General features: G+C 49.7%; 2 protein-coding genes and 2 long non-coding RNA genes across 14 annotated transcripts in view; 3 read left to right on the forward strand and 1 right to left on the reverse strand.

The window, feature by feature from the left end:
• Nucleotides 1-1,826: 1,826 nt before the first annotated feature.
• On the forward strand, nucleotides 1,827-32,801 carry LOC105464652 (VPS37C subunit of ESCRT-I). 9 transcript variants are annotated; one of them, XM_071074528.1, is made up of 7 exons: nucleotides 2,044-2,059; nucleotides 5,200-5,367; nucleotides 23,416-23,522; nucleotides 24,192-24,290; nucleotides 28,771-28,942; nucleotides 29,730-29,812; nucleotides 30,524-32,801. In XM_071074528.1, exons 4-7 carry the CDS (start codon nucleotides 24,198-24,200, stop codon nucleotides 31,241-31,243), a joined length of 1,068 nt encoding a protein of 355 aa, XP_070930629.1. In that variant the 5' UTR covers nucleotides 2,044-2,059; nucleotides 5,200-5,367; nucleotides 23,416-23,522; nucleotides 24,192-24,197; the 3' UTR covers nucleotides 31,244-32,801. The 9 variants fall into 9 exon arrangements, with proteins under 9 accessions (XP_011710997.2, XP_070930630.1, XP_011710994.2 ...); XM_071074529.1 differs by lacking the exon at nucleotides 23,416-23,522 and having other exon boundaries at nucleotides 1,912-2,059; nucleotides 5,200-5,317; XM_011712692.2 differs by lacking the exon at nucleotides 5,200-5,367 and having other exon boundaries at nucleotides 1,998-2,059.
• A 2,012-nt stretch (nucleotides 32,802-34,813) lies between these two features.
• Nucleotides 34,814-64,107, reverse strand: LOC105464650 (CD5 molecule). 2 transcript variants are annotated; one of them, XM_011712689.2, is made up of 11 exons: nucleotides 63,969-64,106; nucleotides 50,546-50,584; nucleotides 45,158-45,463; nucleotides 44,661-44,723; nucleotides 44,055-44,408; nucleotides 41,758-42,051; nucleotides 40,347-40,472; nucleotides 39,448-39,501; nucleotides 38,250-38,369; nucleotides 37,559-37,649; nucleotides 34,814-36,795 (listed from the first exon to the last, which is right to left on the reverse strand). In XM_011712689.2, the coding sequence occupies exons 1-10, from the start codon at nucleotides 64,021-64,023 to the stop codon at nucleotides 37,561-37,563; spliced, it is 1,500 nt and encodes a 499-aa protein (XP_011710991.2). In that variant the 5' UTR covers nucleotides 64,024-64,106; the 3' UTR covers nucleotides 34,814-36,795; nucleotides 37,559-37,560. The 2 variants fall into 2 exon arrangements, with proteins under 2 accessions (XP_011710991.2, XP_011710992.2); XM_011712690.2 differs by lacking the exons at nucleotides 34,814-36,795; nucleotides 37,559-37,649; nucleotides 38,250-38,369 and adding an exon at nucleotides 38,396-39,168 and having other exon boundaries at nucleotides 63,969-64,107.
• Nucleotides 64,108-72,275: 8,168 nt separating this feature from the next.
• Nucleotides 72,276-133,369, forward strand: LOC105464648 (uncharacterized). Its single transcript, XR_976905.3, has 3 exons — nucleotides 72,276-72,365; nucleotides 129,507-129,647; nucleotides 131,478-133,369. It is a non-coding gene; the product is annotated as an uncharacterized lncRNA (long non-coding RNA).
• A 567-nt stretch (nucleotides 133,370-133,936) lies between these two features.
• Nucleotides 133,937-140,780, forward strand: part of LOC139357437 (uncharacterized) — a 13,145-nt gene continuing 6,301 nt past the window's right edge. Inside the window, exons 1-2 of one of the 2 annotated variants that reach the window (XR_011610534.1) lie at nucleotides 133,937-134,015; nucleotides 139,136-139,230. This is a non-coding gene — a long non-coding RNA (uncharacterized lncRNA). Of the gene's footprint in view, nucleotides 134,016-138,857; nucleotides 139,231-140,780 lie in introns of those variants that run through there. The other variant, XR_011610533.1, reaches the window with a different exon arrangement.

Consider the following 140,780-nt stretch of genomic DNA (forward strand, 5'->3'; position numbering starts at 1 on the left):
TCACCTGGCCTGGCCCTCCCTACCCCTCAGAAACAATTTCAACCTAGCTTTCAGGCAGGTGCTGTCAATGGGAGTCACTCTGACATTATGTACCACGTGACACGTTTGCAAAACCAACATGGCACCCCCAAAGGAGTCACTAGTGTCTCGGAAGGGTCAGCAGCAGCTGAGACTGCCTTCTTTATGGACCCCTTCTGTTACAAGAAGGAGTTTTGACAAATTTAGTTTGACAGAGTTTAATTGAGCAAATAATGATTTGTGAATCAGTCAGCCCCCAGAACCAGAATAGGTTCAGAGTAACTCTGAGGCTGCCATGTGGTCAGGTAACATTTATGGATAGAAAACAGAAAGTAGGTTGGGCGTGGCGGCTCATACCTGTAATCCCAATACTTCGGGAGGCCGAGGCTGGAGGATTGCTTGAGCCCAAGAGTTCCAGACCAGCCTGGGCAACATAGTGAATCTCCATTTCTATTAAAAAATAACAATCATTAAAATTTAAAAATAAGAAAAGAAAAAGGAAAGAGATGTCCAGAATACAGAAGCGAAGTACAGAAAGAGTTGGACCCGTTATGTAAGCACAGAACCAGCCCCACCTGGTTCAACTTTGTGTAATAAAGTGGTGAGTTGTTTTTTCAGTTGCCAGGACCCCAGGTTGCAAGTTATGTAACCTGAGCGTGCCCAGAAGAACCAAGCATGCAACCACAGGCGCAACCTAAATGCTCAGACCAAAGAACGGGAACGGAATTAAGAAGTAGATACATGGTATAATCCATGATCTAATCAGATTGAGGCATGGCATCATCCCATGGCAAGATCTAGTCAGATCATTGCTCACTGCAAGACTCAATCAGATCACGGCTCATTACCCTCTGCCTATAACACCTGCCACAGCCCCTGGCTTGGGGAGACAGATTTGAGCATGTCTCCTCGCCAGTTGACTTGCAACAAATCTTCCCGTCTACAAAAACCTGGTACTTCGGTGTTTGGCTTTCTGAGGGCAAAGGGATCCAGTTTGGTTCCCTAATAATGACAGATTGACATTTGCCTTATTGGAACAAGGTTTGAACAGTTGGCTGCCTGTGATTGGCTGAAACTCTGTGATTGGTATGAGTAGGTTCCAGTTCACTATGTACGGAGAAACCTTTAGGACAAACTTAAAATATGCCAGGAGAGAGCTTTAGGTTAAGCTTAACACTTCTCCCCTTTTGGTCAACCTCTTGATTTTGAGAGGTTGGAAACTTAAGACATTGACATCAGTTACCATTGTAAATAGACTTATTTGGTCTCAAATCCCGCTGGGAAATAGCAGAGCAGTGGGTTTCGTAGATGGGAAAGGAAACAGAATAGAAACAAAACAATAAAACAAAAAAACACCTGATTAGTTAACATCAGGTCACTTCAGGGTCCTTTTTTAAAGGGTTAGAGCAGAGGCGGCTTCCTAATTATGCTGCAATCTCCTGTTTCCAGGGGGGAAGGGAGGAGATAGGGAATATCGGTAATTCTGTAGAATAAATGGGTGGGGGAAAGAGATTAACTAGTAAATGGAAATGAGTGTGTGGTGGCCTTGGGGCTCCTCAGTCTGAGCTCAGCCCATCTGGGGCTCCTCCTAGGTTCTGGGCTTCCATCTGCTTCCCGCTCCTTTGGGGTCCCTCCGAGCAGCCTCCCAAGGTCGAGCTGTGTACTGAGCGAGTCTTCGGGGCCACTCGGAAGACAGTGGACGTCCGCGCCGGCGCACTCGCCCAGAGCGGCCTGGTCTCCGCCCAGTGGGCGGGGCCTCTTCCGGGGGGCGTGCGGCGTGCGCGGGAGGGGTCTCGTGGGCGCTCCCGTGGTTGTGGCACGGGTGACTGCGAGCGTGTGTGTGTGGCACGATATCGTGGTAACCCAGAGGCGCGCGAGGCGGGGCGCCCAACGGGGTGGCGGGGGGAGCACGCGCGCCACTGGGGCGCCGGACGTTGAAAGGGGGGTCACATCCGGCAGGGGGCGGGCCTGGCGGACCCCGGAAGTGTGGGCGCGGCTGCGGTTTAACCCGCGGTGGCGGCGGCGGCGGCGGCCCTGGCAGGTGAGCCGGGACTGGGGAGGGTCCCAGCTCTGCCGCAGGCGGGCGGGGCAGAGGACGACGGTGGGGGCGGCGCCGGCGGTGGCTCCCGGAGCGCCCCCGCCTGCCCGCCTCATCCTGGCAGAGGCCGATGATTGGGCACGAGGGGCGCGTGACTCGCGCCGGGGGCCGGCGCCCCTGCCCCTAGCGGTGGGAGGGACGCGGGGAGAGCGCGAGGCGCCGCCCCGGCTCCCCTGCGGGTCGCACCTCCAGTTCCGCTTCACCCCTCACCGCCACCCTCCTTTCTCCATCTCCGCAGGCCCTCGCCCCGTATGTGAGCATCTTGCGGTCACAATTCTGATGACATTAGAGCCAATTAGCCCATTGTATAGATGGGGAAGCTGAGGCCTAAGAGCAGGGTCTGACTTGCCAGAGGGCACGCGGGAGACCAGTGGCAGGGTGAGAGTTGGAGGGACTTTGTCTTTGACTTACTGGCCTGTGCCCTTTCTCCAGGACTTTGAGAGAGGAGACTTTCAGCTTTGGCTTTGTTCAGGACTCAGACTTGGACCTCCCGGCATCATTGACCATTTCTTACCGCAGGACCCTCTGGGCGCAAAGGGCAGTGATGCATACATACCCATTATATGCCTGGTTCCTCTCCATTTCCTCCTCAGCAGATGAGGAGATTTCCCACTTTACCGATGGGAGAAGGAGTTACCTGGAGCTGTTTTGCGAGTTACTGGCAGAGTTGACTCTACAACCTGGGGTTTTAGTCGCTGAGCTGAGGCAGTGCTTTCCTAGCTACACCTTGTCTGGGCTCACTTACCCTGGGAATGTCAGTCTTCAGCTCCAGAAACTTCCCAGACTCATTTCCCTTCTCTCAGTTCTCCTGTTGCTACCTAAGGCCTTTTCCACCCTTTTTATTGGCTCCTGGAGTCCCATTTCCTACTAATGCATCAAGATGCTGCCACCAGACTGTCATTTCTGTGACTCTTGGCCTTAGAGCTGGAGGTGGTGGTGACCGAGGAACTGGGGAAGGAAAGACTCTTACTTTGTTGTCCAAAGCTGCAGCCCTGCAGAGACCTGAACTCTGTAGTTCTGGGTGGGATTGGGGACTGTTGCGGTGAACATACTGGACGCTAAAGTGAGTCTTTGTTCTTTGCGGTGGTAGTGCTCAGAAAAACCTTTTTCCTAGATTATCTTGGAAATGTGATTCCATGCCTTTGTAATTTCCATTAAGTAGCACATTTTCATTGTAGACTTTCTGAGCAGTTTCTGCCGCTGTTTTGCAGGTAGCAATAGCTGTGATTTGTTGCTTGGCTTCATATGCTGGGCGCTGTTCTAGGGCTTTCTGAACATACCGAATTTTGTGAACATGTCCAAATAGGCGATGATCCCATTTTACAGATGAAGTGAGTTGCAGAGGTGTTAGATAACCTGGCTAGCGTCACACAGCCAGTAAGTGACCAAGTTTGGATTTTTTTTTTTTTTTGAGACGGAGTCTTGAACTGTTGCCCAGGCTGGAGTGAAGTGGTGTGATCTCCGCTCACTGCAGCCTCCGCCCCCTGGGTTCAAGCGATTCTCCTGCCTCAGCCTCCCCAGTAGCTGGGATTATAGGTGCCCGCCACAACGCCCGGCTAATTTTTGTATTTTTTAGTTCAGACGGGGTTTCACCATGTTGGCCAGGCTGATCTCGAACTCCTGACCTCAGGTGATCCACCCGCTTCTGCCTCCCAAAGTGCTGGCATTACAGGCGTGAACCACTGTGTCCAGCCACAAGTGGGATTTCTAAGCCATCAGTCTCATTTCGAAGTCAAGGTGCTTTTAACTGTGTGATACTGCCTCTCAGACCCTTTAGTTTACCAAAGGTGCTGGACCTTAAGAATAATTTCTGATGCTTGTTAAAAATACAGAGCTCCACCTCTAGAGATTCCTGTGCTATTGTCTGGAGGAGGGCCCAGAAATCTATTTTTAACGAACGCACTGGGTGATTCTTACTGTAAGGCAAGTTTGGGAAACACCGCCTGTTAAGAACTTTGTAGATTTGCTAGGCCACTGGTAGCTTGGAAGTGAGATTATTCCTGAGGATTCTTGTTTTCTTTTTGTTTATTGCTTTGAAATTTGTTAATTTGCCCTTAAGAGGCCTTTGGGTTAGCTAGCGGTACGAATCATTTCTGGACACTGTTGGCCAGTAATAGTAGGGGTTTTCCAGGCTGACAAAATCAGATCACTGAAGACCTGGCTTAATGGATTTAGCTCTTTTAATCCAGCTGGATCTCTGTTGTGTGGAAATTCTGTTAGAAGTGTCCTTGAAAGGTGGCGTTTCCACAAGGTTTTGGTCTGTTCCCAGGAGCTTACCGAAAGAGAGAGAGAGGTGTCTAATGGCAGCCCTGTCTGAGGTTTTGCTAGGTTTAAAGGCGTGTTTACTTAGTAGGTGCTCCTTCCAATTCATATCTCACCTCTTTATCTTCTTTTACTGGTTTACGTGAAAGACTAAGCAAATATCAAACAGGTTTGTCTTGATTTAGCCGAGGCTGACAAGTAGGACCCCTGGGGCTTAGGATGGGCTGGAGAGGGAGTCTCTCCAGTGAACGTCAAACAGATAGCTCAGGCAGGTAGGCCTACCTTTGAAGACCTGTAAGTATTTTCAGTCCCGCTACTGATTTATCTGGTCCCACCTCAAGCAGGATTACAACTAGTCACAGGTAAAGTCAGCATTATAGGATTACTTTATTCTCCTGTCTGGTAAACACTGATTTCTAATTTATTTTCTTTTAAATAGAGAACATATTTCCCTGTTACATTTGCTGAGACTTGTTTTATGGCCCAGAGTATGGTCTATCTTGGTAAATGTTCTGTGAGCCCTTGAGGAAGTTGCCTATTCTGCTATTGCCGGATCAAGTGTTCTGTAACTTTCAGTTCAGGCAGGTTGGTTTGTAATGTTCAAGTCTTCTGTGTCCTTACTGATTTTTGGTCTTCTGTTCTTTCAGTTATTGAGAGAGGGACATTGACACTTCTGATTATAATTGTGGATTTCTCCCTTTCCCCTGGTAGTTTTATCGGTTTGTGTTTCACATGTTTCGAAGCTCCGTTGTTAATTGCACAAACCTTTATGAGTATTATATTCCATGTATGAATTGACCTTCTTTGTTGTATTGTATTAGGCTGTTTTGCGTTGCTATAAAGAAATACCTGAAGCAGACGATTTATAAAGAAAAGAGATTCATTTGGCTCACGGTTCTACACGCTGTACAAGAAACATTGCATCAGCATCTGCTTCTGGTGAGGACTCAGGAAGCTTTTACTCGTGGCAGAAGGTGAAAGGGGAACAGGTGTGTCACACAGCCACGGAGGGAGCAAGAGAGATGCCAGGCAGGCCCTTTTAAGCAACCAGCTCTCATGTGAACTAAGAGAGCAAGAACTCATTACTGCGGGGAGGGCACCAAGCCATTCATGAGGGATCTGTCCTGTGACCTAAACATGTCTCACCACTAGGCCCTACCTCCAACATTGGGAATCAAATTTTAACGGATTTGGAGGGGGCAGATATCCAAACCGTATCATTTACCACGAAATGACTCTTTTAGCCCCAGGAAATGTTCTTTGCTCTGAAATCTACTTTGTCTGATATTAGTATAGCTAATCCAGCTTTAAAAAATTAGTGTTAGGAATTGATTTCCAGAATATGTAAACTCAGCAACAAAAAACACAACCCGATTCAAAAATGGGTGAAGGACTTGAATAGATACTTCTTCAAAGAAGATACACAAATGGCCAATAAGTACATGAAAAGATGCTCAACTTCACTAGTCCTTATGGAATGCAAATCAGTACCACAGTGAGCTACCACTTCACCTATTACGATAGCTATTAAAACAAACAAGCAAACAAAAAAAACCAGTAAATAATAAATGTTGACAAGGATGTAGAGAAATTGAAACCCTTGTGCTTTTTTGGTGGGAATGGAAAATGGTATAGCCAGTGGAAAACAGCATGGCAGTTCCTCAAAAAATTAAACATGGAATTGCCATATCATCTAGCAATTCCACTTCCGGGTATATACCCAAATAAGTGAAAGCAGACACTTGAACAAGTGTTTGTATACCCATGTTCGTAGCAGCATTATTTACAATAGCCTAAAAGTTGGGAACCACGCAAGTGTCCATGGACAGGTGAATGGCTAAGCAAAATGTGGTATATATATTAGATAGAATATTATTCAGTCTTAAAAAGGAAAGAAGACTTGATATATCCTGTGATATGGGTGAACCTTGAAGACATTATCCTTAGTGAAACCAGCCGGTCACAAGAGAACAAATATTGTTGTATTCCTCTTACATGAGGTTCCTAGAGTGGTCCAGTTGTAGAGACAGAAAGTGGAATGGTGGTTGTCAGACGATGGAAGAAAGGGAGAATGGGAAGTTAGTGCTTAATGCGTACAGAATTTCGGTTTAGGGTGATGAAAATGTTCTGGAGAGGAATGGTGGTGATGGTTATACAACAAAGCAAATGTATTTAATGTGAAAGAACTGTATACTTAAAAATGATTAAAATGGTAAATTTTGTTGCGTATAAAAGGGTTTTTAAAAATAGAAGATTTAAAAATTATGGTATATCTCTTAAAAAGTGTTTTTACTTCTAAACAATTTGTGTCTTTATATTGAAAGTGGGCTTCTTGTAGGCAGCATATAGACGGGTGTTTTTTTTGTTTTTGTTTTTGTTTTTTGAGACAGAGTCTCCTTCTGTTGCCCAGGCTAGAGTGTAGTGGTGTGATCTTGACTCACTGCAATCTCCTCCTCCTGGGTTCAAATGATTCTCATGCCTCAGCTTCCTGAGAGCTGGGATTATAGGCATGTGCCTACCGTGCCCAGCTAATTTTTTGGTATTTTTAGTAGAGACGAGATTTCGCTGTGTTGGCCAGGTTAGTCTTGAACTCCTGACCTTAAGTTATCTGCCCACTCCTCCCAAAGTGCTGGGTTTACAGGTGTGAACAACTGCACCTGGCCGGGGGTTGCTTTTTAATCCAGTCTCACAAGCTGCATTTTAATTGGGATGTTAAGACTATTTAGATTTAATGTGATTATTGATACGGTGAAGTTTAAATCTACCTTCTTGCTGTTTGTTTTCAATCTGTGCCATGTGCTTTGTTCCCTTTTTCCTTTCTTATGACTTCTTTGGGATCGAGTAATTTTTATGATTCCATTTTGTTTCCTTTGTTGGTTTATTCTAACACTTTTTTTAGTGGTTGCTTTAAGATATATAGTATGCATCTTTAATTTGCCACAGCCTGTCTTCAAGTGATGTCATACCACTTTAGTGTAAGAATCTTGCAATAGTTTACTTTCATTTCCTTCCTCCTGGACTTCATACTGTTGTCACCTGTTTTACCTCTACACATGCCATAAATCCCATAACACATTGTTATTTTTGTTTTAAATAATCATTTTTTAAGGAGATTACAATGTAAAGTTCTTTTATATTTACTCATCTGTTTAACATTTTTGGTGCTCTTTATTCCTCCATGTAGATCCACATTTCTGTCTTGTTTCATGTTCCTTCTGACTTGAGGATGTCCATTTAACATTTCTTGTGGTGCTGGTCTGTTAGTGATGGATTCTTTCAGCTTTTGGGTGTCTAGAGAAGTCTTTATTTTGGCTTTGTTTTTGGAAGGCATTTTCCCTGTATAGAATTCTGGATTGGCCGGGCGCGGTGGCTCAAGCCTGTAATCTCAGCACTTTGGGAGGCCGAGGCGGGTGGATCACGAGGTCAGGAGATCGAGACTATCCTGGCTAACATGGTGAAACCCCGTCTCTACTAAAAATACAAAAAAAAAAAACTAGCCGGGCGTGGTGGCGGGCGCCTGTAGTCTCAGCTACTTGGGAGGCTGAGGCGGGAGAATGGCGTGAACCTGGGAGGCGGAGCTTGCAGTGAGCCGAGATCACGCCACTGCACTCCAGCCTGGGAGACACAGCGAGACTCCGTCTCAAAAAAAAAAAAAAAAAAAAAAAAAGGATTCTGGATTAACTATTTTTTTTTTTCAGTGCTTTAAAGATGTTCCAGCGTCTTTTGCTTGCATTGTTTCATATGAGTAATCTGCTATTTTTCTTTCCTTTTTTCTTCTTGTTTTTTTAAGAGGCAGTCTCACTCTGTCATACAGGCCAGAGTGCAGTGGCATGATCATAGCTCACTGAGGCCTCAAACTTCTGGGCTCAGGTGATCCTCCCACCTCAGGGTCCCTAGTAGCTAAGACTACAGGTGTGTATACCATGCCTGGGTAATTGTTTTAAATGATTATTCTTTATTTTTGTAGAGATAGGGTCTTGCTATGTTGCTCAGGCTGGTTTTGACTTCCTGGCCTAAAGTGACCCTATGGCATCGGCTTCCCAAAGTGGTAAGATTACAGGCATGAGCCACCACACCTGGCCTGTTTATTTTTATTTTTTGCTCTTCTGTTTTTAATGTATCTTTTTCTCCTTCTAACTGCTTTTCTTTCTTTCTTCCATTTTTTTTTTTTTTTTTTTGAGACAGAGTCTCACTCTGTCATCCAGGCCAGAGTGCAGTGGCATGATCATAGCTCACTGCAGCCTCAGATTTCTGGGCTCAAGGGATCCTCCCACTTTAGCCTCCCAAGTAGTTGGGACCACAGGTCTGTGCCACCATGCCGGGCTAATTTTTTATTTTTTTCTAGAAACAGGGTCTCACTATGTTGCCCAGGATGGTCAGAAACTCCTGAGCTCGAGCAGTCTTCCCATCTTGGCCTCCCAAAGTGCTGAGATTGCAGGCATGAGCCACCATGCCTGGCTCTGACTGCTTTTCTGAGTTTAAACAATGTAATGATGATGTGCTTTGTGTAGTGTAGTTTTCTTCATGTTTTTTTGTGCTTGGGTTCATTGAGTTTTTTGGATTTGTGGGTTTATAGCTTTCATCAGATTTGGAAATTTTTCAGTCAGTAATTCTGCAAATATTTTTTTCATTCCCTTTTCTCTTTCCTCTCTTTCGGGGAATCCAGTTACATGTATATAAGGGTGCTAGAAGTTGTTCCATAGCTCTCTGATCATTTATTTTTCCCGCTAGTCTCTTTTTTTTTTCTCTCTGGTTTGTGCTGGATAGTTTCTGTTGCTATGTCTTCAAATTGATTGGTCTCTTCTGCATTGTCTAATCTGCTGATACTCCCTTTCAGTATACTTTTTATCATAGACTTTGTAGTTTTCATCTGTAGAAGTTTGATTTGGGTCTTTTAAATATCTTCCCTGTCTCTAACATGCTTAATCTTTCCTTTTGCTTCTTGAACATATGGAATACAGTTTTAGTAACTGTTTTAATGTCCTTGCCTGCTAATTCCATTATCTGTGTATTTTTTGGGTCTGTTTCTATTGTTTCCCTCACTATGGGTCTTATTTTCTTGTTTCTTTGTATGTCTGGTAATTTTTAATTGTATATCACATGTTGTGAATTTTACTTTATGGGGTGCTGGATATTTTTGTATTTCTATAAATGTTCCTGGCATTGTTTTGGAACACTGTTAAGTTACTTGGGAACAGTTTGATTCTTTAAAGGTTGCTCTCAAGGCTTGTTAGTTGGGGTCAGAACAGCCTTAGGCCCAGGCCTGATTTTTCCTCACTACTGAGGCAGTACTGTCCTTAGTACTTTACCAATGTCCTGTGAATGATGAGGTTTTTCCACTGCGGCTGGTGGGCACACAAGACTATTTCTGTTTCAATTTGAGGTCCAAGGATTGTTGCCTTGGACGGGTACAGATCAGTACCGGCTGAGAGCCGGAGGGGGACCCTCTGTAGGTTTCTGGGGTTCTCTGTGTGGCCCTTTCCTCTCTGGTACTCTGCCCTGTGAACTCTGGCTACCCTGGCCTCCCTGGAGTTGGAATTCCTCTCCTCCACTCCCTGTGCCTTGGGCCTGGAGGCCCTCTAGGAGTAACTTGGAGCAGCTGTAGTACTCAGCTTTTTGTTTTCCACTGTCAGGGGTCACTCTTCTGTGTTGTCTGATGTCCAGCGTTTACAAACTGTTGTTCTATGTGTTTTTTTTGGCTTTGTCTGGCTTTTTAGTTTTTTGAGGCAGGAGAGTAAATCTAGTGCCTCTCCCTCCATGTTAGCCAAAAGCGGAAGTCCCTGTCCAGTCAGCATTCCTTGGATGCCTGGTGTATTAGTCTGTTTTTTCACACTGCTGTAATAAAAAGAACTGCCCAAGACTGGGTAACTACTAAGGGAAAGAGGTTTAAGTGACTCACACTTCCGCATGTTTGGGAGGCCTCAGGAAAGTTACAGTCATGGCGGAAGGTGAAGTGGGCTCGTCTCACATGGTGGCAGGTGAGAGAGTGTCTGTGGGAGAAACTGTCAAACACTGATAAAACCATCATAGCTCATGAGACCTCATTCACTATCACGAGAACAGCATGGGGGAAACTGCCCCCATGATCCATCCAATCACCTCCCACTAGGTCCCTCCCTCCACATGTGGGGATTATGGGGATTACAATTCACGATGAGATTTGGGCGGGGACACCGAGCCAAACCATATCACCTTGTATGTGCCCAGTGTTGACCTAGGCGCTGGGATGCAGAAACAAACACGACATGGGCTGTGTCCTTGGGGAGCTCACACTCCTGCTGGAGGAACATGCTGATTTCTAAATAAGAAATGCTATGTGCTGTGTACAGAGTACCATGAAAGGCAGGATGAACTCTTTGGGAGGAAGGAGCAAGGAAAGCTTTAGAGAGTTGCTGGCTTTTGAGGGATGGAGCAGGCATTTTCTAGATGGGGAAAGTGTAGGAAAGAGTATTCCGGGCAGAGTAGAGAGGAAGAGCAAAGGCAGGGCAGCTTGTGCGGTGAACTCCTTCCCAGGCGGGATCCCTGTCTGACTGATCTTTAGAGATGAATGTATGTCAAGTGACTGGAAGTGTGGTTTTTGTTCTGGGACTAGTAGGTAGAACAAAGAGAGTTGGGATGGTGTGAGCAACCCATGGAGAAACAGAGGCTCGGGGTCAGCTGATACAGGGCGTTGTATACCAACCCAAGGAGCACAAGATTTGGAACATAATACCAAATGCTGGGGAGCCATGAGAGGGCCATGGGAGCTCTGACTGTGTTCTCCCAAGGTTGCTGGGGGGTGTCAAAGAGGGCTGGAGAGGGCTGAGGCGGGCTCAGGGCAGACTTTCTGTACAAGCATGAAAATGAGTCCAGAGCTCAGTGTGGTCACAGATACAGCTTTGCCACCCTTTGTTTGATAATGGCCTTCATGGATTCCTGCCTGAGTCAAGAATTGATTTGAGAAGGCCTGGCTTGGTTTCTCTTTTTCTGTGGCTATACCCATCTGCCTGTGGATGATTCCACTGGACCCGGAAGTTCTGGGTCTGGCTTATCACTGGCAGGGGTAGGGTCTGCAGCTGCCCCACCTTTTATCCGCCTAGGATGGCCCCACCTCAGCGATCTCATCATCTTGGGCTTTGAATACACACCTTGCATGACCGGTGCACACTCCTGGATGTTGGTCCTGAGTGTGTCTTTGCCTTGACTTTCCTCTTGATCCCTCCTTAAGGGACAGTTGAATCCTCTTGCTCAGCTTGCTCTGTGCAGATTAGAAGTGGGGGCGGATGGACAGCTGCAGATTGAAATCCTTTCTGAGTCATGTGAACAGTAGGGACAAAGGAGATATAAGTGGAAGTGGGGTGAAGTCAGTATGTTTTTCTTTTCAAGTCAGTCGTGGGCCAAAGAAGGAAGAGGCCTTGCCAAGTGGCTGGGCTTTACTGTCAGGAAGTTTCAAAAACCAGCTGCCTATTCAGTCACCTGTTTCTTGGCCAACATTTTGACTGACGCTGAATGCTGTTGATCTGATCACATCCAGCCATTGGAGTTATGTTCCTCTGTTGACTGATGCCATCTCTGGAGGAATCTTAAATTCTCTGTCGTCAGAGTCCACACGGGAAGTGCTTGAGTTGCAGAGGTAAGAATGGGCTGAGTTTCTGTGCCCAGCCACGGTGATAGAAATCATGAGCGGCTGTTTATTGATCCCTGCCTGAGAGCCAGACTTTAGACTTTCTAGCCATGAAACTCAATTCGTTCTTACAAAAGCTCCATCTTATAGAAGACACTGAGGCACAGAGATTTTAAATCACCCATCCAGGCTCTCCCCAGCCAGTAAGCAAGAGTGCAGGGCTGTCTGCCTTACAGATTCAGAGTCTTTAATCCCTGGGTCTCCTGCAGAGCTGAGGTTCAAAGGAGGCACTGCTCCTGTGCTGCCGGGGCTCCTGGGCCCGTACACCTGTTCGGACTTCAGTCTGAGGGCTGGTGAAGGAGAGTAGTTACCACTTTAGTATTTGTTAGGACAGCATCATGCTGGGTTCTGAAGAAAATAGAACAGGTTCTACTCTTGAGGGGTCTAGTTGAAGATATCCTTACCAACGACCATTGATGAACTTGGTCCCCAGAGCCAGGCCTGGTGTTCTGTGGATGTGGACTTGATCGAGGCAGCCAAGCACAGTGAGGTGCGTGGGCCGTGACGCTGGACGGCCTCCGTTGCAGTTCAGGCTCTGCGTTTCCTCCCTGGGAAACTGTGGGCAGGCACAGAATCTCAGTGTTCTCCTATTTAAAATGAGGAAAGCCTGAGGATGGACAGCGGCGTAGGCATGGTGAGGGTTACCCGAGTTGCTGCATGTAGAACACCTGGGCCAGCCGCCGGCCTGTGAGCAGCCTCTAAACCTCAGACACAGGGCCTGTCACCGTTCCTGACACTGATGGGACAGTGAGGCTCCGGAGGGCAACTGGGCAGGAGGCGGTAAGGCCTGGTTTGATGGCTCCCCACGCTCTGCACTGCTGGCAAGACATCACAGCTGAAAGGGAGTGGAGGAGGGGACCCGGGGAGGGGCTGGTGAGGGTTGGGAGCAGCAGGGATAAGGGGTTAGGACGGTGGTCTCAGGGGCCAACTCTAGGTCAAGGGGGAAACTGAACTGTGAGGACAGGGCTCTCCCCAACCTATTTGCCCAGAACATATGTGTTGTGAAGTGTTCTGTGCAGTATGGCTTGGATTAAATGTTTGTTTGGGGGAAAAAAAAAAATCTCCTTTGAAAAAGGTTGAAAGTGACAGGATTAGGCCAAACTGGGCAAATGGGCAGAGGAGGGAGGCGTCCTGTCCAGACTGGTTAGGCTACTCGACAGGTGGTAGGTGAGGGGAGGAGCGGGGCAAGACGGCCAGCCTTAGGGAAGCAGTGTGATAGGACACACATCCGGGGAGCCTGGTGGGATGGTTGTGAGAAAGAGACCCTGGAGACGGGAGGACTAGTTTGCAGCCTGCACAGGGCAGGGGTGGGTGTGTGAGAGAGCCTTTGGAACACTGGCTAGCTAAAACTTGGTGATTGAACCTCACAGGTGGAGGGACTCACATGTCTGAGCTGACCTGGAAGTCAGGGCCAGGAGCTGAAGCCACTGATAGAAAAGGAGACTGGGAGGAGAGTCTGGTCGGGGGAGAAAAAACGTTGATGAGTGAGGGGAGTGGAGATCTAGGAATGCTGGAATGCAGGTGTGTGCGGAGGTTCAGCAGGTTTGGGAGGAGTCCCTTTAGGGGACGGACTGGGTCAGCAAAGCCAAGCCTGTGGCGTACGGGGCAGGGTGTGAGCGCTGGGCTCTGCGGCCTGCCCGGTGCTGTTAGAGCCTCCCAGCCAGCCGAGCGGCTTAATTTCCTGAAGTCCTCTGCCACTCCGGGTGCCTCCCAGCATTTGGCACAGTGAGTGGGCTCGTTATTCTTAAGTCTTCTCACTTGACGGCCCTGCCTCTGGGCAAAGGGGGGTCAGATGGAGTTTTTCAGTGGATTGAGGAACAGTCAGTTGTTATGTAAATATTTATGTAAAGATGACAGTTTCCTTCATAAAGCAATTTCCTTATGAGAGATTGTGCATTCCCCCATGTATGCTTATATTTGAGGCCTCTTGTCTAGATTGGTTTGGAGCTTCTTTCAGAAAGCCACACCCTTTGCTTCCGTCTGGGATCAGCTCTTTCAGAGTCATCTGGTTCTAGACCTAGCTGGGTGCCTGGCACAGCTGACAGGCAGCATTTCTTAACAGTAAGCTGTGAGGGTGTGGGAATGAGTACTGCCGGGTGCCGGACCTGCTGCTTGGTGGTCTTGTTTAATTCTCATTTAATCCTTACAATCCCATAGTGTTGGTAGTATTAGCCCCATTTTACAAATGAGAAACAGAATGAGAAAGGCCGAATAATGTGCCTATGGTGATAGAGCTAGTGAAGGGTCAGGATGGGATTGAAATCCAGGAGTTTTCGTCTCTAAAGCCTCTTCATGTGGTCTTTTTTTTTCTTTTTTCTTTTTTAAGACAAAGTCTCACTCTGTCGCCCAGGCTGGAGTGCAGTGGCGAGATCTCGGCTCACTGCAGGCTCCGCCTCCTGGGTTCACGCCATTCTCCTGCCTCAGCCTCCCGAGTAGCTGGGACTCCAGGCGCCCGCCACCGCGCCCGGCTAATTTTTTTGTATTTTTAGTAGAGACGGGGTTTCACCGTGTTAGCCAGGATGGTCTTGATCTCCTGACCTTGTGGTCCGCCCGCCTTGGCCTCCCAAAGTGCTGAGATTACAGGCTTGAGCCACCGCGTCCGGCCCCTCTTCACGTCGTCTGAACTATTTGTCCCTGGTGGGTGGGAGGAATCTCCAACCCCACCCCAGCCCCAACCCCAGCAGTTCCTTAGAAAGGATGAAAAACAGGTGGGGGCAGTGGCACAGGCCTGGACTCCCAGCTACTTGGGAGGTGAGGTGGATTGCTTGAGCCCATGAGTTTGAGGCTGTGAATTGAGCTCATGTTGCACCCCTGCACTCCAGCCTGGGCAACAGAGTCACAGAGTGAGGCCTTCATTTCTTAAAAAAAGAAAACTAAAAACGCCTCTCTCTCCATGGTTTACACGGTAACTTTTCCAGTTGTGGGAAGGTCAGTTCAGTGCTGCTTTGGGACCAGTAAGAAGAACTTGATGATTTGATTTTTTTTTTTTTTAACTTCCTGTGGGAAGTCAGGAAACAAAACAGTCTGGCACTTGGATACACAGCTGGAATCATTCTGGGAAAAGAAAACCAGATCAGGCCCACAAGTATTTCCTCATTCAGTAGCACAATTAGGAAGGTTTCTAAGGCAACAGCAGGTGTTTCTGACATACGGGGTAAGATGGGGCCAGTTCCTTTTTAACATGTGCAGATTGGACTTTGCAGGTTGCTCTGGTAGTAGCTTTTTCTGGTGCCATAGGTGGATGTGGGGAATTGTAAGAAACCAGGGGATATCACAGCCGTCCTTGCAGTGTGATTTCGGGCTTGAGGTCACTGACAAGTAAGTGTTGTCTGGTAAGGCGAGGGGAGTGGTGGGAGCTGTGCTTCAGCTCCTGGGTGCTGGAGCCAGTGGAGGCTGGAACCCCCCTGCCCAATGTCAGCAGCCATTTCACTTGACACAAGATTGCAGCCCAGGGGTCGCAGGAATAACCCCAGGAGGTGGAGTAATTTATATTTGTTCAGTGCTCAGGAGTTTCCAAAGCTCTTTTTGGGCTGTTTGCTTCTCTGAGCCACACAGCAACCCCTAAGGTAGGATTATCACCATGGTGCCCCATTAAGGAAACCCAGGTTAAAAGACTTGATGACGGCCACACAGTTAGAGAGCTGTGGAGCCAAAGCACAAACTCAAGGCATCTGTTTTCAAATTCCTTGCTGCACAGGACAGAATTCTGTGCAGACACAGAATTTGGGGGGAGACTTGGCATGAACCACTTAGGGGCAAGGGGTGAGGGCAGTGCAAGTTGTCTCTGGGACTGGCATCCTACACTCTGATCTCAGTGCCCTCACTGTCTAGAAAATGCTGCATTTTACGGTTCAGCTTTTTTTTTTTTTTTTTTTTTTGGAAGGTTATCCTTGGAGAGGATCTCTGATCAGTGGAAACGATTTGTTTTTGAGCTGATTAGCTCATTGAACAAAACCATCAGTGCATGACTTTTTTTTTCCGATAAGAACAGATCTGGAAGGCTGCCCCAAGTTTGAACCCCCCCCCCAGAGTCCCCCTTCCATGTCTGTTAGGAAGTTCTGTGGCCTCCCCTGCTGGGGACATGGCCCTGCCTTTGGCGTAGATCCACCGGCCCTGCGCTATCTTTTACCAGATCGTGTACCCTGTGCTCAAGACCTGTGGGATCGATTTAGTCAAGATAAAAAGTAATGGAAAGAAGTTGAGACCAGAGATCAAAGCAACAGGTGCCAGATGGCCGGTCCGGCTGCACCCAGAAATGCTGCTTCCTTGGTTCTGATAGCAGAGCTCCAGCGCGTTCAGCCTGTGTCCCCACCCCAACCTCCTTTCAGTGCATTGTGGCAAACGGTGGGGCTCCAGGAGTCCCGTGGGATGTCTTTGTCACCTCTCCCCTCTGCCCCACTCCCTTTTCTGTGATCTGTACCCTTGCACTTGTCTCCCATAGAGGATATGGCGTCAATTCAGGTCACACACAGCAGCCAGTGGGTTTTGGTGGCCTACTCAGAGTTTCTCACAGCTTTGAGCTGAAATTTAAAAATGGGAAGATGCACCTAGATGTAGATTTCTGGCTTCCCTTTGGAGAGCGGAAGGGTCTGGGAAAGCTGGCAAGGTTGCAGGAGGGGCCTGGAATCAGCAGGGCAGCTTTCTAGCCAGACACACTCCCTGCCTGGCGCTTGGCCTCCTGTTGCCGGCCTGGCCCTTGCAGGCCACTGGGTTTGAGACCTTTGGTGGGGGTGAGAACTGCAGAGAGACAACTTTAAAAAGCAAAAGGAAAAAACAAAAGCAAGTGTTCTTCCTTCTCAGGCGCTGTTAGTGAAGAACCAGGGGCACTATTCCTCTTCTCTGTGCAGGGAACACAGACTGGCTCACGCATAGCTTTCTCACCTTGTTCCCTCCCAGCCAGAGCACTTTCGAGTTGATGATATCGCTCTAGAAAAGGTGTTTTCTGCTGTACCTGTGAAGCTGTGCAGCCGCCTGCCCCGCAGCCCTCCCTCCTTCTCCCCTGCCAGCCACTTGGATCTGCAGTGGCTCCACCTGGGCTGGCACGCGCAGACCCCTGTGGCCAAGCTTTCCAGGCCCACAGAGCAGCCTGTCTCTCCTCCTTAGTCCATTGGTCTCTGCCTCTGTTACGCCACTCTCACCTATATTCATGATAAATTATTGTGAGTATTTTTGGCTTTTTAAAATGAAACTGAGTTACTTGAGAGTTAGGATCAGCTCTTACCTGTGAATGCCGTGTCTGGCTCATAGTAAGAACCCCACAAATATTTGCTCACATCCTGCTTACCCCATTTATCCTTCCTCCCTTGATGCGGGTCTCCCAGTGTTCTTGGCAATGCAATTGCTTCATAAGTATTGATTCAGTCAGGGGGTGGAGAAATGGGAGCAGGCGGGGGTGAGGGGAAGAAGGCCCCGTTCTGTGTCCCCGTGTCTTCACTGACTTGTTCTCTCCTTCCTGTCTCCATCACTTTTTGAGCAAACGTTATTGTGAGCTATCTGAGAGCCAGTCTGCTGGGCTTGGGTTGATGAAGATGAGCGAGACATTCTTGTCTTCAAGGGATTGGTTTATTCTCACCCTCAACAACTCCCCACTCCTGCGTAGCAAACCCCGGAGGTCACCAGAGCAGTGCCACATCCTTCCGGGCATCTTGGCAGTGGGAGGGGCTCTGGGCCAGGGCCCTGGTACTGAGGGGCCCAGGTAGTTGGACTCGTCACACCCTCCAGAAGCAAAAGCGCAAGGACTCTGGGTCCCCGAAGGATATCTTAGGAACCCCCAAGTTCTCTACTTTGAGACATCCACGGTGGCTGGAGTCACTCCGAGAAGTGTTGTTTTGGAGTTGCTCTCGCGTTGGGTGATGGAGTCAGACGCCGCCAGCAGTGGATGGCCAGGCTTCGGGGGCGTCTTCTTAGTTGGTAGCTCTGTGGGATGTGGGCAGAAGAGTTTCCTGTTCTTCCTTCTCTGTATTAGGGACTCGGGAAAGTGCCTTGCTGCTTCCAGCCTCGCTGGTGGCTCTGAGGAGCGGGTGATGGCTGTGGCACTGGTGAGAGAAAGGGACCCGTAATTTCCAGGGGTGGGTGATGCTGCAGTAAACCCCACAAGGTGGCACTTCCCTGCCCAGCCTGAGATGCTGTGTGAGGGCGGCGAGGTGGGCCTCCCCAACCTGGAGGCAGAACAGGGAGGGACGGGATAATCAGCGTGCTTGCGTGGGCTCCTAATCTCTGGATCTCGGGCCTTATGGCTAAACACCTTATCCTCATCACAGCCCTCTGATAGGCCGAGCAGGTGGGGCAAAGATGTTGGTGAAATGGAAACACCCACACAGGGGTAGTATCCTTCCTGCTTCTTTCTGGAATTCATTTTATCTGTGAAATAGGGAGCACTTAAGCTCATGCCGGCTTGACGTACTGGAGAGGATGTGGAGTTTACAGAGGGCTTTGATCTCTTTATTGTTTCAATTAAAGACCAGTGTGATAGTACAGAGGGCTTTGATTTCAGAAGAACAGAGCCATGTAAGGGTTTGTTTGCCCATTTTACAGATAAGGAAAATTGAGTCCCAAAAAGAACATCTGGCCTCCAGCTATTTGGCAAAGTTGGTAATAGGGTTCTGAGCACTCCTCGTTTGGGACATGTTTGTCTGGCACATGCCGGCAGTGCCTTCTGAAATGGGAGCCCCACGAGCAGAGGAGGTACCAGCTTGGTAGAGGCCCCCAGTCCCTTTCCCAGACTCAGCCTCCGTGTAGGGGGGACTCCTGGCCTGTTAGAAGCCTGACATTGTGGCAGGCACTGTTTTCACGTGACTCTCCCCCGCGGAGCTGGCCAGAGCTTGGGCACTCTTCTCATGAGCCGTGGCCGTGACGTTCAGCCCCTTGGTCTTGACAGTGTGTGACGCTGCCTCCCTCTGTAACGTGCATTGTCACATCACTACAAATCTGAAGCCTAAATCCCAGCATGAAGACTGCTGTCTTGTGCACCTGGGTGTCACCTGTCCCGCTGTGTCCACACAGAGCCAAGTCTTAGGAAGTGCCCTTGGGGTCCTGTGTGGGGACTCACTCTGTAGAAACAGCACTGCCTGTGTTCTCCTCCTGCCTCTGCTGTGACTGGGTGACAAGGCCCTTCCTCCCCTGGGGTCTTTGCTTTTCCTCTGTCAGATGGGGTTGCATCCACCTGAGTTCCCCCAGAGTGGTGGGGAAAGGGGAAAATAAGATAATAGATGCCAAACTCGTCAGACCCGGGTAGCCTAGTTAAAATGAAAACTTCGTTAAAAATTAAGAATCAGCCAGGCGCGGTGGCTCACGCCTGTAATCCCAGCAGTTTGGGAGGCTGAGGCAGGTGGATCACTTGAGGTTGGGAGTTCAAGACCAGCCTGATCAACATGGAGAAACCCTGTCTCTACTAAAAATACAAAATTAGCTGGGCGTGGTGGCACATGCCTGTAATCCCAGCTACTGGGGAAGCTGAGGTTGGAGAATCACTTGAACCCGGGAAGTGGAGGTTGCAGTGAGCCAAGATTGCACCGTTGCACTCCAGCCTGGGCAACACGAGTGAAATTCCGTCTCAAAAAAAAAAAATTAAGAATTGGCTGGGCGCAGTGGCTCACACGTATAATCCCAGCACTTTGGGAGACTGAGGCAGGTGGATCACTTGAGGTCAGGAGTTCAAGACCAGCCTGGCCAACATGGTGAAACCCCTATCTCTACTAAAAATACAAAAATTAGCCAGGCTGGTGTCAGGCATCTGTAATTCCAGCTACTCAAGAGGCTAAGGCAGGAGAATCGCTTGAACCTGGGAGGTAGAGGTTGCAGTGAGCTGAGATTGCACCACTGCACTCCAGCCTGGGTGACAGAACAAGACTCCGTTAAAAAAAGAAAAAAAAAGAATACTGGAGATTCTGTAGTTCTAGGTCTGGAGGAGGACTTAGGACTCAAGGACTCTAAAAAGAGGCACATGTTGAGAATTCCTGGACCAGTAAAGACATTGCCATTCCAAACTGCATGACCTTGGGCAAGTAACGTCACCTCTGTCAGCCTCCCCTGTGAGGTTGGGGTGATATTGACGCCCACTGTGTAAGACGGTTGCCGGTGTCCTCATAGCAGCAAATGCTTAGTGGTGCTTATCATGTTCCTCACACTGCTCTGTTTTACAGATTGAGAAACTGAGGCACAAACGGGTTCGATGGCACAGCTAGTAAGTGGCAGACCTGGGTTCATACTGAGGCGGTTCGGCTCCAGAGTCTCATCTGTTAACCTCTAGAGCAGTGGCTCTCAAAGTGTGTTTCAGGGGGACTCCTGGAGGTTTCCAAAAACCCTTTCAGGCCATCCGTGAGGTTACAGTGGTTTTCATCATCATTCTGAGACGTGACTTTCTCTCATCACCCTCTTTTCTTGCATGAGTAGACAGTGCAGTTTTCAGAGGCTGCGTGGCCCATGATCATGTCGTCATTCAGGAAGCTAATGGAAGGTGTTGTTTGTGTATTCTTGTGTTTTAAAAATTTCTCGGCTGGGTGTGGTGGCTCACACCTGTTATCCCAGCACTTTGGGAGGCCAAGGCAGGAGGATTACTTCAGTACAGGAGTTTGAGACCAGCCTGGATCAAATAGTGAGACCCCATCTTTACAAAAAATTAAAAAAATAAATTAGCTGGGTGTGTGGTGGCACATGCCTGCTAGTCCCAGTTACTCAGGAGGCTGAGGTGGGAGGATTGCTTGAATCTGGGAGATGTGAGGCCAAAGTGAGCTGAGATCACGCCATTGCACTCTAGCCTGAGCGATAGAGCGAGACCCGGTTTCAAAAATCTTTTCTTCCACTTTTAATTTCTAACATGGTAAACACCGATAGCTGTAATCCACATAAACAAAACTCTTTGGCGTCCTCCATAACATTGGGAGCGAAAAGGGTTCCTGAGACCAAAAAGTTTGTGTTGTGTTGTTGGAGGCTGTGTTACCTTATTCAATGTGATACTTGTCGAACATCTGGTGGCACCTCCCATGGTAAGCAGCTGGGCGGGGGAGTTGGTGCCTGTCCCAGGGAATCTCAGCTCTTCTAGGGGCCTCCCCACACGTGAGACCTCCGAGTATGAGACTGAGTCCTGAACCTGCTGGACAGATGGTGGTGCTGACTGTGCTGTGTGTGTGTGGTTGGCCAGCTGCCCACGACAGAGCTTCCGTCCTCCACTTGGCTGCACCTGTGGTGCTGTGCCCTGACTGCAGAGTGAGCAGATGCTTGGTGGCGGGCCTCCCCTGGGGTGGAGCCGGTGTGGGTGCAGCTGCTGTGGCCCGGCAAGTCCTGTTCCAGGCCTGGCACCGAGCCAGCACTTTGCCTGTGCTATTCCACTGAACCTCGTACCCGCCCTGTGAGGGATGTGCTGCTGTGAGTCTCATTTTACTGGTGAAGAACTCAAGGCTCAGGGAGGTTCCACCTGTGCGAGGGGCAGGGCCTGGACTCGAGCTGTCTCTGGCCGGCTGGAGCCTGCGCCCCTGATGTGTTTCGGTATCTCCTGTTTGTGGCCAGTTCATTTGGGTTTGGATTTGGAGTGTGCTGCCAGTGTTCCTCCCAGAGTTCTGCTCCAGCCCAGGCCAGCTGCAGGCTGCTCTTCCACTGCTCCAGTGCCAGCTTTTACTTCTTTTTTCTTCTTCTTTTTTTTTGAGACCAAGTCTCTCTCAGTTGCCCAGGCTGGAGTGCAGTGGCATGATCTGCGCTCACTGTAACCTCTGCCTCCCGGGTTCAAGTGATTCTCCTGCCTCAGCCTCCTGAGTAACTGGGATTTAGGCATGCGCCACCACGCCAGGCTAATTTTGTATTTTTAGTAGAGACAGGGTTTCACCATGTTGGCCAGGCTGGTCGCGAACTCCTGACCTTAGGCGATCTGCCTACCTCGGCCTCCCAAAGTGCTGGGATTACAGGCATAAGCCACTGCGCCTGGCCCAGCTTTTACTTATTTTCATTATTTTATTTCATTTTACAATTTTTACAATCAGATGGTATATTGCCTAGGCTGGTCTTGAACTCGTGGCCACAAATGAGCCTTGCACCTTGATCTCCCAAAGTGTTCAGATTACAGGTGTGAGCCACCATGTCTGACCTGGCTCTGGGGCTTTTAGACCAAGGGTTTTGGAGCAGTAAGGTGATGTGTGGACAGAATGCAGATTTGAATTTTGGCTCTGCCGTTTGCTGGCTGTGACTCTAACCTTTCTGATACCCTGTCTGCATATGACATGGCTGGCTGCTGCTACCTCTCCTTGTTAGGGGAGAACAGCACAGGGAAAACTGACGTTGTCCTTGCTCAGAAACCAGGGATCTCCACTGTGATATGACTGGCATGGAGCTGTTATCTTCCCAAAATCTGGCCCTGGACCAACTGTGTCAGTCTCTCCAGGAGGAATTCCGGATTTCTGGACCCTGCCCTGACCTACTGATGCAGAGCTCTGTGGGAGGGGCCGGCCACCTGTATCCTCAGTGAGCTTTCCCGGCATTCAGGTGCACATTGAAGTTTGGCAATCCCTGCTTAGAGGTTGGGGCCACTTTTAACCCTCAGGACATAGCAAACACTGGTCATGTCCCTGTATGGGTAGCTCTTTATCAGTGGCCATATGATTTGTTGTTTAAACCAGGGCACCCTTGAGCGGGTGGGGAGTCCCCTGAGGAGTGCACTGGGACTTCCTGGTACATGGGAACATGTGTCGTTTCTCAGTCCTCCTTTTATCTTTCTGATGGCCCTAGGAGATGTCATTCCCTTCCTGCTGCGAATGGGGAAACTGAGACCTGGAGAAGGTTGCATCTGACCACACAGCTGTAACCTTGGTCTTTGATTCTAGAACGCCTTCTCAGCTGGGTTGTCAGCCTTGGCTCACCCTAGCTGAGTCTTGGTGCAGGTGGGCTGTGGAGGACCCTAGATTTCTGTGGTGCTGGAATCTTTTGAAAACTAACATAACCTTTGTAATGAGAAAAACCAACGTGAAAGCTATGGAGCCGGACATGGTGGCGCACACCTGTAATCCCAGCGCTTTGGGAGGCCAAGGCAGGAGAATGGTTTGAGCCCAGTAGTTCGAGACCAGCCTGGGCAAACTAGTGAGACCCTGTCTCTACAAAAAATGTAAAACTTAGCTGGAGGTGGTAACGCACGCCTATAGTGCCACCTATCAGGAGGTTGAGGTGGGAGGATCATCTGAGCCCAGGAAATCAAGGCTGCAGTGAGCCCTGTTTGTGCCATTGCTCTCCAGCCTAGGCAACAGAGCAAGACCATGTCTAAAAAAAAAAAAAGCTATGGAATGCACCTCTGGAAAAGATACCAGATGAAAATGGAGGACCCTGTCAGCAGAAAGGAAGCAGGTGCTGGGTGTATTTGTGCTTCCTGTCTTCAGTCCCTGGGGTTCCCTCCTAGGCCTGGCTGTGAACCATCTACCACACAGACAATCGATAGCCCTCTAGGCAGAGTGACGGAGAGGGCCGCTGACACCAGCTGTCCGTCAAAGCAGATGTCCTCTTTAGGTCAGTCAATTTCCTTCCTTCCTGATTGCCTGCGAGGCCAACTGGCTGATTTTTTTTTTTCCTGCTTCTATGAGGATGCGCATATGACAGTCCATTTTGGTGACACATGGAGAGGGCTGCAGTTGAGGGGAATTCTGGAGGGAAACCTGAGGTTTCTGGAGCACTAAATGTAACAAGCAGTGACATAGTTGAACCGGTGATGTCGAAGCCAGCAAAGCCCCCATGTGAGGAGCTTGGTGTATTTTTGGTTCAGACAGAAATAGACACCTACCAGAGGACATGATGGCATCAGTGCTTGCAGGCAGCCTTGGGCCAGACTTAGTCTCCGTCCCTGCTGCCTGGCCCTCTCCTCCTGCCTTTTCCTCTGCTCCTTGGGGAGCTCCATCTAGCACCCGAGGATTGTGGTTTTGCTTCTGGCTGCAAGTGCTTTCACATATCCTGTTTATCAGGAGAGGGTGGAGGGGGCAGCTCCTTGGTCTCCCTGGGGAGGGGGTGGGCTGAGCCGCAGGAACGTGCTCTCAGAGATCTCTGCCCGTCCTCGAGCCTCCCAGTGGAGTGGTATTATCGCAGGAAAACTCCGGTTTGTTTTTGATCAATCATATGTACAGGCTCGGGGGTCCCTTCCTGTTGGGCTGCCCGTTCGTTACTTTGGTGTCGCTGTGTTCACAGGGAAGGATGGAGACGCTGAAGGAGAAGACCCTGCAGGAGCTGGAGGAGTTGCAGAATGACTCGGAGGCGATTGACCAGCTGGCCCTGGAGTCCCCTGAGGTAGAAGGAGGCTGCTATGGGGCCCGACAGAGGCCAGCAGATGAGGCTTGTTAAGAGGCGCTTGTGAAGGATGCTGGCTTATTGGAAGTTTTGGCCAAATTCATCCCCTTTTTCTGTGAACTTCATCCTGGTTTGGACTCAGAGGAATCCCTGAGGCTTCAGACCAGTTCCTGGGAGTTCTTGGCAGTGCTGGGGAGTCCACGCCTCCTGGTGCCTTCCCAGGACCCGGATGCCCCAGGAGTCCCCACACTGTCGTTCCAGCCCAGATCTGGAGGCAGCTCCTCAGAGCATTGGCATGGTTTTGTACCTACTTTTCCCCAAGAGCCTTGTGCGATCCCATGTCTCCAGGTGACTCTAAGGCTTCTAGGAGCCATTCTCGGGCTGAGATCTGGCTCATCTCCCATTGGATCCTGTTTCTCCTCATAACTACTCCCTAATCCTCTCGCTCTTAATCACAGAGTCCCTGTGGAAACAAACAGAATCCTGCCTGTGCAGAGATTTAAACTTAATAAAAGATGTTCCCTGCCCCTAGTATCTCCTGTGACCCTGGGATGTCCCCTGCGAGATGGGAGAGGTCAGGCCACACAGCCAGAAATACCCACGGTCACCCATTGAGTGACTGCAGCTCATCCGTTGTTCTGGAAGCTCCCACTTCCTGTCCCTAATGTGAGGGAGAGACACGAATGCAAGTCATGCCAGCTCATTTGATTTGTATTTGGAGTACATGTTTGCTTGCACGGATGAGCAGGTATGGTGCATCTCTTCTGTGAACATGTAGTATTTTGAAAGGAATAATGACGCTCCCCCATCCAGTGTCTCTGCGCTTCCATGCCATGGGGGGGCGCCAGGCCGGTGAGTCCGCTGCTCCTGTTCTGGCTTGCACTCTTGCCGCCTGCTGCCTGCTCTGCTTCCTAAGTGAGGAATCTTCACTGGGATGGAGGTGACTGAGCATTGGGTTGAAAAGACCTCCTGGTGGGCAGATTGTGAGGAGAGGTGGACACCATGGGGCACATCCTGCCACCCTAGGGCTTTTTCAGTCCTCAGCAAGGATGTGGAGCAAAGCTCGCTTGTCAAAGCCCCAGGGCCGACTCAAATGGCCTGTGAGGCTGTGAGCTCTGCCAGGGCATTGCTCCTGCCTGGCCTGGTGCTAGGCACAGTGCGGCTCTGCCTGCATTCCTTTGTCACATAGGAAGCACTGTGAGCGTGGTGCCATGGGAAGCCCAAGGCCTGCCTCTAGAGTGTGCAGAGCTGAGCAGGCGGACAGAATCGTGACAAAGCAGAGAATCATGGGAAATGTGAGCAGAAGCGACCTTGGGCAGAAGGCATTTGAATTTTGTGGTGTGCAGCCACACCTGTCCCATCGATCTGAACTCTCTGAGGGAAAGAAACACTCATGGATCAGGTGGAAATGAAGCAGGACAAGCCACTTAGACTTCAGACCACTGGCAAACTTTTTTATCGTGGGCTGTAAGACAGTAATTGAGTCACTGTGGGTTTGTGAGAAGAGACAGGAGCTCTCTCTTAGTTTGGGGCATGGACGCGGCTTGGAGAGAAGGGAGGTGGCAGGGGCTCTCCATGTAGAAGAGTGTGCATGGAGGGGCGTGTGGAGGGCAGCTGCTTTGGGGTGGGGGCCAGATGTAGAAAGGAAACACTGTAGCTTAGTAAGGATAGTTAGTCAGAATGGTTTTATCTCCCACTTTGCAATTTTTTAAAATTTTTATTTTTTTAGGCAGGGTCTTACTTTGTTGCCCAGGCTGGAGTGCAGTGGCACCATCATGGCTCACGGCAGCCTCAACCTCCTGAACTCAAACAACCCTCCCACCTCAGCCTCCCAAGTAGCTGGGACTACGGGTGCACACCACCACACCTGGCTAATTTTTAAATTTTACATAGCAACTTTTAAGAACTTAGATACTTCTTGTGGAGTTTTGCTGTAGATTCAAAGAAAATTGATAATTATCTATAAAGGTTAGTAGCGACTCCTTCCTTTTCTAGCTATATATCTGTATGAGTATAGATTCTTCCTGCTTATTTCCACCAAAGTAATATACTAGGACAGATTGAATTCAGAAGCAGCAAAACATGTGAAAACAGCTTTTATTTACCTATTTTTAGTCTTACCTCTTTTCAGTGACTGGGAGGACTTCACACTGAACCTCTAATATGCATCGATATGCAATTTTTAAGATTGATGCATATTTTGCATATTTATGGGGTAGATCCGAGTCTTTGTTGCATGCATAGAATGTGTGATGATCAGGCTGAGCGCAGTGGCTCATGCCTGTAATCCCAGCACTTTGGGAGGCTGAGGTGGGTGGATCACCTGAGGTCAGGAGTTCGAGAGCAGCCTAGCCAACACGGTGAAACCCCATCTCTACTAAAAATACAGAAATTAGCTGGGCATGGTGGCACATGCCTGTAGTCCCAGCTACAAGGAAGGCTGAGTTAGGAGAATCGCTTGAACCCAGGAGGCAGAGGTTGCAGTGAGCCGAGACTGTGCCATTGTACTCCAGCCTGGGCAACAGAGCGAAGCTCTGTCCAAAAAAAAAAAAAAGAATGTGTAATCATAAGGTCAGGGCATTTGGGGTCTCCATCACCTTGAGTATTTGTGGTTTCTGTGTGTTGGGAACATTTTATGCTTCTTGCTACTTTGAAATATACTATACATTGTTGCTGACCATAGTTACCCTACTCTGCTGTTGAACATTAGAACTTATTTCTTCTAACTGTATGTTTCTACCCATTGACCCACTTCATGGAGAAAGATGTCAGAAGGCTGTGGGGACCGGGAGCAGAAATAAGTAGGGCAAGATTTAGGGGAAAATGATACAGCGTAGATTTGTTGGTTTAGACGCAACAAAAAGGCAGTGGACGTATAGGAAGGCCAGAGGATCCATGGGGCCCTGCAAGGGATGGGTGAGCAGGAGGGCTTTAGGCCTTTCACTCTGGGTCAGCCATGTAAATAAAGTTTCCATGGCTAATAAAAATTAGATTGAGAGTCACATATGGTGGTTACTGCCTGTAATCCCAGCTATTGGAATGATGAGATGGGAGGATTGCTTGAGGCCAGCCTGGGCAACATAGGGAAACCCCATCTCTACAGAAAATGAAAGAACTTAGGCGTGGTGGTACGTTCCTGTAGTCCCAGCTACTGGAAGGGCTGAGGCTGAAAGATTGCTTGAGCTCAGGAGTTCGAGGCTGCAGTGACCTATGGTCATGCCACTGCACTCCAGACGACAGAGTGAGACCATGTCTCTAGAAGGCAGCAGCGTGGGCTCTAGGCTGGATAGACCCCTGGGCCCTACAATCCCTGAACCATGGCAGCTTCGTCTGGAGGGCTCAGGAAGGGCAGGGAGCTGTGGCATTCCTCTTTCCAATCTGGAGCACAAAGAAGAGACTATGGGCCTGCCCCAGAGTGCAGGGCCTAGGCCCCTGTAGCTGGGACAGCAGGAGGGGCAGCCTTTCCCTGAAGCCTCCTCTTTCAGAATGCCCATGGGCTTCCTATGTCTGGTGGGGCATGAGTCAGTCCGGCTTGGTCTGTCACACGCTGACCATGGTGGAGAAGCTGCACAGAGAAGCTGCACAGTGAGGGCCTGACTCAGAGTTGGTCTTGCTGAGCTGTTCCCTGCACCCTGTGGCAGGTGCCGAGGCCTGTCTTCTGGTGCCCCATGCTGCTGTCAGTGTACTGTCACCGCTGGCTCAGCGTGCGGGTCTGACTCCTCAGCCCTCCTCTCAGGAGAGGACTCTTTGGTGGATTCATGGGGCATGAGATCACAGCAGCTGGGAAGGGTGCCTTGGCTTCTGCCTCACTGGCTGGCAGTGACAAAGAGCTGGCAGAGGAGTAGTGTGCCACTTGGCTTGGGGAAGTGTTTGCAGCAGGGAACGTCCAGGGTGGCCCCTCTGGCTCATCTGTGCAGCTTCTCTGCAGGACACACGTGCCGCATAGGAGGCAGGTCCAGGTCTCTCCTAAGTCAGTGGCATGGTCTGGTCCAGGGCCCTGGCTCTCTCACCCCTCACAATAACTTTGGGGCCTCATTGCATGTCTTGCCTGTGCATCTGGCCAGGGCCACCTGAGCCCACCATGGTAGGTCTCTTCACTCTGAAGCTTGGGGATAAGTAATTTGGACTTTTGGTCCCTTCCCAGAAAGCCTCTGATTTTCTCATGTAAATTGGTCCAGCCCCTCCTTGGGGCTCTGCACACTCCATCGTGGATATCAGTCACGTGGCCTTGGGCAAGCTCTTCACCTTTAGCTCCAGGTTCCCATGCGTCTCCACCTTGTGGCTGTGGGTTAAAAGATTAAGTGAGGTGCAGAGTACTTCGTTCAAGGTTTGAACCTGGCTTTGTCTGACTAGTTGAGGGCTGAGTATCGCCCACGGATGAGCCTCTCCACCCCAAGGTGAGGATAGGCCCCGACCCAGGCTGCCAGGAGGTTCAGGGTGGTGGACGTTTTCCTTAGGTTCTGTTGTCCTGTCCTTTTAGGTCCAGGACCTGCAGCTGGAACGGGAGATGGCACTGGCCACCAACCGGAGCCTGGCGGAGCAGAACTTGGAGTTCCAGGGACCCCTGGAGATCAGCCGCTCAAACCTCTCAGATAAATACCAGGAGCTCCGGAAGCTTGTGGAGCGGTGCCAGGAGCAGAAGGCAAAGCTGGGTAGGGTGGCTCCTCTGTGAACTCAGGGTCCCCATTCAGGGTTGGATGGGGCTGAGCAGCTGGAACAGCATGAAGGATGGATTCCCTGTCCCCTCCCCAGGATGGGCAAGGCCCATAGCTACTGAGGCCCACTGTGTTCCCAGCCCTGTGCTAAGTGCTTTATGTACGGTTTTTGACAACAGCCGTAGAAGGGTGGGGACTGTTGTTACTCCGTTTTATAGGGAAGAAAAATGAGGCTGAGAGAGATTCAAGAACTTGGCTACGGTCACCCAGCTTAGAAATAGGTGGAGTTGGGATTTGAATCCAGACAGCCTGCATCCTTTGCTGCCGCTGTTACCCCTGGCAGCTCGGCTTCTGTGCTTTGCTGAGCTGCTCCTGAGCTGCTCTGGGCTCTTTGTGTCCCAGGACCTGTCACGTTTGAAGGTGGGAGGGCAGTCGTCCTGATGGTGAGACAGCTTCACGCTCAGATTAGGTGACTCCCCTGGCTGGCAGGCAGAACCGGGTCGGTCGGGCTCTGAAGCCCGAGTCGTTTCCCTTCCCAGGATGGTGCAGGGGAGGCTTGGCCAAGGTCGAGGCTGGGTTCAGTCGGGCCCTTCTCTGCTCAGGAAAGTAGTCTAAGGAACTGGACCAAAAGTGCCCATTAAGCCCACCTGAAAGGACCCTTTGGTGGACCCTGGGGTGGTGGCTGGGCCTGGATGCACACAGAGGGCATGCTAAGTGCCTTTAACACCGAATCAGGAAGCACTTTTCAAATGCCAGTCGTTCTGCCCTCCCTCCTCCCTTCCAGAGAAATTTTCTTCAGCACTGCAGCCAGGGACCCTGTTAGACCTTCTGCAGGTGGAAGGCATGAAGATTGAAGAAGAGTCCGAGGTGAGAGGGCGAGGCGACACCCCCCTTCCCTCGCCGGGGTGTCAGTCCCTGCAGCAGGGGCCCTTGGAAGGAGGAGCAGATGTCTGCAAAGCATGGGACAAAGGAGCTTTCGTAGATGGCAGAGGTGAAGGACATCTTTAGTCCTGGGGAAGCCTTTTGGGTACAAATAACAGGAACTCAGTCCCCCTAGCTGAAGCAGAAACGAGTGATAGTGGACAAGGGCAGCTTGCAGCCCTGGATGAGAGGGCAGCACAGCAGGAGGCCCCCAGGGGCTGAGGCCAGCCCCCCACTCTGCTCTCCTTGCTTCCTGCTTCCGTCCGGGCCACCTCTTCAGCCTCTGTGGGCAAACTGGTGCTGTCCACTTTGGGTGGAAGAAGCTTCCAGGCCCTGCCAGTCCCTGGGCTAGTGCTCGGCCAGGTGTTCAGTACATACATGCAGTGGCCACTGTGGGCCTGGCCTGATGCCAGGGCGCCAGGACAGAGGTGACCATGACAGAGGCAGTTCTCGCCCTCGAGGGACTGACGTTCTAGTGAGGGAGACAGTGCATGTACCATCTGTCAGCTGTGAGAAGGGGCATATGGCCAGGGAGGAGGAGGGGGTGCCCGAGGCAGCGCGAGGTGGGAGGGCTGTAGCTGAATTTGGACCCTGGGGAAAAACAAGAGACCTTGATCCCAGCCGGCCCCTGTTGTCACTGGACCTTACGTCTTCCAGGCCATGGCTGAGAAGTTCCTGGAGGGCGAGGTGCCCCTGGAAACGTTCCTGGAGAATTTTTCCTCCATGAGGATGCTGTCCCACCTGCGCCGGGTTCGCGTGGAAAAGCTCCAGGAAGTGGTGAGGAAGCCCAGGGCTTCCCAGGAGCTGGCCGGCGATGCCCCCCCACCCCGCCCGCCACCCCCGGCGCGCCCAGTCCCCCAGGCAACGCCCCCTGTGGTTGAAGAGCAGCCGCAGCCACCATCAGCCATGCCTCCCTACCCTTTGCCCTACAGCCCGTCCCCCAGCCTGCCTGTGGGCCCCACTGCCCATGGAGCCCTGCCACCGGCCCCTTTCCCGGTGGTGTCCCAGCCCTCCTTCTACAGCGGGCCTCTGGGCCCCACTTACCCGGCAGCCCAGCCTGGACCCAGGGGTGCCGTGGGTTACTCCTGGTCCCCACAGAGGAGCACGCCACCCCGGTCGGGCTATCCTGGGACCCCGACTGGCACCTCTGGGCCTGGTTACCCCTTGGCGGGAGGCAGGGCCCCCAGTCCTGGTTATCCTCAACAGTCTCCATATCCTGCAACAGGAGGAAAGCCTCCCTACCCAATACAGCCCCAGCTCCGCAGCTTCCCAGGCCAGCCCCAGCCCTCATTGCCCCCGCAGCCCCCTTATCCCCCCGGGCCCGCCCCTCCCTATGGGTTTCCACCGCCCCCGGGGCCTGCCTGGCCTGGGTATTAGCCGTACTCCTGGCCCTCGGCCCCTCCCGAGTCCCACCCACGCTCAACCTTTGGCCCAGCCATCGCCGAGATTCAAGGGTCAACTGGAGGTGGCGTTGGTGCTCCCTGTGGACTTGCGTTGGCACCCAGAGGCCTTGGAGGGACAAGGCACTGGGCAGTGTGACTGGTCACGGCACTTGCTGGCCCTCTGGCCGGAGGTCCTCCTAGAAGCCCCTACTTTCAGTGCCTGGCTGTAGTGGTGCTAGCCAGGCTGGAGTCCAGCCGGCACCTCTCGCCGGTGTCTGTGTGAGTGAGCGTGTGCGCACATTTATGAGCATCTACTTGCGGCTGCGCTCAGGGCCATCTGAACCCAGTGCAGAGTTATCTCGATGAGGAGGCCCCGGGTCTCCAGCCCCTCCGGCTCCCCTGGGGTTTGGCATATTTGACGTGGAGCCCCATGCCAAGGGATGCAGCTGTTGGTGTCTGTCCAGTCCATTCAAGGCTAGCCTGCCCACGCACTGTGGCAGGGGTTGGATTGGAGTGAGAGAACAGAGTTGGGAAAAACAACAGGTTTGAGTCCTATAAAGCCATAATTTAACTCCAGTACCTGATGTCAGACAAGCTTGTCCTGTGTCCTGTTTGAGTGGCGGCAGCGCCAGTGCAGCAAGAAGGCTGGGGGTCGTGAAGATTGTCCCCAGACCTTGCTTGCACTATTTGGAGAACCCAGGGGGCTGCCTTGGGCCCTCTGGCCAGAGGGAAGGGAGCAGCTCTAGCCCTGGAGATTGTGGTCACATTGGGGCTCGTTTAGGAGTGGAGGGCCAGGTCACCTCCCCAGCCACCCTTCTCTCCTCTGGGACCCCCCACTTTAGGGTGACTTTGCCCGAGGCCCACGCATCCATCCACTCCTTTAGTGCCTTGAATCTCATTCACAAGCAGCCCCCTCCCTTTCCCTCCCCTGCCCCTCACTCCTTTGATGTAATCCTCCCACCCCCAGTGTCCATCCTAAGGCATCAAAAGAGGCCCTAACGTAACTTCCCAAATGGTGCTTTTTAAAAAACACCATCACTACATAGGGGCAGTTTTTTCGCACCTCCCTGTCTTCAGAATGTAAAGGGTGGGGATTATGGCTCTGTGTAATATGCAGCCCCCTGCACTGTGGGGATTGGGGCATGTTCAGTAATCAGAATGAAGACAATAGACAAAGGGGTGTGATGAGTGTTAACTTGGTTGTTCCAGAGGTAAACCAGGTCTCAGGGAAGAGCCTGGAGCTGCTATTGCTTAGGAAGTTGTACGTGCCTTGAAATGTCCACTACCTGAGGACCCAGCGTCTGGTGGGCCCGGGGCTGCTGGGGCCAAGGAGAGACCTTGACCTTCTGGTGCCTGCCCCTCCCCGGCCTACGTGCCATCTGCGTGACGCTCGGTCCGCGGTGCCGGTTCTTTACCAAATGTGCTTGCTTCTCCTAAGTTATTTATAAAGAGAAATCACTAATGGACTCTACTGGTTTGAGTGCTTCTGAGCTGGATGACCGACCGCCTGTATGTTTGTGTAATTAATTGCCATAATAAACTTTGATGAGTCACATGTGGTGTGGTGTTGGTGGCTTTGAGTGAAGACGTGGCTGCATGTGGATGCCTTGATTTCTTCTGCGGCCTTCAGATCGTGCTCTGTGGAGGGGCCTCTGTGATTCACATCCCAAAGCCCCATCCGTCTGGATGTCAGCCCTCCCCTGCCTGCTCACCCCAGGGCTGGCCCTGGGAGCATTTACCTTCCCTCTCCCGCTCTTCCACTTTCCTTCTTAGCGGTTTTCCTGTTGGAGCCTGCGTTTTGCCTTGTCCTGGACCGAGAGCAATGGCATGCAAGGCCACAGGATGCCACGAGGGGGCGTCTGGTCCTCAGCCCCCTCGGGAGGTGCTGTGATCCTGCCACCTGCCGGACTGGCGGGACGTCGGCATGTTAGCCTGTCTGAGACCCATCTAATTCTAACCTGGGCTTGCAGGATGTGCTCAGAGGGACAGCGGGCCGCTAAACTGGCTGCGGCACCAACGGTCTTCTAGGCCTTGGCCCAGCGTGCCTCCGTCCCCAGTGTCGCCCTGAGGTCTGCTGCTGAGCTGCCTATCCCGCGGCTGGGGAGGGCATCTTCAGCTCAGCAGGACGGGCAGCTTTGAGGGAATCCTTAGACCAGACTTCTAACAGTCCCTCAAGTCAGGTCTCTGCCTCTCCTTCCCTGCAAGGTGACGGATGGCTGCCTGCGGAGGATGCCTAGAGATGCCCTGAATCGCTAGTGTTAAATACTCAGCAGGGCTGCAGGCTGTGCTGTGCTTTCAGGCGCATTATCTCCTGGAGTCTTCGCAACAGCCCTTTCATCCCCAGTTTAAATGGGAGGAAACCACAGGGCAGGTGGTTCGGTGAGCATGTTGCACAGCCTTGGGAGGAGGTGGGACTTGGACTGGGTCAGTTGGATTTCAGAGGCACAGGGGCTCCTCCCCACTGCCTTGGTGGTGCCAGAAGCACCTCCCAAGGACAGAGCTGAGAGTCGCTGGGCTCCGGTCAAATGTTTACTGCCCTTCACCCCCAGCTGAACTCTGGCCTGGCCTTGCAGGTGTCCAAGGCTGAGGACACAGGACATCAGGGACAGCTGGAAGCTATCTGGCTTTGTAGAAAGAGGCTACAAATCTCCCTCTAGGCACATAGGTCACTTGCCTTGGGTTGGTGCCAGAGTGGTGGCAGGGGGCACGGAGGGGCCGACTTTCTAAGAAAGGACCGTCATGAGCTGCCTCAGCTGGTCAGCCCACGTGTCCCGCCCTGTGCTTTTTGCCTCCCGCTCTCCCTGGCCACCTCACCTCAGAGGGCAGCACACACACGCGCTCCTCGCGCCTCCCTCCCTGCATCCCTGGGAGATCACTGGCTGCCTTTCACCAGACTACAGTGGGCCTCCCGCTGCAGGGGGACAGACCCTAAGCATCAAATTTAGAGTCTCTAGATTCCTAGCTTAGGACACTGCTCTGCTGGATGTGGTGAGGCCATATGAATGTCACGTCCTTACAGCTCTCTTCTTCTCCGTACTCCCAGGTCCCTGGGTGCATGATAACTTTTTTTTTTTTTCTTTTTGAGAGAATCTCACTCATGTGGCTCCCAGGCTGGAGTATACTGGCGCCATCTTGGCTCACTGCAACCTCCACCTCCCAGGTTCAAGTGATTCTCCTGCCTCAGCCTCTTGAGTAGCTGGGATTACAGGTGTGTGCCACCATGCCTGGCTAATTATTTGTATATTTAAAAAAAAAAAAAAAAAGCCTGTTGCCCAGGCTGGAGTGCAATGGCAAGATCATGGCTCACTGCAGCCTCACTCCTGGCCTCAGGTGATCCTCCTGCACCAGCCTCCTGGATAACGGATTACAGGCATGTGCCACCATGCTCAGTGAATTGAAAACTTTCTTTTTGGGAGAGATGGGGTCTCACTTTGTTGCCTAGGCTGGTCTGGAACTCCTGGCTTCAAGCAATCCTTCTACATTGGCCTCCCAAAGTGCTGGGATTACAGGCATGAGCCACCATGTCCGGCCACGTGACAATGTGAAAGCTAGACTTGTTGCTTGGTCCTTGGTATCCTTGACCTAATGTGCTAGAATCAGGGGTTGCACACCCAAACACTTATTGGCCAGGTCCCATGATTTAGCCAGGAACATAATTTACTTTAGGGAATGGGCAGTGTTTGAGAGACACACAGGTGAGTGGAAGGGGTGGTCCTGTTCTAGCAGGTTGCTGGGATGCAGGAATGGGAAGGTTGTCCAGGTCACGGAAGTGCGTCCTCCACAGCCGGGGGAAATGGACACCAGCCTCCTGAGCACTGGCTGGGGGAGCAGTGGGTTGCCTTTTCTAGCCAAGGCAGGAACTCAACAGCGACACCTTGAAGACTAAAATGCTTCTATTCCATCGCATCACCAAACATCTTTTTGAAATGCATCACCTAAGTCAGCCACCCCTTGAAAAACAGTTTTCTAAAGACTCATTTCTCCTCAACTAAACTCTTTATTTTTGGTTTGGTTTTTAAGTAGGCCATGGTTGCTTTGAGGCCACTGTATGGTGGCCAAACTATAGATGAAAGAGCTTTTATTAAAAAAGGCACTGATGGGAGACACTGCCTGCCCCAGATCCTTTGCCCTCCCTAAGCAGCCTCTCAGTTCCCTTTTGAGGAGCCCCCTCACCTCCACCAGATGTGGGAAGAGAAATGGGGTTCCTGTTTCTGGATTCCCAGCATGGTCAGGGGAAGATTTATGACCTGGGCTTGGCCACGGGGGCTCTCAGAAGGCAAGGCCTGGTTGGAAGGTGGTGGTGGTGGGTGGAAAGCTGAGCAGATTCTGGGATTACCACACCTCATGTCCTAGTAACTTCCCTTTGCTCTTCCAGACTTAGATTCTGTGGCTTGGACCATTGATGCCTATGCTCTCAGAAGATAATAGCATCAAATGGTGTGGAGAAAGGCCCCGTCCTCAAGATGTGTTCCCACATTGCTTCACCTTCTTAGGGAGCCGCCACAGTGAGCTCCGCATGGCCTCTCCCTTGATCAGACCCGAGGCTCCTGGGTGGACCTCCCCTTCTCACTTGTAGTTAAGGAAGCCAAGGTCCCACTGGATTAGGTATATGTCCAAGATCTCCAAGTACTAGAGGAGTCTGTTTTAGTCAAGGGAGTTATTTAAACCAAAGGGAACATGACCAGCCTCATCTCTGACTCTTGGGTTAGAAGATGAACTGTGATGGGCTGATGCTACCTCAGCTTGGGACGTTTAATTGCTGGGTGAAGCAAAAAACCAAGTTGGTTAAGGTTTACTAGGCATCCCTTTGCGCAGGGCCCTGGCTGGCACTCATGCCCTGTGGGCTTGACAGCTGGTGGTCCCTGCTCTCTGGAGAGGAAGGTGTCTTTGGATGAGGGGGTTGGGGAGGGGAGTCGCAAGACAGAGGGAGTGGGGTGAGGCTGTGGGTCAGCGGTCACCCTGGCTGGCAGCTGCGGTGAACGCGCTGAGCTGTCTTTGTGCTCAGGTGAGCAGCCTCTGACCACCATGGCTGCAGAGGTCCCCGGGAGTCCTCTTCTTGTGCCTCCCCTGAGGGATCCGCAGGGGTGGAGGCTGCACAGAAGAGGTCGGAGCGCTTGAGTTGTCAGGAAGGAGGAAAAGCACTACTTACAAAGAACTATTCAAAATGCACTTGCCCAGCTGTGAGCTTCCTTGTCACTGCTTACCAGGGACAGAGTCTGAGAAGAAAGCCGATTTCACTCAGGTGCCGCTCCCCAGCGGGCAGGGAAAGGGGGCCCCCTTCGGACACCCCTGAGTCTCTAGTTGGAAGGCTGCTTGTTTTGGGGCTCTGCCCGCCACAGCTTCCACGCGTGGAGGGGCGGCCGAGCTGTCATGCAGCAGTGTAAGCTGGCCTGCCACTCGGAGCAGCAGCGCCTGTCTGGAAGGCTCCTGGCCTCTGTCCATGTTCTGGCCGGGGTAGAAATAGGGACATCATTTCACGTGAAGAGCGGACAGTTTTCTCAGGACAAGCAGGTCTGGCTCTTGGCATTTTGCTCCTGGATCCCAGTTCTGTGGGGTGAGAAGGAAACGTGTTAGAGGAAGACACTGCAGAGGTGATGCAGGGAGGTGGGGGACAGGACCCATGCTTTGGGCTCCATCTTGGGGATGGCTGCTGTCCTGAGCCGGGGGCTCCTTCTCCCCGCTGGCAGGTTGGCAGCTCTGGAGGGGTGTGGTTCCATCACGGAGCTCGTAGGGACTCTGCCTGTGTGGCCTTCCGCATGGAGTTAAGAGTTGATTGTTAAGGTCCATGATTCCTCTGCTCTAGTTGTCAGACCAGCTCGTATAACCTAAACAGCTGACATTTGTCTTTCCCTTTACAACAATCAAGATGCTGGGGGTCCCCGGGCCGGGCGCGGTGCCTCAAGCCTGTAATCCCAGCACTTTGGGAGGCCGAGACGGGCGGATCACGAGGTCAGGAGATCGAGACCATCCTGGCTAACACGGTGAAACCCCATCTCTACTAAAAAATACAAAAAACTAGCCGGGCGAGGTGGCGGGCGCCTGTAGTCCCAGCTACTCGGGAGGCTGAGGCAGGAGAATGGCGTGAACCCGGGAGGCGGAGCTTGCAGTGAGCCAAGATCTGGCCACTGCACTCCAGTCTGGGCGACAGAGCAAGACTCCGTATCAAAAAAAAAAAAAAAAAAAGATGCTGGGGGTCCCCTATTCATGTATGGGCAGGGCGGGACCAAGGGGAGGCACTGAGTGGCTGCTGATCACCCCCAGGACTGTGGGGGACCCCGGGGTGCTGGGGTCAGGCTGGAGACAGGCTTACCGTTACAGCCGCTGAGCCCCGTGCAGGTCGTAGTCACTGTCGGAGGAGTTGTCAGGCTGTGTGGACGAGCGATGCAGGGCCCCTTCCAGAGCTGGGGAAAGAAAGGACGCTGTTTGCAGAGGGTTTGTGACTCCACAGAGCCCCTTGGGTCCTAGAGCCGCTGCCCACAGCGGGTTGGAAGATCACAGCGGCTTTATGAGCCGGTGACAGCCCGGTATCTGTTTTGATCAAATCAGCCAAACGTTCACTAATGATGCTGAACTCCAGGCTCCCTGGGGCTTCATTGGTAACGGCCAGTCAGGGAGCCTTTAGTGCAGCGCTCCTGCAGCCCACTTAATGGCTCTCTTCTGGCCAGGGGGAATCCAAGGGGCCTCATTTACCATCCAGGCCCCTCAAGGCCCTGCAGCGAAACAGGCCCATTAGGTCACAGCAAGGCTGGGGTTGATGGCTTTCTGAGTGCATTCTTCTCTCCAAATGAGTAGTTCATGGTCTCAAACAGGACAGCTGGGGCCTGTAAAGACTACATCCCTTCCGCAGCCCTGCTGCATCCTGCGACGTTTGATCCCCCTGCGCCCTGGGGTCTCCCTTCTCTCTTTGGGCCATCACCCCACCTTCAAGGGCATCACGTGACCTGCCTTGGCGGCCTGCTCCAGCCCTGCCTGCGTGCCTGGGAGCACCCACTGGAGCTTACCTGGATAAGCTGACAGGCGGGAGTTCCTGGGAGGTTGGCTGTATTCGTTATCCACATGGGAGGCTGTGGGGTTCTCAACATGGGACCGGACGGTCGCTGTGTGGTTGCGATGGAAGGACACTGGACAGATGGTAGGAGACAGTGTCATTAGACTTGTGGCTGTGTCCTCTGCCTCCTTCCCCAGCAGGTGCCCAGAACGTTAATCTCCTATTCCCATGATGTTAGCAGGGAGAGGGCAAAGGCACTCACAGCCCCTTCAATGCATCCCCCTCTCCTCTCTTCCCGGGAGGTTCGTGCTAGCAGGATCAGCAGCAGACTTTGAGAGCAGGTTTGGGAACCCAGCAATCTGACTGGCGGGGTGGGGCGTTCCATGAGTCAGTCATCAAGCATTTGCCAAGCAGGAGACTGGAGCACAGATGACAGGACAGATATGCTCCCTGCCCTCCAGGAACTGAGGGTCTGTGTGTTATTAAGCAAGGCTGGGCAACACAGAGCCTTCTTGAAGGATTTGGCCCTGGACTTAGGAAGGAGGAAGAAGGTGGAATGGGAGGCAGGAAGAGCGCCATGTCTCCATCCATTAGGGTGTCTCTGGCTGTGGCTGGAAGGAGGGAGGATGAAGACCAGGGATGGTGTTGGGCTGGCTGCACCAAAATGTCCTCATACTGGCCCTGTAAGTTGTTCCATGATAAAAATAGCTTGGACAGCCCTTCTTAATGGATCCTTGCTTTGGAGATGGGCAATACAAAAATGCCCATTAAGGTTCTGATAAGTCCTGACATAGCCATGCTTAGCTGTGCCTAACTCATGGTTTTCCAGATCTGTTGATCAGGGAGGCCTCTTTTGTGAGTGCCACCTGTTAACATCCACTGGCCACTGTGTTGGGGAATACTGCTGGAGGAGGCGAACGCTGTTGGGGACCCTAGAGATGAGGCGAGGCACAGAAAGGATACCATGAGATGTTTCTCCACTCTGAGGCTTCAGTGGTAGAAACCGCTCAGCCATCTGCCCATCAAGAAGCCTCCACCCTCCCTGGTGTGGGGACGTCTGTTGGCCACAGTCACATGTCAGACAAGCACCGTGGAGATCAGAGGCTTCAAGCAGCCACAGGCTCCATCTGTGGTCAGCAGAGAGCCTCAACTCTGCCTCCATGGTCTCTGTCCAGCACCTGAGGGAGGCTCCTGCCTGCGGGGACACTTACTGTTCTGGTTCATTCCCGTTGGGCCAATCCACTGGCGCTGCTTCTTCTGGCGGACTGGGCAAGAGACAGGAAAGGCGCATCAGAGTGGTGGGGGAAGGTGGGGGTGGGGGCAGGCAGGGGTGGGGACAGGGCAGGGCCTGGGAGGGAGATGGTGGCAGCAGGTGCAGCTGAGGGCAGGGCTGCTGGGCTCTGCCCCCCGGAGTCTCTCGTCAACCTCGGTTTCCTAACTTGCTTGGGAAGGGAATTGGAGCCATCATATGCCAAAAGAGAGGCCAAGGATGCTGTAGAGGTGGCTGGCTCCCCAGGAGAAAAGACCACAGGCGTTTAGAACTAGACCTGGGCAGGCACTAGGACCCAATACTCCCCTGCTGGGCCTTCCGTTCCCAATCTCTCCCCTCTCATTTCTTTGTCTGAATAATTTCCTCTTAAGTTCTGCAAGGCAAGGAGAACAACCCGCCGCGTTCACAAGGTGTGCGATCGCCCATTTGGTAGATGAAGAAACTGAGGGTCGGAGAGAGGAAGTGTCCCAATCAGCATCCCGGGCAGTGGTAAGTGGTGGGGCTAGGCCTGGGATGTGTGTCTCCTGCCATCAGAGGCCGTGCTGAACACCCTCTGGGCCTGCCACAGCCTCGGGAATGGCCGCACCCCTGGCCTGGAGTGGGTCTCAGCTGGGCGCCAGAGATGGACACATGGGCAATTGCAATTTTGTTTACTTTCTGTTTCTGTTACTTGGGGCAGAAAATGGCTAATGGGCAGGAGAAGGGAAGGCTGGGGGGCGAAGCAGAGGTGCCCTGCATGCCCAGCTCTCTGGAGGCACAACTCCTCCTCTGGGAGACTCCAGGGCAGCCCCTCCAGTCTCTGCACATGGAAATGGAGCCACTCAGGGCCACGACACCTACATTTCTTCACCAGCTTCTTGTAGGCAAGGGGGCCGCACACGACCAGCAGCACCCCCAGGAGCACCAGGGCCAGGATGATGCTTGCCACGGTGCCTGCGGCTGGGCCTGCTGGATTTGGATCCTGGCCTGGGGAAGCAGGAAGAGTTAGGTCAGTCCCAGCCCTGGGGGAGAAAAACTGTGGGAGGGAAGCTGCTGGCTGCCTGGCTTCCACCAGTCACCCTTGCTCATCCGAGAAATCATCAGCATGCACGGAAGGCAATGATCTATTTGACTGTCCCTCCATCCATCTCTAGAACTCCCTGCTACCCACTCACCCACCCACCATTTATCATCTAACAGTTGATCATCTAGCTATCATTTGCCGCACTTGTTATAAGTTATTTAATTTTCTACCGTTTGCCAGTTGTTAGTGATCACCTTGCCATCATATACCATCATAAAGCAACATATGATCTTATACCAATAGCCAGCTGGGCCTCTATTCTTTTTTTTTTTTGAGACGGAGCCTCGCTCTGTTGCCCAGGCTGGAGCACAGTGGCACAATCTCGGCTCACTGCAAGCTCCGCCTCCCGGGTTTACGCCATTCTCCTGCCTCAGCCTCCTGAGTAGCTGGGACTACAGGCACCCGCCACCACGCCCGGCTAATTTTTTGTATTTTTAGTAGAGATGGGGTTTCACCGTGTTAGCCAGGATGGTCTTGATCTCCTGACCTCGTGATCCACCCACCTCAGCCTCCCAAAGTGCTGGGATTACGGGCGTGAGCCACTGCGCCCGGCCGGGCCTCTATTCTTGATCCATCCATCCATCTGTCCATTCATCCTTCTGTTCATCCATCCATCCATCCATCCATCCATCCATCCATCCATCCATCCATCCATATGTCCATTCATCCTTCTGTTCATCCATCCATCCATCCATCCATCCATCCATCCATCCATCCAACCATCCATCCACCCACCCACTGATCCATCCATCCACCCACCCACCCACCAATCCATCCATCCATCCATCCATCCATCCATCCATCCATCCATCCATCCATCCATCCATTTCTCTCTTTTACTTGCCATTTAGTTACCATTCATGTAGCAAATATGTGCTATCTACCATTTGATTTTCTGGCTTCCACCTTGCAAAAGTAGAAGGTAGAAAGAGAAGTTCTGTGACTCATCAGCTGCCTGACAGTGATCTCTGCCTGTTGCTTGCCCTGTCTCCTGTTATTGTTCATGCCCATTGCTGTCTGAGTACTCTTACTCCCTGGCCCTCCAATTTCCCTCTCTCCATCCTTTCTGGGTCTCTGGGACTCTCTGTCTAGCTCCCCAGGGCTGCCCTTTAGAGACATGCACCCTGACCGGGTCCTAGAGGTAAAGTTGTAACTGCTACCACCCACTGTGGGCTGTGGCCAACTCACATGTGACAAACACCTTCTTGCAGTAGGACTTTCTCTCTGTAAGTTCGTGGCACTGTGACAGCTTCTGATGGGGACAGGAGAGCCCCCGGGATGTTGGGTCACCAGCGTCCAGCGCTTGATAGGAGTTGAAGCTGCCACACTGCTGCTCCCGGCATACCTCCTCCCATCGCAGAGAGCTCTTGGCTGAAGAGCTGTCGCACAGGGCTGCCCACTGAGCCCCCTGGCGCACCTCCACGGTGCCTTCACAGATGCTGCTGCCCCCTACCAGACGGCTCTGCACCTTGGGCTGGAAACCTGAGAGGGGAAGCAATGGGAAAGGAGGGTGCAAATGTGGCCCTGAGCCTTTGTGCTGCTTCCTGGGGCCCCATGCCACTGGCAAATCGGGGCCCTGGCTAGGGGAAGGCACTGTGTGGGACCACCAGAAGAGGCAGCCTTCCTTTCTGCCCTTCCCTTCTTCTGGTACCCTCTGTGGCTCTTCCCCTGACCCAGCGCTGTCTCTGGTGCCTCTGGGCAGCTGCCAGCACCATCCTGAGACACAGCAGCGTAGGCGCTTTCTGCTAGGAACCTGTTGGCAGCCACCAGCAGGGAGTCGGCCCCATGCCAGGTGGAGGTAAGAGAAGAGCGTGGGAAATAGGCTCCACCTGGGTCCGCTTCCCACTTGGAAACATCCTGTCATTCTCCCTCTGCACTCTGGGAAGAAGAAGGACTTTTCAGAAGAGGTAAACTGAGGCCCAGGGGTTGGAAAGACCTACTGCCCTGAGTCCTGGCAGTTCACAGTTGGGACAGATCCTGCTGCCCAGGCACTGAACGCTGAGGGCCAGGCTTTCAGCAAGGGGGGCCTGGCTCAACAGAGGCACGCATTTATTTCTGCCTGCCGAGGTGGGGCCTGGGAGTCCGTAGCTGAGGCCCACACACGCTCAGTTTAGAGAGAGTTGGGATCTCACCAGCTTTGGCCAGTTTCCATAGCAACATCCACCTTCAAAGCCCTAGTAAATCTATTTAGAAGAAGCTTCAAAGGTAAGAACCCTGGGTATGGTTTTACAGGTTGTAGCCTGCAGGAAGGATAGTAGCTGAGGGGCGGGTGGGAGTGTGAGCCAGCCCCTGCTTCCCTCATCAGGCCAAGAGACCCCTGGGAGCTGCTTGTGCTGGGGGAGGGGCAGCATTTTACTAATTTACACCAGGTACTCAGCGTGCTGGCAGGACAGCCAGGTGGCCCCGAGCAGTGATTCCTAGATTTGTGCACGTAAATCACTGAGGACCTTGCTGAAAAGTGGATTCTGATTCGGAAGGTCTGGGCTGGGGCCTGAGCACCTGCATCTCTAACCGGCTGCTGCTGGTCCAGGACCACATGGAGTCACCAAGGCTGAGACAACAGGCTCTAGAGTGACCCTGCTTGAACAGAAATCCCAGCAAGTGCTCCATAGTACTGGGCAAGAGGTTTAACCTCTCTAAACCTCAGCCTCCTCACTGTAAAGAGGGGTGATAATAATAACACCCGCCTCCTAAGGCCATGTGGAAAATTTAGAAGGCCCAGGAACGGTCCCTGCACGAAGTAAGCTCTCGGTAAGTACAATCCAGACTTTACTGAGAACACTTCTGACCATAGGAACCCGCTACTTCCGGAGGGAGGCATGCTGCGAGGATTCTCCCTTCATTTCAGCTGCGGTTTCTTCCCTTTAGTTTTCTTCATTGATCCTGGTTTGGCCCAGTGGGGTCTCACAGACTCAGTCTCACCTGCCTCCTCCCCTCAACCACACAGCGGCATCATTCTCTTTATTTTGTCAGCGCACGGCGCAGGACCCTCTGCAGAGCCCTCCTGGGGGCTCTCTGTTTCTCTCTTTGCCTGCTGTGCTCTTACCTCCGGGCCTCAGGGCCCTCCCACCTCTCACCATTGCTGCAACGTCAACCCTTGGGATTTACAAACGCCCCTCCTGCAAGGCCCACCCCTCCAAGTGCCCCATCTTTGGCACATGCCACAATTCCTACCTAGACATTTTTTTCTCCCCTGAACCCACGAAAAGACCTTGCCTCCTCCTGGAAGTCCTGCCGACTCCCCTTCCCCATGTGGCAGCTGAGCCAGTGGTTCCTTTGGGCTTGGGGTGTGTAGCTTTGCAGAGATTACCCAGGCGTTGAGTGTGGATGCATCCTCCCCACCCCAACCCTTCTTGCCTCTTAGAGGCCAAGACCAGGCCTCCACTTCCCTTGTATTCTCCATAGTGCCCCGTGCTGCACATATGTTCCCTGACCTTCTGGGATGCAGCAGAAGGTGTCATGGGGCTTGGCCAGGTCTCACTTACCTGAGCAGAGGAGGGCAAGAACTTGGCCACTGTTGCGGGGCTTGATTTTCCGGAAGCAATGCTCCAGGGAGGTACAGCTCGAGTTCCGGATCGTCCATTGGATTGGCAAGGGCTGGTGTTCCCGCAGCTCCCCTGGGTCTTGGGCTGTGGCTGCCTCGGTCTCTGGCAGATGCTTCAAGAAGGAGCCACACTGGAGGCTGCTGCAGAGAAAGTTCTCCAGGACCTGGGTCTTGTCCTGGGCCTTGTCCTGGGCCTCATAGCTGATGGTACCCCCCAGACTGCCGCTGTAGAACTCCACCACGCCGGCACAGTGCCGGCCTGCAGCCTGTGCCACCAGCTGCAGCCTGGGAGGAGCTGGGAGAAGAGAGAGCGGGAGGGGGAGACAGCTGAGCGCCGAGGGCTCCTGGGCACTCCTTGCTGTTTGGCCCCAACTTGTGGACAGCTGCTGACCAACACTTGGCCTTGGGAGGTGTTGGGGTCCCAAATATTACGTAGAACAACCAATACTAAACATTTTCACTTTATCGGAAATTCAAATGTAACTGGGCGTCCTGGGTTTTTATTTGCTAGCTCTGACTCCCTGCGGGGGGTTCAGAATCCTCTTACCTGTGGGCTCTGGAGTTGTGGTGGGCGGGGGCCTTGTGGGTGGAGGTGTTGTCGTCTGGGGCTCTGCAATGAGACAGTCTGGTGAGGGAGGAATGGGTGGTGTGGGGAGGGCCGGGGGCAGCTGGCAACCTTGAGAGGACTAGGAGTTCCTGGCATGAACGCCGCTTGGTACACCAGGTCCGCTTGACCCACACGTTGTCTGTAAGCCTCCTGAGAGGCGGGAAGTACCACCCCACTTCACAGATGGAAGAATAGAGGTTCAGAGGCGCCGATAAAGTCAGTGATTGACAGAACTAGGTCCTCCATTGCCATCCTACAGATGGGTGCTGGCCCCTTCCAGTCTCCCTCCTGGGTATGTGTCTTGGGGAGTGGTTATAAACTGGGGTCCCCCGACCCCTTCCACCAGCCTGCTCAGACCCTAGATCACAGGCCTTGGGCGGTCTCCTTGGGGCTGGCGCCCAGGCCCAGGGTGCCCATGTGGCTGGCTAGTTACCCACCTAAGCAGGTCAGGCCCAGAGGGCGACACACATCTCTTCCGCTGTGGCTGCAGTTGGAGAAGGAGCCCAGGCGTCCGTAGCAGGTGATTTGGCTCTGATGTCTGTCGGTGATAAGGAAGGGACCAAGGCTTAAGGGCACCCCACAGTTCAGTCGCTGGCAGACTTTTGACGCTTGATTGGGGTCCTCCCACTGGTTGGAGCTCCGGCCCCAGCTCTGGCTGCAAACCATGTGCCATCCGTACTTGATGTAGACCTCCAGCTGGCCCTGGCACCTCGAGTTGGAACGGGTGAGCCTTGTCTGGAAATCTGGGGGTCAGAAAAGTGTGGTGGGGGTCAGGCTGGGAGGGGTTCCCCACTGGAACCCCTCACTACCCTCTCCCTACCAGGCCCCACGCCCAGTCAAGCTCCCTCCTGACCCGTGGGCTGCCTGCCTCACCCCCTGTGAGCTTCATCCCTTCTGGGGCACTGCAGGGGCTTCCCAGAGGGCCCTGACCCAGGAGGGTGGGGGTCCAGATTTCAGAGCCAGAAGGGAGCTCAGATAAATGGGCAAGGTGTTCTTGGCACCCCCTGTCCAGCAGGATGGCCCCTGTCCTAGAAATTCTGTCTCAAGGGGTCTGAGATTGGGGCTGGTGTCTGCTTTTTAAACGATCTTTAGAAATTAATTTTAGGCCAGGTGTGGTGGCTCATGCCTGTAATCCCAGCACTTTGGGAGGCTGAGGCAGGCAGACCACCTGAGGTCAGGAGTTCGAGACCAGCCTGGCCAACATGGTGAAACAGTGTCTCTACTAAAAAAAGAAAAAATACCAAAAATTAGCTGGGTGTTGTGGCAGGCGCCTGTAATCCCAGCTACTCGGGAGGCTGAGGCAGGAGAATCGCTTGAACCAGGGAGGCAGAGGTTGCAGTGAGCCAAGATCGTGCCACTGCACTCCAACCTGGGTGACAGAGCAAGATTCCATCTAAAAAAAAATTAATTTTATTGAGGTAAATTTATACAGTGAAATGCACTTATTTTAAGGGTACTGTTCAATGGAATTTGACAAATGTATACATGCATATAACCACCACCATAATCTAGATATGGAACATTTCCATCATCTAGAAAGTTCCCTAAGGCCCCTTTATAGTTAATTTCCCTGAATCTAGCCTCAGGCAAACACTGATCTGCTTTCTGTCACAAAAGATGAGTTTTGCCTGCGCTACAATGTCATAGACATGGACTCATAAAGCAGATGTTTCATTTTGTTTGGTTTGGCTATTTTTGCTTAGCACGTATTTGAGATTTAGCTATGTCGTTGGGCGCATGAGTAGTTCATTCCTTTTTATTGCCGAATAACAGTTCACTACATGCACATGCCACATTTGTTTTCCATTCACCATTTGATTTGTTTCCAGGTTTTGCCTACTACAAACAAAGTTGCTGTGAACATTCACGTACGGGTCTTTGTGTGGGCGTTTCCATTTCTCTTGGGTAAATACCTAGGAGTGGAATTGCTGGGTCATGGGCAGACATGTGGCTTGTGTGATTTTAATCGAACTCCATGAGGGGAAAAATATACATGTGTGTGCAGTGTGTGTGTCTGTGTGGTGTGGTGTGTGTGGAGTGTGTGTGGTAGGTATGTGTGTGTGGTGTGTGTGGTGTGGTGTGTGTGCGGTGTGTGTGTGTGGTGTGGTGTGTGTGGAGTGTGTGTGGTAGGTATGTGTGTGTGGTGTGTGTGGTGTGCTGTGTGTGGTGTGTGGTGTGTGTAGTGTGTGTGGTGTGTGTGCGGTGTGTGTGTCTGTGTGGTGTGGTGTGTGTGGAGTGTGTGTGGTAGGTATGTGTGTGTGGTGTGTGTGGTGTGGTGTGTGTGGTGTGTGGTGTGTGGTGTGTGTGGTGTGGGGTATGTGTGATGTGTGTGGGGTGTGTGTGGGGTGTGTGTTGTGTGTAGTGCATGTTGTGTGTGTGTGGTGTGTGTGGTGTGTGTAGTGTGTGTGGGGGGTGTGTGTGGTGTGTGTGGTGTGGGGTGTGTGTGTGTGGTATGTGTGTGGGGTGTGTGGTGTATGTGGTGTGCGGTGTGTGTGGTGTGTGCGTGTGGTGTGGTATAGTGTATGTGATGTGTGTGTGTGTGTGATGTGTAGTGTGGTTATATTTATGTGGGGTGTGTGTGGTGTGTGTGGTATGGTTGTGTGTATGTTGGGTGCGTGTGTGGTGTTTGTGTGGTGTGTGTGTGGTGTTTGTGTGGTTGTGTGTATGTGTGGTGTGTGTGGTGTGTGTGTGGTGTGTGTGTGGTTGTGTGTATGTGGGGTGTGTAGTGTGTGTGTATGGTTGTATGTGGGGTGTGCATGGTATGTATAATGTGTGTGGTATGGTTGTGTGCATGTGTGGTGTGTGTAGTGTGTGTGTGTGGTTGTGTGTGTGGTTGTGTGTGTGGGGTGTGTGGTGTGTGTGTGGTGTGGTGTGGTTGTGTGTATGTGTGGTGTGTGTGGAGTGTGTGTGGTGTAGTTGTATGTATGTGGGGTGTATGTGTGGTGTGGTGTGGTTGTGTGTATGTGGGGTGTGTGTGGAGTGTGTGTGGGGTGTGTGTGTGTGGCATGTGTGTGTGGTTGTGTGTATGTGGGGTGTGTGTGGGGTGTGTGTGTGGTGTGGTGTGGTTGTGTGTATGTGTGGTGTGTGTGGTGTGTATGGGGTGTGTGTGGTGTGTGTGTGGTGTGGTTGTATGTATGTGGAGTGTGTGTGGTGTGGTGTGGTTGTGTGTATGTGTGGTGTGTGTGGCGTGTGTGTGGGGTGTGTGTGTGTGGTTGTATGTATGCGTGGTGTGTGTGGGGTGTGTGTGTGAGGTGTGGGGTGTGTGTGGTGTGTGTGTGGCATGTGTGTGGCGTGTGTGTGGTGTGTATGTGGTGTGTGTGGTTTGGTTGTGTGTATGTGTGGTGTGTGTGGGGTGTGTGTGTAGTTGTATGTGTGGTGTGTGTGTGGGGTGTGTGTGGTGTGTGTGGTGTGGTTGTGTGTGTGTGGTATGTGTGGGGTGTGTGTGGTGTGTGTGTGGTGTGTGTGGTATGTGTGTGGGGTGTGTGTGGTGTGTGTGGTGTGTGTGTGGCATGTGTGTGTGTGGTGTGTGGTGTGTGTGGGGTGTGTGTGGCATGTGTGTGGGGGGTGTGGTGTGTGTGTGATGTGTGTGTGGGGTGTGTGTGGCATGTGTGTGTGGGGTGTGTGGTGTGTGTGGTGTGTGGTGTGTGTGGGGTGTGTGTAGGGTGTATGTGTGGTGTGTGTGTGGGGGGTGTGTGGCATGTGTGTGTGGGGTGTGTGTGGTGTATGTGTGGTGTGTGTGTGGTGTGTGTGTGGTGTGTGTGTGGTTGTGTGTATGTGGGGTGTGTGGTGTGTGTGGTGTGTGTGGTGTGTGTGTGTGGGGGGTGTGTGTGTGGTTGTATGTATGCGTGGTGTGTGTGGGGTGTGTGTGTGAGGTGTGGGGTGTGTGTGGTGTGTGTGTGGCGTGTGTGTGGCGTGTGTGTGGTGTGTATGTGGTGTGTGTGGTTTGGTTGTGTGTATGTGTGGTGTGTGTGGGGTGTGTGTGTAGTTGTATGTGTGGTGTGTGTGTGGGGTGTGTGTGGTGTGGTTGTGTGTGTGTGGTATGTGTGGGGTGTGTGTGGTGTGTGTGTGGTGTGTGTGGTATGTGTGTGGGGTGTGTGTGGTGTGTGTGGTGTGTGTGTGGTGTGTGTGTGGCATGTGTGTGTGTGGTGTGTGTGTGGGGTGTGTGTGGCATGTGTGTGGGGGGTGTGGTGTGTGTGTGATGTGTGTGTGGGGTGTGTGTGGCATGTGTGTAGGGGGTGTGTGGTGTGTGTGGTGTGTGGTGTGTGTGGGGTGTGTGTAGGGTGTATGTGTGGTGTGTGTGTGGGGGGTGTGTGGCATGTGTGTGGGGGGTGTGTGTGGTGTGTGTGGGGTGTGTGTGGTGTATGTGTGGTGTGTGTGTGGTGTGTGTGTGGTGTGTGCGTGGTTGTGTGTATGTGGGGTGTGTGGTGTGTGTGGTGTGTGTGGTGTGTGTGGGGTGTGTGGGGTGTGTGTAGGGTGTATGTGTGGTGTGTGTGTGGGGTGTGTGTGTGGTGTGTGTGGGGTGTGTGTGAGGTGTGTGTGTGTTTGTGCATAAAGAGCTTCTTGAAGAATATACAAGAAACAAATAAACGTGGTCATTACCTGGGGTGTTGGGGCCGACGTGGGGGTGACTGGGATAGACGGGAATAGAGATGGAAGTGAGACTATTCACTATAGATCTTTATATATTTTTTAGAATTTTTGAGCTGGATGAGTGTGTCACCGATTCAAGAAATTTTTAGAAATGTGAAAGGCTCTTCCAAGTGATTCTGAGGGGAGGTTTTCCCTGGTCGGGAACCACGGGTCAGGCTGCCCTTTTCTTCCGACCAGGACAGTCTGGGGCCAAAGCTGAGGGCCAGGGCTTGCCAAAGACGCTTGGCTAGTTAGAGGCAGAGCGAGCGCGTCTCAACACCTGACATTGGTGGGGCGCTTTGCAGGCTGTCTGCCCAGCGAGCTGGCTCGTTGCAGCTTCACCAGGCAAGAGATTTTCTGCCCATTTCACAGCTGGGGAAACTGGGGCTCAAGGAGGTCAAGCAGTGTGCCAAAGCTTGGAGCCAGGATGTCAGTGCAGGGTCCAGGTCGTGCTTAGGGCCTGCTAAGGCCCCTGTCACTCCCTCTGGCTGCACAGTGGCATCTCAAGACCCTTCAGCTACAATTCACCCCAGATACAGTCAGCCCCATGTTATCCCAGTCAATGTGAAGGAGAGGTCTGTGGTGAAATGAGGGTGCAAACTGCTGAGTTAAAAAGTGTAATAATTTCTTCGCTGCAGGATTTCTCAGAGCCTTTACTAGGCTGGTGGACACCGTCAGTCTCCAGTGGGAGATGTGGTGTTGCCTGCTCTTTCTCCAGCATGCTCCATGGAACCCTATTTGGGAAACAGTCTCTCCGACTAAAGTCCAACCTCTAAGGCTGGACATTCCACACACCTCACAATCAGTCTGCAGCCTCTCTCCGCAGACTCCCCTCTAAACATCTTTGACCATGGAGTGTCTGTCAGGATTGGGTAGGAAATAGGACTTTGCAAGGTGCATTTATGAGCTGGAATGTTTCCTGTGCATGGTGAGTGGGTCATAGTAATAATTATCATGACATCTGGCATTTGTGGGTGATTTACGGCTATCGAGGGCACCCATCTGCATGTGAGCATCTTAAATGTGCAGTGTCTGCATCTATGTGCCTGTGTATATGCTGGGGTTCACCCTCTCTGTAGGGTGGGGTTCACTCTGGCAGAAGCGATGGCTTCATCGAGAGGTCCCCGATGGTCTGACAAAACCACAGCCCCACTCTCCCCCTGCCCCAGGCCTTTCTCCATGTGGCTCTTCCTTACCTGGGTCATCCCAGCTGAGCCGTCCGAGGCAGGAAGCAACTGCAGAAAGGAGAGAGGAGGGTCAGGAAGTGAAGCCAACCACCCTCTCCCTTCTCCCCAGCTCACCCGCCCACAGCCTGAGCAATGGCCCTTTCTGCCTACCCCTATCCACACTCATGGGTTTTAGGGACAGGAATTTTTGTACTCCAGGTTGGAACCCCTGAGTGATATGAATTCTATTTAGTGGGTTGCAACCATCGATTTTTTTTCTTCTTAAAAACCCATTGCTTTTAAAATGAACATACATGAAGTTGATTTTTCTTTACTGCATGATTCCGTGAATGTCACATATATAGATGTGTGTGACCACCATCACAATCAAGGTATATGCCAGTTCCATTACTCCCTACCTCAAATTCCCTCATGCTAACCTTTGTAATAATGTAACCATCAATTATTATTATTACTTTTTGAGGCAGAATCGCACTCTCCTCACCCAGGCTAGTGTGCAGTGGCACGATCACAGCTCACTGCAGCCTCAACCTCCCTGGCTCAAAAGGCTCCTCCCACCTCAGCCTCTTGAGTAGCTAGGATTACAGGCATGAGCCACCGTGCCTGGCTAATTTTTTTACAATTTTTTTTTTTTTTTTTTTTTTTTAGAGACAGGGTCTCACTATGTTGTCCAGGCTGGTTTTGAACTCCTGGGCTCAAGTGATCCTCATGCCTCAGCTTCCTGAAGTGCTGGGATTACAGGTGTGAGCCATGGCACTCGGGCCATCAAATTTTTTAAAAAAATGAAATGGAATAGAATAGAGAGGCCATGCACGGTGGCTTATGACTGTAATCCCAGCACTTAGCGGGGCCAAGGTGGGAGGACTGCTTGAGCCCAGGAGTTGGACCCTGCAGTGGGCTATGATTATGCCACAGCACTCTAGCCTGGGTGACAGAGTAAGACACTGTCTGAAAACCATTAAGATAAAATAAAAAAGAATGTCAGAATGCACTATACATTGTGAGGGTGAGGACCACTTTTTGTGTGTTGAGGGTTGCAATGTAAAAATGTCCTGTGTGTTGCTTCCTCTCGAAAACATTTGAGCTCCTTAGTTCTAGAGAATGGAGAAATGAGCCAGAAAAGGGCCAGGCGCCGTGGCTCATGGCTGTAATCCAAGCACTTTGGGAGGCCGAGGTGGGCGGATCACTTGAGGTCAGGAGTTTGAGACTGGCCCAGTCAATATGGTGAAACCCTGTCTCTACTAAAAATGATAAAAATTAGCTTGGCGTGATGGTGCATGCCTGTAATCCCAACTCCTCGGGAGGCTGAGGCAGGAGAATTGCTTGAACCTGGAAGGTGGAGGCTGCAGTGAGCTGAGATTGCACCACTGCACTCCAGCCTGGGTAAGAGAGTGAGATTCTGTCTTTAAAAGAAAAAAAAAAAAAAAAAAAAGGAAAGAAAGAAATGAGCAAGAAATGAGCAAGAAAGGGAACCCAAGAGAACATTTGCTACTTTCCAGCATTCCCAAGGCAGAGTAAGACTGACAGCCACTTATCTTTAACAGCTGCCCATTTCTTGAGAAGACGAAGCTCAAAGAGATGGCGGGACCTGCCCACAGTAGTGTAGCCAGCTAGTTGGCAAGGGAGCCGAGGTGACAGGTCAGGGAACAGGGGTCCGTAGGGAACCAGCCTTCCTCCGTGTGGACCACATGGAAGCTCTGCCTCCTTGTAGCCCTGTCTCACTGTGGAGCGGGGGCAAAGTGGCCCACTGCAGGGCTCTCAGCAGAGCAGCAGCTGGCCAGCTCATCTGTGGCTGGGGAAGAGGTTTAATTTGGGTGGGGACAAGGTGGAGTAGCAAGCTCACGTGACTTCAAAGCTTAACCTCTGTATTCACCACCTAGCATGATCAGTTAGGGTGCAGGTAGAGTATTTTGATTTCCATCTGTCTGACTTGGGTTTACTCTTAGATTTATGGCACTGGGTCAAGGAGACTGTTGACTATTTTATATTAATATAATATAACTTTCACTATTATATATTAATAGTGAAAGGCTGTGTTCAAATTGTTTGTGAGAAATTGTTGCTGGGTGTTAAAAAATAGGTGTGTTGAGCTGGGCCAGGGGCTCAAGGCTGTAGTCCTACCTACTCAGCAGGCTGAGGCAGGAGGCTCACTTCAGCCGAGGAGTTCGAGTCCAGCCTGGACAACATAGCAAGACCCCATCTCTTAAAAAATAGGTGTGCTTTGAAAAAGCTGTTCTTGCTTGAGTGTTCTCAAGCTGGTGGTTGAATTTTAAGGGGTGATGTGCCCCACAGTTCATCCTTGTCCCCGAATCAAGACTTTTCATGATGAAGTCATCATGGCCCTGTGGTAAGTTTCCCTTGAATCTGCAAGATCCTTTCACAGCTGTTGCTCTAGGAGTCACGGGCCTTGGAAGGGGAAGGTTATTCTCATCAACAGGGAAATGTGCAGAGGTCTGGCCTGGGTGGAAAGGGATGGCCCAGTTGTCAAGCATCTGATCAATTTTTTATTTTTATTTTTTGAGACAGAGTCTTGCTCTCTTGCCCAGGTTGGAATGCAGTGCCATGAATTTGACTCACTATAACCTCTACTTCCCTGGTTCAAGCAATTCTCCTGCCTCAACCTCCCAAGTAGCTGGGACTACAGACTTGCACCACCATGCCCAGCTAATTTTTGTACTTTTAGTAGAGACGAGGTTTCACTATGTTGGCCAGGCTGGCCTTGAACTCCTGACCTCAGGTGATCCACCTGCCTCAGCCTCCCAAAGTGCTGGGATTACAGGCATGAGCCACCACACCCAATCAATCATCTGATTTATTGCAGTGGGCAGGGCAGCCGCAGGAGGCCATTGGGGAGATGTCCAGCCAGCAAGAAAGATTGGGAGGGAGGCCCTTTTGCTCTGCCCGCACCTCTCGCTCCTGACCTCTCATTCCCACCTCCCTCTCATCCCAGCTGCCCATTAGAAGCAGGGCAGTCCGCCTTGAAAGAGTCATCCCTCTGGCTAAGTCTCGAGGGCTAAGGCAGCTTGAAGTGCCGCCTGGGGGAGTGGGAGTCCGCAGATCTGCCCTTCAGTGCTACACAGTTCAGGATGGGTTTTCAGTCACCAGTAACTTTCTACTGCTCCAGTTCTGAGTATCAGCTCTGCCACTTCCTGCCTATAGAGTCTGGGGAGCACGTCTGTCCTGTCTCTATGCCTCCGAGCCTTGATTTCCTCACTCATAGCATGAGGATGAGCATGGGACTAGCCTTCTTGAGCTGTTGTGAAGACGAGATGAGTTAATCGGTGTAAAGGGCTTAGCCCAGTGCCTTCCTGGCCTGTGTTCGGTGCTCAGAGCTGGTGCTACTGGTCTGCAGAATAGGCTGGGCTGGGGGATACTGTGCCCAGGGCGGCAGACCCTCGGGGACCTTTCCCAGTGGGAAGATTCCCTGTCCAGGAGCACAGAGAGCCAGACCATGGGGCTCACCACTTCTTTCTTCTAACTTGGAAACTTTGCGCAGACGGTCCAGACTTAGGGTGGTTCAACTTATGACTTTTCAAGTTTGCAATGGGTTTATTGGGGTATTAGATGATTTTTGACTTAGAATGTTTTCAGCTTACAATGGGTTTATTGAGAGGTAACCCCACTGTAGGTCAAGGAGCATCTCTATTTCCTGAGTCATCATACTCAATGTTCATTATTAACAGCAGCTGCCAACTATTGAGCACCTGCTGCATACTTAGCCCTCGGGATGTTCATCATAGATATTGTTGTTAGTCTTCCACACAGCCCCATCACGAGAGTTGAGTACGCTCCTGGTATAAATGTCAGGAGAGGGCAAATGCCCTGTCCCGGGTGATACGGCAGGCAGGTGGAGTCGAACCATGTGTCTGACTCCAAAACCCATGCTCTCTGCTCCCAGCCACCCAATCGCTCCTCCAGAGTGCCAGGTTTGGAGATGCAGAGATGGACACCACCTGCATCTGACCTGGAAGCGCTCGTGGTCAGACCCTGAAGGCCTGGGGACAGGGACCGGGCCTGACAATCATGGCAAATTCCACACAGAATAGCCTAGGCCTTTCTCAGAGAACGTTCTTGGGGAAGACTGAACAAGCTGGAAAACCAATTGAAATTCTTTAAAAAAATGCTCTAACAAATGCTTTAATAAAAAAGATATTTATGCGTTCTATAGTGTCGCCCTGGAACCTTCCTCCGGGTGCCTGTCTGGTCCCCAGATGAGCAGCACTTCCTCTCTTCTCCTTCCATCTCTATCACTGTCACCATCATCATCCCCGTCACCGTCATCATCATTGTCACCGTCACCATCACCATCACTGTTACCATCACCATCACAGTTACCATCATCATCACCATCACTGTCACCATCATCACCATCACTGTCACCATCATTATCACCATCACCGTCACCATCACCATCACCATCAACATCATCATCATCACCATCACCGTCACCATCATCATCACCATCACTGTCACCATCACTATCATCACTGTCGCCATCATCACCATCACTGTCACCATCATCATCACCATCACTGTCACCATCATGACCACCATTACTGTTACCATCATCATCACTGTCACCATCATCACCATCACCGTCACCATCACTGTCACCATCACCATCACCGTCACAATCATCACCATCACCGTCAATATCATCACCATCACTGTCACCATCACCAACATTTTAACAGTTTTCACTCTTTTGGGTCTTTTACATGTTAACTCTCCCAGTCCTCACCACAATGCTATGAAGTAGGTACGATTATTTTGGTCCCGATTTTACAGACCAGGAAACTGAGAAGGGTTAAATGACTTGTCCAAGCAGCTAATGAGTGCTGGGGCCCAAACTCCACCCTAGCCGTCTGGCACCGAGTCTGAGCTTTTGCCAGTGAGACCCAAACTGCCTCCCTTCACTCCAGCAGGAAGCCCATGATGGCCTGCCCCAGGTTTCATTGATTCCTGCACGGCCCTGGTGTGCAATCCTGATCAACAGGAATGAATCTGTGATACCGTTCAGTCAGTAAAACATGCAGTGGGAAGACTTAGCTATGAATGTGCTGTGTGACCTTGGCAAGCCACTCAACCTCTCTGGGCTCAGTTTCTTAATCTGTAAAGTAAGGAAGTTAGATTCCACAATCCCTCACCTTCCCCCTGGTTCAAACACCTACGATCTCTAATCTTTAGCTCCTGATGGATTTCAGCGGCTGTTGGAGAAGGGCAGTGAGATGGGCAGCTGACTTGGAAGCTACCTGAGTGTGTAGTGTATATTCTTTCTGCCTGTCCATGAATGTGTTCAGGGTTTTTTGTTTGTTTGTTTGCTTGTTTGTTTTTCACTTATAATCTAGGGAGCAGAATGAACATTGAGGTTTTGAGGGTCCACAACCTATTTTCATTTTTTAGTTGTTTCTCACAGGGGTCAGACCAGCACCCTCCTTCCCCTGAGCCCTGCAGTCTGTGTTCAGGGTCTCCCTGACCCCTCTGGAGAGTCTACAGCTTACTCCTGCGCCATCCTTTCTAGCCTCAAGAAGCCTGAGGCTCCTGCTATTGCCAAAGCTGTGGACAGAATCCCTGACACTCGAGACCAGGAGGCCTCCCGAGGCCTGGAAGCACTATGCCGTTTCCTTATCCACCAGCCACGCCTCACCCCGAGCAACTGGGGCTATGGATGAGAATTCTCTGAAGACCCCTTCCTTCTCCTGCCCACCTCCCCTTGGAGCTCTCACAATTTAGGGCCTGGACTGGGCAAACCCAGGCAAAACTCAGGGCTAAAGAAGTTACAAGGTTTATCACACCCCAGGAGCCCCCGTCTCTTGTCTTTGCATTGGCAGAGACAATATTTTTGGCCCTGCCTGCCCTGAGGTCTTGGTGAGGATTCGAAAGCAGCTCCAAGACATTTATATCCGCCTCCCCATCCCTCTCATTCCTCTTGCCCCCAAGGTATCCAGGGTAATTCTCACTTTGGCTCTCATGACGGCGTCCCATGAGTTTTATTTGCGCTGCACAGTGTTTAAAATTTTGAGCCAATTTTTTAAAAAAGGTTTCTTTTAATTTTGTTTTGCTTTTTAAACAAATTTCAAGATCCAGGCGTTTTTGAAAAATTGGACATCCTGGCTGGGCGCGGTGGCTCAAGCCTGTAATCCCAGCACTTTGGGAGGCCGAGACGGGCGGATCACGAGGTCAGGAGATCGAGACCATCCTGGCTAACACGGTGAAACCCCGTCTCTACTAAAAAATACAAAAAACTAGCCGGGTGAGGTGGCGGGCGCCTGTAGTCCCAGCTACTCGGGAGGCTGAGGCAGGAGAATGGTCTAAACCCGGGAGGCGGAGCTTGCAGTGAGCTGAGATCCGGCCACTGCACCCCAGCCTGGGCGACAGAGCAAGACTCTGTCTCAAAAAAAAAAAAAAAGAAAAGAAAAATAGGACATCCTGGTTCCACTGGCTGTGCCTCTGGCGGCCCCAGGCAGTGGCAGTGGCCCTTGCCTTCTGTTTTGTCAACGCCTTGCTGGCACCCTACAGTTGCCATGTGTCTAGAGAGCCTGGGCTTCAAACACATGGCAGTGTCTGCAGCGAAACATATGCAATTTCACACTAAGTGGGATGCGTCAAGATTATAAATAGCCTCCCATTCGTTCAGGTCAGGATTTGCACCAAATGCATTTGCCAGAAACTTACAAATGTTTTTTGGGCTTTGGAATTACAGATGAATATTGTTGTCTTCCATGATGGGTCCCAGTTTACAGAGGAGGAGGCCGTCGTGGTGCACGGGAGTGAGAGCTCGGCATGGCCAGAATTCAGCCCAGGGCGGCTGGCTTTGTGACCTGCCCTCCTGGCCCCCGCCTCTGGCTCACTCCTAGGTCCTGCGTGGACCCTTCGGGATTTGCCTCTGACGCCCCTGAACCCTGGGAAATGGAGGCAAGGGTGTGGCCTGCTTAGGGTTCCGCAGGCACCCGGACTCACAGGGAGGGGCCTGTGATCATGACCGATGATAACAAAATGACAGCATCCTTACCCTGTGCAGACCCCAGGATGAGGATTTTTCACCGAAGACCCTATTTCCTCCTGGAGCCTCAGAGGACAGGGCGCCATCACCAGTTTGTTTCACAAATAAGAAACCTATGACTGATTTAGTGTAGTTTGCAAGTCAGGTGTTCCCTTTTTCCCGTAAACATGATTGCTTCTAACAGTCCACAGACCTCCCCATAGCTACAGCCATTGATGTCCATCAAATACAGTAGCTCTGCCTGTGTTTGGGGGAGGATTCTGGATCTTTCTTGAATCCTCTATGTTGGCTGAGTTGAAAGGCCAGAAGCCCCTCTGTTTCTGAAACGACAGTCATCTGTGGAGTTGGAGCCGTCTCAGGGCTTTAGGGAAACGAAGATCGTAAAGGACCAAAATTCCCTTTCTTGGGTTGCGCACAGATGAAATGATTGATTTATGATTAGGCGGCTTTTATGTGCAAAATACATACAGAATCACACTGGGCTGAAACCAGGAGAGGCCTGGGAATGGAGCCCGCAGGAAGGAACAGCAGATTCAGGTCTCTAATCTGGCTCCCCGAGGGCCTGTCCCAGTGAGCGGACAGTGGGTCGTGGGCAGAATGGCCTTTGCTGTTGGAATTGTTATTTCTCTCTCGCGCTAGTGGTCTGCTCTTGCATGAGTTTCGCACCATATACGGTGTCTCTGCCGTCACAGCGACAAGCCTTTGGTTTTGTTTAGAGCTTTACCTACCCCAAAGCTCTCTCATGCACTAGGCTCCTTCTTTCCACCCACAGCCCTGTGAAGAAGGGACCATGCTCACCCCCATTTTCAGATTAGGAAACCGAGGTTCAGAGAGGCTGAGTGACTTGCCCAAGGTCACACAGCTAGCTGGTGGTAGAGTCAGGAGAGAAACCCTGTCTCTATCGCCTGGCAGGGCCTGTGGGAGTCTACCCCAGGGAGGCCCCAGAGCCTGCTTGCTCTGGAGTGCAGATGGGGGAAACTGGGGCCAGAAGGAGGGAGGGGTTCATTCCAGATGCTTCTGTGGGAGTCTGTGGCAGTGCCTGGGACCCTTGTCGTCTGTGCAGACTGCCACCACCCATTTCCTACGCTATTCCTACCGTATCTGTCCCCTGGAGAGGAGTATTAGGGTCTCTCTGGACACCATGAAAGTCAGGCCTTGAAAGGTACATGTTGATGATGATGCTGCTGGTCGCGGTGATAGTGGCAGTTATAGAGGAAGTGATCCAGGCCCACAATCTCTTATCTGCAATTCAAAATCCAAAATCTAAAAGTCTTGTTCTAATGCATTTGGTGGGAGGGTGTTTGCTGTCTTTACATCCCTCTAAGTGTGCAAATTCATGTTTCACTGCAGAAATGGGAATGTGTTGAACGCAGGGCGCTGCCCCAGGCCTCACTGCGTGTGTTAAGAGCACACAGTATGTACACAGTATTTCCTTCTACAATCTGAAACCTTCTGAATTTCCAAATGCATCTGGCCTGGGGTTCAAGATGCACTTGAGGACCTGGAGAGGTGAGAGTTATGCTCACCTCTCTGCTCCTGTGTGGCTCTCCAGTGCATGGGAGAAACAGCCCAAGTCCTCAGGGAGGCCTCTGTGGTCCTCGTGGCTGTCTCATGGACCCCCTCGCTGACCTGCGGCTGGATGCCCCTCTGCCTGCAACACTCCTCCTCAGGTCCCACACGGTGGGCTCACTGCCTTCTTTCAAACATTGACTCAAATATCTTCTCATGAGAACCGCTGAATCCTCCCTAGGTACCACACACCCCACCAAGGCTTCTGGTCCCAGCCCTCCTCTCTGTCTGTCTCCACACCTCTCCTGACCGTCTAGTATTTGCATAATCACTAGCTTAGCTTGTCTCTTGTCTGTCTCCCCATCACACCCTGACTGTTATGGCAGATCCACCAGGGCAGGGATTTTCCACTGTTTTGTTCACTGCTGTGTCCTCAGCACTTAGAACAGTGTCTGGCACATAGTAGGTGTTCAGTCCATAGGTAGTCTCTGAATAAACCCGATGTAATGATTGCAGTGATCTTTTGAGGTGGGCACAGCAAGGAACCCCTATTTTTATAGATGAGACCCTGAGAGATGTTCATTTGTGAGTGGCCAAGCAGAAATCAAACTAGGTCTGCATTGCTCCAAAGCTCCCCTCCACAGGGCTGTGCACATCTGTGTTCACAGGCACACACAGCACATGTGCACATGGACACACACAGTAGATGTTCAATCAGTTTCACACACACACACACAGTAGATGTTCAATTTCACATACACACACAGACACAGTAGTTGTTCAGTTTCACACACACACACAGAATAGATGTTCAATCAATTTCTCTCTCTCTCACACACACACACACACAGACACACACACAGCAGATGTTCAATCAGTTTTGTCAGGTTGAGCTGAATTTGCCGCCTGGTCACTGCAGGGAAAACCCCTCTGAACTGGTGGCAACAGAGTGACCAGGAAGGCCAGTGCCAGCCCCCGGGCCCCCAGGTCCCTTCATTCCCTGCTGGAGGTGGGGAGCTCTGGGTCTTCGAGGAGCATGATCCACCCAGGGCCTCACCCAGCCTGGGACAGTGGACCTGCTGCCCTGCTCCAGTGGGAGCCCCACGGTCTCAGGCCTGTCTTTTCCTCTTGCCTTTGCCCTGCCATCCGCTCGGCCTGGGACCCTCTTCCCTTTCTTCTCTGCCTGGCTGGCTCCATCCCTCATTCAGGTCTCAGATTCTCAGATGAGACCTCGCGTCCTTAGAGAGGCCCTCTCTGCCTGCCCAGCCAAGGGGGTGTCCTCCTAGTGCAGACTGTATTGTGCCCGAGGCACTTGCTGATCCCCGCGTTGCACTCAGTATTTCAAAATGTGTAAATATTTCAGGTGCCTTTTTTTTTTTTTTTTTGAGATGGAGTCTTGCTCTGTCGCCCAGGCTGGAGTGCAATGGTGCGATCTCGGCTCACTGCAACCTCTGCCTCCCAGGTTCAAGCGATTCTCCTGCCTCAGCCTCCTGAGTAGCTGGGATTACAGGTGCGTGCCACCCCACCCGGCTAATTTTTATACTTTTAGTAGAGATGAGGTTTCACCATGTTGGCCAGGCTGGTCTTGAACTTCTGGCCTCAGGTGATCCACCCACCTTGGCCTCCTGAAGTGCTGGGATTACAGGCATGAGCCACCATGCCCGGTCTTTGGTGCTTGTTTACTTGTGTTCTCTAACAGGTCTTCTGTTAGCTGGTCAGATCCTTGAGGGCAGGGACTCCTGCCTTGGTCTCTGTATCCCCAGTGTTTTGCACAGAGCCGGATGCACAGGAGATGCTCAATAATATTTGTAGATGAATAAATGAATGAATTAGTGAATAAATAGCCTATGCAAGAGGATTGAGGGGTAGAGAGATTGATGCCCGTGCAGGCCTCTGGCAAGACCCTTATCCCCATTGGCTCCTACCTCGCATTGTTTCTTGCTGGTAATAATAATAATAATAATAATAATAATAATAATAATAATAATATTTTTAGTAGAGATGAGGTTTCACCATGTTGGCCAGGCTGGTCTTGAACTTCTGGTAATAATAATAATAATAGTTGTTGCTGTTACTATTGTTTATTGAGTACTTACTATACTATATGCCAGGATTGTACTCAAGCTCTGTGTGCATTGATGCATTGCATCCTTATAAGCCTCTATGAGGTACTGTTGTACCCAGTTTACAGATGAGGAAACTGAGGCTTACGGAACTAGTCCAAGATCGCCCAGTTGGTAAGTGGCAGACTGGAATTCAAACTACAGAGTTCATGACTTTCCCATGTCCCAATGCTGGCTTTTAGAGTCGCATCGCCTGGGCCAGTCAGGGTCGTGCAGTTGTCAGAGCCGCCTCCCCACCTCACTGCCTGCAGCTGTCCAGGCGGGGTAGGGCTGAGAGGGGAGTAGCTGTGGGAAGCCCTGGCCTGTCGCGAGCACCCAGACATGCTGGGGGCATCTTCATGCCTCAGGGTCCAAAGGTCCCCAAGCCCCGATGCCAGCCAGGAGGCTGTGGTGTCCCCAGGGCTCTGGCGTTGCGGCATCTCTCCTTGGAATGGCTCAAAGGGTGCCTGCACTGTTTGACTCCAGCCCCAGCCCTGGCCCTTGGTGTCCCCAGCTCTGGTGGCTGTATCTCTGCTGGTGGAGGTTGTGTCCCGGGGCCATTTTCCCACAGGGGAGTGGCCTTCCCTTTGGTGGCCTTCCTTTTAGCTAAGGGTACAGGGAGGGGCCTCTGTGAAGGCAGGAATGCTGGGCTGGGGGCAGCTCGGCTATGCACCAGCTGCTGCACTCTGGGTTTGCACTTGGCCTTCCTGGGCCTCGCTTTTCGCCACTGTAAAATAGGGCCAATGGGCCCACCTACTTCATTGGCTGCTGTGAAGCTTGCAGCAGAAAATGGCTTTAAAAGTGCTTTGTAAACAGTGACGCACTGAAAAATGGGAATGCTTGGTACCCACCGGCTCACTCAGACTCTGGGAACTGCCTGTTCCTGGGGTTCCAGCTGGCCCCCATACTGGGGGTGAAGGGGGTACCTCCAAGCCTTCCTGACTCTGGCCTGTGTTGGGCCAGGGAACTTGCCTGGTCCCATCAGGAGCCTCACCCATGATGGGATTCAGGTAGGAGGGCCCTAGAGCAGGACATGGGCTCCCATACTTGGCTGGGAGCCTCCCTATCTCAATGGAGTCTGAGGCCAGAGGTGAGGAGCAGGTGCGGGGGGTTAAGGGCCTGGTCCCTCCTCAGCAGGGTGCCCGAAGCCAGCCAGGGGTCTGTCTCTAGGCCTCTTACTTTGGGACAGAAGGCATTTTGTACCTGTTGTTGTTACATGTGAGAAGAGCCATGTGAACATGTGTGCACAGGTGCCATTGTCACATGTTGGGGAGATAATCCTGTATTTGGAGGCCGCGTTGTACTCATGAAAGCACACACACACAGTTCTCACACACATGCACACAGACTCACAGACTCACACACACAGACTCACACATTCCCCCCCACACAGTTCTCACACATGAACACAGACTCACACACACAGACTCACATACACACAGACTCACAAATTCCCCCCCCACAGTTCTCACACACATGCGCACAGACTCATAGACTCACACACACACAGTTCTTACACACATGAACACAGACTCACACACACAGACTCACACACACACACAGACTCACACATTCCCCCACACACAGTTCTCACACACATGAACACAGACTCACACACACAGACTCACACACAGACTCACACACACAGACTCACACACACAGACTCACACATACAGACTCACACACACAGACTCACACATTCCCCCACGCACATTTCTCACATACATGAACACAGACTCACACAGACTCACACACAGACTCACACACAGACACATACATACAGACTCACACATTCCCCCATGCACATTTCTCACACACACGAACATAGACTCTCACACACACACATTCCCCCTACACAGTTCTCACACACATGCACACAGACTCATACACACACACATTTCCCCACACTCACACCTGCACGCCCAGCTTCCCTAGGAGGCTGCCGAGGCTCCCTGCTCAGGCAGGCGAGGCCTCCAGACCCTCTCCCTGCCAGCCTGGAAGCCGCTCGCATCCTCCTGTTTCCAGCCCGGAGTCACGCACCTCTGTCACCCTGCCAGACCTTCCAAATCCTCAGGAAGTGGTCAGGTCTCATCCAGTTCACACCCCAACCCCCACATTTCATAAATGGGGAGATCAAGGCCTGGAGAGGCTTGGGGACCTATCTGAGGTCACACAGCGTCGGGCTTACAACCCAGGGCTCGAGGGAAAGCAGGCCCAGAGTGTACTCATCCCAGCCGGCCTGGCTGGGCCCCTCTGGGACTGACCCAGGACTGGGTGTGAGAGGGCCTAGGACTTCCGCTTTGAGTCCTTGACATCTGCTCAGACACTGTCCTCAGAGGCGGCTCCACTCTCCCTTGGCCCACTCTCTGTCCAGAGCATCATCAGAGCTGCATCAGAGACGGTGTTTCCATGTCTCTGGAGGCCACCAAGTAAAGGCTGGGCTGTCAGGGGGGACTCTGCAGAGGGAGGCCTGTATGCGCTACTAAAATCCAACTCAGCCTAGGAATCAGGTTGTCTGGGCCCCATCGGATGCGGGTCCCCCCTGCAGTCTCTCTTGCACTGGAGGGGTAAAGCAGGGCTCTCAACAGCGCAGGAGAGAGGCAAGGTTGTGCTCCTGGTGGGTGGGACATGCAGGGCAGAGGGCCAAGTTGCAGCTGGGCAGTGGGGGCAGGCCGGGATCCCAGTGGCCCCAAATCTCCACAACGCTCCAGAGGGGTGACATGTGGACCCCAGAGTCAGCCTTGGGTAAAACTGGGATCTCCTTCCTTGCACTGGAGCGAGCCCGGATGTTCGCAGGACACCCGGAAGGGGTACTCACCCAGCATTCCCAGCAGGTACAAGGTGGCCAGCTGTTGCGGAGACCCCATGGGCATGGTCTCTGGCCTTCTCTTGCCTCAGCCTGGGCAGCTCGGCACTGCAGGTGAGGATGTCTGGCCCGGTGTCTCGCTCTCAGGGAGGGAGAGGGCGGGGCGTCATGCTCAGGGAGGGGTGGGACGGGGAGCAGGCAGTGTGGGGCCTGCGTCACCCATGTTTGAAGTTGAACTGTCAACTTCCTCCTGGCAAAACCACCTGCCCCTGTTTGAATGGTAGCCCTGGCCTCTGCCAGCTTCCTGCCCAAGGTACCCGGGGCTGGGGCAGTGCTCTCGGCCACCCCCACACAGGACAAGGCCACGCATCCTGGAGGGACAGGGCTGCAGGGAGTGGGGACCCTGAGGGGGTTATGGGGGGTGAAGGCCTGGCTGCAGCTGAGGGCTGGGCTGAGGACAGGCGTCTCTGAGGCAGGGGTCCGGGCGGAGAGAGGCGGGAAGTGGGCAGCATGATGCCAGTTCTTGCTGCAGACTCCAGTGAAAGCCGAAACCAAACCCTCCATTTCTCCTTTGTGAGGGATGAGGTTGGAAGTTTGAGGTGACTTTCCACGGGTGTTGTTTCGCTAGCAGATACAAGAGATGGCTCTGTCATGAATGATGGGGCTTGTGCCTGTGTGTGTGTGTGTGTGTGTGCGCGTGCGTGTGTGTGTGTGTGTGTGTAGAGAGAGCGATCTCCATGTTGACTTGTGTGATCTCTGTGCTGTGTGTGTGATCTCCATGTTGAGGTGTATATGTGAGCTCCATGTTGATGTGTGTGTCATCTCCTGTTGATGTGTGTGTGATTTCCGTGTTGCATGTGTGTGATCTCCATGTTGATGTGTGTGAATGTGATCTTCATGTTGATGTGTGTGTGTGTAATCTCCATGTTGATGTGTGTGTGATTTTCAGGTGTGTGTGTGATCTCCACGTTGACTTGTGTGATCTCTGTGTTGTGTGTGTGATCTCCATGTTGGGGTGTATGTATGAGCTCCATGTTGATGTGTGTGTAATACCCATTTGATATATGTGTGTGTGATCTCCATGTTGATGTGTGTGAATGTGATCTCCATGTTGATGTGTGTGTGTGATCTCCATGTTGATGTGTGTGTGATCTCCATGTTGATGTGTGTGAATGTGATCTCCATGTTGATGTGTGTGAATGTGATTTCCATGCTGATGTGTGTGTGTGATCTCCATGTTGATGTGTGTGTGATCTCCATGTTGATGTATGTGAATGATTTCCATGTTGATGTGTGTGATTTCCGTGTTGATGTGTGTGAGTGATTTCCATGTTGATGTGTCTGTGTGATCCCCATGTTGACGTGTGTGAATGTGATCCCCATGTTGATGTGTGTGAATGTGATCTCCATGTTGATGTGTGTGAATGTGATTTCCATGCTGATGTGTGTGTGTGATCTCCATGTTGATGTGTGTGTGATCTCCATGTTGATGTGTGTGAATGCGATCTCCATGTTCGTGTCTGTGAATGTGATTTCCATGTTGATGTGCGTGAATGTGATCTCCATGTTGATGTGTGTGAATGATTTCCATGTTGATGTGTGTGATTTCCATGTTGATGTGTGTGAGTGATTTCCATGTTGATGTGTCTGTGTGATCCCCATGTTGATGTGTGTGAATGCGATCTCCATGTTGATGTGTGTGAGTGATTTCCATGTTGATGTGTGTGAATGTGATCTCCATGTTGATGTGTGTGAGTGATTTCCATGTTGATATGTGTGAGTGATTTCCATGTTGATGTGTGTGAGTGATTTTTCCATGTTGATGTGTGTGAATGCGATCTCCATGTTGATGTGTGTGAATGTGATCTCCATGTTGATGTGTGTGAGTGATTTCCATGTTGATGTGTGTGAATGTGATCTCCATGTTGATGTGTGTGAGTGATTTCCATGTTGATGTGTGTGAATGTGAGTTCCACGTTGATGTGTGTGAGTGATTTCCACGTTGATGTGTGTGAATGTGATCTCCATGTTGATGTGTGTGTGTGTGATCTCCATGTTGACTTGTGTGATCTCCATGTTGTGTGTGTGATTGCTATCTTGGGGTGTATGTATGAGCTCCATGTTGATGTGTGTGTAATCCCCATTCGATATGTGTGTGTGTGATTTCCATGTTGATGTGTGTGATCTCCGTGTTGTTGTGTGATCTCTGTGTTGGTGTGTGGGTATGTATGTGAGCTCCGTGTCCCTGTTGCTCTTGGAGGGTCTGGAATCAACCCCGTTGAAGAAGAGGCAGGGTCTCTGCAAAGAAGATGGGGAAGCCTGGGGCAGGGGAAAGGCCATGTGTTTCCCTGGGCTGGGTTCCATTTTTTCCTCACATCCTTTGTGCTCCCAGATGAGAAAGCTCCTGGCTCCAGGGGCTTCCTGTACTCTGGGCCACCCCAGGCAGGTGGGAAGCAGTTCAAGGATGTGATCACTGCTCCAGGTCCACCAGGGCCAGGGGCATCCCCCTCCCTGGGCTGGAGAGACTGGCTTGGTGATACATCCACTTAGATTCCACTTAGACCTGTAGCAGGACAAGCCACAGACAAAACCCCTCAGACACCAAGTTAAAGAAGGGAGAGGTTTATTCGGTCGGGAGTATCAGCAAGACTTCTGTCTCAAGAGCTGAGCTCCCCGAGTGAGCAATTCCTGTCCCTTTTAAGGGCTCACAACTCTAAGGGAGTCTACTTGAAAGGGTCGTGATCAATTGTGCAAGCAGGGGGTATGTGACTGGGGGCTGCATGCACTGGTAATTAGAACGGAACAGAACAGGACAGGGATTTTTACAGTGCTTTTCTATACAATGTGTGTAATCTATAGATCACATAACCAATTAGGTCAGGGGTTGATCTTTAACTACCAGGCCCAGGTGTGGCGCTGGGCTGTCTGCTTGTGGATTTCATTTTTGCCTTTTAGTTTTTACTTCTTCTTTCTTTGGAGGCAGAAATTGGGCACAAGACAATATGAGGGGTGGTCTCCTCTTTTTCCCCCCGCCTTAGAGAATCTCACTCATTAGTGGGAGTTCTCACTTTCATTTTCACTACCCATGTCTTCTTACAAGACAGATCGATAGCGATTCACATAGAACACTTGTGCTGAAGCATTTTGGTGAACTAAGGTAGCGATAAAGCTTTTTATCATTTGAAGAAGTACAGGGAGCAAACAAGGGAGCAGTAAGCAGGTTCCTATTACTATTAAAACTCCTATTATAAGAGTTTTAAATCCTCCTAGCGCTGGGAACCATTTTCCAAACATGGTCCCATGATCAAATCCATGCCACACTTGCACGGGCACATGTGCCAGTTTTGTCATATTTCTAACTATGTATTCAACTACTTGCCCTTGATCATCTATTTGTAGACAGCAATTAGTAAGGTTAAATTTCCTACAGACCCCTCCTTCAGCTGCTAGCAAGTAGCTAAGAGCCAATCTATTTTGATAAATACCATTTCTCAACTGAGTTTCTTGCTGGGTCAGAATAGTCAAGGCTCTGCTGGTTTTATTAGTGATTATTTCTAAGACAGCTTGTAACCGTATGATTTGGTTGATCATGTAAATGGGGGTCTGGTATCCCCACGAGCGTTGTTGTGCCCAAGTAGCAGGCCCACAATATTGTATGATTCTCTCAGGGGACCATTCATCATCTTTTTAATTTTCTATAGCTATGCTGCTCTTTTTGCAGGAAGCATAGACAGGGAAGCCCAGGAGTTTGACTGTTTTTATGGGCAGTAGGAAGAAAGACAGTTTAATAGTGCCAATAGTACAACTACCTGCCCACTGGTCAGGTAATTTGGCATAAGCTCTATGCCCACATATCCAGTCTAATCCAGTGGGGGTTGTCCAGTCCCAGTGGGACTGCGGGTCGGTCCACACAGTTTGCAACTTTGGGAATTTACTAAATGGATTCTTCTCTGTGTGATTTGAACTCCACCAAGTGACTGTCTTTGTGGTACCATTATACACTTGCTGACCCAGACAACTAAGTCATCCTACGGGGTGAGTGAATTCTTTTCCTTCTCTAGCTATGCAATATTGTCCAATAACTGAGGCTTTTAGGACTCAGAAATTATCAGGGTGATTCTTTTGAACTGGGAATTCATCAGGAACTGGGTCTGTAGGTACTCATTCTCAGGTTTCCCATGGCCATTGATCTCCCATTACAGTTCCTCCACATACATAACATGAAGTGACATTGAGAGACTGGGCTACATGCTCGGCTAATTGCAAAAACAAATTTCTTGTTTTTCCTGGAATTTCTGGTACTGGCACATTTAGTTCATCATAGAAAGTTTGAAACACTGGCTCAGGAGAGTGTTTGTAAACTTCTCCTTGGACCAAGTCCTGTACTGGCCACTAGTCCTTGATCCCTGGCTTAGGGAACAGGCAGAAGAGGGGTGTTGCATGGAGACTGGCAAGGAACTATAATTCCATGGCTTTCAAGCACCTGAGATGAACCTGGATTCCTTCAAGAGCTTCTCTGGGAACCGGATACTGCTTTTGTCTAATTGGTTTGGCCACAGGCTTAACTTCTGTGAGTATGGGGGCTTGGTTGACCGCCAGTCCCGGAGGATTATCCTCTGTCCATGCTCGGGGCCATCACTTAGCTAGAGCTGGTTTTATCTCTTGGCCTGGCTCGGTTAGAAAAAGTCTCCATTCTTCTTCCTGGGGGACCATAAAGGCCATGATAACTCCTGTTCCCAGTAAGTTTAGCAGTAAAGAGCCCTGCTTTGTGAAGGAGATGGTGGCTTTCAGCTTGCTAAGCAAGTCTCTTCCCAGCAAAGGCAAGGGACAGTCAGGCATGTACAAGAACTGGTGAACTATCTCATGTCCCCCCACCGAGCAGGTCCGTGGTAGATAGAAAGTCTGCTTAGTGGAAACTCCTGTTGCTCCAATTATATCAATGGTTTTCTTGGATAAGGGGTGACCAGGGTGATACTGAATGTTCAGCACCAGTATCGACAAAAAACTTAATGTCTTTGTCCCCAGTTGTAATCCTGACCATGGGCTCCTTGGGGGCGCTTGAGCCCAGTCCCCTTCAGTCCAATAGCCCTTCAGCCAGACTGAACAAAGCTCCCTCATCTTTGTCTGGGGTCTTTTGTTCCGAATCACCTTGCTTTTCCTTCAGTTGGGGACACTTATCTTTCCAATGTCCCACTTCCTTACAATAGGCACATTGGTTATGTTGCAAGTGTGGGTGATTAGACTGGGTATTCGTCCCAGAACCCCCCTTTCCCTCTCCTTTCGGGGGGATTCCCGTAATGGACGCGGCCAGTAAGTTGGTGTTTCACCTAGCCTGGCGTTCGCCTTCCTTATAACTTTCTCCGTGGCTTGTTGCATCTCTATTCACAAACACTTGATTGGCCATTTCAAGTAACTGTGAGGTATTCATACCCGCAAACCCAGCCTGTTTCTGCAATTTTCTCCAGATACCTTCTGCACTTTGACTAACTAAGGCCATGTTAATCATGCGCTGATTTTCAGGGCTATCTGGATCTAAAGGAGTGTACATATGGTAAGCCTCACACAGGCTTTCATAGAATTGCGCTGGACTCTCCTCTTTTCCTTGGATGACCTCAGAGACCTTATTTATATTTGTAGCCTTTTGAGCCCCTTTCTTTAGACCTTCTATTAATGCCTCATGGTACCGTCTTAGCCTCTCCATGTCTGGTCCCACTGGGGGTGCCAACTTCCCTCAGCGGGTGGGAGCGAGGACCTTCCTTAACTAACTGTCCCTTTGCTACTAGTACTGCTGCTGCCTGTCCTCTTAACCACTATGGGGGGTTCAAAACCAGCTGTAACCAAGAATCTATATATGGGAACTGATCTGGGTGCCCTGGCTTATAGGTTACCCTGTGCCATACCTTTGAGACAAGGGACCTGTCCAGGCTTCCTTCTGATGGCCAACCCACCTCTAATGCTGGCCAGTCTATCTCACACAAAGTTCTAAGTTTTCCTGGTGTTATAGTGACTCCATAGTCTCCCTTAAATCCCTTTTTGAAAAATTTCAACATAGTTCCTAGTGGGGTGGGCTTACTTTGTGCCTGACCCATGTTTCCTTGAGACAAAACACCACGCTCACACCACATGCACACCACAAAACAAAGAACGGGTAAAAAGGGCACACACACACTTTTAAAGTTTACACCAAACCAGAATCAAAACCAAAGTCAAAGTATCAAGAAATCCAAACCAGGTCAAAACCAAAACCAAAGCATCAAGCAATCCAATTCAAGTCAAAAACAAAAACCAAAGTGCCGGTACAGGCACACCATGGGTGATCAGGCCCTGCTTCCACTCAAATGGAGTCGGTAAGTTCCAGAGACTAGTCTTACCAAGTTTCAGTTGTCCGGACTCCAAGTGCCAGTTCCTTCCTGGTGTTCAGTCACTGCATTGATCCTCCACAGGGGCCTGCCATGCGCTGCTCTGATGAGGCGTTCCACCAGGGCAACTGCCTACCTGGGAGCGCTCTCAGGATCTGCGTTGCTCAAGCTGGCCGGAGTCCCCAACAGGGATGCTCCACAGGGCAGGCCTAAGCCGCCTAAGGGCCTACGTCGACTGTCCATTAATCACCTTGCTTCCGGGTCAGGGAACCAAGAAATGTAGCAGGACAAGTCACAGACAAAACCCCTCAGACACCGAGTTAAAGAAGGGAGGGGTTTATTCGGCCGGGAGCATCAGCAAGACTCCTGTCTCAAGAGCCGAGCTCCCCGAGTGAGCAATTCCTGTCCCTTTTAAGGGCTCACAACTCTAAGGGAGTCTGCTTCAGAGGGTCGTGATCAATTGTGCAAGCAGGGGGTATGTGACTGGGGGCTGCATGCACCAGTAATTAGAATGGAACAGAACAGGACAGGGATTTTTACAGTGCTTTTCTATACAATATCTGTAATCTATAGATCACATAACTGATTAGGTTAGGGGTCGATCTTTAACTACCAGGCCCAGGGTGTGGCACTGGGCTGTCTGCTTGTGGATTTCATTTCTGCCTTTTAGTTTTTACTTCTTCTTTCTTTGGAGGCAGAAATTGGGCACAAGACAATATGAGGGGTGATCCTCATATTGTCTTAGACCCACTTAGACACTCCCTGGTTTCTGCTCACTCAGGGCTGGAAGGTACTGTGTGCTTGAACCTCTTTAGCAGAGGGAAGCTTTGATCCCCACCCCAGGATCAAGGAAAGAGGACTCCTAAGGTAGCTGTGATTGGGGCCACACCCATCCTTCATTCAGCCTTCAGAGGTGCCTCTCCCTCCTGCCAGAGGTGGCCTCAGCCTGGGATGGGGAGACCTCACCCAGCCCCTCCTGGCCAGGCCTGGCCCAGTTCCCTGCCCCATCCCTCACATCCATCCTTCCTGGTCCCTTGACTCTGGAAATCCCAACCTCTTTCATGCATTTGTTCGTTCATTCATTCATTCACTCATTCATTCATCAATATTTGCCCCGTGCTAAGCACAGGGATGTGAAGACGAAAGAGACAGACATGGCTCCACCCTTCTTAGCACCAAAGACTCTGCAGGGATGTTTTTTCTTGATGAGTGCTGTTCGTGAGTCACACAACTGTGTATCGTAAGCAGCCCTTCACAGCCCCTGTTCCCACACTCAGTGTACATAATTGCAGCCCAAAAGAGTGAGGGAAGTTTTACTAAGCACCTTCCTCTAGCCAGGGGCATCAGCTCCTTCAGTCTTCCCAATTATCATGGGAGTGGGCACAGCTTTCCATTTCACAGATGAGAAAACTGAGGCTCGGAGGGTAAAGTATTTGGCCCCAGGAGGTCAACGCTGAAGTATGATCCCACATTTTCCTCACTCTGCCACCCTTGCCACCACTCCCCACCTCTTTACCCAAGGAAAAGAAAACAAACCGAACATTTGGGCTTTGCTTTGATCTCGGAGTCTTCATCACGGCATAATTTCTACTCTTTTTGTTTGTTAGTTTGGTTTTGGAAAACTGAAAGTAGCTCAGGGCCTCGGGTTGCCGTCTTTCAGGCCCCCAGGGCTTGGCACTGCCTTGACCCTAGAGAAGGGGGCCTCTGCCCTCCGAGAACACTGCCCCGTAGGCTCCCTCCCTGCTGCCCACCCCCATAAGTTACCCCCCCCCCCGCCCCTTTCACCCCTCCGGGCCTCTAGGTCCAGAAACCTCTGGGCCCCGTCCCCGCTCAGACCCCAGATCCCTGGCGGGAGTTTCCTGTCCCCATCACTGCACTTTCCATGACACAAGAGGAAGTCAGCTGAGCCCAGGCTGGGTTTTCCAGGCAGCACGGCCCAGTAGAGGCTGAAGGTGGGGGAGGGGGTTGCTGAGCCCCCAGGGCCAGGTGTCAGAACCTCCTCAGCCTCTCCCGGAGAGGTGCCTGCCGGTGCTGCCCTGGGCCACACCAGGTAACCTGGGGTGGGGTGTGCCTGTGTCTGTCTCCCCTCTGGACTCGGTGACTCCTCAATGCCCCCAGGTGTGCCCTCTTCACAGGGGCAAAGGGGCACTAGGGATGTGGGGAAGAGGGAGGAGCTGAGGGTAGGAGGGAGGAGAGGAAGGAGACTGAGGAATGTGACAGGTGCATAGTAGGACCTCAGGGTTTGTTGAATGAATGAAGGAAGAAATCTATGGAATGATTCCCAAAGATGATGGATGGCCTGGTGGCCAGATGAGAAGGGCAGGAGAGGCCTGCAGGTGTGTGTGGATGACTCAGTGACCTGGATCCTTGGAAACCTCTGTTTGGCTGTGGGGGTGGGGGAACCCAGGCAGCCGACTTTGCAACACTCCCCTCCCTGCCAGCTCAGAAAGTGCCTCCCCACCCCCAGCTTCGCTCCCGCCCAGTTTGGCTGTTGGTGGAGGGTGGGGAAGGGGAGAAGGAGAGACCTAGGATCCAGGTCTGGACATGCATGTGGTGTGCAGTGTGGTGGAGACACGCTGGCCTGGTGGCACCTGCATTCGAGTCCCACCTTTGTCACCTTTGTGGTCAGGTCCCTGTCATGCTCTGGGCCGAGGTTGGCGCATCTGTAAAATGTGGAGATTGGATGATCCCGAGGCCCAGCTCTCTTGTCCTAGGAACCCCACATGAAAGTGTTCGACTGGAGTCCAGTCGGAGGTGGGGAATTTCTCTGTGTGGGGCCTGGAGGTTTGCCTCTTTTGCTAGTGTGAGAGGGGCTGAGTGTTGAGTGAGTGTCAGGGCTTCGGGGAAGGGCAGGAGACTGAGGATTCCAAGTGCCTGAAGAGGGTCCTGCTGTCTTGGGAAGGTGTCTCAGTGTCAGCTGGGGAGGGGGCTGTCTTGCCTGGAGGGACAGAGAAGGCTCCCCCACGGACCCCCTACTTTCCTAGCCCCTCACGGACAACACTAGACAGCCTCCTGTGGCTTCTGGAAGATCTGTGATCAGTGGTACCCTGGAGTGGGAGGGCTGGTTGGCTCAGGCCGCGTTCACCCCCGCCTCTGCTGGGCCCCCTCAAGTTCCCCTCAATGGGGCTGTGTTCCTGGAGCCCCTTTCCATTGCTACCTGCCCCCAACCCAGGCCTGCTACAGGCCTGCCCACAACCCGGGGTGCCAGTCATACATCCCACAGCCTGAGGCCCTGAGGACTCAGCATTCATGTTCACTCTTCCGCTGCTACTGTAAGATTAGACTTGTTCCACCATACGGCATAGGCTTTGGTTGAGAAAATAAGGCCTCCTAGTAGTGTACGACAGGTGTTAATGAAAGCTGTTGTTCACATGAAATAACTGAGGATCAGAGAGGTTATGTGAATTTCCCAAGGTGCACAGATAACCCACAGTGAACTTTGGACTGGACCGCCAGGCCTCCTCTTCTACGGGCACCCCTTTCCCTGGTGCAGCCTCTCTCTCTCATCTCAGGCTGGTGTTTCTCCTGGCCATCTGGGGGTTTTGCTGAGATGCTGGGGGCCTAGGAGGCCGGCAGACCCAGCTGTGTGTCCTCAGTGTCGCTCTTGGAGCCTCAGATCCCATCTATAAAACTTGTGGAACACAGCCTGCCTTGAAGGGATGTTGGGAGACTGGCTGGGCACACCTGTGGCAAAGGCTCACGGTGGCAGTCAGCATGCCAAACTTCAGCATGGCTCTCAGCTTCTTAGAGCAGTGCTTAGCATTCCTGAAGGCCCGACACTGGTCAGGAGTGCTCCTGCCTTCTCTCCCCTGCACCTAGCACCTGGCACAAAGCTATTTCTTGAACAGATGAGTGATTGACAGGGAAGCTTTCAGCAGGGACACATGAAACAGACTGACAAGCACACCCTGCCCACCCACCCCCACCTCCCTGAGCTTCCAGCCCAGTGGGGAGGTTACCCGACAGGCAACTGGGACACAGCATGGAAAGGCCAGGCCTGAGGGAGCACAGTGGAGGACATGTGTCCAAGCCAGCCTTTGGGAAAATCAGGGAAGGCTTCCTGGAGGAGGTGACATCTAGATGAAGACCCAAAGGATGAGTGATTTTCCACTTTGGTGGTGGGATCAATTTTCCAGGCTGAGGGAAGCACAAGGACAATGGTTTCTGAGTCCTGCTAGCGTAGTGGCTTCTAGATGGGTCCAGAAGTGGGGTGCTATGTGCAGCATCCTGGCTCAGTCCCTCACCGGCACTGTGCCTAGGGTGGAGTCTCTCTCCCGGCTCTCAGTTTATCTGTGAAATAAAGGCACTGCACCAGATGGTCTGCCAGATTCCTCAATCTGTGAGTTGAAGCTTGGAATCTCATTTAAAGAATATCAGTTACTAGAAGCTGGAAAATCGATACATCCATTTTTAAGGGACAAAATGGCAAAAGCCACATTAAAAAAAAACCTCATATACACTATTACCTTTAGAGAGGCCTCCTATACTCACCAGGGGGCAAGGCAGTCTGCACAGGGGTGTTGAAGCCACCAAGGGATAATAAAAACATGGAAAGATAGGGCAAAGGGCAAATAAGTTCGAGACCAGCCACACTCTGGAATAGTCAGACTACAGCTGTCAAGAAAGGGCTCATAGATCCCTGTATCCTGACACACAGAAATGGCCATGATATTTTGCTCAGTGAAAACATTAAATTTCAGAACAATTTATATATTGCAATCTTATTTTCATAAAATAAAAATATGAATGAGTTGAACAGTTTCTACATTTACAGAAAAAGGTTTTGCAGAATATTCATCAAAATAATAATAACAAATTAATTGTGGGGGTGAGAGTCGATCAAGATAGCAGCGTGAGGTTGGGTAGGGATTTTATTTTATGCACATAAAAGGGGTCTGCAGAAAATATTTTAAAGAAGAAAGTTCTGGTATTTATATAATTATATATAACATATAACATTTTTATAACATGATTTTTTTTTTTTTTTTGAGACATGGTCTCACTCTGTTGCCCAGGCTGGAGTGCAGTGGCCGATCTTGGCTCACTGCAACCTCCGCCTCCCGGGTTCAATCAAGTCTCCTGCCTCAGCCTCCCAAGTAGCTGGGATTACAGGTGCCCGCCACCACACCTGGCTAATTTTTTGTATTTTTAGTAGAGATGGGGTTTCACCACATTAGCCAGGCTGGTCTCTATCTCCTGACCTTGTGATGTGCCCGCCTCGGCCTCCCAAAATGCTGGGATTAAAGATGTGAGCCACTGTGCCTGGCCCAACATGATTTTTTAATAATAAAAATAATGCATATTTTTGTGAAAAATTAGCAAAACTATAGAATATAAAGAAAAAAATAAAACCAGTCACAATCCTATCATTCATTATGACCACTGTTAATATGTCATATATTTTATTCTTTTCAATTTATAATGATAATCTACTGTTTCAAAATTAGTATCATGTATTTGTGATATACATGTTTATATGTACGAGGTATATATATTTTATATAAATTATATATCTTTTATAAATATACTTAAAAGGATATATACATACACAAAGATATCTATATGTAGATATAGAGAGAGAAATATCTTTGTATCCTGCTTTTTTTTCTTAAAATATATCTTGAATGTCGTGCCATGTCATAGACTTACATAACATGGTTTTAAAAAAATGGGTCTACAATAGCTAATAAAAGTTCTGATGTTTACTTAACCAATTCCTATTATTGGACATTTGTGTTGTTTACTCTTTTTTTTTTGTTTTGATTTTTTTGAGACAGTATCTCAGTCTGTCGCCCAGGCTGGAGTGCAGTGGTGCGATCACAGCTCACTGCTACTTTAACTTCCTGGACTCAAGTGACCCTCCCTCCTCAGCCTTAGCTGGGACTACAGGCATGAGCTACCATGCTTGGTTAATTTTTAAAAGCAAATTTTTTGTAGAGATAGGATCTCACTGTGTTGCCCAGGCTGGTCTCAAACTCCTAGGCTCAAGCAATCCTCCTGCCTCAGCCCTGCAAAATGCTGGCATTACAAGTGTGAGTCACTTTGCCCAGCTCCTCTCTCTTTTTTTTTTTTGCTGTTAAAAATAACTGTGATAAATATTTTTGCACAATCATATCCTTATTTCCTTTAATTAGAATTATTTGAGTCAAGGATTATGACCATTTTAAATACTAAAAGCACACTATAAAAATTGAATTAAAAACATCCATCCCAACTTAGTTCTAGTAGATCTGAAAACTGATTGGCTGAGTTGACTTAAAGAGGGACACATTTGAGTAGGTTTATAACTACTTTAGGGATCAGGATGTTTCTGTTCCATGATGGGCACTCCAGGTGCCCTGTGACCATCAGTGTGGAAGAGGTGCAGACCTACCTCAGGGGACAAATTTGATAAAAGAATAAGACATGTTTGTGATCATTTATTGAGTGTCCAGGACACTCCTCGAGTGACTTCTGTTTGTCTTTGATGGCGTGTCCTTCCCTTGGCCCATTGCTGGGAGGTTTGGAGGAGCCGAGGTCACCAGCTTGGTTTCAGAGATGAGGAGACTGAAGTTCTGAGACATGAGGGGATGGGTCCAGGTGCAGTCAGCCTTGGCCTGCGGCAAGAGGCAGGTCCCCAAGGCAATCTGGGGAGAGTCAGTTCTGGTCTGGTGTGGAGGGTGGGAGGGCATAGCTCAACAACTTCTACCCCATCCACACCCATGTGGAGTGCTCACCTCGATATGCGTCCCAGCAAACCCCAACACTTCAACATGGGTTATATGTTCCTAATTCTGTAAGCTCTTCTGAGGCCAGGGCTGTGTTGGGTTGACTCTGTGGGATGATTGGGAAACAAGTACTTATTGGTGTTATACGTGGTGATAATGATGATAGTGATGATGGTGTCAATGATGACAATGATGATGATGGCAGTCATGATGATGACGGTGATGATGAAATGATGAAGATGATGGTGATGATGTCAGTAATGTTGAAGATGTCCATGATGATGATGATGATGATAATAGCTACCATTTACTAGGGGCTTACACAGTGCTAGGGACTCTATGTAATTACGTTATCTTGTTTTTTTCCCCGGAGTGAGTATGCCACCTTGGCCAGGCGTAGTGGCTCCTGCCTGTAATCCCAGCACTTTGGGAGGCCGAGGCAGGAGGATCACTTGAGCCCAGGAGTTAAAGACCAGCCTGGGCAACATGGGCAAAACCCTGTCTCTATAAAAAAAAATAAAAAAAAAATTAGCCAGGCATGGTTCTGTGTGCCTGTAATCTCAGCTACTTGGGAGGCAGAGATGGGAGGATTGCTTGATCCCAGGAGGTTGAGTCTGTAGTGAGCTAAGATCAAGCCATTGCACTCCAGCCTGGGTGACAGAGTGAATGTATACATGCCACCTTCACTGATATGGAGGATGACTTGAGGCGGCTCACAAATAAGCATTTTTATCTTAATAATGTGTTTGTTTTACTTTATATTAATATATATACTGAAAATAACTAGCTCACCAGATTCATGGTTTACACATTTCATTTTTAGATTAACTAGTGAGTTGATTTAAAGCAAAAATATTAAGTGAAAAATAATACTTGGTATTTGGATAAGGTAAACGTGAACGGAAATTTAAATGATTGACATTTGGAAGCATTTGGGGCAGATATCATTTTTATTCTATTTTGCAGAGGAGTGAGTAGATACTCAAGAGAGTTTAATTAGCCTGAGCTTATACACCATCCAGGTGGTAAAGCTGGACTGGAACCCCGATGCTTAATTTAAAATGACAACAACAACTTTTTACTTAAATATAGGATACACACAGCACAGTGCACGCAGTATATTATAAATGTAACTTCACACACTGCACGTGCTTGTGTAACCAGCACCTGGGAGGCTCCCCACTGTCCCCCACTGCTCCCTACCCAGGTATCCACTGTCCTGACTTCTGTCATCGCGGATTGGCTTTGCCTTTTCTTTGAACTTTATTTTATTTATTTATTTTTTTGAGACAATAGTCTGTCACCCAGGCTAGAGTGCAGCGGTGCCATCTTGGCTCACTACAGCCTCCACCTCCCAGGTTCAAATGACTCTCCTGCGTCAGCCTCCCGAACAGCTGGGATTACAGGTGTGCACCACCACGCCGGGCTAATTTTTATATTTTTAGTACAGATGGGGTTTCATCTTGTTGGCTAGGCTGGTCTTGAACTCCTGGCCTGAAGTGCTCCATCTACCTCAGCCTCCCAAAGTGCTGGGATTACAGGCGTGAGCCACCGTGCCTGGCCCTTTTCTTTGAACTTTAAATGTATCACAAAGTTTATACCTTTTGTGTTTTGATTTTTTTCACTCATTATACTTGGATGATTCATTCATATTATTGTATATAGGAGCTTGTTCTTTTTCATTGCTGTATAGTATTCTGTTGTCTCTATAGAGACAACCACCATTTATTTGCACATTCAACCATGACAGGCATTTGGTCATACAAAGTCTACATCTTTTAACCTTGAAGCTCTGCTGCCACCCGCAGATACCTGCATATCACAGTAAACAGGACTTTCTCAGAGAGCTGGAGACAAGGAGGGTGTGAAACACACAAAGCCACAACTACAGAGGCGGGGTGCTTTCCCAGTTGTAGAGTGGCCTTGAGGTGGCCTGGGTGGTGTATGGTTTGGACACTCTTAATGCCTCTCTTGGAGCACTGCACTTTACAAAGCATTTGCACGGAAGCATCGCACTTCACGTCCCTGACAGCCCCGTCAAACAGGGAGGTGTCCTGTCTCCGCACAATCAACGAGGAAACTGACTACGACACCCACAGTAAGACAGAAACAGAAGCAGAGCCTGCACTTGCATCTCCGGACACTAAGTCCTTGGCTGTTTATACTTTGTTCCAGCTGCCTGGTAAATCCAGGGGAGATCTGGGTCCCTGGAGATCCTTTCTGTCCCCTTGCAGGGAACTTGTAGTCTGGGATTTGAGTCTCCCTCTGTGAAGGGTTTAAAGGCAAAGTAAGTCTCTGATGTTTTTGGAGTGGAAACCTGCCTTCCCTAGAGCCTCACTTTACTTCATCTGCAAAGCAGGGGAGGGTCCCTGCTCCCCTGCAGGGCAAGGGTTGTTGTCACTGTTGTCAATAACAACCCCTGCCTGTGTCTGCCTCGAGTCATCCTCGCTGAGTGTGGCACTTTCACATTCATCACTGAGATCAACCTGATCTTCATAACAACCCGGGGAGGAAGACAGCAAAGATGACATTTGCCCCATCTTTCAGAGAGGTGAAGTGCCCTGCCCATGATCACACAGCAAGTTAAGGAACTAACAGGGACCCAGGGCTCCTGATTCTCCTGCTGAGAGGATACCCTCCACTCCATCAGGCGTTGTCCTCTACGGGAGGCCTTCTCTTAGGACATACCCCACTCTGAGGCCATGGGGCCCAACACACAGGGGCATGGTGGTCCAGCAACGTTAGGGGGCTTCCCCAGGATGCTCAGGAAGAAGGGTTGGGCTGGTGGGAACCCACAGCTCCTGCGTCCTAACCTCTCTGCAGGACAGGGAGGCTGGGGGGGGAAGAGGGTCAGCAGGAGGTTCCGGGACAGACTGGTTCTCAGGGCAGCCTCCCTGGCAGGGACAGGGGGTTAAAATGGGTTTCTAGAGCCCCCTTTTCTTCTCTGTCAATCACCAGCTGTGCAAGCTCCTCTGAAAAGTGGGAATAACACTAGTACCTGCCTCATCGGATTGTCATGAAATTGTCATGAAATTCTCATCGGATTGTTAAATGGGGTGAGGTCGGTAGAGCAGAGGCCAGCATCTGGCAGGAACATTCACTGCTCACCCGCTTCCCCACATGCTCTGCCAAGGAGGGCAGCTTGAGATGGGTGTGTGCCTGCAAGCACAGGGCCCCTCCCGATATTCCTGAAGGGATGTGATTTGTAACTGTGAAAAACACAACCCAACTGTCAGAAGCAGATGGCACCTGCCAGGTAATCTGTGACCTCCGTGTGTCAATCCTTTGATTCTGTACCAAGACCCCTCTGCCGCGTTGGTACCAGGCTGGAAAGTCAAGCGTGCCCCATGGCATACAAACCACACCCTGCCTGTGCGCTTGCCCGGCAGGGAGGGGCTGCAGGGGAGTCCCTTTACTGGGTTGTGTGTTTCTGTGGGGGCTGGCTCCTGCCCTCCGGGGGGTCACTCTCAGTGCCTGCTCTCTGTGCCCCTGTGAGGTTTCTTGGACCAGTGTGCAGAGCTGCTGAGGTCCCTGGATGAGACAGGCACTGGGCAGGAAGCCCCGGGGTTGATGCTGGGCAACACGCCCACGGGTGAGGTCTGGGTAGGGTGTGGAAAGGAGTGTGGGGAGTGGAAGGAAGCTGGACCTGGCCCTGCCTCCACTCTCACCCTCAGCCAGGCCCTGCCAAGGCTTCCTCCCCCAGGAAGACCTCCTCGGTTCCCCCTCTGCATTGAGGTATGGCCTGCTCCTTCTTCCTCCATCTTTTCTGGAGTCTAAGCTCCCTTCTGAGTTTCCCCTCTGACAGAGGGATTGGATAGAAAGGTGAGAAGTCTCCAATTCTGTAATCCTGAGAGCCCATTCCTCTCCAGACCCCGCTAATACACAGTGTGGACAGAGCTCGTCCAGTCGGGTGCCAGGACAGTTTCTGATACAGGATGTGTGGAGAAAAGGGATTATTTAAAGCACAAATGAGGATTTCTCCTGTGGGGTCCAGAGCTTGGCTGCAAGTCCTTCCAGCATCTGGATCCCAAAGAAGGAGGCTGCATGCTGGGGACAAGGGCTGATGTCGGGGAACAGAGAGGCTTCCCTATGTTGAGGTCCAGAGTCGGGCATGCCACAGAGCAGCCACCCCTGGAAATGGGATCTTTCAGCCCAAGAGACCCTCAAAGGCCTTGGGACAGAGAACTCCTTTGTTGAGGTCCTGTTATTCACTGCCCCTCGGTCGTAAGTGAATCTAAAGGCAGGCCTGTGGGGCCCAGCTAATGAGCTCCCTTTGTTCTGGCCAGAGTTTGGGAATCCCAGGGAGCGGGGAGGAGTTTCTACTCCCAGGTTCTCAAGGTAGCCAGAATGACGCGTGGGCCCCAGAGCTGGGGACAGAACTCCCTGTCCAGGCAGTTCATTGAGAGCTACTGGGGCTCTAGTCTGGTTTCTGGCTCCTCCGAGGGTGCCCCTGGCATAGGAAGTTGTCTAGGGGCACACTGAGCCCCGGGTGGAACAGGTGTCCTGACCTTGGGATCCAGGTTTGTCCTTCAGTGTTCCAGCAGCTGCCTGACATCGTGGGTGGGCATTTGTGTGTTTTCCTGGGGAGAAGGCCTGCACCTTTAGTCTGCACCTCAGTGCCTCCCATGCCCCTAAAAAAGGCTCTATGCTGGGCTTACCCCTGTAATCCCAATACTTTGGGAGGCCGAGGCAGGCAGATCATGAGGTCAGGAGATGGAGACCATCCTGGCCATGGTGAAACGCCGTCTCTACTAAAAATACAAAAATTAGCTGGGCATGGTGGTGTGTGCCTGTAATCCCAGCTACTCAAGAGGCTGAGGCAGGAGAATCGCTTGAACCCAGGAGGTAGAAGTTGCAGTGAGCCAAGATCGCGCCACTGCACTCTAGCCTGGCAACAGAGTGAGACTCAGTCTCAAAAAAAAAAAAAAAAAAAAAAAAAAGAAAGAAAAAGAAAAAGAAAAAAAAGAAAAGAAAAGGCTCTAGAAGCTCTGGTGCAGTACAAGACGGCTCTGCCTGGAAGTGTGGTTTCGTGTTTTGTTGGTTTGCCAGGTTTTGCTGCAGAGAATGCAACTTCTCCCCACTTCGGAGACCGCGACTTGGTGTGTCTTGATTGTTGAGCTGCTTGTGCAGTTGCTTGTTCTGCTAGAGATTATAGCATTTCTTTCGTCTTCCCAGCTCCTGCAGTGAGGTGAGGATGCCCCTGTTCTGAGGAGCCTCGGGTAGGGTGCTGGGGCTTGTCTGATTCAGAGTTGGAGCTGAAATGAATCCGTTATACAGAGAAGAAAGCTGAGTCCCCGCCAAGGTCAAGTGACTGACACAGACCCACATAGCTGGTCCAGACTTAAGGTTCTGGATCCCGGGTCCATTCATCCCATTATTCCCCAACCTTTCCTGTTGCTGTGGCAACAACAAAAGGGGCCAGAGAGGGTTAATCCTAGTACTTTCCATGCAGCCGCCGTGTAACCTACTGCACCCAGCACCCTACACGCATGGATTCTTGTCTGTGCATTACAGCTGTGGCCCAGAATGGATGGTTCTGTTGTCTGACCCCAGAGTCCCTGAGTGTCCCACAAAACTATCCTGTTCCTTTGGATTTTCTTGATCTCTTTTTGCATCACCACAGGCTTCTTTGACTCCAGAAACAGCCCATTCGTGTCAACCAAAATTCTAAATTCAGCACCTCAGAAGTATGACCAGCCGGACAGATCTGAACCTAAGTCCCACTGGCCCCTACTTTTAGTGGACAAAAAGGTCTCACGGGCTCCGTCTCTCCCAGGAATCTGAGGAGTTCAGAGATCAGGAGAGGGGCTCGCACACAGCAAAGCCTGGCCTGGCAGAGAGCGGGTGGGCGAGCCTCACCCTGAGAAGGTGTTTCTTCCTCTTTATGGCCGTGGTCCTTTTTCATGTTAGATGCTTTGGTCTCCCAGGTGTATGGGGACCCGGGACCCATGGGTTTTGGAGTGCTTGTCATGACTAGGGCCAGCTTTGGGGACAGGGTGGGGATGACTACTCCCAGGTTCTCAAGAGGAAAAAAATTCTGTACGTTTCAGAACTGCAATAGATCTGTTATCAGCTCCACGCACTGCAAAACGCAAGTTCCTTTCCTATTTGATCTGACAGTGAAAAAATTCACGGATGTTTTATTGGAAGGTTAGAAAATAAAAAAGAACCCCTTCTCAGTCCAGGTAGTCTGCCCCCCATCACCTTGGCGTGTCTGCAGCTGTGCTGGGCCTCGGCTTGTGGGTGGATGAGGAGACAAGGCTCAGCGTGGAGCAGGGGGAGGCTGGGAGGCCTTTGCTCTGCAGCCCCACCCACAGGCTCAGCAGGGTGGGCCCCTGTGCTAACACTCACCCCCACCCTGCCCCTCAGTTCTTGTTTCCATCTACCTTCGTCCCTCTCACCAGTCCCAATGCAGAGGGCCAGGTTTGCTTTACTTTTCTTAATGACCTGTCTTTTTCTAGTTAGGAAAAATAATACTTATTTACTACCTCTTGTACAGTTTGGAAATACATCAAATATATACAAAAAAATTAAATCTGGCTGGATGTCGTGGCTTGTGCCTATAATCCCAGCACTTTGGTAGACCGAGGCAGGCAGTTCACCTGGCTGTTGGTCAGGAGTACAAGACCAGTCTGGCAAATGTAATGAAACAACGTCTCTACTAAAAATACAAAAATTAGCCAGGTGTGGTGGCAGGTGCCTGTAATCCCAACTACTCAGGAGGCTGAGGCAGGAGAATTGCTTGAACCCAGGAGGTGGAGGTTGCGGTGAGCCGAGATCGAGCCATTGCACTTCAGCCTGGGTGACAGAGCGAGACTCCGTCTCAAGAAAGAAAAAAAATTAAATAAGCCCAGAATCCCACAAGGCAGAGGTCTCCCCAGTAATCCCCAGCTGCGGAGGCTGTGTGCCTCACTTGTGTGCCAACTGATGACCTCCTCAGCACAACCAGTTAAACCTTTATTTATTTCAGCTTTTTTCTTTCTTTATAAAGCTTTTTCCCCCTTCACTGTGAAGATAGCATGCTCACTGGAGACAATTTGGAAAGCACAGAAAGATATTTTCATGTTTCTTTAAGCAAAGAGAGGACATTTATTCCCATCTCCCCAAGGTGACTGCCATGAGCAGTTTGGAGTAGCTCCTGGTCTTTGTGGACTTTTGAAAAAGCGTATGTTGTCCAGGCGCGGTGGCTCACACCTGTAATCCCAGCTCTTTGGGAGGCCAAGGCGGGCAGATCACAAGGTCAGATCAAGACCAGCCTGGCCAACATGGTGAAACCCCGTCTCTACTAAAGATACAAAAATTAGCTGGACACGATGGCATGCACCTGTAATCCCAGCTACTCTGGAGGCTGAGGCAGGAGAATCCCTTGAACCTGGGAGGCAGAGGCTGCAGTGAGCCAAGATTGCACCACTGCACTCCAGCCTGGGCAACAGAGCAAGACTCTGGCTAAAAAAAAAAAAAAGCATATATTTTTTCCAGTTGAGAGCATGTTCTATAGAGGATTCTGGGTCCTGGTTTGTCACGCAGCAGCTGAGTAACATAAGCATTTCCCATGTTAATACAAAGAGCAGCCCTCACTTATGTTCTGGGCTCATGTGCACAGACTCTTCCCAGCACTGTGCAGGCACCATCTTGCTCACTTCTCAAGAAACCTCATGAGGCGGGTGTTGTTGTTAATTTTGCAGACAAGGAAGCTGAGCTGACCTCATCTGAGGTCTGAGAGCCAGGGAGCAACAGGGGATTGGTGTCGAAGGCTCAGCCGGCTTAGGTCCCTGCTCTTAATCACTAAGTTACCTCTCCTGTGAATTTTTAATGACCTTTCTAGTTTTGTATAAAACCAGAAAATGGCCATTGTTAAAAATTCAGGAATTACTGAACAGCAAAAATAATATTCAGAATCCTATCACCCAGTGATATTTATTCTGGCGATTGGCAGTTTTTTGTGCATAGTCTTCATATTTTTATAGTTGATGTTATCCTAACCGTTCAGTTTCGAATGCGGTGTTTTTTATATGTATTTTTGTAAGTATTTTCCAAGTCATTAGTTCCTCTTGGCAAAACGTAATGTTTATTGATGGTTTGTTTGTCTATTGAGTGCTTGGTCTTGATGGGTGGAATCCCTTCCCTGAGGTTTAGCTTTCAGGCTGCGGCTCTCTGAAATTATAAATAATTTAGGAATCAATACGTTTCTGCACAAAACGGTTTGTGTATTTCTGACAATTTCTTTAGGCTGCACATAATCCCAGGAACTGAATTGCTGGGCTAAGGGTTTTTACAGTTCTTAACTTATATTGCCAAATTATTTTCCAGATGGTCCGTAACTCTTTACTCTTCAATTAGCAATACCCTGTTTACTCCTAACTAGATGAATATGTGACCTTGTTTTAGTTTGCATTCCTTTTATTGCTAACGAAGCTGAGTTTCTAAATGTGTTTATTGGTCACTTTTGTGTCTTCTTTTGCAAACTGTCTAAAGCAGTGCTTTCCAATTAAGCTTTCTGCGATGATAGAAATGGCCTATATCTTCCTGTTTAATAGGGTCCATATGGCCTATATTGCCTGTCCAATAGCAACCAGCCAAATGTGTCCATTGAGTACTTGAAATATGGCTAGTTAACTGAGTAAATTTTAAATTTAATTGTATTTAAATTTAGACTTAATTTACCTAAGGTTTTAATTTAAATTCTAAATTAATTTAAATTTAAATAGCCATGTGTGGCTAGTGGCTACTATATTGGATAGTACACTCCTAAGCCTTTCCCCAGTTAGGCATTTGGGTCTCAGTGGGTGATTTATATTGATTTGTATGAGCTCTTTATTTATGATGGCTACTAATCTTTTTTACATTTATTGCAAACATTTTACCCCACTTGCTATTTGACCTTTACTTTTTTGTTCAGGTTGTTTACAGGGTATCAAAATGTTAGGTAGCCAAATCTAGTGATCTTTTTTTTTTGTGGTTTCTCCCATAGCTTTAGGTTAGAAAGTCCTCCCCCACACAGAGGTTTGATAAATACTCTCATCAACTTTTTTCAAGTCTTTCTGTGATTTTTTTCCCTTTAGCTCTTTAATCCACCCAGAGTTAATTTTGCTGTGTGGCATGAGGTACAGCGTGTCTTCGTCACCCCTCTGCTTGGTGTAGAATATATACCGAGTATATTTTATCTTAGATGGGACACTGGTGCTCTGCTGGTTGGGTTTGGGTGGGTGGTAGGTAAGCAGGATGAAATTAAATAGTAAGTAAAATACTACTATTTAAAAATGTTGATGTTTAGGAAGACTTTAATGACAAAAGAAAATGACTCTGATACAGTGTTGTTTTCAAAGAAAGATGCAAAATCACACCTACAATGTAATATGAACCGTGTTTGTAAATGCAATGAAAATATTGGAAGAAATATTACAAAATATTAATGGTAATTGTCTCTGGGGGTTGTTATGTTTTTTCCTGCTTCTTAACAATTCAATACTTCCCCAGTATTTTTGATGATCTGAAATATCATCAAACAAATAATATCGAAACAGCATTTGGAGAAACAATGCATGCTCACTCGCTACCTCTAACTCCCCACAGCCGTCATCCACCAAGTCTGCAATTCGCACAGCCAAGCTCTGTGCTTAGGGAAGGGGACTTGGTAGGGAAGGGTACTCCCTGGTTTTCAGTTCGGGCTGGGACTAGAATTCCTTTGTAGTCACTCGCAGCATGTGAGTTTCTCGGGCAAGTGACATAACTCAGGACTGTTTCCTCATTCCTAAAATAAACATTGTAACTGCTTTGCACAGTGCCAATGAGGATATGTTTTGTTGTTAATTATATAGGCCTGCACACACACACACAATGTATGTATATGCAAAACTGCAAATATCATCAAAATGCATTCAAAGAGCACCAACGTACATTTATTTTATTTTTATTTCTTGCTTTTCTCATTATTGAAATATGTGAAGGATATTTTTAATTTTTTTCAATTTGACCAACATACATTTTTAAAAAGCAATGTTCCATCATCCTATCACTCCCACCAGCTCCACTCCTCAGCGGTAGCCACCACTAAAAGTTTTGTCTGAATCTTTATTTATTTGTTTGTTTTACAAAATGGAAATGTGATAATATTATACTGATTACTACATAATTATTTCTTTTTTTCCCACTTTCCAATAAATTGTGTGTGACTTTCCATGTCAATACAGGCAGATTTATGTCATTCTCTTTAATATCTGCACAGCCATCCATAACATGAATGTGCAATAATTTTCTTTTTGAGATGGGGGTCTTGCTATGTTGCCCAAGCTGGGCTCAAACTTCTGGCCTCAAGCAATCCTCCCACCTCAACCTCCCAAGTAGCTGGGACTACCATGATTTATTTTATCCTTCTTTATCATTCATCAACAATTTGTCTGCCTGTTACAAGGAGAGCACAACAAACATGTCTTTAGGCACTTGTGTTTAGTATCTTGGAGGATGGATTTCCAGATATGATGCTGCTGCATGGATATGAACATTTAAAAATGTTGAAAGATAATGCCCAAGTGGTTCTTTTAAGAAAGCTGAACCACTGACATTATTACTGTCAAGGAAGAAAAGCTTTGATTCCCTTCTACATCCTCAATTCTGAATGTTACCAATATTTTTTGACTTTTACCAATATGGTAGGTATAAAATGTCAACTGAGTTTAAAATTTTTATTACTTTAATTAGCAGAGAGATTGAGCACTTTTTAAATATGTTTTGTGTCCGCAAAACATTTGTGTTTCTTCACTGGTTATCTATTCATATTTGTTACCTGTTTTGGTGGGGGTTGTCAGTCCTTTCCTGATTGATTTGTAGGTGCTCTTTATATATAATGGATATTAATCCTTAGTCTGTTCCATGTGTTGAAAATATTTTCTCCCAGACTGTCATTTGTTATCTACAATTTTAATGATATCTTCCACTATTCATACATTTTATGTTTTCATGGGGTCAAAATTCTTTCTTTTCACGATTTTTAGTTTTTATACCATGCTGAGAAAGATATTTTCCACGTTCAAGTTATAAAAAATTTTCCCCTATATTTTCTTCTAGTATCTTTTTTTATTACACAGAAATCTTTAATCCAACTATACTTCATTTTTGAGTAGGTGTGAGATGTGACTTATTTTAATTATTTAAAATTACCTTTAAAATTTTTTATTTTTCAGTTTGCTTTCCCCAAAAGGAGAACAACTGCTTCAACATCACTTTTTGAAAATTCCAGGTTTTCTTCCACTGCTTAGGATTAGCACTACATTATTGAATTTTAAAATAAATGATATGAATTTCCTTTTCTGAATTCTTCCTTCTTTTCCATTAATTAATCTGTTCCTAAAATGGTATACCCTGTTTTAAATTGTGTAAATGTTTAGATTGAACTATACTCTTATTATGGGGAAGGACATTATTCTTCTGCTTCTAACACTTCTTAGCTATCCTTCTTCATTTTCAAATAAATTTGTCAGATCTCCCCAACTCCCCCCAGTCCAATTAGATTTAAATTTCAATGAATTTCTGGATTGATTTGAAGTAGAATAAACATGTTTACAACATTGAGCCTTTCCACCGAGGATCTAGTATTAGACCAAATAAAATTTACTCTCTTGGGTTCAATTTCCCCATTGGTAAAGAGAGGAGGTTGGATTAGTTTTGAAGTTTCCTTCAGGTTCTATAATGAAAATCATTAAGAACAGCCACAATGATGACAACAGTCATTATCGGGCCTAAAGCCAGGCTGGACACGAGGGGAGAAAATTATGGAAGACATAATCCCCATTCCCCAGGAGTTTTTCATCCAGAGGGAAGAGGTAGCACGTACATGAAATTTTGACCCAAATGCTCGGTTAATGTGTTGCAGATTCATGGGCAGAAGTAGGTTTTTTAAAAAAAACCATTAATAAATGGCTGGAGGGAGCTGCAGCTGTCAATATGGCCAACAAACATTGTTGACAATGCTTTGTACATGGAAACTTTTTTCACTATTTTTTGTGAAATGAAAATATGAAAAAAGGGAAATAAATTTAATAAAAATAAAAATAACAATGGTGCCTGTATCTAAAAATTCCTAGCCCACCCCACACCTTTTTTTAGTGCCTTTCCATTTTTTATTTTTTATTTTTATTTTTATTTGAGACAGAATCTTGCTCTGTTACCTAGGCTGGAGTCCATTAGCGTGATCACGGTTCACTGCAATCTCTGCCCCCTGGGTTCAAGTAATTCTCCTGCCTCAGCCTCCCGAGTGGCTGGGATTACAGGTATGCGCCACTACGCCTGGCTAATTTTTGTATTTTTAGTAGAGATGGGGTTTCACCATGTTGGACAGGCTGGTCTTAAACTCTTGGCCTCAAGTGAACCATCCCCCTTGGCCTCCCAAAGTGCTGGGATTACAGGCATGAGCCACCTTGCCCAGCTGCCTTTCTATTTTTAGTAACCAGCTAGTTTGGCTGTTTGCCTCTGACACAGTAAGAATGTGTCCAGGCTTGGATTCAGAGCTTCTCAGGGTCAGATGAAACCTTGGAGACCAAACTCTATCATGCGGATCAGGAAAATGAGTCCCAGAGAGGGGAAGGGACTTCCCCAAGGTCACACAGCAAATTAGAGGCAGGAAGACTCCTGAAGGCGCTGGGGGTGCCTTATGGTTTATCCTATTTCCCTCCTGGCCTCTGGAATTTGGGGCACAATTCTTCTCTGTCGGGGACAATTGCAACCCTGGCTGCCCCAACTCCTGGATGGGTAGCGTGAGGGTCGATGAAGGGTCTGGTGGGTGAGGAGTGGGGACGTGCCCCAGGAAAGCAAGGTGCTACCACTTCCTGCTGATTCAGGGCTCTTGGGAAGCCCTGACTTTTATCGCTAAAACTCCCCATGGTGCACTGCACATGGGGCCTGGGGCCCTGGCTTCTGATCCCGGATTGGATTCTGACCTGAGCTTGAGCAAGTCTCCTCTCTCTGGGCCTGCAGAAAGAGGACACCTGAGCAGATGGCTTCCATGTCTTCCTACCAGGGTTCCCGCCCACTGGAGCCAGCTGGGCTGTTTTATGGTATCTGCCAAGGGTTGGGTCTGCAGCTCTGTGTGTCCATCCTGGTGGTCTGGGTGTGACCATAGCCCGAGTGTGTGTGGTGGAGGGTGATGATTTGGCAGTGGTGACTGAAGTGGGCCCCAGGGTCGTGGCAGAAGATCAGGGAGGAGGGGCACAACGGCCTCACACTCACGCTCACTGTGAAGCCGTCTTGATGCACCGAGAGGCCCATCTCCCAGAAGCGCCCAGTCCTCTGGCATCTGGCCACATGCACAGGGGGCCAAGCTGTGCCCAAAGAGAGCTAAGTCTCCCAAGTGACTCAGTCTAACAGAAGTCCTCATCTGGGAGGTGGGGAGCCGGCAGAGAATGGGACTTGGGCCTTATGATCTGAGCTCCTGTAGACTGGCCCTCACCCTCTAAAGGCAGGAAACTGAGGCCCAGCAATACTGTCATCACCTCCCTCCTGTGAGACTGCTCCGGGTGGGCCCCACTTCTTCCCAGAAGCTGGCTGCCCTTCCTCTGCACGATCAGGAGGGTCCCCTGGTTTGTCCAGTAACCAGGCCTCAGGCATTCCGGGCTCAGTCCTTCCTTCTTCTCTCTCTTTAAAAATAGCTTCTTTGTTTGGAACACAGTTGCACCTCCACCCGCTGAGAAGCCCAGCTCACAGCAAAGACATTTCTTTCCAAAGTAGTGATGTGGGTCATCTTTGTGGAGGGCTCGTTCATTCATTCATCCTCATTCATTCATCCCTTCATTTAATAAATGAGTACTAAGCACCTGGCCTGGGCCGGGCACCCTGAGTATGAAGTGGATAGAACACAGTCCACCTCATGGATCCACATTCTACCTGCAAGCATGGCTTTCCTTTGCTGGTGGTTGTAAGGGGTTTGGTAAGGGGTTTCCTCCAGGCTGTTGGGGACCTGCCCAAATGCTCCTTAAAGAGCAATGGGATCCTATCTGGAGGCTCTGCCATGGGTGTGGCCCTAGAGACCCGCAGGGGAATCCATGGGTTGAGGCTACCTGCTGGCTCTTGCTTCAGACTCTGTCCCCTAAAGCAGGACTAGCTCCATCCCCACAAGGCCCACTGGGCTCATCCCACCCGCAGGCCTCTTCTGCCTGTGATCACCGGCCTTTGGTCGATGGCAGTGACAGTGCGGCTAAGCCCTGGCCACCGTGAGGGCCACACTGCCCTGTGAGTCAGGGCGGCGTCCTGAGTCGCGTTCATGTTTGCTGAAGGAGCCTCTGGTCCTCACCTTGGGTGGGTGTCTCTCCTCCCCGAGATCCGCCACCACCACCAGCTCTGCAGGAAGTGGTTCTTTTCTGTTTCTTCCCCCTCACTCACACACAGAGGCTTGGCTGGAGGTGTCAGGCCCTCAGCTTCAGAGGCTTAGAGGCTGCCATCAACGGGCAGGTGCGGGGTCTGGCTGGAGAGAGGGCCCTGGTGGGCCTGGCCCCTTGGGGAAGTCTTTGGAGCATTTAATTTGTTTTTGTAAAATGCATGCACCTTTACTGTTTTATTTACTAAAAATATTGATATATGCTAGTCACAAAATTATTCATAGTGAAACAGGAATTAAAAGAAATTAAAAATTGTGTTACAAAAACTCAGTTGTGTGTAAGAAAACCCAATTCCCCTTGAGGAAGAGAAAGGGCTGGAGTCCTTTAAAATTAACTGCCTGTTTTTCTTTCTGAGGCTAGTGAGCCTTATCTCTCCCTTTCCCAGCCATTGTGAAGACTCTGTTTCTCTAGCTGTGCAGCTGCAAGGTTGCTAAACAGATAATCTCAAGTTGTAAAACATGTTATTCCTTAAGAAGTAAGAAATAATGTAATGCATGTCTCAACTGAATAACTGTCTTTGTTTCTTGCCTCTGTAATATGCACAGATTCCCCCCACTGCCCCACAAAATGCTTAAAAGGTAACTGGACTCTTTGTTTGGGGCTCAGTCCTTTGGATGTTAATCCAACTGGATTGGTGCACCTAAATAATTAAATAATTCCTCCTCAACCCCTCGGTCTCTCTGATTCCTTAATTATCCTACAGCAATAGAATACAGAAAAGAATAAAAAAGAGAATAGGCTCCCTCTAGGCTCACTAGCAACAGCCACCATTGTTGCATCTGATGTACTTCTTCCTAGACACTTTTCTTTGCAAACACATACATTTCAAACAAACACACACACACAGATGGGCCCATATGACACATAATTTTAGGCTCAATGTCATTGCCGGCTTTCTGAGTTAGGAAATATAGGTGCACATTCATTGTTTTCAAGGGAGTCATGGCGTATAAATCCCATTCCCCTACCTGGGGACACTGAGAAGGTTTCCATTGTCCTCCTCTCACAAGCACTGCTCTGCCAAGCACCCCGTACAGTTAACTAGGACTGTTCTGTGTGCACTTTTCCCCTGATGGCTTTGCAATAAACCTCTAGATGTAGGGCTATGGGGTCATGGGATATGCACTTAAAAGGCTCAGGGTATTGCCTCCTGTGTTTCCAGCAGGATATGCTTTAGGTTGGGTGAGGGGAACCCAAACAGAATCCCCTTCTGTCCTCCCAGGCCCCCTTGAACCCCTTAATCCCTTCTGCACCCCCTCCCCAGTCCCAGTCTTCTTGTTGCTGGTGGACGCATTTTCCCCTGTTGCAAGAATCTCACTGGTTTTGTCTGTCCTCTGTCCAGGGTTGTCGTTGTCATCATGATGTGCTTGCAGTGCTGGCCTGGAGGAAGCAGGTGGCAGGGATAGGGTGAATCTGAGCAATGACCGAGCTTGCTGTCGGGATGGGTGTTCTCCTCCCTTCTGAGCTGTGTGTCTTTGGGCTGCTGCCTGAGTCTCCCAGCCTGCACAAACAAGGATGCTGAAACCTTACAGGGCTTCAAAGCTCTTTGTAAATTGTAAAAGGCAGGGCAGATGTGAGGGAGACAGATGACAAAGGAGGCAAGAGGCATCTTGAGGCATTGGAACTGATGGATCCCTTTTTCCGACCTCTAAGGGGACACAGGGACCTGCTGGAGACACACTGCGTACCTGGAGTTCTGCCCTGAGTGGGGCGCTGAGAGGGGCCAGAAGAAAGGGGGAGAGCTTTGCTACCAAGCCTGTGGTTCCAGAGGGAGGTCACTGTTCCTCGACTCATTCACTTATTCAATAACTTACTAGGTGCCTGCTATGCACTAGGCACCGTCCTTGGTGTTGGGAGATATGGCAAGAACAAAACAGACCCCAAACCTTCCTGCCCTCATGCTCCTTACAGTCTAATCTGGGGCACTGACAAGGAACAAAATAAATAAGTAAAAACATATTGTGTATCCAGTGGCAATAAATGCTATGGAAGGGACTAAAGCAGGAGAAAAGAAGGGGGAAGGGGGAGGGCAGGGTGGCAATTTAAATAGGGCTGTCAAGGAAGGCCCCACCCAAGGCGAGGAAGGGAGTTGAGGGCTCTCCAGAGGAAGAGCCTTCCAGCCCAGGACCAGCAAAGGCCCTGAGGCCATCCAGTGTGTCTGGTGGCCAGTGTGGCCCAAGTGGTTCGAGCAGGTAGAGCAGTAGGCTATGAGGTGGGAGACGTCATGGGGGCCTTCTATACGGTATCACTCCGCATCCAGCGGGGCAGAACACCCTGAAGGGAACGGGGGCAGGAAGCAGGAAGGCAGATGAGGAGGCAGAGATGATGGTGGCCGGGACCAGGGCGGTCGCAGTGGAGGTGGTGGGAAGTGGCCAGAGTCTGGTTACATTTCGAAGGCAGAACCCATAGGATTTCTGGCTGGATCGCAGCTGGGATGTGAGAGAAAGAGGAATGACAGGTGATGCCACAGTTTTTGGCCAGAGCACCTGGAAGGATGGAGAAGCCCTGTCTTGAGATAGGGATGGTCAGGAGTTAGCTTTTGGCCATAGGACACTTGATTTGCTCTTGGACACCCAAGTGGAGATGCTGAGCAGACAGGGCTGGGTATGAGTCTGGGGTCCGAGGTGGGTGGGGAGAGAGAGAGAGAGAACCAAGCTGGGAACATATTGGTGTTACCACGGTGGATGGGGAGGGATGGGGGGCGTTGGCAGCAGCGTATGTGAAGTCACCGTCACTGCCTGGCCTTTCTCTGCCCCTCAGTCGTGCCTCAGAGAAGAGAGGCAGACATATCTGCCCCAGAGCCCACCCCACTTGGCCCGCCAGCCATTCGCCTCTCCACCTCCCCTCCTGCCTTCCTTTCTTAGTCACCTGTTGTCTAAGTGTGGGTTGGGGGAGGGCGTTGCTATTTTGGGTTCTCTCTGCCCCCCACTGAACAGAGGAAAGTGCATGAGAGGCCGTCAACGCCAGTCCCATCAGTCTCGAAAACTAGGTCACGCTGGAGCCTGGGGCCTCACACTGGGCTCCAGCCGCATCTGTCATTGACCGGAGACTCATGCCTCACTGCTCCTGGCAGGCACCATCTGTCACCCACAGCTCCTCTGTCTGAGCTCAGGATGCAGAATGGCCGACTCCTTTGCTGGTTCCAAGCACAGGCCATGGAAAGGGGCCTTGTGTTCATTGCATTTTCACAGAGAGACTTGTTCCCCAGGCTAACTGTCCACTGTGACCACCAGGAAATTCAATGGGTTTGCAGGGGCCCCAGTCTCCTATTTCAAGCTATCCTCCTGCCTCGGCCTCCCAAAGTGTTGGGATTATGGGTGTGAGCCACAGTGCCCAGCCATAATCAGTGTTTCATACCATCAGATCTGGTATGTGGATTGAAACCTGTTTGTTAACTCGGATCTACACGGAGCCAAGCAGTACAAAAACTTGGAAACTTGGTTGAGTTTTTAAATCTTTTATCCAGGTTTCATCCAGGTTTTAACCTAGATGCTCACTGGGTAGAATTTAAGAGCTCAGGGAAGATTCAGAACCCAGGCAAAACTATCTCTGGCTGAAGCTTTTCGTCATTTGATCAAGCGTATGTAAGGTTAGCTCTGAGAAAAGAGGTGTAAACACTGTTAATGATTTTAAAAAACATAAAACTTGTTTTGATGTATACTGCATGCACACACACACACCCACGTACCCACACACACGTACACTGTGTAACCTCCACCCAGCTCAAGATCTAGAACATTTTCATCCCCCATTAAGGTTCCCTAGAGCCTCTCCTGTCAGCTGCCCCCCTCCCGCCAAGAGCTAAGCACTATTCTGATGTCTCTCACCGTGGGTCTGTTCTCCAGCTTTCCATAAATAGTTCTGAATTGTAGCATATGGAGTCTTCTGTGCCTGGCCTCTTCAGCTCCTCGTTATACCCATGAAATTCATCACATGTTTGAGTGTAACAGGAGCTCCTGATTTTTAGTTGCTGTGTTGTGTTTTATTGTATGAATACCACATTTTGTTTAGTGCTAATGATTTTACTTAAGCAACCCGAAGACGTAGATACTATGTCTTTTTCAGGACTGTAGCCACAGAGCCAGGCACCAACTTCGTCAAATGAATGAATGAATGAATCATTGCTCTTACCTTTGGTGGGCTTTAGCCAGGGCTGGGTTCTATCCTCACAGTGTGGCATGGTCACCATATTCATAGACTGCCTCTTGGTCATGCTGGGCTTCTCTAGCAAGGGCCTAGTAGCTGCTCATGAAAAGCTCTGGGAAGGGCCTGTGGTCCACAGTCCCTGCCTCACCTCTGCTCTGGCCAGGGCCTGTCCTCTCTATCAGCCCTGTGGCAGAGCACCACCTTGTTATAATCCTGGTTCTGGGGTTGCTTGAGCAACTAACTGATGTGAGCCCTGTCCTCACCTTGGGGAAAGGGTTGGAGACATTCCTACATCATGTAACCTGAAGTCATCAATGCTGGTTGCAGGAGGGAAGTGCCCAAACCAGAGAGAGGGACTGGACCAGAGCCCTGCTGCGTGACAGTGGCCACACCACTGCCCTCTCTGGGCCTTGCTTCCCTCATCAGCACAGAGAGCCTGGCTTTGTCTCACTTCAAGTTCTCTCAGGGCTTTGATACACCTTTGCCACAGTTGGCTGCGGGAGCCTGTAGGATGGAAGAGGTGGGTGATGTTCCAGAACGTTCTGCCTCTGTTGGCTGTTGGGATGGGCCAATGGATTCCAAAGCTGCCATCCCAGAGTCGCCTCTCCCGGCAGAAACCTGTTGCTCAGCCACGCATGTTGCCGATTGGGCCACATCCCCCTGCTCTGCCCCGGCCTCGTCTTTGATGGTGAAATGTGAAATCAGGAAGCGGCGAGCTTTTGAGTGAAGTTGTATCGAAATGAATCCATCAAGGCAAACGGGATCTCGATTTTTCTTCTGTTCCGTGGTTGCTGTTTCCTGAGTTGGAAACATGAAAGGTGACAGGGTGCTTTCAATAGAAAACAGAGTGAGATGGATGATGGAGTGAACTTGGAGTGGGCATGTGAACATGAGGCCCTTGGTGGGGAAACGGGCACCTCTGACAGGCACTGCACCTTCCAGCTGCATGCACTGAGGCTGGTCTACACAGGCCAGACATCTGGGGGTGCCCCGGGGAAGACAGACAGGCAGGTCAAGCTTGTCCAGCCCGTGTCCCAGGACGGCTTTGAATGCGGCCCAACACAAATTTGTAAACTTTCTTGAAACATTATGAGATTTTTGTGTGTGTGAATTTTTAGCTTATCAGCTATCGCTAGTGTCAGTGTATTTCTTTTTTTCTTTTCTTTTCTTTTTTTTTTTTTTTGTTTTGGAAACAGAATCTCACTCTTGTCGCCAGACTGGAGTGCAGTGGTGTGATCTCAGATCACTGCATCCTCTGCCTCCCGGGTTCAAGGGATTCTCCTGCCTCAGCCTCCCAAGTAGCTGGGATTGCAGGTGCCCACCATCACGCTCAGTTACTTTTTGTATTTTTAGTTGAGACGGCCAGGTTCCATGTTGGCCAGGCTGGTATTGAACTCCTGACCTCAGGTGATCCACCCCCGTCGGCCTCCCAAAGTGCTGGGATTACAAGCATGAGCCACCGCGCCCGGTCGTGTCAGTGTATTTCATGCGTAGCCCAAGACAATTCTTCTTCCAGTGTGGCCCACGGAAGCCAAAAGCTTGGACACCCCGGGCCTAGGTGTTTTGTCTACACAGTAGCAAATATGCAACACGCATATGACTGCTCTGTGTGCTCCCGACAGCATGTCTACTCCATCACAGTGTTTGTGTCTGCTGAGTTCAGACGCGGCTCAGACTTATTCTCGGCATAATCGGTGTTTCTTTTTTTTTCTTTTCTTTTTTTTTTTTTTGAGACAAGGTCTCACTCTGTTGCTCAGGCTGGTGTGCAGTGGCACAGTCGTAGCTCACTGCAGTCTGAACCTTCCAGGCTCAAGTGATCTTCCCACCTCATCCTCCCGAGTAGTTGGGACCACAGGCACACACCACCATGTCCAGCTAATTATTATTATCATTATTTTTTGTAGAGACGCCGGTCTCACTGTGTTGCCCAGGTTGGTCTCAAACTCCTATGCTCAAGCCATTCTCCCGCCTTGGCCTCTCAAAGTACTGGGATTACGGGCAAGAGCCACAGTGCCCGGCCATATCAGTGTTTCATACCATCAGATCTGGCACGTGGATCGAAACCTGTTTGCTCATGCCAGCCTACACAGAGCCAAGCAGTATGAAAACCTGGAAACTTGGTTGGGTTTTTTCGCTTTTATCCTGGTCTTTGACTCGATTTAATGTAGATGCTCATAGGGTAGAATCTGAGCGCTCAAGACACAACCACTCAGTGCCTCCTGAAATATCACCGTTAGTCACTGCTTAGGGTGCTCTTTAAAAGTAAGGAATGGGGGAATCTTTTTGGATAGCACCTTAGTGTGGATTTGATAGCCTGAGAAAGGGTCCTGGGACGGCATCAGACCTGGGAAACTTTGGGAAGGGAGAGAAGGAAAGGTGGAGGGCCTGACCCTCTCTGTGGACTTCCAGCCTGGGGGCCAGTCCTGGATTGAAAAACAGGCAAGCAGCCAGGCACGGTGGCTCACACCTGTAACCCCAGCACTTTGGGAGGCCGAGGCAGGCAGATCACCTGAGGTCAGGAGTTTGAGGCCAGCCTAGCCAACATGGCAAAACCCCATCTCTACTAAAAGTATAAAAATCAGCTGGATGCGATGGCACGTGCCTGTAGTCCCAGCTACTCAGGAGACTGAGGCTGGAGAATTGCTTGAACCCGGGAGGTGAAAGTTGCAGTGAGCCGTGATCATACCACTGTACTCTAGCTTGGGCAATAGAACGAGACTCTGTCTCAAAAAAAAAAAAAAAAAAAAAAAAAAAAAAAAAGGTAAAACAGGCAAGCAATGATGAAAAGGACACATGGCAACAGGGCCTCTCACTTCCACAGGTCACTTCCCAGTGTACAAAGCGTTCTCATTTTAAAGATGAGGAGACAGACACAGAGAAGCTCAGCCAGGCATCAGTGCCACACAGCAAACAGGCAGAATTGTCAAATGTGCCCCTAACACCCAAGACCTTCCCACAACTGAGTGGTGTCGTCATAGATCTCCTAGTTGTCAAATTACTTTCCTGTCTTTTTTTTTTTTTTTTTTGAGATGGAGTCTTGATCAGTCACCCAGGCTGGAGTGCATTGGCGCGAATCGCGGCTCACTGCAACCTTCACCTCCCGGATTCAAGCAATTCTCCTGGCTCAGCCTCCTGAGTAGCCGGGATTACAGGCATCCACCATCATGCCTGGCTAACTTTTTATTTTTCTAGAGACAGGGTTTCACCATGTTGGCTAGGTGGTCTTGAACTCCTGACCTCAGATGACCTGCCTGCCTTGGCCTCCCAAAGTGCTGGGATTACAGACGGGAGCCACCGTGCCCGAACCTTTTCCTGCTTCTTACCTGACCACACCATCAGCACGTCTGTAACTGCTGCTCCTCTGCAGCGCCCCAGAACTGAGCACGTGAATGGCACACGTGAAATGGAAACACGATGTGTCTTTCTCACTCGTGGTCCGTGGGGCTTGGTCCCCATCTCCCCAACTGGAGGGAAGCTTCTCGTGTTACATGATCTCAGGCTGTCCCCTCTGCCCACCCCTAGCCTTCCTAACAGTGCTCCGTGGTTCAGTGTGGCTTCAAGTTGAAAACATGGTGGGCAGGAGAGGTTTTGGGGGCTGGGAGTAAAGTGAAGTGGTTGACGTGGCCACTGTTTTTTAAGCTTCTGTGACTGGTTTGGTTTAACACTGAAGTGGAATCTGTGTATTAAATGCTGTAATGCCTTAAAATTAACTCCCCCGAGAGCATCTGCCTTATTTTTCTCCTTTGGCTCTCTGTAAGTTTCTTTGGCAGGGTCTCTGCGAATCTTAGGCTTCCTTATGAAAAAGTGCTGCTTACTAAGTATAGTTTATATCCTGAGCCCCAGGGAGAAAATAGAGAAAAGATTTCCGGTAAAATCAACCTCCACGGAAGTTCAATAGAGGGGCCTCTTCACGCTTGCCCCAGTTCTGATCCTGCATGAACGGTACTTTATCCTCTTCCCTGCTGCAGTCTTGTGCTCCGTGCAGTCCCGTGCTCCATGCAGTCCCTCTTCCAGGTAGCAGCTGGACTCATCTCCACGCAGTAGGAATCTGGCCGTATCACCACTGCCCTCCCCTTACTGGAAACGCTTCAGTCCAAGTTCTGCAGCTCTGTGGCCTGACTCAGTCCTGTCATACACACACCAGGCAGGTCTTGTTGGTGGATTAATGGGACTGGATGAAGGGGACATCAGGCAGTTGAAGTGGCTGTAGGGAACCAGGGTTGAAGGCTACACCCCATATAAAGAGAACCAACCCAACTCTGATTATTGCCATGGGAGAATATGGCCACCATGTTCCCAGATCCTGATTGTTCAACATAATTTGGGGAATCTGGGTTTTTATATGAAAGAGCCTAATTTTCAAGCGTTGGTTTATATTTTTAAAAATACTATATGGGCCATCAACAAAGCATGTCTGTGGGCCACACACCCACATGCTAGGACCACTTTTGCCCTTTGCTGTGTGCCCCAAGATGTTGGCAGCTCCCTATAAATGCCATGTGCTTTCCTCTCTGTGACTTTCTCCGTCCTGGTCCCTATGCTGTCTTTGGCAGTCAACTTGTCCTCATATAGTGCTTGTAACAGCTATGTGACTTTGGGCCAGTTACTCACCATCTTGATGCCTCAGTTCCCTCCTCTATAAAGTGGGAATAAGGGTGACCGGGAAGAATACGTGAGTCAACAAATGCAAAGTGTTAGAAAATGCTTGACATATTGTTCATCAGTGTCATCATCATCATCATCCTTATTATTGTCCTCCATCTAGTCTTGGCTGTCACCTCTGAGATGCCTGCCTAGACTCCTTGAAAGCAGGCTGTCCCCACCCCATCCCAATTCTTTCACACCCCATCCCCACAGCCATCTCACTGCATTGATTATCTGTTGGCTTCTCAGTACCCCCTGGGCTGTGGGCGCCTTGAGAGGAGGAATATCTTTCTCTCCATGCACAACTTTGAACAAACGCTTGGCCCGGAAGAGGCCTCCATAGAGGCTTACTGAGTGGATGCACCTTGCATGAACAGTGGTCTGGAAGCCTGATACCACTTGATATTTCTACCCAGATGTTATTGTTACCACCCAGGCCAAGGATGTGCTTCTTCTGGAGGCACAAAAAGGTGGGGCTTGTCTGGCCCCACCACAGCATGACATCTATCCCTCCTCACAGTTCCCCTCTCTGATGGAAGCAAGGAAACAGGAAGTGAAACTGACAGGCACTGACCAACCTGGTTTCACATCGGGGTGAATGAAAAGGACGAGCCCCCCACTCCCTGGGGTGGGGCAGGAGGGAGGTGGGGGTGGGGATGGGACATGAGTCATGGTGTGTCATCGAGATTTTTTTGGATGCATTTTTCAGTTTCAAAAGCATGAGGCGTTATTACTATGGGTTGAGAACCTGGAGCGCCAAATGACTGTGTCCCAAACAGGATGGCGCAATCGGTGTCTGGTAAAGTACCTGGGAGTTTTCTTTGTTCCAAGTGGGGTTTGTGGCTGAGCACAGGGGCCTTACAGTGAGGTTATGGTCCCCATACAGTAGCGATCCGGAAGATCCGAGCCCTGACTAATTCTTCTGCCCTTAAGCTGGTGTTTAAAAGAAAAAAAAAAAACCCTCTGTGGTCGCAACCAAGATGTAATGATAGACTTTGAGCCCCGAGAGTCTCACCCAGCCTACTCCGGCACGTTTTGGGATGCTGTGAAACTGAATTGAGGTGCCTGTCGTCATAAGAGAACTGAACGAGTGGGGGTAAGAATTGAGATCAGCAAGAGTTGTGTTTCTCGTTGGTTGTACAAACAGGCACTTGCCGGAAGCTGCCTCAGTGGGAACAAGGTGGAGCTTCATGAGGGCCCTGTTGAGTCTTTGCTGGGAATGATGGAGGTTTTTTCCATTTTCTCATTTTCCATGACTCTAATATAGTTATGACCTGGGACTTTTTCTGTGTGGGGTCCTGGAAGGATGTTTGTGATATTCAGGAGTTCTGGTGGGAGTCGGGTAGGGTGTGGATAGGGTGAACCTGAAACTTGCCCCAAATTTGTGTTCCATTCATCAATACCAATTACCCACAACATCTTTAAACATTTATTCGAGAGATGCATGTTGTGGCTGGAAGAATGTGGGATTTGGAGTCCACCGTGCCTGGTCTTTCCTGGACAACTGGGTTGGACAAATTCCTCTACCTCTCTGAGCCCCGTTTCCTCATCTTCAACAATGCATTTGTGATGTAGAGTTTTTGGGAAATAATTAAAGCGACAATGTGTAGACAAGTCCAGACAGACTGACCAAAAGGCTGGAGAAGGTCAGTCTTAGGGCCGTCCCAAGGCCGTTTATCTTTTTTTTTTTTTTGAGACTGAGTGTAGCTCTGTCACCCAGGCTGGAGTGCAGTGGTGTGGTCTTGGCTCATTGCAACCACCGCCTCCCGGGTTCAAGCGATTCTTGTGCCTCAGCCTCCTGAGTTCTGGGATTACAGGTGCCTGCCACCATGTCCGGCTTATTTTTGTATTTTTAGTAGAGACGGGGTTTCACCATGTTGGCCAGGCTGGTCTCAAACTCCTAACCTCAAGTGATTCACCCACCTTGGCCTCCCAAAGTGCTGGCATTACAGGTACCTTTTATCTAATTTTATTTGTTTATTCTATTTTTTAAAGAGGGACCCCCAAATTGTATAGGCTTCAGGCTCAACAGAACCTGGACCCAGCCTTGATCTTGTATCTAGAATAATGAAGAACTGACTCCGGGAGTCAGTGTTGGAATCCTGGCTTCATCTGTTGATAGGGTCCAGCTGTTGGCATGGTGTATTTGTTCATCTTATATGCAGTTGCTATGAAGAGCATTTACTTATTACCCCAAATGGGAATCACACCCCTGGGCCCCTGGGACCAGCCACCCTGTGTAGATAACTATGGATAGCCCTTGCTAGAAAAGAAAAGGTCCAAGGTGATATATATATATATACACACACACACACACGCACACACACATACATATATATATATGTATATATATTTTTTGAGACGGAGTCGTGCTCTGTTGCCCAGGCTGGAGCGCAGTGGTGCAATCTCAGCTGACTGCAAGCTCCGCCTCATGGGTTCACGCCATTCTCCTGCCTCAGCCTCCCAAGTAGCTGGGACTACAGGCGCCCGCCACCACGCCCAGCTAATTTTTTTGTATTTTTAGTAGAGACAGGGTTTCACCGTGTTAGCCAGGATGGTCTCGATCTCCTGACCTCGTGATCCGCCCACCTCGGCCTCCCAAAGTGCTGGGATTACAGGCATGAGCCACCGTGCCCGGCTATATATATATATATATATATTTAGTTCGCTTCAGTGGCAGAAACAGGAGTAGATGTGAAGGGCTTGGTCCTAGTTGAGAAATTTCTCAACTGATAATGACAGTTAACATGTACATCAGCTACTACAGGATCTCACAGCTGGGGTTATCAGTGGATAGGATGAGGATCTGTGAGGTGGGCAGGGCAGAGGTCATCATAATCCCCTTTTAGCAGATGCCAAACAGACCCAGAAAGGTCAAGGAGGTCATTGGAGGTTGCACTGCCACGAAAGGCACAGCCAGGATTCAAATGCAAATCATCAAAACTCCAAATGTAGTGCTCCTTCAATGAATACCACATTGCCTCTCCAAGAAGCTGAGCACAAGAAAGATGGCAGGGTGGAGCTGCTGACGAGTGTTTGTTCTTTATGGAGAGTGACCCCATTTTAAGGCTGCCTACTGTGGTGGACGAGAGCAACGCGGATGGTAGGGCTCTGTTTACTGAGCATTTATGCATGCTGGGCTCTGTGCCCGGTAGAGCTCATGAAGCCCTCTCAATGCAGCCAGGCACACATCAGTCTCTCGGGTTTATGGAGGAGGAACCTGAGGCTCACATAGGTGGCAGAGGCTCCTTGCTTCCTCCACTCTCTTTCCTTAGTTGTCAGAGTTCAAGGTTAATCTGATGAGGCTGGCAACCTCAACTTGTGGAAAACCAAAACCCCAACTGAGTGTCTTTTTTTTTTTTTTAGAAGAAAGGGTCTCACTATGTTGCCCAGGCTGGCCTCGAACTCCTTGGCTCAAGCAATCCTCCCGCCTCAGCCTCCCAAAATGCTAGAATTGCAGGCATGAGCCACTGCACCCAGCCGTGACGACCCTTTGATTCTGCGACTCTGTTTTTCCTGATTGATTGTTGAATTAAGGCTTTGATATTGCGCGGGAGGAGATTTTCTTGTGTTTTGATTAATGTTGAACGTTACTCATCTAAGAGATTAATGTGGAACATTTGTTGCAACTAATCTACCTATACACCTTCAGTTGGGATGTTTATCAGTTCTAGGAAGACTCATAGGATGTCAGGATGAGAAGGGGCTTTCGAATGGGTCTATTCCAGGGGTTGCAAACCTGGGCACCTACAGGGGTCAGGCAGATGTCCATACCCTGTGCATCAGGCCAGGTACAAGCCGACAGGGTGTGGCAGGGCCGTGGCATTCAAATTCAAGAACTTCAACACTCTATTGACCAAACAAAACTTGTCATATAGGGAAAATGTGGCCCACCTGCTGTCAGTTTACAACTCGAATAGGGGCAGACCCCTCGTTACACCACCAGTTACTTTGCTGAGGTCCTGCGCGTGAAAGTAGACCATGAATGAGTTCACCCAGTCTTGTTTGTTGTTGTAAATTTAAAAACTAAACAAAACACCTGCATTTGGATGTAAGGTTTTATAGTTTAGTGTGGTCACACAAATTATTTTAGTGGGTGCTCACGATATCTTCACTTTAAATATAAGGAGATTGAGGTTCAGAGAATTTAGCTAACTTCAACTCCACGTTGGGTGACCCCACATCCTGCTTGCCTGGGACAGTCCTGACCAACACTGGTTGTTCTATCATCATTATTCATAGCTTTATAGCCTCTTTTACTCTTCAAAGTGCTCTGCTTGGGGGATAAATCACAGGTCACACTATGGGCCTCAGCCCTAGCCATAGACTTGGGACTCAGCCATTTTCCTGGCCTCCTGAGGCAACACGCCTAGTACATGGCTGTGCAGTTCTGACTCCTGATCTGAGACTCTTTCCTCCTGTGTCTTCTTGTGAGAAGGACGGCAAGGCGGGCGGAGCAGTGTGGCTGTAAAGAGGAGCATGGATTCTGGTGTCCGTCTGACTTGGGTTCGAATCCTGACTCGGCCACTTACCCACCTGAGTTACTTAACCTCTCTGAGCCTCATTTTCCATGCCTGTGAAATGGAGGTAGTAACAATAGCTGCTTCATAGCCTTGGTTTGAGGATGCGCTGAGAGAATGCGTGGCTCCACTTAGCACTGATGAGTGCTTGGAATCAGTTAACCTTGGGCACCTGGGGGAAAAGTCACATTCTAAAACATTTGAGGCAATCCGCAGCCTCCGCCACCATCACTGACGCCTCCTTGAGGATGAACAATGGCCTGACCAGCTCCCAGGGTAGGAAGCCGGGCCTCGGCCCACATGCTTGAGATGCTGGCGCCAGGAGCCAGGCCTGTGGAACTCAGAGGGGTGGTGCTGGGGGTGTTTGTGACTCCTGGCTTGTTTCATGGAGGGGGTGGGTTTGGAGTTGAGTTTCTAGAGTGGGAAGGTGGTTTCTCCGTGGGCTGAGGCGCACTCTGGGATCCGGGTAAGACCTGTTTCCCAGGAACTGCAGGGGCTGGTAAGGTACAGTCAGGGGGCTGGGGGCAAGGAAGGCTGAGCCGGTGAGCCTGCCAGGGCCATGGGGCGGTGGGTGTTCTCCAGGTAATCCAGGGAGAAGTCCCCAGACCCTGGCCAAGCTGCGGCTCCGTGGCGGAGGAGCCTGAAATCCAGCCTAGCTCCCTTTGGGGCTCTTCAGCTTTCCCTGAGGAGCTTCAAATAAGAAAAGCTTTTGTGCAGGCGGCACTCCAGGCTAAGGCAGGATTCTGGGGTCGGCACAGACCTCAGCAGTTTCTGCGGCTCCACGAGGGTTGGGCGCCAGGGTTCCAGGCAGTGCGCCGGAGCTCAGCCCCCATTCTGGGTGTCATCCTCATTTGCAGACCCATTTGTTACTGTGACGACTAATGATCATTGTGAGCAAATCGGGCAATGCTGGAAAAGCACTTGGTAAACCACGAGGGGCCACGCAGGCATAAGGTCACAGCCATCAATCCATCTGGCTGGTCACTTGGGGCGGCACCTACTGACTAATGAGTGTCACTGGGCAGGCCCCGGTTTGGGATTTACTCTTTGGTCGTGGCTACCTGCAGTGGGGCATTGACTAGATGAAGAAAAGCACCTTTGGGGACTTCAGGCTGCGGCTCTGAGGTCTGCATCGACCTGAACTTGCAGGCAATGGTGCAGTGACCAGCTTCATGTGGGCAGCTCTGGGCTTTCCCTTCTCCAGGCCTCAGTTTCTCCCTCTGTACATGGGGACAGGTGTGGGGGCCACCACGTTGCTGTGAGAATTCAGTGTGAGGCTTTTGCTCGTCAACACACTCTGAGGTCTCAAAATAAAAAAATCCCCATTTGTTCACTGTGATAAATGCTGAAAGCCTTAGTGGCAGGCTGAGGCCTTCTCGTTTTTTTGCGATTCTTTGTTTTGACAGGGTAAATTGATGATCTCTTCTGATGGATCTTTTTTCTATTTTTGCAGCTATTTTCCCACCTTATTTGGGGAATGTTGTTCTCAAATTTCTTTTTTGTTTCTTTGTTTAAATAGAGATTCACTATGTTGGCCAGGGTGGTCTCAAACTCTTGGGCTCAAGCTATCCACCTGCCTCGGCCTCCCAAAGTGCTAGGATTACAGGCATGAGCCACTGCGCCCAGCTTAAAATTGCTTAAGAATTACTGGGGGACACTTAAAAAATGCAGGTTTCCTGTTTCTAGGCCAGAGGTTCCATTCAGTTGGTTCGGAGTGGGGCCCAGGAATCTGCATTTTCACAAGTGCCCTTGGAGGAAGTGTTATCTAGAGTGTGTGTGTTGAGAGGAGAGGTAAGCCCTGTGTGTGTGTGTGTGTGTGTGTGTGTGAGAGGGAGGTAGAGCTGAGCCCCCATTCCCTTCCTCCCTCATTTATCCCCAGCCTCCTGCCCCACCTTAACATGCCTCCTCTGGGCACCTGCACTTGGGCTTTGGCATAAATAGACCAGGTTTGACTGTGCTTCTGACCCAGGAAAATGCGTTCCGTGTCTTGGAGCCTGCGTTTTCTTGGCTGTAATGCAGGGGACGATATAGGGCTCAATGAGAGTGAGCCAGTCTTCTTATGCTTCTTTGTGCCAGGCGGCGGGGGCTCTGGGATGCTCAGCCTGTGGCTTCTCCCTGACCTTGGAGCTGGACCCCTCCTGTCGCCCTGTCTTCCTGTCCCAGGGACCCTACTCTTCCTCACCTACGCCTTTGGGCTGACCTCACATTGTGGCCAGTGTTTGGGGAACAGGAAGCAGCCTCATGATGGGCAGAGCCCAGCTCTGGGCCTGTGGGGCCGTGAGGAGGTTCAGGACAGATGACCACATCTAATCCGAAGCCCAAGGAACTCTGACAAATGGCATGAACCGCAGAAGGGACGCTGTGATGAACAGGACGTGTCTCCAGCCCTGCTTTTGGTCTTGGGGGCCCCCTCTGAGCTGCTGGGATAGGAAGAGTGAGGATGAGGATGAGAGCAAGAGCTGCCGTTACCGAGTGCGTGACCGTGTGCAAGGCTGTCCTCAGCGGCTTGCTCACGTTAACTCATTTAATCTTCACATCAGCCCTGTAAGGCTGAAACTGTTACCATCTCCACGGCAGAGATGAAGAGGCAGAGGCCCAGAGGCGTTAGGGAACTTGCCCACGGTCCCAGCGAGTAAGTTCTGGAGTTCCGTGTTGATTCCAGGTCTGGTAGTGCGGTCACACCCACTCTCCGCTATAGCCTTGTGAATCACTAGGGCCGGCCTCTCCATAGCACATGACAGTTTTCAAAAAAACTCTCCTATACGGTAACTGAACTGATCCTTACAATACACGATGTGCCAGGCACGTTTTAAAAACAGCTTTGTTGAAGTATTACTTATATACTGTAAAATTCACTTTTTAAAAAGAAATGCGGCCTCACTATGTTGCCCAGGCTAGACTTAGACTTCTGATCTCAAGTGATCTTCTCACCTTAGCCTTCCAGGTAGATGAGACTACAGGTGAATTCACTTGTTTTGGTTGAAACTAAAAGTTTAATTTTGTTTAGTAACATTATGAAGCTGTGCAACCACAGTCTAATTTTATAATTTTTTTTCTTTTTCTTTTCTTTTTTTTTTTTTTTTTGAGACAGAGTCTGGCTCTGTCACCCAGGCTGGAGTGCAGTGGCCCAATCTCAGCTCACTGCAATCTCTGTCTCCCAGGTTCAAGCGATTCTCGTGCCTCAGCCTCCTGAGTAGCTGGAATTACAGGCATGCGCCACCACACCTGGCTAATTTTTCTATTTTTAGTAGAGATGGGATTTCACTATGTTGGCCAGGCTGGTCTTGAACTCCTGACCTCATGTGATCTGCCCGCCTTAGCCTCCCAACGTGCTGGGATTACAGGTATGAGCCACCTCACCCTGCCCAATTTTATAATGTTTCTATCACCCTGGACAGATCCTCTGGTACCCATCTGCAGTCACTCTTCACTTCTACCCCAGACTAAGGCGACCACCGATCTACTTCCTGTCTTTATAGTTTTGCCTTCAGATAAATGGAATCATGCAATATGTGGTCTTTCGTGCTGGGCTTTTTTTTACTTCGCACACTGTCTTTGAGGTCCATCCATGCCGTAGCAGGTATGCATATGTGTTCTTTTTCCCTGCTGGGTATTATTTCATTGCATGGATATACTGTTTTTGTTTTTCCATTCGCCAGTTGCTGGACTTTTGGGTTGTGTGTAGTTTTGCCACCAGGTCCTCTTCCTGTTATTGTGCTGTTTTGCAGCCGGAGAAACTGAGTTCTGAGGATTATTACTGTCCCACTCTAAAGCTGAAATTCCTTGCTGGTTAACCTGCCACAAAGCTTCAGCATCAGACTCGAACCCCATCAACCCAATTCCAAACTCATCCATGGCCCCGATAACCCTTGGCTTCAGCTACAAGGCTGAGCACCTGGTTTTTTTTTTCCCATTTGCTTTGTTTGTTTGTTTTGTTTTGTTTTTGTTTTGTTTTGAGAGAAGGTCTTGTTGCTCTGTTGCCCGGGCTGGAGTGCAGTGGCGTGATCTCGACTCACTGCAACCTCGGCCTCCCAGGCTCAAGGGATCCTTCTACCTCAGGCTGCCAGGTAGCTGGGACTACAGGTGTGCACCACCACACCTGGCTAATTTTTGTATGTTTTTTAGTAGAGATGGGGTTTCATCGTGTTGCCCAGGCTGATCGTGAACTCCTGGGCTCAAGCAATTCACCTGCCGTAGCCTCCCAAAGGGCTGGGATTATAGGCACATGCCACCGCACCTGGCCCCATTTGCTTTTGAGAATCCCTATCCTTTTGCTACTCCAGCTTTCCCACAGAGGGGCAGCCACCAGCCACGAAGAACTTTCTGAGGCTGCTGAGGCCAGGAAACCAATTTAAATTGAATAGTGGCTCACCCTCTCTCAAGAGACAGGGGCTTACTTCCTGCAGTGGGAAGGAGAACCGTGATGTGTGGTTTGGGCTTGACCCGATTCCCCCAGGTAGGAGAGCCAGGAACGCACTGAACACGGTTCTTCAGCGTTAATTAAAGACAGCTCCCAGGTGCTGAGAGACTAGACCCAGAAACAAGCCGCTCCCGAGCACACAGATTGCGTTTTTTTCTGCTCTTTGTTCCCTCTTCCACAGTGTTGGGAAGACAATGTAGGCTGTTCTGGGGACTGATTGCTCATAGCACTGCCAGGAAATCCACCTTCTCCACCCGCTGCCCGAGGTCTCCAGCCCCCAGGGCAGGACTACTCCAGGGTGCAGAGTTCAGGCCATGGTTTGGAGATGGGGGCAAGGCAGGGGCCCCCATCTGTGGGTCCACGCTCACTGAAATGCTTGCTGTTTAATTCCTCCAGAGCTGGTTTGTTGGTGTTAGCTGGTGATTGTGAATCAAAGGCCAAGTGCACAGGGAGCCACTTCTACCGAGGCGTTAATGAAGCCGAAAGGAGTGTGGGTTGGAGATGGCTTTTTTGGAACAGGGAATCTCAATGATTCTCCTATCCTAGCTGTGCTGTTATGGCACCCCAATTAGCAGTTGGTCCTGTTAAATATCAAAGATGCTGTGAAATGAGGTCTGGGCAGTCCTTAAAAATGATGTAGCAACTTGTAATGATGGGAAACGCTAATGTATAAAGTGCAGCTAGCAAGCTGCCTGTGAAGATTTACAGTGTGGTCACCGATCCATCATGTATTTTATTATTATTTTCCTTTCTTTGTTTTTTGCTCAGGCTGGTCTGAAACTCCTAGCTTCAAGGGATCCTCCTGCCTTGGCCTATATATTTTAATTTGTAACTTATAACTTTACATGTTTAATGTATAAAATTTTGAATACATCATGTTTAAATATATATCATTCTATTTTATAAAATATCAGTCACTGATATTTCTGTACTAACATGACAGTTTATATTTAAGTAGTTGCCACCCGGTGGGCCCTGACCGCATGCCAGGTGTGTAGACAGCCCTTGCTGTGTCCTAGAGTCCTCACAGCAACCTTGTGAGGCAGATCCTCGTCTTCTCCCCATTTCACAGATGAGGAAACTAGACTGAGGAAGGTTCAATGTTTGCCCCAGGTTGCATGGCTCAGAGGTGAAGTAGCCAGATTCCCTCCACCTCCAGCCCCCCGCTCTCTGTGCTGTTCAGTCAGCTCACATTTCCTCTGTGTCTGTGCAGAAGGGGGTGGGAGGCTAGAGGAAAAGGTGCCTGCATGGGTGCTTCATGGCCTCCGGGGTAGGTCGGTTATTTGTGAGTGATTACAGTTTTTCTTTAGACATTTGTGGATTTTCTAAAATGTCAACATATGACTATGCAGGAGACAGAAAATAACAACAGCAACAACGACTTTTCCTCTACCCTCTGAGGTTCAGTGACTTGGGCCTGAGAATCAAACTGGTAAAAGACGATTGAACAGGAGAAAATATTTCACAGGCAAGTGAGGATTTCACAGACATGAAGTGAAAACCCAAAGAAGGGGTTATATACTATTTTAACAAAAGGCAGTACATCTTGGAGAAGCAACTAGATGAAGAAAAAGGAGGTTATGACTTCTAAGGGCAGTAAATTGTTGGAAGGTAAATATATGGGGGGAACTAATGGAAGGTTAGGGTTATTTAGTAAGATTTGTTATGCAAACTGGAGTTGCATAATAAAAGTGGTCACCTGTGATTCAGAGTTGTCCTTCTCTTCAGAAAACCAAACACCGCATGTTCTCCCTCATAGGTGGGAATTGAACAATGAGATCACTTGGACACAGGGTGGGGAACGTCACACACTGGGGCCTGTTGTGAGGCGGGGGGAGGGGGGAGGGATAGCATTAGGAGAAATACCTAATGTAAATGACGAGTTAATGGGTGCAGCACAGCAACATGGCACATGTATACATATGTACCAAACCTGCACATGGTGCACATGTACCCTAGAACTTAAAAGTATAATAAATAAAAACAAATAAATAAACAAACAAACCAAAAACAGTTGTCCTTCTCTTCTTGGTATGAGAAAGAGATACTTTTGCAAATGGAATTTTAGGTTACTTTTACAAAGAAAACTTTTTCTTTTTTTTTTAGACAAGATCTTGCTCCGTTGCCCAGGTCAGAGGGCAGCACGTGATCTCAGCTCACTCAGCCTCTACTTCTCCACCTCCCGGGCTCAAACAATCATCCCACCTCAACCTCTTGAGTAGCTGGGACCACAGGCATGCACCATCAGGCTTGGCTAATTTTTTTAACTTTCTGTATAGATGAGGTCTCCTTATGTTGCCTGGGCTGGTCTTGAACTCCTAGGCTTAAGTGATCCTCTCGCCTCAGCCTCCTGGAGTGCTGGAATTACAGGCATGGGTCACTGTTCCCTGCTTTCAGAAAGGGGCGGGGCAAAGACCTTATCGATTTCAGCTCAAATTCATCTTTATGCCAAAGTGGCATATTTGGGGATAGCATACTCCAATCTCCTTTCATTGTATATTACATTTAAACCAGGAAAAAAAAATGTGATTACATTTCTTGTTTTAAATGTCCTAACTTTAAGGACACAATTTAAAGGGGAAAGAGTTGTGCGCTTAAAGTGGCCACTGTGAACTTATCCGTTGGTTTGGAAAACCCATACGCCATTGAAATCATAACTAAGGAAACGACTGAAAAGCCACTCAGATTAAACAGCCATTAAAAATGACAGACTTTGGGGAGCAGGGGTTGATGGAGCAGCCCAGAAAAGACTATGAGCTGTCACGAGACACAACCCTGTGAGACCACAGGGGAAATGGGAAGGGGAAGGAAATGGAGAGGGAAACAGAGTCACTTGGAGCCAGAGCAGAGGGAGGCAGGGCCAGGACACAGTGGTTTGTGGCAGACAAAGAGTGGGGTTGTAGGCTGTGGACTTCTGTGGTGAACGTTGTTTCATTCATGCCATTTTAAAACATTCATTTAAAAATAATCAGTCAATTCATTTACTTTCACAAGGAAAACAGGCCTGACGCAGTGGCTCACACCTGTAATCCCAGCACATTGGGAGGCCGAGGCAGGCAGATTGCTTGAGCCCTCGAGTTTGAGATCAGCCTGGGCAACATGACAAAACCCCATTAATATATTTTAAAAAATACAAAAAACAGCCAAGGCGTACCTGTAGTTCCAGCTCCTTGGGAAGCTGAGGTGGGAGGATCACTTGAACTCAGGAGGCAGAGATTGTAGTGAGCCATGATCACGCCACTAGGCTCCAGCCTGGGAGACAGAGTGGTGCCCTGTTTCAAAATTAATTTAAATTTTAAAAAGGAAAGCAAAGAAAAGCAAACTAAACTTATGATGTGCCACCCAAATTATTGTTTCATTACAAAATAAGAAAAGTGTCCTCTTCCCACAGTGGTGAAACTGTGTAGTTGTACAAAGAACACAGAATTCAGTTGAACGAGCTATGACCGTGTGTGAAAAATACATGTAAAGGGCTTTGAAATCTTACAAGTTAGTAAGGGGCACACAGCATCAGCAGCTAGGGTTTATCAAGTGCCTACTGAATGCCAGGCACTGTGCTAAGATTGTCACGATGATTTGATGATTGTATCACTATTAGTCCCCGGCATTTGAAGATTGCTGGCCCCATTCTAAGCACTTTTCATGCCTTAGTTCACATAGATTCACAACAACCCAGTGAGATGAGGAAACTGAAACACACAGCAGGGAAATAAACAACTACTTGGTAATGTGAGCTGGGCGCGCCGTGATTACCTACATTCCACCGGATAAGAAATTCAGAGGAGACGAGGTAACTAACTCAAGGTCACGGGTATAGTGCAGTAGATGTTGAGACACATTGTGTGGAGGTGCATTTCTTTTGAACTGTTCTTTTGTGATGCTGGGCTGGGTGTTGGGGTTTATCCTAATTTGAACCATTTACAAGATGCTGCAGCGTGGGGAATTTACCATCACTTCTTGCCTAAGGCCAGGTCTTAATGACAGCTTTGGCTGAACTTTAGTTAAAAAGGAAATGCTGTATGTAGCCAAGCAGGTAGCTTTCTGTGATCTCATTTGAAACCGGGCTGGTGTTTCAAGAACAGGCATCCACGTGGCTTTAGCTGAGGGCAGCAGCCAGGAGGGAGGGGTGGGGGGACAGGGCAGGATTGGAAGCAGTGACCTGCTGAACTGTGCTGAGCTAGCAATAGGTGGAAACAGAGTGGAGGCCTGAATGGATGGGTCAGGGAAGGCTTCCTGGAGGATGCAGGGTTCACAGTGGCACCAGGGTGGATGGACCAGGAGGGAGGGTGGGCCAGACAGCGAGGCAACGAGCACTGAAGCTTAATGAGCGAAGGAAGGTGATGCTTGTGCAGTTTGTTGCAGACGTGCACCTGATGCAAACTTCTTGCCTGTGCTTTGCAGCAGTGTGGGGGCTTTAGGTGGTACATGGCGTTTTGGGTTTTGGTTTTAAATTCAGGCTTTCTTTCAGTCACCTTGGAACCCGAGAGGCTACTAATTCAGAGTTCTGGATCCGTAGGAGATGACCCTTCAAGGGTGATTTTGATTTACTGACTTTGTCACCTTTACCTGGTGGACAGGGAAGAGATCAGATCTGTTTTGATGGGTAAGAACAAAATGTGAGGTGGTTGGAGAAGATGTGGAAAGGGCCCATGGGTGCACTTTGTTCTGAAGTTGCAATGACGGGGGGTGACTCGGATCAGCCTGTCAAAGTGACTCCCCCTCCTCAGATGGCCCAACATCAAAGGTGGGGAAAGGGCTGGGAGTTAGGGTGCCAGTCTCTTGTCCTGTCTCTGACTTGTAACATTTATTTATTTCTCTTCCCATTCACCATGGGTGTGAGGAAACAGTACACAAAATGGAACAGAATGAAAAATAACCCGGAAACTCTGGGTGATAGGAAAACACGGGGGAAAAGATGAATTGATGCGAAAGTTATCCTTATGATGCATCATATCAAAAGGTCTGTTCATGTTATAGGTGGTGGGACACTGGTTTGATTCTGAGCTTCCTGGTGGCCAAAGCAAAGAGGCAAACTCAGAGGCTTGAGGACCCTCTCTACTGTCTCAAAACACATTCTCATCATCTCTATGAGCAACAAACAGCAAGTTTCATGGTGCTGTTTCCTACAAAATCCCTCAATGCCTGAAGGTCTGCCCCAAAGCACAAGTCAGTAAAAGCAGCTCTTCAGGACCAAAGCAAGTGAATGTGAATGCTTGTGAAAGATGTAAGCTGCTAGGTGCGATGACTGTCGGTAGCGGGGATTTATGCATCAGAGGACTGGCTTTTCTAAACCTGGTTTCTAGAGTCAGAGACACTTTTTAAAGTTGGAATTCTCAACAAGGGTTTTCCCTAACTGCCTTTAAACTGGCTAGTCTTCAGAAATGAAGTGATGTACAAAAGCGAAGTGTGTCTGGCACATAGTAGGTGCCCAGTTAAGGTTTGTCATTGCTATGGTTGGATAAAGCCAGTCTGCCTGGTTGAATCTCACTCTCATGCTTGCTATGCAACATCAAAAGCTCTTTGCTGGGAAGAGGCCCGTTAGGAGCATTTGTCAGGGGTGTGATGCTGATAGCAGGTGGATTATTGAGAGATTTGCTGCAGAGCAAACACAGAGCTCAAGGCATCCTAATATGTATGTATATTTGAAGTTCAAGGAAAAACGCAGGTAAAGGAAGTGGGCAGAACTCTGAGAGCAGTCTGTAGAAAAAGAGAACTGGACCACTGGGAGAGAGGCAGATGGTTGCACAGTTGTGCTTCTTTGAATGCTGCTGGCCTGACTGAAGACAGAGCTGCATTCCAGCATGGTTGTAGCCCAAGTTGGCATCAGAAGCCACCTTCCAGTCACCCTGCAGATAGGGAAATATGTCCTGTTGGAGTCTGGCGGTAATTTGAGGGCTTCCACAGTATCATTTTAGAGAGGATCACTATTCTTAGCTGTGCAGATTGCTCTAAATTACATGGAGCACTTCATATTCTTGAGAAACCAGCTGCCACTGCAAGAAACCAGAGACCACGACAGCTGGAGGCATCTCAGGAATCGCCATGTCCTTGTCTTACAAAGGATGAAACTGATGCCCTGACCCGAATAGTGAATTCACAGTAGAATATTAACACTACAGCAGAGGCTGATTCCCCACAGTCCAGATCATTTATTGGTATGTTAATGACTAAGTGAAATGTTGCAAACAACTTTGAGGTGCATCAAGAGAGCATTGGTTAAATAAATGAAGGTACGTCCATACGACAAGATGTATGGGTGGAAATATTTTAACAAGGACCATTAAAAAAGAATGAGGTTGATGGACTTTTATTGCTGTTGGAGGATGTCCATGACATATTGATGAGGAAAAGAAGCAATTTGCAAAACAACGTGCACGTGTCTCTGTATGTGTGTCTACATATAGGTATGTGGATGTATAGAGGTGGTTATCTCCAGGTGGTAGGATTTCAGATTATTTTTACCTTCTTCTCTAGAGATTTTGTGCAGTGTTCAGCCTTTTTTTTTTCTTTTTTCCTTTTCATGAGTGTGGATTTGTTATCATAAAAAGTTATATTAATTTTTAAACATGTTAACTGCTCATTTAAAATAGGTTTCAAAAAAAGCATCAAGGAAATACATGTTTATGGCACAACACTTGGAAAACTATTTTAAAAACTAGAAAGAAAAAACAGAATCTCATCCAAATCTACCATCCAGAGCATCGTGGGCAGCCGCTAGGTTTGTTTACTGTACATCTTGCTGGGATTTATAAGAAGAATCCCTTCTGAAAACTGCATGAAATTCTCTTAGATCTGTACACTGGAATTTACCAGATGGGTTTCCTAGATGTTAGACATCTCATTCTAGTTTTTCCTTATATAGCAGAGGACATCTTTGTGCGTATATGTTTGTCCACACTGTTTTCTTGGCAGTTTCTAGACGTGGGTCTCCTGGTCAAAGGCACAGGCATTGGTAAAGCCCTCGATACGCATTTTCCAGTTGCTTTCAAAAGCTGTCTCTCAATTTACATTCCAACCTGAACCGCAAGAGAGTGACTATTTGACCCCAATCTCATGGACTTGGTGACTGTCTTTTCAAAATACTAATTAATGAATCGTCTTTGAGCTCGCCCAGCAAGCTGGAGTCTGATACAGAGCTCTGGGGTGCTATGGACATCTTATCATATTGGCGTCGTGACCTTGGCATCCCTTCCAACTGACTCCAACAAAGATCTCGGGACATGAGGGGCAGAGACCCTAAGTCTCATAACTTATAGGTTGAAGGCAGTTCTCCCTAAACCCAAATGGTATTTGTATGTGCACGGTGGGGGGATTTAAGTAATTTTAAAGTTTACCTAAAAGATAAGCTGGAGAGAATTACTGAGAATTTTTTGAAAAATGGGAGTGATGAAACCGAGTTTGCCCTTCCAGATAATAAGATTTAAGTATTTCATAAAAATAGAATGAGAAGATAATGTAGGCCAAAGTTTATCTGATTTAAGAATGAGGGAAAGACTTACCAGACATAGAATATGAAGGAACTACAGAAGAAAAATAGAAATAGCATTTTAAATTCTATTTTAAATAAAAAAACACCATGAGCAAAATTTTAAGCTATTTATTTGCTAAGAACACATATTTGCAACATATAGAAAAAATGATTACTATCCCTTGTATATGTTCCTTCATTTAACATTTCTTAAGTGCTTATAATGGTTGATGCACTATTATAAATGCTAGAAATGCAAAACATATTAAATACTTTTATATTTCCATAAGAAAAAGACTGAGCCTAATGAAAAATAGGTTAAAATGTAAGCAGTTTACAAAAGAAAAGATAGAAAAGGCATCAGCATATGAGAAAAATGCTAAGCTCTCTAATAACCATGAGTATGTCAATTAGTTCAACAATGACACATGATTTTTCACTCTAAAAGTTAAAAAATTTTAGAACAGTTGCACTGAATTTTGACCAGTTGAAGGGTAAATTGGTTAAAACGTTTTGGACACAATTTGATAACAGTTGTTTAAGATTATTAATGTGATATATAATTTGATCTAGAAATTCTAGCTCGAGGACTCTATCCTAAGCATTGAATTAGAGATGTGGCCAAATTTTACAGACAAAAAATGCTTATCACAGTATTACTACACACGCATACACACACACACACAGACTCACCCAAGAACTTTAACATTTGAGTAATAGTTTAATAAATTAAGGCGCACTTATACAGTGGAATAGAATGTAGATATTTAAAACTTTTTTCTAAGAATGTTTAATGCCTATTACTAGGTAAAAATATGATATGAAATCATATGAATTTTAAAATATATGTGTTCAGAAACATCTTGTATATATGTTTTTATAACACAATGTTATATAACATGTTTTATAATGCAATGCTCATACACATATATGCGTATAAAGGACTGAACCCACATAAAAAATTTCTGGAAGGATGTAGAACAGGTTGTTAACTTTGGGGAGGAGGCTCTTATTTCAATTTTTAATTTTATATTATTAATATTTTCTTTTTAAACTTTTGCTATGAGGGAGTACTGCTTTTGTAAATAAGGAGATATTTTAGGAAGTTAACGTGAGATAAAAAAATATGATTAATATTAAATACACACAAACACCTAGCAAAACACACAGGAGAAAATAACATTATGATGAGTAGGAACTGTATTTTTATTCTTCTTTGTATTCTCTAAATTTTCTACAACAAATAAATGTAGCTTTTATAGCTGGGAAGTAAACCACAGCTATCATTATAAAATGCGTAACATATTGAGATGACCCTCCTGTTTGTTTTTTCAGGCTCAGCATGGCCCAAAATTCAGGAAACATAGGATACACTTATTTTAAAACATTATATTTGTTACACCTCCACATTCTGGGCTCAATATGTTTTTCTTTAACTGCTAGACACTTTTTCAGGCGTAGTACCTCTACATTTGGAGCAATAGGTCCAACTGTTAACCTGAACAAAGTACAATAAATTATCAGTATTTGACCCTTGTTTCCAGAATTTCTGGATACTCTGAAATGGGTTTGTTGCACTGGAAGTTGCAGAAAAACATATTGCACGTAGTATTCAAAAATGTCCTGTGCTGTTTATCTAAACATGGTCCAAACATTTTGGAAAACAGTTTGGCAATTTCTTTGGCAATTAAACATACACCTACCATACAACACGATAATTGCCCTCTTACATATTTGCCCAAGAGAAGTGAAAGCATATGTTGCTACGCGCTTCTACACAAAAGCTCACATCAGCACTGCTCATTAACAGCTCCACACTGGAAACCATCCCGATGTCCACTAATGGGGAAAGAGGCGAATGGTGATGCATGTACATCAACATGTATATCCACATTGCTCTGCAATACAAAAGGAGCCAACCACTGATAGCACAGTGGGGACTCCCAGACCATGACCGGGAGGCAAGAAGGCAGAAACGAGTGCACGGCGTGCAATTTCATTTGTATCGTATTCTGGAAATGACAAGAGTAAGCTATAGGGACAGTGTCAGTGACAGTGGTTGTGTGGGGTTGGGGCAGGGACTGTGGTTGCACGGGGCGGGAGGCACTTGATGGGGGTGAGGAGAGGTTCTATATCTTAGTTTAGGTCGTTGATGGATATTCGTCAAAACGCATCCAACTGCCCACTTAAAATGGATGTATTTATTGTATGTAAATTATCTCTCATCAAAGTTGATTTTTTTTTAAGTGAGCTTACTCCACGCAGGGGTCGTCACAGAATTACAAATTAAGATGGTGGTGGCAGAGTGTTAAACCAAGCTTGGGGCTCTGCACATGAAGCTGGCCCTGATGCTGTTTCCTGACTTTTCCCATACCAGGTGGGTGGGTGGGTGTGTGTGTGTTTGTGTGTGTGACAGAGAGAGAGTACTTAACATAAATGGGATCTTACTATCAATGCCATTTTTAAATTTATTTTTTAACTCAATAGTAATGTGCTGGGGTCACCTCCCAAGTCAATAAATTGAGCTCTGCGTCATTCTCTGCAGAGCATCCCGCTGTGGGTGTGTCTAACCGACGAACCCGTCTCCCTTTGATAGCCTTTGAGGATGTTTTCCATTTCTCACACTCAGCATCACTCAGCCCCATGCAATGCAGGGCTTTCTCTGCACAGCAGCCGTTTCTGAGCCCTCTGGCAGCACCCGGGCCCCTCCTCCCCAGGCACGGTCTCTGGGTGCTGCTCGGAGGTGGTTTGCCTTGAGCATTTCCCTTCCCGCCTTCTCTTCGTCTTGAGCTTTAAATAGAATGGTGAGAGCTCTAGAATGATCGACTTTCTTAGCTCAGAGGCTGCTGCCACCACACCCCCTCCAGGGCCCCTGCAGCTTCAGCCCTGGCACCTGAATTACGCCTTGTCACTCCAGAGGCCTGGAAGGAGTTGCAGGAGGCACAGCCGGGGCTCCTTAGGGGCCAAGAGTCCATGCCCCCAGCATTGTCATCCAACATTCCCCTCAGCCCTGCCATGCCCTGTGAAGGGCTCTGAGTCTTGGGATTTCCAGAATCTACCACGAGACAGCTTTATATCCCCATGGGCGAGGGGCGCTTCTCAGTTTCAAAAGAGACTCAACCTGTATTTTCACCATATGCAGCTTCATGTTGACTTCCCATGCCCAGGACTATCTTTGGGCTGCTGGCTCTTAGGGTCTGCCCAGGCAAACTGATGGGTGCTGTCAGGGGACTTGGGGTCACCCTCTGCTGGCCACGTGTCAGGCCACGTAGTGTTTATAGCCATCAGGGCTGTTTGAAGTGGGAGAGGACAGTGGCCTCTGACTAGCTTCAGTGGCCTTGGGAAAGTCTGCTACCTCGTCCCCTTCCACTTTTGCTATATATGTGATCTGTGCTTTAGATGGGCCTTATGGAGAAACTTAACAGTCCAAAATGTCAAGGTCTTGTTTCTTTTTCTTTTTTTAAAAAAAATTTATTTTGTTTTATTTTTGAGGCAGAATCTTACTCTGTCGCCAAAGCTGGAGTGCAGTGGCATGATCTCGGCTCACTGCAACCTCTGCCTCCCAGGTTCAAACGATTCTCCTGCCTCAGCCTCTTGAGTAGCTGGGACTACAGGTGCGTGCCACCATGCCCAGCTAATTTTTATATTTTTGGTAGAGACAGGGTTTCACCATGTTGGCCAGGCTGGTCTCGAACTCTTGGCCTCAAGTGACCCGCCCGCCTCAGCCTCCCGAAGTGCTGGAATTACAGATGTGAGCCACTGGGCCCAGCCAAGTGGCTCGTTCCTTTTCTTCCACAACAGGAGGCACTTCCCTCAGTTTAGAAGGAATTTAGTCTGTCCTGCCAGGGCGTCTGACCTGGGCTTCCCACAGCACCACACATAAATCCTTGGTGAAGAGTGCACCGAGGAAGGGGAGAGGCTCCGGAGGGAGGGGGCTTCCATGGGAGCAGTGGCACCTTCTGCTTTATCTCGTCTGGATGGACAGCTCTGTGTCCTCTTGGTCTGGTGGCCTCTGTGATCAGTGTAGCGACCGCCACGAGCACCCTGGAGAAAGGATCCTCCAGCCCCACCTGGATTGAGGGTCCTACTGTGACTGATCATCGATCTGCCAGGGAGAGGGGATATTACGTGGTCAAAGATAAACAAAACCGGCCCTCGTTAAAGGTGGTGAACACAGATTTTATTCAGCGATAGCTTCTACAGCAGGGAAGAGGCTCTAGTGTAAGCTGAGCTCAACTTTGATTTGTGCAGACGTAACTGGGTGATTTGTTTTTCCGTTTGTTTTTTGAGACAGGGTCTTGCTCTCTTATGCAGGCTGGAGTACAGTGGTGTGATCACAGCTCACTGCAGCCTCAGCCTCCTAGGGTCGAACGGTCCTCTTGCCTCAGCCTCTCAAGTAGCTGGGACTGTAGGTGCACACCACCACCCCTAGCCAATTTTAAAAAAAAAATTGTAGAGACGGAAGTCTCCCTATGTTGCCAGGCTGGTCTCGAACTCCTGAGCTCAAGGGATCCTCCCACCTTGGCCTCCCAAAGTGCCGGGATGATAGGTGTGAGCCACCGCCCCTGTCTGGGGTGCCCTCTGACTGGGTTCCCTCAGTGCCCTCTGCTTTTAAGAGAGAATGAGGGAGTAGGGAGGAATGAGCCGGGGCTCAAACAATCAGAAAAGTGAAAAATTACGCGTCAGCATAATGAGAGCAGCTGTGTAGACTAACTGGCCTCTATTGAAGTCAGGCTCCTGCCCTCCCTCAGAGGTGGGGACAGGCCCTACCCTTGCTGATGATACCATTTCAAAGAAATGGTTGTCAAGTCTTGAGAAAGATGCTTCTGGGCGGTAGGAGGCACACATAGGACTCAAAGGGAGAGAGAAAGGATTTACAACTGGAAGTTTTTACATAAATGTCCATCCTCACGTGTTGGCTGGAACAAATTCTTTTGGCAGCCCCAAGCTTTTCCACACAGGAGTGCAAAGCGGGGCTGGGCTGTCCCAGTGGCGTGGCCTGAGGCTGCCAGAAGCTTTGTTAGAGCTTGGTTGAGGGTCTTAGCGCAGGGTTGGATGGAGTTGTTCTTGCAGAGAGCTTTTGCAATTTTCCACACAGAGTGTCTGTCTTTCTTCAGCTTTGTTCTAGGCTGGTGATCTTCAGATAGAAAGGGGTATGGGGAGTCTTAACGGGAGTGGATTTCCAAGTCAGCTTCCTTCTGGACTTCCTTCCTCCTCACCAATGCATCGCATCAGTTTGCCTTTCCCAGCTGCCTTTCTTAATTGCTCTTCTACTTGACTTAAAATGATGCAGACCTAACCCATCCTGGATCCTAGTGGGTGAAAAAACTTCTGGGGCACCAATAAAGGGACAGTTTGAGGTGTTGGCATTGGAACTAAGGTAATAAATCATTTTGCAGGTCAGATGGCTTTTAATATTTACCTCCAACATCATTTTATTAGTATTATTATTATTTTACTTTTACTTTTTTATTTTGAGACAGAGTCTTGGTCTGTTGCTCAGGCTGGAGTGCAGTGACGTGATCTCGGCTCACTGCAACCTCCGCCTCACGGGTTCAAGCAATTCTCCTGCCTCAGCCTCCCAAGTAGCTGGGATTACAGGCGCCTGCCACCATGCCTAGCTAATTTTTGTATTTTTAGTAGAGACAGGGTTTCACCATGTTGGCCAAGTAGGTCTCGAACTCCTGACCTCGGGTAATCCACCCACCTCTGCCTTCCAAAGTGCTGAGATTACAGATGTGAGCCACCCCACCTGGCCTTCAGCATCATTTTAAAAAGTAAAAAATAATTTGACTCTAGGTTATCTTGTGACATTTTTGGCCTCCAACTTGGACAGAGTTGGAAAAATTCACTATAACAAATTCCTTCTAGCTCCATGGACTCAGTGGTCATATCTAGAAAAATGAAAACAGGATGCTAATTCCTGTCTTGTTCTAGTGACAAATAATATCCATCTCTGGGTATGTTAACTAAGTGAGAGGGAAAAACCTAAATACCCCATTCAGATACCTTTCCAATAACATTTAGCTTTCTGTGGCTAATCATTGTTTATACTGATATAATAAACAGGATCAAAATTTGTAGTACCCTTATTATTTTGCTTTGTGTGTGAATAATCATAATGACAACATAATCTAGAGGAAAATGTTGTCAGAGCCTTATGATCACAGGAAATGATAAAGTTTTAGCATTTTAATTTATATACATTTTGTTTCAAAGAATCAAAGGGTGTCGGATGCGGTGGCTCATGCCTGTAATCCCAGCACTTTGGAAGGCCGAGGCAGGCGGATCGCCTGAGGTCAGGAGTTCGAGACCAGCATGACTAACATGGTGAAACCCCGTCTATACAAAAAAAGTAGCCGTGGATGGTGCTGCATGCCTGTAATGCTAGCTACCTGGGAGACTGAGGCAGGAGAATCGCTTGAACCCGGGAGATGGAGGTTGCGGTGAGCCGAGATTGTGCCATTGTACTCCAGCCTGGGCAACAAGAGAGAAACTCTGTCTCAAAAAAGAAAAAAAAAAAAAAAAAAGATTATATGGAAAGGGTGGAACAAGAACCCAAGGAGAAAAAGGAATGGTGTAATGGCACTAGGCACTCAAGAAAGGTGTACTCATATATTTTTAAAATGGAAGATGGTGGGTATCAACATTGTATTCCACTAGGTTTATTTAAAAGGATGACATAAGTTTTAAAATGTCAGTATTGAAAGTATGACATTGGATATGATATATGAATCACATCCTGCTTCGTCCAAATGAATGCCAACCGTTTTAGAAAACAGCTCTGAAATGTGTGAGAGCCTGCAGTGCAGCTTTCTTGAAACCATTCCACTAGACCAGAGGTAAGCTAACTATGGCCCTCCCGCCAAACCTGGCCCGGTGCCCGGTTTTGTCCTGCCCACAAGGCAAGTGTGACTTTCACATGTTTAAATGGTTGGAAAAAAGGAAAGAGAATCATATTTTGTGACATATACAAATTATATGAAATTCAAATCTTAGCATGCATGGGTAGTTTGATGAGAACCCAGCCGCATTCACTCCTTTCTGTGCTGTCTCTGGCTGCTTTTAACAGAGTTAATGGCAGAGCTGAGCAGCTGCAACAGAGACTGTGTGGCCGGCGAATCCTGACATATTTATTATCTGACCATTTACTGGAAGAGTTTGCCACCCGCTGCCCTAGACCACAGACTCAGGAAAGCCTCCTTGTGGCTCCTGCTCTGCTCCTGACTGTGGATAACTCAGAAAAACGAATGCGCCATTCGGACTAAGTGGCCTCTGAGTTTGAAAATTTAAGTCTGGGAAAGTGATTCATACGCGGGTATTAACGGCTGACGCTTCCCAGGAGTGCCTGCCTTTAAAAATGAGCCCAGAGGAGGCAACCCCTTTAACGCAAAGGGGTGAGGTGCTAACAGCAGGATTTCGTGCACCTGCATGGGTTGTCAGTGGTGATTTCAAAGGGGCTTTTCCCAGCATGGGTTGATGTCAGTTTGTGATGAATAGACAAAGGTTTGTACAGATCAATCTGTCCATTTACAGATATCCGCCAACGTCCCTGGAGGCCAATTCTGGCCCATTCCAAGCTCACAAACTTCCCAGACCCCACAGAAGCCTCAGGGAAGGCCAGGCACAGAGGGATTGGAAGCAGTGCTGTGCTCAGCCAGCCTCACCCACTGCCAGGCTTAGGGCAGGATCGGGCCAGCACATCGGCCTTTCATGTCCTCTGTCCTTGTCTATGAAAAGCTCATCTCGGCCGGGCGCAGAGGCTCACGCCTGTAATCCCAGTACTTTGGGAGGCGGAAGCAGGCAGATCACCTGAGGTAGGGAATACGAGACCAGCCTGACAAATACGGAGAAACCCCATCTCTAGCCAGGCATGGTGGCGCATGCCTGTAATCCCAGCTACTCGGGAGGCTGAGGCAGGAGAATAGCTTGAACCCGGGAGGCGAAGGTTGCAGTGAGCTGAGATCAGGCCACTGCACTCCAGCCTGGGCGACAGAGCATGACCTTGTGTAGGCCTTGTAGGGGTGCAGTGGGCAGTGCCAGGTGAGTTACAGGCCAACCAGGGACAGGTCACACCTGCAGGCCCTGGCACTCCAGATGCCTGGGAGGACACTGTGCAGCCCCCAACCCACTCCAACAGGCTGTGCAGTGTGGTCTTTGCCAGGGGGAGAGTTGGACATTCAAGGTCTCCCCCAGCATAGCCGGCCAGGCTACCGCTGTGCTCGGCCTCCCCATGGGCCAAGTATCCCTGAGCTGGCTTTTGGGGAGGGAGAGGCCATGAGCAGTGGGGCAGGGGTGACAAACTCAAATACCAACAGGATCCCAAACCCATCTGGGAAGGCAGCCTCTCCTGGCTCCAGTCCAGCTGATTATAGCTTACTGTTAAGGTTTCAGGCCCGGGGTGGCCAGAATTTCCAATCTTTCCAAAGAAACCAAGAAACTGGAATTCTATATGAAAATCTCCTGAGTTTCAAATGTTGGCAATTCACTCCAAAGGAAATTCTAAAACACTGAGCTGGCCTCAAAAAGTGCATCCGTAGGTTAAATTGGGTCCCCAGGCTGCCAGTCTGAGACCTCAACTTTGAGCTCAAGAGGAGGAACTCGTGTCTCAGCTCTGGCACTGGCCGTGTGGCCTGAGGGCTTATGGCTGAAGCCCAGTGAGCCTCAATTTCCTCCTCTCTGAAGTCGGGGAACAGTCCTGGACTTTGCAGGCATATGCTGGGGCTCTGCCTCCACTGAGAGGATCGTAGGTGGGTGCGTGGAACAGGCCTCACGAATGTTGCTCTTTTCCTGGCTTGGAAACTTGGCAGTGATTTCTGATGACAAGAGAGGTCAAGTTGGGGCCCGTTATCTGGTGGACTTGAGGCTCTGCCCACCGAGGCATTTCTCAGTTGCTCTGGAGGGGATGGCTAGATTACGTGGGTAATGGGCCAATTGGCGACCTCATTTAGCTCTTGGAGGCTCTGCCAAAGGGCCACCTTGCAGTCCCACCACCCACCCAAGGAAGCCTCTCAGACTGGAGGCGCACTGTGTCCCATTGATCGAGACCCTGGGGAGGGGGTGGCTGGCGAGATGGCGCTGATAAACTTATCACACGACACTCAAGGCTGCCTTCCGGTTTTCGTGTGGGTGTCTTCCTCTTAGAGAAAAATCGGTTGTCCTTGAATTGATGTATGAGAGGGGTCCATTCTCTCCTCCCTCCTCTAGGGGCCAAGGCCAGTGTGCGAACATCCCCGGAGAAAAGCCTGCAGCCCCTGGTGCCCAGCCCAGCCTAGGCCTGGGGGACCACAGTGTGTAGTGGCAGAGCCCAGGCCTCCGACTCCTCCGATCTGGGTGTGAGTTCTGGTTCTGCTGCTAGCCGTTTGTTGCCTAAGCTACAGGGATAATAACAGTAACGACCACAGACGGTTGTTAGGATTCAGTGCAATGATGTCTGGAAAATGCCTGGCACAGCGCAAGTGTGTGGAAGGGGAGGAAGAGGCGCCGTTGGAGTAGGAATGGAATAAATGTTTGCAAATTGAATGAAAACAGAAACGAGAGAAGGAGTAACATTCGTTCTAAACAGATCATACGGAAATGGTTTCTTTCTGCCTTTGGAATAACATATTATGATTCCCACCGCCGTGCCCCCAAGGCTTGCTTTCTCATTATGTCTCGTCTTTTCATCTTACTTAATTAAAAAGCGACGTACCGAGGGAATCTGGGGTTCAGAGCTGTCGCTCACGGCTCAGGCAGGGCTTTACACTGGAGAGTGGGGTCTCCCCCTGCCACAGGCAAGGCCTGGGCTCCTACAGCCTGGGACTCACTGACTGGAGAAGGACAACCCAGGGTCGTGTCTGGGACCTTCAGAAAACCTGTGTCTGACTCAGGGCGTGATGCCTGGGTGGGGGTGGGGTAGAGGGAGCTGATGCTGGGGGCAGGGGGCCCAAGAGGGGCAAGGCTGAGCTCTTTCAGTGTTTCAGACTGGGGCAGAAATGAGGGATGACAGTGACATTCACTTTCCATTTTGTTGTTGTTGTTGTTGAGACAGGGTCTTGCTGTGTCACCCAGGCTGGAGTGCAGTGGTATGAACATGGCTCACTGCAGCCTCGACCTCCCAGGCTCAAGTGATCCTCCCAGCTCAGACCCCTAAGCAGCTGGGATTCCAGGCATGTGCCACCATGCCTAGCTAGGTTTTACAAATTTGTTGTAGAGATGGAGTCTCTTGCTTTGTTGCTCAGGTTGGTCTCAAACTCCTGGACTCAAGCGATCCTCCCGCATTAGCCTCCCAAAGTGCTGGGATTACCAGCATGAGCCACCACACCCAGCTCATTTACAACTTTTTAAAAACCTTTTTGGGACACAGATATGCTGGTTGCAGCATAACCTATTTATAGAAACATACGTCAAAGGAACAGCAAGCCTGCTTCTTAAACAAAGAGAGACAATTAACTGAAGACCCTCCTATACTGCATAAAAGCTGTGTAATCAGTTTCTTGAAGGGGGCCTATGCCTGCTGGACCTGACATGAAGCCAATCAGGGCCTCTTCATGTCATCCTTCCCTGCAACAGGGAAAAATCATGCCACGGGGTACAAGGCAGACGGTGTCAGGGATTTTCCCCAGAGTTTCCCAGAGCGAGTGGGCCAGATGTTTCTACTTTGCCCTAACAGGATTAGATGAATGAGGTCTAATCCTCTCGCTGGAACTGGCCCTTTATGTCTCCATGTTCCACTCATCTTTGTAGAGTAATACTTTACCAGCTGTCAAAAGAACTGCACAAGCAAAGGTATCTAGGAGGATGGGTAGCCCCGGAGCTCATTTACCCGCGGATGTGGGTGGTTCAGATTCCGCATAGAAGGGGACATTTAGGAGTGTATGTCTGCAAGGGGTCTGAAAGGCACTCACGCAAAAATGGAGACCTGCTACTCGCCTTCCTCAAGCGTTTATTAACCTTGTATGATGTGCCAGACCCTCTTCTGGGTGTGGGGGATACAGCAGTGACCACAGCAAGCTCACATTCCTGCTTGCACAACACTGGCGTTCCAGTCTGCCTCTCCTTCCTTGTGGTTCTCTATGGGGGATGTGCATGACTTGTCATTCCATTGCCTTCAGTGTTCAACAAATATTTGTTGGCACTGGGATCCACCAGGCAGCCAGCACCACGTCTTACCCACCTTTGCACCCCTAGAGATCAGCAGAGTGTCTACCCATGTAGACACTCATAAAATATTAAGTCTATTGTTTTAAAGGCATTCTGCTGGATGTTGGGTTGCAGGAGCAGGGGCAGAAAGAACAAAACCAAACCCAGGCCTTGTCTTTGAGCAACTTATAATCTTGGGGAGAAAGCAGGAAACATGTAAGATAGAAAAATGACATGTGGAATTAAACAATTAAGGAAATGGTTGGCAGGTAGTGGGAGACAGTTTCTCACTGTTGGAGTGGGAGGTTATGGATCAACAAGAAAAATCTGCAATAATCCAGGTGTAATGGTTTAGATTTGGTGGCATTAGTATGAGCTCCTCTTTACCTTTTTTTTTTGAGACAGATCTTGCTCTGTTGCCCAGGCTAGCATGCAGTAGTGTGATCATAGCTCACTGTGACCTCAAACTCTCGGGCTCCAGTGATCCTCCCACTTTGGCTCCCAAGTAAGTAGAACTACAGGTGTGTGCCACAATGCCCAGTTAACTTATTATTCTGCAGAGAAAGGGGTCTTGCTGTGTTGCCCAGGCTGGTCTCGAACTCCTGGGCTCAAGTGATCCTCCTCTCTTGGCCTCTCAAAGTGTTGGGATTACAGGTATGAGGCACCATGCCTGGTCCATTGTAACCATTTTTAAGTGTACTAGTCAGTGGTATTAAATACAAGCATAATGTTGCACAACCATCACCACCCTCCATCTCCAGGACTCTTCTCATCAGGCAAAGCTGAAACTCTGTGTTCATTAAACATGAATACCCCAAGCCTTGCTCTCCAGCCCCTGGCGACCGCCCTTCTACTTTCTGTCTCTATGAATTTAATAATTCAAAGTACTTCCTGTAAGTGGAGCCATATAGTGTTTGTCTTTTTGGGACTGGCTTATTTCACCTAGCACGATGTCTTCAAGGTTCATCCACGTTGTAGCATGTGTCAGAATTTCCTTACTTTTTAAAGCCCGGGGCATCTTGTGGTGTCAGAAAATCAAGACGTGATCAATAGAACCCACAATGATAGAGGTCTGTGAAACTGTCACAGGAGCCCATGGAACGAACTCCCAATCACCTCTCATTGTGGGCAGAACATAATTCAACGGTTTGAAGTTCTTTTTTCTTTTGTGAGATATTCTTTGTTTACCATTTCTAATATATTTGACGTTGAATCTTTGGATGAAAGTGTATCCCATAATTACAAACCTGGAATAGCTTGAGTCACAAAGTAGTGCTGGACTCTAATCCAAAGTCAATATCTGCGAGCTCATACTGATATAAATAGAAGATAGAATAAATAAAGGAAAGTAGGCTGGGTGCAGTGGCTCATGCCTATAATCCCAGCACTTTGGGAGGCTGAGACAAGTGGATCACTTAAGTCCAGGAGTTCGAGACCAGTCTGGCCAACGTGGTGAAACCCCGTCTCTACTAAAAATACAAAAATTAGCCGGGCGTGGTGGTGTGGACCTGTAGTCCCAGCTACTAGGGAGGCTGAGGCAGGAGAATCGCTTGAATCCAGAAGGCAGAGGTTGCAGGGAGCTGAGATGGCACCACTGCACTGCACTCCAGCCTAGGTGACAGAGTGAGACTCCGTCTCAAAATACATAAATAAATAAATGTAGACAAACATCCCACGAAAAAAACTTGCAAATAATTTATGTAGCTGCTCTGCCCTTAAAGAGCCTGGGCATGATTCCTCATTTCTTTCTTTTCTTTCTTTTTGCTTTCTCCCTCCTCCCCAACCTCCTATTCCTTAAGTGTGTGAGCTGTGCGTAGTGACCTCCTTCCAGAGGGGACAGTGTGGAAAAGACTAGCTGCACAGTGGAGAAAGCTGACCAACGCAGCCTCAGCCAGGTCATCAGGGCCGACATCCACAGTGACAAGTCATGTTGATGGCAGGTACCCTTGAAATGATGTGATGAGAATGGCACTTGTCCTCTGCAGTCTTTCTCCCCCAAACCCGCCATCCAAATCTAAGTATGAGAAAAACAGACAAATCGCAGTTGAGGATCATTTTACAAAACACCTGAGCAAACTCTTCTCAAAACCGTCGTGGTTATCAAAAACAGAGTCTGAGAAGCTGTCACAACCAAGAGGAGCGTAGAAAGACATGATGATTAAATGGGATATGGTATGTGGGATGGGATCTTGGAAACAAAAAGGATATTAGATAAAAACTAAAGCAATCTGGGCTGGGCACAGTGGCTCATGCCTGTAATCCCAACACTTTGGGAGGCTGAGGTGGGAGGGCTGCTAGAGCCCAGGAGTTTGAGACCAGCCTGGGCAACATAGGGAGACCCCATCTCTACAAAACATAAAAAATTAGCTGGGTGTAGTGGTGGGTGCTGTAGTCCCACTACTTGGGAGCCTGAGGTGGGAGGATCTCTTTTTTTTTTTTTTTTTTTTTTTTGAGACAGAGTCTCTCTCTGTCGCCCAGGCTGGAGTGCAGTGGCTCAATCTCAGCTCACTGCAAGCTCCACCTCCCAGGTTCACGCCATTCTCCTGTGTCAGCCTCCCGAGTAGCTGGGACTACAGGCGCCCACTGCCGCGCCCGGCTAATTTTTTGTATTTTTAGTAGAGACGGGGTTTCACCATGTCAGCCAGGATGGTCTCGATGGTGGGAGGATCTCTTGAACCCGGGAAGCAGGGGCTGCAGTCAGCTGTGATTGTGCCACTGCACTCCAGCCTGGGGATCAGAGCGAGACTCTGTCTCTTAAACAAAACAAAACTACACTTAAATAGCAAGGATATCCATGGTCTTTTTCACCTCTGATTATGGGTGGAACATAATTCAACAGTTTGAAGTTCTTTTTTCTTTTGTGATACATTCTTTGTTTACCATTTCTGATGTATTTGATGTTGAGTCTTTGGATGAAAGTGTATCCCGTAATTAAAGCACTGCTCCTATGGAAAAACACAAAAAAACCCAAAAACAAAACAAAACAAAACAAAACAACCAACCAACCAGCCAGGTGCAGTGGCTCACGCCTGTAATCCCAGCCCTTTGGGAGGCCGAGGCAGGTGGATCACCTGAGGTGAGGAGTTCGAGACCAACCTGGTCAACAGGGTGAAACCCCATCTTTACTAAAAATACAAAAATTAGCTGGGCATGGTGGCGCATGCCTGTGATCACAGCTACTTGGGAGGCTGAGGCAGGAGAATCGCTTGAAGCTGGGAAGTGGAGGTTGCGGTGAGCTGAGATCATACCACTGCACTCCAGCCTGGGCGACCAGAGTGAAACTCCATCTCAAAAAACAAACAAACAAACAAAAAAGACAAAAAACACACACACACAACAACCACCAACCAACCAACCAAACCAAACAAAACAAAACACCCTGAAGCAATCCAAATAATGTATGGACTTCAGTGAGTAATCATGTATCAATATGGGTTTATTAAGTGTGAGAAATTTACCATGCTAATGTAAGATGTTAACAGTAGGAGAAACTGAGTATGGGGTGTACAAAATGACTAAGCAATTTTTCTGTAAGTCTAAAACAGTTCTAAAATAAAAAGTTAATTAAAAAAATGAAATATGCCCTAAAAAAAGATGGATAGAAAGGCTGCTTGGTGGTCAGAAGGAAGCAGAATGGGAAGCAGGTAGCAGGAAGAATCAGAACAAACACTAAACAGATGAGGGCATCGGGCTGCCCCGTGAAAGGCCGTGGGCCCGGGTCCTGCCACCTCACTTCTCGCACACCGATGATATTCTTTTGTCTTCGCCAGCTCTGAGCCACTACTGCTGGGTGTCTGCTCCTGGGGTACCTGCTGGCCCTGAATCACCCCTCTGGATTCCTGGGACTCTCGGAACTTTGGGATCCAGAGAAGGGAGCTCTTCCGTCCCGGGACCCACGACTGCCCACGCTGTTGAGCTTCCTGAGGGCAGGGACCCTGTTTTCTCTCTTGGAGCCAAGGCTCCATGTTGGAACTGGCCCTGACAGTGTCTGTTAAACTTCCACGAAACAAATGTTCCTGAACTTGAAGCCATAGGACAGGACTCTGAAGATCACTGAATCACATAGTGAGAGAATGATCCAGTCCTTTTTATAACAGCAAGAAGAGTGTCTCGGATTGGTTCGAGGATGTCTTTAACAACTCTCTCACCCTTGCCGGTCTCCACATAGAACCAAGAACAAGTGGGTCCTAGACTCAGACTCTGGTGGATGAATGTGTCCAACAAAAGTAACAGCATTAGTTTAGAGTTATCTTCAATGTATACCAAGTGATAACTGGTTTTCCATTTATAATGGCAACGTACCTTCCCTTAAGTTTTTTTAAAATTTTAATTCAGTTTCAGACATACAGAAAAGTTGCAGGCATAATAGAGTTCCTGGATACCTTTCACCCAGATTCCCTTAGTGTCAATATTTTCTCCCTCTCTCTCTTTGTCTCTCCCCCTACCTTCCCCACCAAACTACCTACCTAACTACACACACACGCACACACACACTTTTTTCCGGAACTATTTAAAAGCATGCTGTTCTTTCACTGCCTGTCCTGGTAATGTCCTTTCTGGCAAAAGAAAACCCCAGGCCGTGCCTTGCATTCAGTCGAGATGCCTCTTTTTTTTTCTTTTTTGCCATGGAGTTTCATTCTTGTCACCCAGGCTGGAGTACAATGGCGTGATCTCGGCTCACTGCAACTTTCGTCTCCTGGGTTCAAGCGATTCTCCTGTTTCAGCCTCCCGAAGTGCTGGGATTACAGGCGTCTGCCACCATGCCCAGCTAATTTTTGTATTTTTAGTAGAGACGGGGTTTCACCATGTCGGCCAGGCTGGTCTTGAACTCCTGACTTCAGGTGATCTGCCTGCCTCAGCCTCCCAAAGTGCTGGGATTACAGGCGTGAACCACAGTGCCCGGCCTCTTTTACCTCTGAGTGTGTCAGTACTCCAGTGTGTATCTCCTAAAAGCAAGACTATTTTGTTACATAAGTGTAGTACACTTTTCAAAATTAGGGAACTAACACTGATATAACCCTGTAATCACTAGACCTCCTTCCTGTTTCACTGCCTGTCCCCATAATGTCCTTTATGGCAAAAGAAAACGTCAGGTCACGCCTTGCGTTTAAGCGGAACGTCTCTTTAACTCTGTTCATCTGAAACAGTCCTTGAGTCTTTGTATTCTATGACACTGGCATTTTTGAAAAGTATCTGCCAGATATTTTGTAAGATGTCTAAAGTTTCCTTTTTAAATAAATTTAAGTTTTAAATACGTAAGTCCACTTAAAAAACTCTCAAGCAACCCAAAGAACAAATGGTCTACAGATGAAGCACAAACTGTGAAGAGGTACGTGGATTACAGTTTTGAGAAATGTTGCCTTAAATCAACTTCCTTCTGCCCCTGGGGCTTCACCCCACTGGGATGGTCCGGCCTTGGGTCACTGAGTTAAGAACAGTCAATAAAGTGGTGACACTAGGCTGTCCCAGCCTGTGTGCAGGGAGCTCACTCTCAGAGGCAGAGTCAGGGTTCTTGGCCCTCTACCAGATACTAGTGAGGAGCTGGGAGGAAAGCATGCTTTGGGTGGGTGCACGGTACATGCAAATCTCAAACGTGTCTCAAAGAAAGAACAGGCAGGCCGGGTGCAGTGACTCATGCCTGTAATCCCAGCACTATGGGAGGCTGAGGTGGGAGGATCGCTTGTGCCCAGGAGTTTGAGACTAGCCTGGGCAACATGGTGAGACCTTGTGTCAAAAGAAAGAAAGAGAGAGAGAAAAAAAAAGAGAGAGGAGGGGAAGGAAGGAAGGAGAAAGAAAGAGAGAGAAAGAGAAAGAAAGGAAGAAAAAAGAAAAAGAAAGAAAGGAAAGAAGAAAGAGACAGAGAGAAAAAAGAAAAAGAGGGAGAGAAAGAAAGATAAAGAGAGAAAGAAAGAAGGAAAGAAAGAAAGGAAGAGAAAGAAAGAAAGACAGCAGAAGGAAAGAAAAGAATGGGAATAAAGAAAGAAAGAACTAGCCAGGAGTGATGGCGTGTGCCTGTAATCCCAGGTACTTGGGAGGCTGGGGTAGGAGGATTGATTGAACTTGGGAGGTCAAGGCTGAGTGAGCTATGATCACATCACTGCACTCCCCTCTGGGCAACAGAGCAAGACCCTGGCAAAGAAAGAAAGAAAGAGAGAGAGAGAGAGAGAGAGACAGAGAGAGAGAGAGAGAGAGAGAGAGAGAAAGAGAGAAAGAAAGAAAAGAAAGAAAGAAAGAAGGAAGCCATAAAATCAGGAATGGAGAAGAGAGCTTGAGAAAGCAGTAGGAAGACGTGAATATGGGCAGAAGAGGTGAGTTTCCTGGAACAGAAAGGGAGGGAGGAGATCTTGAGGTTTCCACTGGGCAGAGCTCCAGGGCTAATGCTACCGCCATCACCCCTATACTTCAGAGGGGTCCCCACAGCTAGAGGGGCTTTGACATTAGCAGGAGGACTTGACTACTTCCAGCCCTGCACTAACTATCCCCAGGGTAGGTGGCCTGGAGACAAAAGGCCGCAGTAGGTGGCCTTGCCTGGCCCTGGACCACAGAAGAGCTCTTTCACAGGATGGGTTGTTCTTATCAGAGCGTGAGCGTGGGCATGAGCTGAGGGGGTCCTGCAGGGACAGACGTGCGTCTGGAGCTGTGCATCTCTAGCGTGTGCCGAGTCTCTTCTGCTGCACGCAGGATGCACCCACCTACTCTTCAGGTTGCCAAGAAGGTGGGAGGGATGCAGGCGAGGGCAGCAAACGCGGAGCAGACTGCAGGAAGTCACGGCACCGGCCACAGAAGGGGGAAAAGAGGGTGACTGTCAGAGCGATGCGATGAAGGGTATTGCTTGGCTATGCAGAAAAGTTGAGGGGGGCTACTGACCCCAGTTATTTTAGTATCTCATCCTCAGATAAGAAACAGCCTTCACCTGCCTCGAAACCGGGGGAGAGAGGCAGGCCTGGAGGGAGGGATGGTCACCCCAGAGGGGAGGCCATGGGAGGGAAGCGGAGTCCCCTGGGCCCAATGCTGGTGTTTCTAGGGAGAGCTGTGTGTGTGGCCTGGAGGCCATGGAGGAGAATGTGTTTGTGAGTGTCTGGACGAGGATCATTTTATCTCCCCACTGTGTGGAAGGATGGAGAGGAGGCAGTGAGTGTGGGCCTGGTCGGGCTCAGCGCGGGGAGGGGAGGCAGGAGACCCGACAGGCAGAGGGGCTGTTTGTGAGCAGGGGGCTTGAAGGAAAATGAATCTCAGCCAGAGCCCATGGCCTTGGGGCCCACTCCCTCCCCTCCCCCTCCTCCTGCACTTGGTGGGTGACTGGGCAGGTGGGAGGGGCTGGGGGAAGGGACCCAGGGAGGGGGCACCTGCCCTCAGCCAGCATAGGGCTGGGGTCCTCTGTGGAGGGGGTGGGGGATCCTTCCCCAGGAAAGAATGTGTCATGGTCTCCCGCCCACTCTCTGCCCCTCCAGCCTATCACCTTTCCATCTTCTCTCCTCTCCTCCCTCCTGCTCGCCCGTGGTAGCTGCACCAACTGGCTGTGAACCTGGCTCCCCTGGTCCTAGCTGGGTGACCTTGAACTAGTCCCATGACTTCTCTGGGCTTCACTTTTCTCGTGGGGAAGGTAACGGACATTAGGAGACCTTAAGGCTCTGGGAGGTTTTGAGAATTATTAACTGAGGCCACAGTGTAAGGGGTCCAGCAAGTGCAGGGTTTGGGGCCAGGGAAGAAAAAAGCTTTGTCTGGCTGCTCCTGCCTTCCACTGTCTGCGCAGACACGCCGCTCTCTCCCTCTGTCTTCCTCTTTTCCTCTCTGTCTCATGACTCTCTCCCCCATCCCCCACCCCCCGCCCCGCTCCTTTATCTCCCTTTGTTGCTATTTCGGTCCTTGCTCGATGATGTTGGTAAGAGGTGAGCCTCTTTTCATGTCAGGATGCCCGAACTCCGTCAAACTGGTAAACAGCTGAAGGATGTGGTGGGAGATGAACTTTCCACTGAGGCTTCTTTCAACCCATCCCTTCCCTGGGGCTCCCCTGCGCCTCCCTGCTCTGGAGACTCCATCCCATCCTAACAAAGCGAGGACAGGGACCTGGGACGGCGGCCAAGAGAGGTCCGCACCAGGCGGCCACACGGGCTCCAGCCGCTCTGTCCGTTCACCAGAACCGTCAAGAGGGTCTTTGAGAGGGCGGAAGTGGAAACCGCAGATGGGGCGATAGCGAGGGGTGGGGGATGGACAGGTGTACGTCGGAGGTGAGGTTTCCAGGGGACAAGGTTAGGGACGAGCAGGTGATGCCCTGCCAAGGAAGGAAAGCCCGTACCTGTGCTCCCTGGGAGGGGCCTCAGAGCCTCGGAGCCACAGCCATGTGGGTCCTGGTGGCATAATCCTGCCAGAGCGTGCTCCTGACCTGGTCTCCTCGGGCTCTCTCAGATATCTGGAGGATGCCAGTTAATTGTGGGGCCTGAAGAACTGTGTGTGGCTCCAGTTGGGCATTGGGAGGCACAGAAGTGAGACTTTGGCATGGATTGTACCTTCACATGGGAAGGAGGAGGGCATGGGCAGCGGTCATACCATGACCGGCTGATAGCCCTGGGAAAAACTCTGAACCTTCTTGAGCCTCAGTTTCCTCAGTCATAAGATAGGGATGGTGCTGGTTCCTCGTGGGGCTGTTGAGAGCATAAATGAGTCAGTACCTGTGCTCAGAACAGTGCCTGATGCCCAGGTTCTGAGTGTGCACTCAGGAATCGAAGCTATTGTTAATGTCACTGTCATATTGTCATCACGACTGGAGGCTGCTGCGTTGGAGAATCGTCTCCCATGTTTCTCATCACTCTCCAAGTCCTGAATCCTTCTCCAACTCGTTCCCTCTTCTCCATCTCCCAATGCTAACCACCCCCCACCCCCCGACTGGCCTCCCTTCCTTCAGGCCCCAGCTCTGTCAAACCTCCCTCCACTTCATAGCGGCAACCCTTCTAGAGCATCCATCTCATCGGATCACTTCCTTGCCTTAGAAACTGCTCCCGACTCCCAACACCTTTAAGACAATGACAAGGGTCAAGTTACACAAGACCCTTGGAGATGCTCCCTATGCTCTTTCCCACCTGCGCACCCCCTTTTCCCCTGGGCTTCAGGCAGCATGCACCATACTTGCACATGTTGCTACTGAGAACATCCTTCACTCTTCCATCCAGCAAACTCCTACGCATCCTTCAATGGCTGACTTGATTGTTCCCTCTTTTGTCATGCTTTTCCCAATAAACCCTGGCAGAGTTAGTGGCTCCTTCCTCTCTGTCCACACAGCCTCTGTAGCGGTGTGGTGGAGTCCTATGTGAGGCAAAAGGTATCTGCTTGGACAGCATGTGGGAGAAAACTCAAATACGGGTAGCATCACTCTGCCCTTGGGAACGTTCTGTGGGATACTAGAGAAGTAAAAAGAAGCAAGGAGCCCAAGACGGTGCCTGGATGTCATTTCTGTATACGAAGGTGTAGGCAGCAAGAGGGCTTCACATCTGCTTGTTTCTACATTAGAGACACAGTTGTGTTTACTTGGGGTGGGCCGGGTGGGGAGGAAGGGGCAGGGTGGAGGGGGCAAGATTTTAATGGTATGAATTCATGTTGTTGGAGTTTTAATGTTGTTAAGGTATTTCCCATTTTAAAAACAGAAAGGGTCCAGCACAGTGGCTCACGCCTGTAATCCCAGCACTTTGGGAGGCCTAAGCAGGATGATCACTTGAGGTCAGGAGTTCAAGACCCGTCTGGCCAACATGATGAAACCCCATCTCCACTAAAAATACAAAACTTAGCTGGGCATCGTGACACATGCCTGTAATCCCAGCTACTCGGGAGGCTGAGGCAGGAGAATTGCTTGAACCTGGGATGCAGAGGTCGCAGTGAGATGAGACTGTGCCACTGCACTCCAGCCTGGGTAACAGAGCAAGATTCCATCTCAAAAAAAAAAGAAAAGAGAGAGAAAGAGAAGGAAGGGAGGAAGGAAGGAAAGAAGAAGGAAGGAAGGGATGGAGGGAGGGAGGGTGTAGAGGGAGGGAGGGAGGGAGATAAAGAGGGAAGGAGAGAGAAAGGTAGGGAGGAGGGCAGACAGGGAGGGAGAGAGTGGGGGAAAGGAAAGAGCAGTCACTTAGGAAGATGCCTGTATATGAGTCTGCCCTGCTCTGGCTCCAAACCAGATGTTCTTCCGGCAGCGTTAGAGCAGCTCGTTGAAATGGTGGGCTTTGTTTCAGGCCCACCATGTATGAAAAACGAATCCCCAGCAGCTAAAATCTCACCCCGTGTGGCAAGGTATCCACAGGATGAACAGTTTCCAGGATCTGAGGGAACGGAGGGTCCACAGCTCCTGTCTGTCTCCTCCTGGGTGTTTGTTCAGCCAAGGGAAGTAGTGGGCTGGGTTGCCCCTTGTCTTTCTCTTTGCTGCTGAGCACACACTTAAGTTCATGGGGGTTAAACATGCTCATGATGAGCCCTCGCTGTGCAGCGTGGTGTTTTCACATTGGGGCTTTGGCATTAGGTGGAAAAGTTGTGCTACCTGCCAAGCTGTGTGGCTTCTGGCTAGTCACCTAACCTCTCTGGGCTTCGGTTGCCCGATTTACAAATTAGGGAGAATAATACCTTCTCAGAGTGCCCTTATGAGGATTGCATGAAACAACACATGCGTGGCACATAGTAAATGCTACCCACCATCATCATCACCATGGTGATGAATGGCAGTTACTGGTCTCTCTCTGCCCCAGGTCCTGTAAACTCCCCGAGGGCAAGGGTCAGGCTCCAGTCCTTTCTGTGCCTCCCAGAGCTCAGCACAGAGCTGGCTGTATAAGGGTGCCCTGATAGTGTTGATTTTACATTCCCGAGCCCCACATCCCAGAATGCAGCCAGTGCCTGTGCTGTTGGTGGGCAGACAGGCCGGTGTCTCCAGATTCTAGGCCGGGGCTCTGGTAATGCCCAGCCATGTGGCTGTGGTGGCACAGGGACACTGGAAGAGTCATGATTAACACTCAGACTCTGAAGCTAGGCTGTATTTAAGTCCCAGCACTGTCATTATTTAGCTGTGTGACCTTGGTATTTTACTTAACCTCTCTGGGCCTCAATTTTCTCACCCATGAAATGGGGTTGTGAGACTCGACCATCCCTCATCTCCTCTCAAGCTGGACCTCCCTTGTGCAGTTTCTTGCTCTGTCTTTGCTTGTGTCATTCCCTCGGCCTGGAATGCTCTTCCCTGTCCACGTCCATGGTTCACTCCTATTCATCCTCCACAGCCCAGATCAGGCGTCAGCTTCCCAGGAATTCCCTGTGCATCACTCTCTGCCTGAGCTTGCAGAGCTGTCAGTCAAATTGCTGGGTGCTTCCATTCTGGGGCAGCCCTTCCCCCCACGCCAATGTTTCTGAAACCACTGGGTTCTGTTGCCAAGTCCATTGGGCCTCTTTGTGTTTCCTCTTCCAGATCCTTGAGGCGTATTATAACGAGGTCTCCCAGGAGTGGCGGGGAAGCCACCTGCTTATGTTTGCGACTTCCCTGGCAGGCTGGTGCTCCTTCAGGTCAGAACCTGGCTGTCATTCATCTCAGCTTTCCCAGTCCCAGCACAGGCCTGGCCCATGTCGGCTCAGTAAGGAGCAGGTCCCAGGTCTGAGTTCCTGGGAGGCACAGAGAAGGGGCCAGCTGGGATCAGCCTCCTACTGTGTGCCACGCTGTGTCTCCAGACTGCCCAGGGCTGGGGCAGAGCGTCCCAATTTCTCTGAGACTGTGGGGGTGGGGGCCTGGGTGGGAGTGCTGGGGTGAGAGAGGCAGCTCCGGGGAGGCTGGAGAAATGGGGGTGACTCAGAAGGCATTGCCATCTCCCTGTGTGAGCCGGGGCGGGCATGGGGTGGGGAAAGATGGAATTGTGACTCTGTTACTAATTCTCAGTGGCCTTGGACAGGTCCTTTCCCACCCTAGGTCTCACTGTCCTCACCTGTAAAATGAGAGTGGGACAAGCCGTTCTCCATGTTCCCCCAGTCCCCGCCCTGCCCCACCCCCAGCACTAACGCACTGGAGACCCAGGCGCTGCTGAGTGTCTCCTCGCTTCCCCTTTCTCCTTTTAAAGCGTGCTCTTACCTGCAGTGATTAATCTACCAATGACGGGGGCATTTACTGCCAACCCTCTAACCCTCACCACCACCTGCGAGCTACCCACGACTGCCCACACATTCTACAGACCAACTTACAGCAAACAAAGGCTCAGAGATGTTGAGTGGTTTGCCTGAGGCCACACAGCCAGGATGGGTGGAGTTGGGAGCTGAACCCAGGCATTCACAAGCCCCCTGCCCCTGAGTCTGCCCCACCTACCCCAGCAGTGGCTCCTCCCCTAGGAATCCCCCGCCACCCTGGGGAGGGTTCAGAAGGCCCGAGGAGGGGGCCCATTGCTGCCAGCCACATCCTGTGACGGTTGCCCTGGGGAGCGCGGCTTTCTCTCTACCTCTGGGACAGGTGAATGGAAAGCAGGCCCCGCCTAGCCCCACAGTCCCACCTCCTTCATCACCCACCCTTCCTGGGAGGGCTCTGAGAAAACCTGAGCCCCAACCCTCACCCTGCAGGCAGAGCTGGGCACTGGCCATGGCAGCAGGACGAAAGTCACAGCCCTGAGTGGGCAGAGGACTGGAGGAAATGCCGATTCCTCTGTGCAGATCCGCTCCAGTCCCCTCCAGCTCCACCGGCCTCATCCCCACCTCCTTCTGGGGTGGTGCAGCCCTTTGCCGGGCAACTCTAAGCATACAACTCCCTGGAATTAGCCTACCTTTGAAGCTGTTGGGGGCTCAGGCGGGAACTCATTCAGCGCAGTAACCCCTGCCACTGAGCCCAGGGCCGCTGTGGAGCAGCCCAGGGAGGCAATGAGGTTGAGTTCTCATAGACTCTGCCTCTGAGTCTGTCAGATTCTGTTTTCCTATCCCCAGTATTAAAAAAATATCATTGCGATAGAGTCTCACTCTCACCCAGGCTGGAGTGCAGTGATGTGATCATGGCTCACTACAGCCTCAAATTCCTGGGCTCAATTTCCCTCCCTGCTTCAGCCTCCCAAGTAGCTGAGACTACAGGTGTGTACCACCACACC

The sequence above is a fragment of the Macaca nemestrina genome, chromosome 12 (assembly GCF_043159975.1).
Source record: "Macaca nemestrina isolate mMacNem1 chromosome 12, mMacNem.hap1, whole genome shotgun sequence".
In the NCBI taxonomy this organism is placed as follows: domain Eukaryota; kingdom Metazoa; phylum Chordata; class Mammalia; order Primates; family Cercopithecidae; genus Macaca; species Macaca nemestrina.

Excerpts from the sequence above, each read along its gene's own strand:
- LOC105464652 (XM_071074530.1), top strand. Across the intron at positions 5,318-24,191 it reads TGCATCAGCATCTGCTTCTG|GGAAGGATGGAGACGCTGAA; the intron begins GTGAGGACTCAG and ends CTGTGTTCACAG. Across the intron at positions 28,943-29,729 it reads GGAGCAGAAGGCAAAGCTGG|AGAAATTTTCTTCAGCACTG; the intron begins GTAGGGTGGCTC and ends CCTCCCTTCCAG.
- LOC105464650 (XM_011712689.2), bottom strand. The coding sequence starts at position 64,023 with ATGCCCATGGGGTCTCCGCAACAGCTGGCCACCTTGTACCTGCTGGGA. Across the intron at positions 39,502-40,346 it reads CAAGAAGCTGGTGAAGAAAT|TCCGCCAGAAGAAGCAGCGC; the intron begins GTAGGTGTCGTG and ends TCTCTTGCCCAG. Across the intron at positions 38,370-39,447 it reads AACGGGAATGAACCAGAACA|TGTCCTTCCATCGCAACCAC; the intron begins GTAAGTGTCCCC and ends CCATCTGTCCAG.